Source organism: Dryas octopetala, chromosome 4 (genome assembly GCF_963921425.1).
Source record: "Dryas octopetala chromosome 4, drDryOcto1.1, whole genome shotgun sequence".
In the NCBI taxonomy this organism is placed as follows: domain Eukaryota; kingdom Viridiplantae; phylum Streptophyta; class Magnoliopsida; order Rosales; family Rosaceae; genus Dryas; species Dryas octopetala.
Window position 1 is genome coordinate 475930 of NC_141369.1, and position 141829 is coordinate 617758.

General features: G+C 37.7%; 10 protein-coding genes, 2 long non-coding RNA genes and 1 pseudogene across 19 annotated transcripts; 7 read left to right on the top strand and 6 right to left on the bottom strand.

Annotated features, from left to right (window-relative positions):
* Positions 1 to 3068: 3068 nt before the first annotated feature.
* Positions 3069 to 3764, bottom strand: LOC147285931 (uncharacterized). Its single transcript, XM_086239259.1, has one exon. The coding sequence runs from the start codon at positions 3762 to 3764 to the stop codon at positions 3069 to 3071; it is 696 nt and encodes a 231-aa protein (XP_086095385.1).
* Positions 3765 to 11039: 7275 nt separating this feature from the next.
* On the top strand, positions 11040 to 14235 carry LOC147285932 (uncharacterized; annotated as a pseudogene). Its single transcript, XR_015121664.1, has 5 exons — positions 11040 to 11171; positions 11234 to 11545; positions 11966 to 12058; positions 12504 to 12527; positions 12755 to 14235. The product of XR_015121664.1 is annotated as an uncharacterized LOC147285932 (transcript).
* A 19473-nt stretch (positions 14236 to 33708) lies between these two features.
* On the top strand, positions 33709 to 48404 carry EMB3144 (AAA-type ATPase family protein). Of its 2 annotated transcripts, XM_086241771.1 has the most exons (17): positions 33709 to 34071; positions 35375 to 35630; positions 36020 to 36395; positions 36896 to 37154; positions 37481 to 37612; positions 39476 to 39550; positions 39633 to 39758; positions 39876 to 39985; positions 40066 to 40144; positions 40291 to 40428; positions 40508 to 40619; positions 42203 to 42366; positions 42477 to 42582; positions 43380 to 43456; positions 47023 to 47166; positions 47251 to 47396; positions 47943 to 48404. In XM_086241771.1, the coding sequence occupies exons 1-16, from the start codon at positions 33829 to 33831 to the stop codon at positions 47392 to 47394; spliced, it is 2541 nt and encodes an 846-aa protein (XP_086097897.1). In that variant the 5' UTR covers positions 33709 to 33828; the 3' UTR covers positions 47395 to 47396; positions 47943 to 48404. The 2 variants fall into 2 exon arrangements, with proteins under 2 accessions (XP_086097897.1, XP_086097898.1); XM_086241772.1 differs by lacking the exon at positions 47943 to 48404 and having other exon boundaries at positions 47251 to 47619.
* Positions 48405 to 49303: 899 nt separating this feature from the next.
* Positions 49304 to 50207, top strand: C/VIF2 (cell wall / vacuolar inhibitor of fructosidase 2). The gene has a single exon (XM_086241973.1). The coding sequence runs from the start codon at positions 49478 to 49480 to the stop codon at positions 50003 to 50005; it is 528 nt and encodes a 175-aa protein (XP_086098099.1). The 5' UTR covers positions 49304 to 49477; the 3' UTR covers positions 50006 to 50207.
* Positions 50208 to 54810: 4603 nt separating this feature from the next.
* On the bottom strand, positions 54811 to 55767 carry LOC147285935 (uncharacterized). The gene is made up of 2 exons (XM_086239265.1): positions 55651 to 55767; positions 54811 to 55485 (listed from the first exon to the last, which is right to left on the bottom strand). The coding sequence occupies exons 1-2, from the start codon at positions 55765 to 55767 to the stop codon at positions 54811 to 54813; spliced, it is 792 nt and encodes a 263-aa protein (XP_086095391.1).
* A 10102-nt stretch (positions 55768 to 65869) lies between these two features.
* Positions 65870 to 69235, bottom strand: LOC147285936 (uncharacterized). Of its 3 annotated transcripts, none has more exons than XM_086241643.1 (4): positions 69026 to 69231; positions 67894 to 68594; positions 66523 to 66670; positions 65870 to 66429 (listed from the first exon to the last, which is right to left on the bottom strand). In XM_086241643.1, the coding sequence occupies exons 2-3, from the start codon at positions 68438 to 68440 to the stop codon at positions 66528 to 66530; spliced, it is 690 nt and encodes a 229-aa protein (XP_086097769.1). In that variant the 5' UTR covers positions 68441 to 68594; positions 69026 to 69231; the 3' UTR covers positions 65870 to 66429; positions 66523 to 66527. The 3 variants fall into 3 exon arrangements, with proteins under 3 accessions (XP_086097769.1, XP_086097768.1, XP_086097770.1); XM_086241642.1 differs by having other exon boundaries at positions 66544 to 66670; positions 69026 to 69223; XM_086241644.1 differs by lacking the exon at positions 66523 to 66670 and having other exon boundaries at positions 69026 to 69235.
* A 3102-nt stretch (positions 69236 to 72337) lies between these two features.
* Positions 72338 to 76409, bottom strand: LOC147285937 (Zinc knuckle (CCHC-type) family protein). Of its 2 annotated transcripts, none has more exons than XM_086240704.1 (6): positions 75912 to 76239; positions 75500 to 75812; positions 74162 to 74609; positions 73475 to 73773; positions 72877 to 73244; positions 72338 to 72580 (listed from the first exon to the last, which is right to left on the bottom strand). In XM_086240704.1, the coding sequence occupies exons 2-5, from the start codon at positions 75800 to 75802 to the stop codon at positions 72900 to 72902; spliced, it is 1395 nt and encodes a 464-aa protein (XP_086096830.1). In that variant the 5' UTR covers positions 75803 to 75812; positions 75912 to 76239; the 3' UTR covers positions 72338 to 72580; positions 72877 to 72899. The 2 variants fall into 2 exon arrangements, with proteins under 2 accessions (XP_086096830.1, XP_086096829.1); XM_086240703.1 differs by lacking the exon at positions 75912 to 76239 and adding an exon at positions 76251 to 76409 and having other exon boundaries at positions 72339 to 72580.
* A 4050-nt stretch (positions 76410 to 80459) lies between these two features.
* Positions 80460 to 89821, top strand: LOC147285938 (flowering time control protein-related / FCA gamma-like protein). Of its 2 annotated transcripts, XM_086239023.1 has the most exons (15): positions 80460 to 80927; positions 81338 to 81405; positions 81583 to 81661; positions 83145 to 83227; positions 83327 to 83378; positions 85248 to 85312; positions 85609 to 85675; positions 86042 to 86121; positions 86218 to 86282; positions 86902 to 86961; positions 87053 to 87356; positions 87854 to 87991; positions 88118 to 88315; positions 88785 to 88850; positions 89183 to 89821. In XM_086239023.1, the coding sequence occupies exons 1-14, from the start codon at positions 80654 to 80656 to the stop codon at positions 88845 to 88847; spliced, it is 1596 nt and encodes a 531-aa protein (XP_086095149.1). In that variant the 5' UTR covers positions 80460 to 80653; the 3' UTR covers positions 88848 to 88850; positions 89183 to 89821. The 2 variants fall into 2 exon arrangements, with proteins under 2 accessions (XP_086095149.1, XP_086095148.1); XM_086239022.1 differs by having other exon boundaries at positions 88785 to 89821.
* An 809-nt stretch (positions 89822 to 90630) lies between these two features.
* On the bottom strand, positions 90631 to 92424 carry WRKY23 (WRKY DNA-binding protein 23). The gene is made up of 3 exons (XM_086239024.1): positions 91802 to 92424; positions 91425 to 91568; positions 90631 to 91278 (listed from the first exon to the last, which is right to left on the bottom strand). The coding sequence occupies exons 1-3, from the start codon at positions 92263 to 92265 to the stop codon at positions 90864 to 90866; spliced, it is 1023 nt and encodes a 340-aa protein (XP_086095150.1). The 5' UTR covers positions 92266 to 92424; the 3' UTR covers positions 90631 to 90863.
* A 10779-nt stretch (positions 92425 to 103203) lies between these two features.
* On the bottom strand, positions 103204 to 104819 carry LOC147285940 (uncharacterized). Its single transcript, XR_015122039.1, has 3 exons — positions 104660 to 104819; positions 104030 to 104149; positions 103204 to 103495 (listed from the first exon to the last, which is right to left on the bottom strand). It is a non-coding gene; the product is annotated as an uncharacterized LOC147285940 (long non-coding RNA).
* Positions 104820 to 108861: 4042 nt separating this feature from the next.
* On the top strand, positions 108862 to 111800 carry LOC147285941 (uncharacterized). 2 transcript variants are annotated; one of them, XR_015121867.1, is made up of 3 exons: positions 108862 to 109234; positions 109417 to 109536; positions 109692 to 109794. XR_015121867.1 is itself a non-coding variant. In XM_086241594.1 (2 exons), exon 2 carries the CDS (start codon positions 110624 to 110626, stop codon positions 111311 to 111313), a length of 690 nt encoding a protein of 229 aa, XP_086097720.1. In that variant the 5' UTR covers positions 108862 to 109234; positions 110238 to 110623; the 3' UTR covers positions 111314 to 111800. The 2 variants fall into 2 exon arrangements, 1 of the variants encoding a protein (XP_086097720.1); XM_086241594.1 differs by lacking the exons at positions 109417 to 109536; positions 109692 to 109794 and adding an exon at positions 110238 to 111800.
* A 619-nt stretch (positions 111801 to 112419) lies between these two features.
* On the top strand, positions 112420 to 115819 carry LOC147285942 (uncharacterized). The gene is made up of 3 exons (XR_015121868.1): positions 112420 to 112630; positions 112755 to 112861; positions 115553 to 115819. It is a non-coding gene; the product is annotated as an uncharacterized LOC147285942 (long non-coding RNA).
* A 17549-nt stretch (positions 115820 to 133368) lies between these two features.
* On the top strand, positions 133369 to 134903 carry LOC147285943 (uncharacterized). Its single transcript, XM_086239270.1, has 2 exons — positions 133369 to 133378; positions 134077 to 134903. The coding sequence occupies exons 1-2, from the start codon at positions 133369 to 133371 to the stop codon at positions 134901 to 134903; spliced, it is 837 nt and encodes a 278-aa protein (XP_086095396.1).
* The last annotated feature ends 6926 nt before the right edge of the window (positions 134904 to 141829 follow it).

Sequence of the window (141829 nt, forward strand, 5' to 3'; positions counted from 1 at the left end):
TTTGTTGTTTAGATTAAATGCATGGCTCTGGGAAAAGGTGTCCTTCCCGGTTTTTATTTTGTTTATTTTTTTTTTATTTCTAGGATTTGTATGAGTTTCGGCTCTTTTACTTTATAGAATGAAAAAAGGGGCACTTTATTTAAACATAGTCGAATTCTTATAATAGGTCTTTACATTGAATGATTTTCCCTACTGACATAATTTCTTTAAGTGCACTATACTCCATGGCCTTGGCACCTTGGTTCCATTTAAATCATGTAACTAATTAATAAGTTCTTGATCTTTTCATATTGATTACTCAATAAGGACCTTCCCATGTAGGTCATAATTTTCCTTTTGTCGGATCCTTCTTATTTGGCATGACTTCCCTCAAAACCAAATCTCCGATTTTGAATTTTCTAGGCTTGACTTTTAAAATGATACTTCACCATATTTTGCTTGTATGCCGCTTGCTTAAGTTGAGACTGCTCTCTCAACTCGTCCAACAAATCGAGATTTAGTTGAAGAGCTATGTTGTTTTGTTGAGGGTCAAATTGCTGAAGTCTTAAGCTTTGCGAGCCTATTTCCACTGGAATGACTGCCTAAAGTGAAAGGAGATTCTCCTGTTGGGGTCTTCTCAGTGGTCCTATAAGCCCAAAGAACATGATGAAGTTTATCCGCCCAATTTTCCTTGGTCAAACCTAACCTTCTCTTGATTCCCTTTAGAATGCTCCGATTTGCGACCTCTGCTTGTCCATTTGCTTGTGGATGGGTTGGAGAAGAAAAATGATTTTTGATCCCATACCGAGCACAAAACTCCTTGAACTTGCGACTATCGAATTGGGTTCCATTGTTCGAGACTATGATCCTCGGAATTCCGAACATACACAGAATGTGTTGAAATACAAAGCTTTCAATGTATTCTTCCATGGTTTTTACCATTGCCTCTGCCTCGACCCATTTCGTGAAGTAGTCAATTGCTACTATTAGCATTTTTCTTTGTCCAGAAGCCTGTGGGAAAGGACCCAAGAGGTCCATTCCCCACTAAGCAAATAGACATGGACTCGCCATTGGAGTTAGAGACTTTACTGGTTGATGTATGAGGATGGCTAACCTCTGGCATTTTTCACACTTTCGGACTAAGTCTTCAGCTTCTTGTCTCATGTTTGGCCAACAGAAACATTGCCTCAATAATTTAAAAACCAAAGTCTTACCTCCGAAATGAGCCCTACAGACTCCTTCATAGACCTCTCGAAGTGCATATGTAGCTTCAGAAGGTTTTAAACATTTCAAAATAGGACTGGAAAAACTTCGTTTGTACAAATCCTCACCTACTAACACATATTGTGCTGCCCTTGTTTTCAAATTGCGAGCCTCCTTTTGATCTAGGGGCAGTTCCCCTGTTAGGATATAATCCTTTATCTTTTGAGTTCAGTCTTCTCCTCTTGGCATTTGCACGATTTGTGATACAATCTCTTCTTGATGCTCAATGTTCTGCTTATCTAACTCTTCCACTAATATATTGGTTGGTAGGGTCGCACTGAGTGATGATGTGAGCCTAGCAAGTGCATCTGCAAGGGCATTTTGAGCCCTGGGAATTTGTTCTGTGTGAATCTAATCGAAATCTTTGGTCAATTTCTGAACTTCATGGAGGTACTCAATCATGCTAGGTTCTTTTGCTTCATACTATGAATTTACTTGGTTGACAATCAATTGCGAGTCACTATAAGCCCTGACTTTGCAAACCCTAATTGTCTTTGCTGTTCACAGCCCTGCAATTAAGGCCTCTTGAAACGTTATTAGTTGCAGGGAAATTAAATTTCAAAGCATAAGGATGCTGAATTCCTTATGGCGAAGTTAATAATAACCTCGCTCTGTCTTCTGTTGAAGTGGACGAACCATCCACGTTCAATATCCATGGTTCATCCACGACCTTTTCTGCTTTGTCTGATTGATGCAGTGAATTCTGCTATACAGTCAGCTACAACCTGTCCTTTAATGGACGTTCTTGGAACATATCTGATATCGAATTGACTAAATTTGATAGACCATTTCATCAGTCTGCCCGATGTTATGGGCTTGAAAGTAAGGTCTCAACTTCCTCGAAGTGGTTACAAGTGTCAAAGCCAACTTCTCGATTGGTTCATATTTAGCTTCAGCACCTTGTAGGGCCTTGCTGACAAAGTGTATGGGTTGCTACACCTTTCCTTCATGTCTGAACAACATCGAACTTATTACTGAATTCGAGGTGGCCAAGTATAGGTACAGAACCTCATGTGGTTCAAGTTTTGTCATTACTGGTAGGTTGTGGAAATACTCTTTCAATCTCTAAAAGGCTTATTCACACTCCAATGTCCATTCGAACTGCTTTGATTTTTTTATTGCTTGGAAGAAAGGCTAGCATTTTTCTGTTGATTTTGAAACAAAACGACTTCAATCTGCTACTTTCCCAATTAGGACCTGTACCTCTTTGACTGTTTTGGGGGGACGTAAGTTTAGAATAGCTTCGATTTTATCGGGATTAGCTTCAATTCCCATTTTGGTCACCATGTAACCCAGAAATTTCCCTGAGGTCACCTCGAAAGTGCATTTATCTGGGTTCAATTTCATTTGATATTCCCGAAGGACCTCAAATGTCTTTGATAGGTGTTCCACATGATCCGATGTTTTCAAGGACTTAGTCAACATGTCATCCACATATACCTCCATTGTGTTTCTGATCTAGTCCTTGAAGATCTTATTCACCAACCGTTGATAAGTCGCCCCTGCATTTTTCAGACCAAAAGACATGTTGGTATAACAGTAGAGGCCTTTATCAGTAAAAAAGGCTGTTTTTTCTTCGTCCGGTGGATACATCCGAATCTGATTGTATATTGAAAATGCATCTATGAAGCTCATGACTTCATGTCCTGTTGTCGCGTCTACCAATTGGTCAATGCGAGGCAAGGGAAAACTATCTTTTGGACATGCCTAGTTAAGATCGGTGAAATCGACGCATATTCTCCATTATCCGTTGGATTTTTTTACTATTACCACATTCGCGATCCACTTCGGATACAACGCTTCTCAGATGAAACAAGTTTTTTTTTTCAATTTTTCAACTTTTCAACTTCATCTTTTATTGCCATTCTTCTATCTGGGGCAAAATTTCTCCATTTTTGAGCAACCGGTGTATAGCTAAAATCGACATTTAAATGATGACAAATAACATTTGGGTTGATTCTAGGCATGTCGTCATGTGTCCAAGCGAATACATCTCTATTCTCTTCTAGGAAGTCCTTGAGCTCTTTTTGAAGTTCAGAGGGATTTTCACTTCCAATTTTAACTATCTTCTTTGGATCACCTAAGCACACACAAATTGAATATGTCTGTTCAGTTATTTTTGCCCCTATTCGCTTACCTTTTGAGGTACTTGCTTCGTCCTCATTTTTCACCTTTGTGACTTGCGCTTGAGGTCTATCTTCCAATTTTTGAACCCTTAATGCATTCACATAACATTTATGGGCCCGAAATTGGTCTCCTCGAAGTACTCCAACCCCCGCAAGAGTTGGAAACTTCACTGCCAAACAATAGGTCGAGGTACTTACCCAAAATGCATTGAGACTATGATGTCCCAAAATTACGTTGTATACTGTTGGCATGTCCACTACCATAAAATCTATCATTTTGGTGCTGGTTTGTAGTTCTTTACCAATGGTTACAGGCAGAGTAATAGTTCCTAGAGAATCTGCTTTATCACCAGTGAACCCTCTCAGAGTTGTCATGGAAGGTTGCATTCTTTCCATTGAGATTTTCATTCTTTCCAAAATTTCCCAATAGATGATATCTACGGAGCTTCCTGGGTCGATAAAGATTCTTTTCACAATTTTATTCGCAATAAGAACTGTGATCACAAAGGCGTCGTTATGAGCAAAATGCAAACCTTGGAGGTCCTATTCTCCAAAGCTTACTAGCTCGAACCTATGCTGTTGCACAGAAAAAACTTCATATTCTCGGGGTTCCATCTTAGCCTTCTGCATGTAGTTCTTTCGCCCATTTCCAGATCCTTCACCATTATGAATTCCTCCATGGATAACTGTATGACTTCTTCATCAGGTTTTTGTGTGGGAGGTAATAGCAGAGCGGTATGTCTATTACTTTGTTGACCTCTGGAGTGATCCATGATGTAATTCTTTATGTATCCTCTTTAGATAAGACCTTCTATTTGTTCCTTCAGTTCGAAACAATCATTCGTACTGTGACCGTGATCCTTGTGAAATCTGCAATACTTATCTCAAGGTCTTTTGGAAGGGTCGGTTGACATCCGTTTTGGCCTCTAGATTAACTATAAGTCTGCTATCTCCATCAAGATTTGTTCTCGGGAAATTCTGAGGAGGGTGTATGAGTCATATCGACTAACCAACCCCCGAGGACGATTATTCCCATTCACTAAAGGTCTTCTTTTTTCATTCCCTCGAATTTCCTCGTTTCTCTTCTTTCTTTTTTCATGGTTATTTGAGGTTGTGGAACGATCATTCAAAGTAGCAGCCTTTGCATTGTCTTTCTGAACTTTATGAAGGTCATCAGCGTTCATGTATTTTTCTACTCTCTCCAAAAGTTCTTTCATGCTTTTAGGTTCATCCGTTCCTAAAGAATAACTAAACTGTGTTGGTTGAAGCCCATTCACTAAAGTCTAGATTAGCAAATCTTCATGTATCCCTTCTACTTCCAAAGCTTCGACATTGAACCTTTGGAGATATTTGTGAAGTGGTTCGTCCTCACGCTGTCTAATGGATAAAAGATGACTAGAACCACGCTTTGTTTTCTTGCTTCCTATGAACTGGGCTTAGAATGCTCCAGCAAGTTGGTTGAAGCAAGAAATACTGCTTAGTGGGAGTTTTTCGAACCATACTTTGGCTCTTGCCTTTAGAGTGGTCGCAAATACACGACACATTATAGCATCCGCTACCAAATAGAGCTTCATTTGCGACCGAAAGGTTTCCAAGTGATCATTTGGATCTGAATGTCCATCATAGAGTTCAGTCGCAAGAAGCTTCAATCTGGGCGGCATTGGATATCTCTGGATTTCCCCTACCAAATGACTCTTTAAATCCATTGTTGGTATGGGAAGAAGCGCTTATCCATTGGAGTTAGCTTCAGTTTCCCCTCGCTCTTCCCTGTGAAGACTTTGTGAGGTATTTTCTTCCACGTGGTCCATTAGGTCTAGCCTTTGAACCACATTTTGCAAACTGGTCATCAAAGTTCTCAGTGTTTCTTGCAACACTTCGAGTTGCGGGTTTGCTTGCGCGTCGCTTGGGCGGTGTACATTCCCAGCAGTCGAATTCCGAGTATTCACCATCAGTAAAATTTCTTCGTTCCCACAGACAGCGCCAACTGATGAGCCTCGAATTCTATTATGCACACGTCAGCAGAGCTCATCGAATTCTTTATGACTTTGAACATATATTCTTCTTTTCCTGCGAAATGAAACCAAAGCTCTAATGATCCAGATGAAGATTTCTCTTCAATGGATCTCCGATGCTTAAGTCAGTCATTTATGATATTAAAATTTTCAAGATATTTGTCATTCGATTCGTACCTCAATATTTTGATTTTGTTGCCCTTATATCCTTGCTCTTTAGGAAGTTAATTCATGTATTTGCAAAGTTGGTTCTCCGGATAACTACAGAGGCAGTTTCTCTTGACTGTAGCTTTAAATAACTGTCTTTAGCACTCATAATGATAATTGTCTCTTGACTTTATCTTTAAATATTGTCTTTAATATGCAAAGGTTTTACTCACTGATTATTATTGTAGACATTTTGTTGTGTTGCATTGTTTCACTTTGGTTTTCCTCTCATTGAAATCATATATATATATAATATCTTCATTATCATTTTCAAACCTAAGTTGAGATTTTCCCTAAGGGAAAGCAATGATCGTATGTGATATTTACCCCCTACTGTAATCTTGTGAGTGCATATTTCCAAGTGAATGATGACTTGGACTGAGGCCAGTGGCATCCTTGTCAATTCTAGTTTCAGTTTCAGCTTTCAGTCTATCTGGTTTCGATCCTTTCTTTGGATCAGTGGTGGCGTCTCCCCTTTTGCTATAGGTGTTCTACACATGCAGATTCCAGAATGTTAATCTCTTTAGCACTACTTCATTAGTCGCCAAATCACTCTGGATATGGGTTGGGATATCTCTGCTATTTATTTTATGAAATATCTACTTAATGCTTTAGTAGAGTTATTTGTAGTTTGAAACTCATGACCCTCACGGGTTGGTTTTATATTTATGTTTATTAATAATCTTTTCTATACTATGATCCAACTCGGACGAAATTTTAAAATAGGCTTATCTTATTTTAGGGAGCTTGGGGGTATAATACTTGGTGATATAAGTATTATATTTTCAGGATTTCTAGAACGGGCTGTGACGTGGCCAGTTTCGGGGCGTCACATATTGTAATAATTATTTTATTCGTTTTACTTGTCGTTTTTCAATTCGGTTACTTATTTTGAACTAAGCAAAAGTTATATTTCGGGTTGAGTGTTTTAAATTCAAATTATTTACGAGTTTGCTCAAGGTTTCTTTAAACACATGTGACCTTGAGTGGCCGGAGTTGGTTTATCAAAACAACGTTTAATTTAAACGTATTCAAATTTCTGCTGCTATTAAAAACTTTGATCCAACCCAGTTTTAAAACTAAAGATCTTAACGTATCTTAAGAAATTTGGATTTCAATGCTCTGTCGATTGAGTGTTGTACTCTCGGGAACCTTAAGGTACGTGTCGGGGTTTTGGGGTGTGACACCCTAGGCAGTCACACCTAACCTTAAGGCCAACCCTGTGTCCAGCCAAAAACCTTGGTTGGCCATGCTGTTCGATGCATATCCAGCCTAGGTGTTATGAGTTCCTTTTGTATTGCTACAATCAAGCTTGTCCAAGGTCATTAGTCAAACACATGAAAATTAAGAGCTGTGCAAAGAGGTCAGGGCTCAGTTTTTCCCTGAAAATGTCGAATACATCGCTCGCCGACAAATGAGAAAGCTCAAGCAAACCGGTACGGTTATGGATTATGTGAAGAAGTTTGCGACCCTGGTGTTGGATATTCGAGACATGTCCGAGAAGGATCAGCTTTTTTACTTCCTTGAAAGGTTAAAGTCGTGGGCCAAGACAAAGCTCCAAAGACAAAGAATTCAAGATTTGGCTTCCGCTCAGACTACTGCTGAGTGCTTGACGAACTACGCTTTCAATGACTCCTCTGGTAGGAAGAATTAAAACCTTCACTAGTAGGAACAAAAACAAGTCCTTAATTCAAGCCTAGCCAAAGTAAAAGTGGAGGAGCAAAGACAAGAAGCTCAAATTCCGGAGGGATGGAAAGAAGAAACTCAAATTTTCGAGACATAGCACAATCCCGACCATAGAGTTCGACTGGCTTCAAACCCAGGCCTCTCGCATGCTTTCTATGTAATGGATCGGCCGGATGTCCTCACAAATTTGCATTAAATGCTTTACAAGCTTCTCTTAATTCGAAAGAAATAGGTGAAGAGCAAGAACAGGAGGTGGAGCTTGGCCATGGGTGCTTTAAGATTCTTGGGGGCCATGAAGAAGCAGATGAGTAATTCCCAGAAGGCCCAGACAAAGGCCTCATGTTCGTAGAGGCAACAATAAATGACAAAGTCGCTTGAAGTGTGATGGTTGACAAAGGTGCCACCCACAACTTTATCTTAAAAGAAAAAACCTAGAGGTTGGGTCTAAAGCTTGAGAAGGATATTAGGCGTATGAAAGCTGTGAATTCTGAAGCCTTACCAACAATCGGCATGGCCAAACAAGTGCACATTAAGCTCGAGTCGTGGGAAGGAGAAACGGACCTTGTGGCTGTGCAAATGAATAATTTCGATGTTATATTGGGGATGAAGTTCCTCCTGGAAACGAAGGCTATTCACATCCTAGCCGCACACAACTTGCTAATTATGGGTAAGCAACCGAACGTGATCCCAGCAAAGATAAAGAAGCCTAATGGGCCCCATTTCTTGTCAGCTATACAATTTAAGAAGGGAGTAAAGTACCATGAGCCATCTTTTATGCTAGTCCACATAGTCAACAATGAGATGAAAGAGGAGCAAGTCCTGCTAAAGATTGAGGAAGTCCTGAAAACCTACCAAGATGTGATGCCCAATGAACTTCCTAAGTCCCTACCACCAAGAAAGAGTATAGACCATCAGATTGAGATTGAGCTTCACCCTAGGATAGGCCAAAGCACTATACCGAATGGCCCCTCCCGAATTAGCCAAGTTACAAATGCAGTTGGATGAGCTACTCGACACTAGGTTTGTTAGACCCTCAAAAGCCCATTTGGAGCACATGTCCTATTCCAAAAGAAACATAACGGGAGTCTCAGGTTATGTGTAGACTACCGAGCTCTCAACAAGGTCACGGTGCGCATCAAGTATCTCATTCCTCTAATTGCCGACATATTTGATCAATTAAGCAGTGCCAAGTTCTTCACCAAGATGGACCTTAGGTTGGGTTATTACCAAGTGCGCATTGCCAAAGGGGATGAACCGAAGACTACATGTGTCACCCGTTATGTAGCTTTTGAGTTTATGGTAATGTCATTCGGGTTGACAAACGCACCGGCACTACTAGAAAACGGGGCAACAGTCACTAAATTGCTAGTCACTGAAGGATATGTTGGCTATTGATCTTGTAATGGACACGGATGAGATGATACATGTGTCCACTCGCACATTGGACATATACACCATGGCTAAAGTTCTTCCTTATCATGCCTTATTCTTATTTTGATTGAACTTTAGAATTTATAGCATATATTAGTCATGGTTTCGGTGTTCATAAACCCAATGAACAGTTCTCATCACTTAAATCCCAGTTCTTTTAGTGAAAGCTAGTACAAAAAAAAAAAGTGTATTCTTAATAATACACCAATACAAGTTATACCAATGAATATATATACTTAAAAATTTCATAATAAATACCTGGTATCTCATATTATATGGTACTAATTTATGTGTAAAATAATAGTGCAATAGAATGCTAATATTTTTTGAAAAGTATTTCTTGTTTTTTTAATGCTCATGTATAATGTATTAATTGGCCATGAAAATATTTAAAAATAATAAAAGCTATGGCTATACCATACAGGTATGTCAAATTAAAAAAATAAAATTTAATAATTATGTAACTTTGAATTGTTTTGCCCGTTGAGTTTTTAGGACTCTTTGGCCATAGATACAGTGACCAATGACAATATCAAAATGATGCACCAGTTCTTTTAATACATATAGTCACTGCTTCCTATGGTCATATATTCCTTGGTTTAGATATTTTGATGTGAGCGGTGGGCCTCGTGTAATGCAATGTAAAGAAAAATTTATCTTCTTGTGAATTGATAAAAACCGTTATTTGGGTTAGCTCAAACATTCCGATTATCAAAGGTTGTGGGGTTGGACAATTCTCCATAAAGAGAAAGGAAAATATCTAATAGTTTACCTGTTACTTTCCGAGCTGGAGCATTTGGAATTTTTTCATTGGATGATGAGGAAGGAGATAAGGGAGGTTGATTCTTTGGATTTGGGTGGTCATCAAACAGCTTACGGCTGCAATTGGATCTTGGCTTCATGGTTGTGTGAACCTACTGAGTCTGCTTGAATTAATTAGGTGTATACACTATATATATTTGAAATAATATTGTACCCTGTACGCCACTTGCTATATTATTACTTTGAGAAATGCTTTATATCATGGTAGTGTGAATCGATCATAGCAAGGAAAACTGATACATGTTCTGTCAAAAAATCATAACACTCGGTTCGCTTCAAATAACAAATGATCAGAAGGTTATTGGATATAATAGTACCAGTCACAGTGATGGATGTGTATGGCAATGGCCATAAGATCAAAAGCTTTTGTTCTTTTCATATGATAGGGAAAAAAAGTTGACAGTATATAAGTTAATATAAGTATCATTCATAAATAATTATTTTAATAAATAAAGTAATCATTATTTAGAATTCCAAATACATAAGTAAAATCAAATTTTCCCCCAATCTCAAAATGGAGTGGCGGTATAATTGTAAATGTTGTAGCTATTAAGAACTTGTTTTGATGTAGCTATTAAGTAAAGGTTGTAAAGCACAGTGGTAAAAAAAAAAACTGTACAATAGATAGAAAACGATGTCGTTATTTTCTTAATAGAAAGTCTTATTTAAATGTTATTCTTGAAGTCTGGCCAAATCCTAACTCCTAAAGCGGCTGTTCACATAGAGAATCTCTCTACAATCTTTTATAGGAGGTGCACATCACACAGAGAATCTCTCAACAACAGTCAAGTAAGTCTTCATTAATGCCACTATCTACTGATTGTAATAAAGAATTTAGGTGATAGTAAAGGGTAAAAATGAGTATGAATTGCTAAGTTACGTTATATTCCTACTTGTGGGTGTTATTGTTTGATTCATGGCTTATATAGATTTTCTAATACATAAGGTGAGAAGCAACAATTATTATGCCGAAATGGGTAGGTGTAAATTTTGTTTGTTTGTTATGTCTCTTGGGTTGGATTGAGTGAAGACTCAGAAGGTAGATTCCCAATTAATATATGTGGTCCAAGTTAGTCATATACTTTACTAATAAAGAAAGATCATTTTCAATTGAAAATAAGGTTGATGTCAGGGTTTGCAGTGTCTAACTCATGTACTTTTTCTTCTTTTCAAAAAATGAAAGATTCTTTGTTCTTTTTTTTTTTTTTTTTTTTTTTTTGTAATGAGGAAGATTCTTTGCTTCTTTATTTGTTATTGGTGTGTATTCATCTATGTCTTTTAGAAAACCTTTATAAAAGTCTTATGAGCATCATTTGTTGTCTTCATTGGGATAAATACCCTATAAACTTTATACGTTAATTAGTTGAATTGGTTGTCTTCCTTCTGTATGAGTTATTTACATTTGCAATTTCGATATAATTATTAAAAATGTTTATAAAATGTCATTGAGAATAGTTTTTTTTTTTATAGATGACTTCAAAGGGGGTGCCTAATCTATACCAAAAAAAAAAAAATGAGGGTGCCTAATATTGGAGAATTGTTCACCTCACTAGATGCAGATAGTGAGACCCAGCCACCTTTCATTGCTGGAAGAATGTTCGATGAAAATGATGATGACCTAGTCATGAATTTCATTGGGCATGGAGTAGTCGGTGCAACAGATAACATAGGTGAGAGTATCCAAAATGTGGTGACAAATAATGTTAGTCTACTAATGCATCAGTTCGCTTTCCATCAGTGTGTGTCAATGGGGATACAGATGGAACAATTCACCAAAACACTGCACCCAATGGGACGAAGAGGAAGAAAGGAGTAAATAAAAATAACTTTGCTCTCAATGGAACAGAGGAAATAAACTTCAACAAACTTGGGCAAGCTGAAGGTCCAGATAAAAATGTGGCAAGGTACCATCAATTAATTGGAGTGCTTGCAAGGTGTCCCTCCAAGTTTCCCATCAATGAAAGCAGCTGGAAGAATTTTACTAAGGCCAACAAAGAAGATGCATGGAAAGATATGAAGGTAATGAACATTGATTATTTTAACATGTGGCAGGTTATATTATTTTTGTGTTCATTTCATTATTTTATTGATAATTGGCTTGCAAATGTATTATGTAGAAAGGTATAGACTTGAGTTATTCAGACACGTTGTCCAAGTATGTTCAAATTAGGAAAGTGGTGAGGGCGAAATTGAATGAACGTTGGAAGTCATTCAAATCTAAGCTGCATAGAAAATGGTTTAACCCATTTCGCGGCATAGATTAGAGGTTTACATGTGGGGATGAGCGTGTCAATCAGGAGCAATGGGGCTTATTAATGACATGGTGGGATGGGAAAGGACATGTACTCTCTATTTAAATTTTATGATTAAGTTATGCATTTATTACACTTAACTTTATAACAATGCCTTCATGAAAATTATTGTGTTGGAATGAAATAGAAACACTCAAGTGTAAACAAGATGAACCGAAAACATAAGAAGATGAGCCACAAAACAGGAACAAAGACTTTTGCCCAAGTTCGGCGTGCATGGGTGAGTTATTTTCAACACCACAATACTATTGATGAATATATTCATGATCTTCGTTGCATGAATGACTCCTGTATATTAATTTATCTAAGTGGTATGCATGTCTGGTTTGTGTGATAACATATATGTGTTAATTTAATGGTTATACAAAATGCATACTGTGGACTAATGAGATCAGCCCTATAAAATGTTGGGGGATCACACCTCACCATTTATAATAATTTTTTTTCTTATAGCAGGTGTCGTGAGTCTTTTTCTCTTGTTTTGAATCACTTGTGACACTTTGTTTTTATTTAAATCCCAAATAAGGTTTGAAAGTGTGTGTTTGAGATTCCTTAATATCTTGCTCTTATTGCATGTTTTTTGTATCTATTTTTTATTTTGTTTTAGAATGCATCCCATTTTATTTTTGATTCTTTTGACATATGGATGTTTACACCTAGTGTAGTCAATTACATATGAGGGAGAACAAGTGGACCGCTGGACATTCTTGAAGTTGACATACAGTCAATCAAAGAGTCATAGTTGATGAAGAAAATGAGGGGTTGGTTGATGCTAATGAGGAAGTTCATAAAACAATTGTAAGTGCAGACAATTTTTAATTACGATATTATTATTAAATAATTCCAAACATTTGTATTTTAGAACTTGCAACTATACTTTAGACTTATATGTACATTGTCAAATTAACGTATGTAGGAAGCATTTGATAAGCTCGAGAAAAGAGAGCGCGATGCTGGTCGAGAGGTGACATCTAAGGTCAGAAATAAGTTGTATGGGGAACTATTTGGACCGGAGAGGCGCAACACTGTTTGAGGTTATGGAATTGGTGTTGAGTGGGATGATGTTCCTGGAATACTAACTGAGCAACGTGGTACTTCTAGTCAAGTGGCAGCATTGAAGAATGCAGTTGAAGAACAACATGAAGCTGTTGAAAATGCATGTTCCGAGATAGAAAGGATGAAGAAAAAAGCTGCTAATAAGGAGGAGGCATTGAGGGCATAAAATGAAGCGCGAGAACTTAGGATGCAAAACAAGTTGGATGTTATTGAAGCACAAGTGATTGGGAGTGGTGCAAATCAATTTGGGCAAATACTTGCAGCTGCTGGTGTAGAATCAATACAGGCCATCGACTCTTCTTTATTCATCCATAGAGCAAGCAGCAAGGCCACAAAGTCAAGGGAGCACACCACTTGGGAGTACTATGTAAGCAGTGAATAAAGAGGGTTGCTATGTGCTTGAGATGACTTCAAACATGCACACCAAATGACTTACAACATTGGTAAGCAATTGTCTAATGTAAGTAATATTTTGTTTATATTATTAGGCTTATTCACACCATTACCCCCTGTAAGATACACTTTTTTTCATTTTGTCCCTTGAAACTTAAATCATCTCAATTTGTCACATGAATTTCACACAGTTATTGCAAAAGATCCTATGCCGTCAACTCTGTCAATTTTTCCGTTAAAATAGCTAACGTGACACCTATATAGCATGAGTGAGACTCTTTTTTAGTTATGTAAGATCCATGCATGTGGACAAAAAAATAATAAAAAATAATTTTTAAACTAAAAAATAATAAGATTCATGTCAATTTTTTATAATTTTTTTTGTCCACATGGATCTTACATAACTAGAAAATGGTATCACTCATGCCATAAGGTGCCACATTAGCTTTTTTAATAGAAAAATTGACAGAGTTGACGGCATAGAGTCTTTTGCAATAATTGTGTGAAGTTCAGGTGTCAAATTGAGAGGATTTAAGTTTCAGGGGGCAAAGTGAAAAAAAGTGTATCTTACAGGGGGTAATGGTGTGAATAAGCCATATTATTATATAGATTGATAACTGGATGAGATCAATATGAGAACTGTGCATATTTTTGTTGTATATATATGGCCTTCTTTTGTTGGTTGGAACTAGTCCAGGTTTCTTAGAGAATCTTTTGTTGAAGAACAAGACAAACTTTTGTTGGTAAATCCAAGTGTTTTAAGAGTGCAAATCTTTGATCATCATTTGCAAAGGTCAATATTTATGTGACCGGTGGTGGAAGATATGTATGTTCTAAAATCTGCATAAGCTAGAGAATTATCGATACCATAGGATTATGGGACTTGTAACAATATTTTGTAATCAAATATTATATATATTCTAATATAAGGGCTTTTTTCATATTCTAGTATTTTGTTTATATCATTATTATAGTATTCTAATATTTTGTTTATAACATTACATAGATTGACAATATTCCCTATATGTCAAAATTGGTAATATATACTGTGTAGCATATTATATGACACTTTCAGTCAATTTGGTAAAATTAAAAAATTAATAATAAACAGACGCAAAGGCCACAATGAGTAAGAGATTATCCATAAGTAAATTAATTGTTTACTAACATAATGACCACTGTGAGTTTGAATGGATCTATAGGTAAATTAATTGTTTACTAAGATAATGGCCACTGTGAGTGGATCTATAACAAGTTATACTGTGTACAAAACAGGTATACGGTATGGGTATTAAAATAAGTCATAGTGTGAAATAAGTTGAGATTATTGCGGGATCCATGTTTTCAGTAAGTCACAGATGTATGTGCAGTGACAAATTAGTATTAGCATACGTTGTAATAGCCATTGACAGAAGGTGTGTGACAAAACAGAGGCTAATGAGTTTTGGCCATTAGGGAACAATGGCCATGGACATGGACAGTGGCTCTTGTCCGATTTTCTAGTAGTGCGGCTTCCTTTTGTATGCTCATGAACCAAGTTTTCCATGAGTATCTAAATAGGTTTGTGGTGGTCTACCTCGACGAAACAAAAGGAATCGGAACTATGTACAAAAAAGAATTTGAACTATGTACAAAAAAAATCATAACTATGTACAAAATAATCCAAATCATGTACAAAAGGAATTCGAACCATGCACTATACAAAAGAAATCAGAACCATGTATAAAAAAAACCGGGTTGCCTACAAAAGGTTGATAATTTTTTTCTTTTGACCACTTTCCTCTTTTTGTCTATTTTTCTGTTTGTTTAGACACTTTGGTAGATGGAGGCTTCTTTGACATCAATTTTTCAAATGAGTCATTTGGCGACTCGAAATTGGGATGTGATCCAGTCTCAATGTCCTTCAAAATCACATGGAGCCTAAGGTTTCGTGAATGCTTGACAATTTCAAGAGCAATTTTCATCCACTCACCCATTGAATCAAAAGGCTGCATGAAACTCAATAATATTCACAATACAGAAACCTAAACACTCAAATAATCAATCATAGATAAGATAATAAAAAAACTCACGTCTTTGCCAAATTGTAAGGAATTTTCAAAATCCATGATCCATCTTATTACAAATAACCCACAGTCATAGCCATTAGGCTGTTGTGGGACACCATAGAGATAAATGAGTTTGAAACTACTGAATGCTCACATTTCTTCTAACCGCTCATTACAAAATAACAAATCGAGTAGGCACAACTGAGGTAAATTCAATTCAAATGAATAGATTAATAATCAGTAGAGTATTAAGAAATAAGATACATGCACATATCATACGTTTGACAAGTAAACCCACCAAACCGGAAACCATCCCTTGATGATGTAACTCACGATTAGGCATCCTAAGTGAATCCCATATCTCAGCCTCTTTGTGGGAGGCTTAACAACTAATAAAAAGAGATGAGGTGTTTCGGCATCGCGTAAAGTGAAAAACATCTGCAACAATATGAAGTGGTGTCATGCTTGCACCTATATTAAGTAACTCTGTTTGATTAATTAATTGATTGATTTATTGACTAACACAGTAGAGAATGAGGTATATCTGCTGACAGTTCTTGAAAGGGCAAGTATTTGTTGTTTCGACGAGTATATTCTCCTTCTACCCTTTCAATTGTTTTTTATTTCCTAAAAAATCTTAAAATAGTTTCATTCACCATCAATATTTATCACTATAGTAAGGATATTAGGGTAGAGTACCGAGAAGAAAAAGGGGAAGAACCAATCCATAGAACCGGGATGCCTTTGGTATATTCCTACCACATCTACCAAGTTCATGCTGATGTACTTTTCAGGCCACAATGTTTCAAAATTTTGCCGGTACAATGTAAATTTGTATCCTTTGTCAAGGTGAACAATGACATATCTATATGACATACGGCTTAACCTATGAGTAAGTCTGGAACATCGATTATGTAGTACACATTGACAAACTTCTAGTAAGTAACCATCTTACATGTCAAACATATTCAACTTAAAAATGAAGGCACACATTGACATGTCATCATGGGATAAATGACCGGGTAGAGGACCCTTGAAAGGTTCGCATCCTTGCCTCTCAGAGATCTTATTAAATTTCATTTCCAGTATAGAGGCTTAATTTGTTCACTTTATCAGAGACAAAATGCCTCTTAAGACCCTTATCTATATTGATGGTGCTCGTCATGCTTGTGAACTCATCGTGATTTGACTAATCAACCAATCAACCAGCAAGAACACAACATGAACAAAAACCAATCAACACATCAATACTTGCTATTCAAGATTCCAACTAACAACACAACAATATGAACAAAAGCCAATCAATACATGTACATCAATACTTGCTATTCAAGATTCGAAACAACAACACATCAATATGAACAAAAACAAGTCAACCATTACATTTTAACAGTACATATACTTGTTACGAAAAACATGAAAAATACTTATTATTCAAGATTCCAAATCTGGAAAATAATTTGTGTTAAAAATCAATTGTACTTGAACACTTGAAAAACATGGTCAATACTTGTTATTGAAAGCTTCTTCATACCTCTTTTTGAGGTAGTTTCTCCAAAGACAAAGATCTCTGACGGGTTATTCTAGGTTCAATTCGTGGTTGTGGTTGCACTTCATTAATTGAAGGTAATCGTTTCTAATAACCCAGATATTAACTTCTTTTATATTTATGAACTGGAAGGGAATACAAGTACAAAATACAAACACAAAGTAAAAGCAATTCAAAGATACAAAGATAATAAATCAAAGTACAGAAAAAAGAACAAAGCATAATAACTTACTGATTCATTTGGAACAGGAGACCTCCAAATGATTTCTGAAAGTTACTTTAAGACACTTTTAAAGAAAACACACTTTCAAACTCTGAAGAGAAACACTCTTACAACTAAACACTCTTACAACTTAAACTCAAACTTGCTAAAATTTTCGATGCCTTAGAATTGAGGAGAGGCCTTCCTTATATAGAGAGGAAAAGCAGATTCCTTCTTATCCCTTTAGGCGTAATGAACTGAAGTGGGAAACCAGAAGTGACGTGGTGAAATGAATAGTGACCCGCACTGAAATGAACAGTAGCTTTCTTTTAGAAAAATAATGTGGCCGACACCTTTAAAAAAGAGGGGAGCATATTCCCTCACAGTCGTCTTCATTATTGAGGTGGGTGTCATCTTCATCATGATCGGATGTAGACATCTTGTCTACTTCATCAAGTGCTTCCATGAGCTGTCTCTTGATGTCAGATTGGGAGAGTGAAGGATCAGCTGATTTAGCCTTCTTAATTTGGGAGAGAAGTCCTTTAAGGACAGGAACAGATTCTCTGGGTTCCTTTTGAGATTGGGAAGAAGAGGCTTCTTTTACTCCTGCAAGAATTTCATCTACAGATTTAATTTTAAATCTGGGAAACAGCAGATGCTGGATTTGGTATTTATCCCACCATTTTATGAATAATTGTCTTTTAAGATGAGGGAGATAGATGAAATTATCTTCCTCAGGTGGGGCGATTTCATAAACCCATTTTAAAATCCAAATCATATCATAAAGGTAGAAAAACCACAACAGGGCTTCCCAATATCCTTCCAAATCAAAATTTGATTTTCTAAATTTGAAAAAAGAATCTTTAAGATCTAAAGGCAAAAGATCAATGGAAGGACCCCAAACAAGAAACCATGCTTTAAACCAGTTTGGAAGGGGTTTCTTATCTCGGACCTGGAAATTGAAAAACCAGGAGTGTGAGAAAATATCATTTTGTAAACACAAGGCATTTTCCCAGGCATGCTGGTAATCAAAATAACTGAAATAATTTGGATAAATTTTTGGATTTTTAAAACGTCTTTTAGACATTGGGTTAGAACCCCAATCATTCAAGGTTAACACCTTTAAGATGTATAGTTGAGAGAACCCTATAACTCTTTTAGAGTCATTTCTGTAGTTGTGGGTTATTTTAACCGATCCTGTTTCTACCAGAATTGCTTCAAAGAAAAATTGGTTTTTACCCTCAAATTTAGGGTGCAAATGACCAATCAGATTTAACCTTGCTACTTCAGCTGGGTTCATTTCTGCATAGATATCCTCAATGGTTCCTAGAGGGATTTCCATTGAAGGGATATAAGGAGACCTTTTAGGTTCCTCCTGATCCATTTTTTGCTTATCTTTTCTTTGTATGGGCCCTTTTAGGTCCCTTTCTAGTTTCTGATTCAAGTTTTGGCTCAGCCTGTTGTTCCTGCAAAATCTTTCCCTGCAAGAATTCTCTGGTTAGAAAATCAGGAAGAGAATTGTTTTCTCCTTTAATATATTCAATTTGAAAATCAAAGGCAGAAAGAATAGCTCGCCATCTAGCAAAAATCTGTTTTGAAGCTATGTTTTTAACATCTTTAGTTAAAACGTCTTTAGCCGCCTTACAATCAACTCTAATTAAGAATGGCTGATTTAAAACATCACTTTCAAATTTAGTGACACATAAAACAATTGCAAGAATTTCTTTTTTTATTGTAGAATAATTTTGTTGTGCAGGCTTCCAGCATCCCGAAGTAAACCTGACCAATTGTTCTTTTCCTTGGATTCTTTGTTTTAGAATCCCACCATACCCTTGTTCTGAAGCATCTGTTTCTATTATTTTAAAGGCTTCAGGGATGGGGATAGAAAGACATGGCAATTCTTTTGCCTTGGCTTTAAGCCTTTTCACTGCTTCAGTGTGTTCTCGTGTCCAAGCAGTAGGATTTTTTCTCAGCCTTTGGTATAAAATCTTACTTTCTTTAGCAAGATCTTGATAAAAGTCTGCAATATAATTTAGGCTCCCTAGAAACCTTTGCAGTTGTGTTTTGTCCTTGATTTCGTCAGGGAACTTATCTGCGAATTCGATGGCCCTGTCAATTGGAATAATTGTCCCATTATGGATATTATGTCCAAGGAACCTTACCTTGGTCTGAAATATTTCCATTTTCTTGGCTGAAACAACTAGTCCTGCATGCATAACAACTCTGTGAAACACCTTGATATGTTTAAGGTGTTGTTCAAAAGATTTGGAGTAAACCAGAACATCGTCAATATAGACAATAGTAAAATGAGAGTATGGGTTAAATATCTCATTCATGATGTTTTGGAACTCTGATGGGGCATTTTTTAGTCCAAAAGGCATTACATTCCATTCGTAATGACCAAATGGAACCGTAAAGGCAGTTTTATACCTTTCTTCCTCTTTAATCTGTATCTGCCAGTAACCTGATTTCATATCAAACTTTGAAAAAATAGTGGCACCACAGAGTCTATTTAACAAATCCCTTTTATTAGGTAAAGGATACCTAATCCATCTAAGAGCTTTATTGAGAGGTTTATAATTTATGACTAACCTGGGGACACCTCGTTCGATTTCAGCAGCCTTTTCCACATAAAAGGCCGGGCAGCTCCATGGTGAAGAGCTTTTTCTGATCAGGCCTTTTTTTAAGAGATCGTTAATCTCTTTTTGGCAGAGGTCTAGATGGGCACTATTCATCTGAATGGGCCTTGCCTTTGTTGGGATTTGGGCTTCATTAAAGCCAGGTTCATAGGGTAACCAAACTTCATGCTTTTTCCTATTCCAAAAGGCATTAGGTAAATCTGAACAGATTTCCTTTTTTAGCATTTCTTCTATGCTTTTGATTTGGGCCTGGGCTTGTGAAGTCTTTAAGACTTCTTCTGTCCTTCTGTATTGAACTTCTTCTTTCAAAGAGAATAGGAACCTTTCTTTCTTTTCAATCTGGTCTTTGATGTTATTAATAAACTTAACCTGTGGTTCTTGAATGAAAGAGAAAACAACATTAGTTCCACAGATTGAAGTCTTAATTCCCTGTTTGGAGACCTGCATAGGATATAACATATTTAGGAAGGGAGTTCCTAGAATACAATTCTGTGAAAGGTCTCTTACCATTAAGAAGGGTGTTTCAAAGCAAACTCCTTGGTTACAGACTGCTGCATCAGACAATTTATAATTTATTTTCATTCTTTTTCCATTGGCAGCATTCAAAGTTTGAGTTGTTTTTGAGAAATATTTTACTGGGACCAATCCTTCTCTTAAGCAGTTCAAATCTGCCCCTGAATCCATTAAAGCCATGGTTGTGATTTCAAGATTCTTTCCAATTTTGATGGTTACTTCTATGAACCATCTTTGAGTAATTACTTGGTCAATCTGGTTGATCTGGTTAAGACTAGTTGACTCTTCTATAGTTACTTTTTTCCCTTTTTCCAACTTAGCAGAAAATTCTTCTTCGAATTCCTGTTCTTGAAATCTTTCTGAAAGCTGAGTTAATTCTAGAAGGTTGACTCTCTCTTTTAGAGCTTTGACTTCTCCTTTTATTTCATTAATTTCTTTCTTCAGATCTGGAATTGTTGGTTCTTGTGAACTAAGGTTTTGTGACATCCCTATTCTTTCAATTATATTTTGGAAACTGTAAGGTTCAATTGGTGAGGGAAAAGTGCTTTCTTTTCTCTTACTGGGCTGACCTTTGCTAACAGTTTCTAAATATTGTTCTAAGGTTAACCTCTTTTGGGTAGGATCCTCTATTTTGTCTATGAGATCTAAGAGAAAATTATCCTGGGAGGTTAAGACATTTATCTCAAGGTTTTTTACCTTTTTACAAATACAGGAGATGTCTGAATCTTGATCACTAAAGCTTGAGTAATCTTGATCTGTGGTGTCTTCTAATCCTGCTATCTCTTCGCTTGAAGAATCTTCTGAGTTTAGAAGAATGTTATAAATTTTTTCTTTTAATTCTTCATGAATTTCCAGAGAATTAATTTTTTCTTTCAAACGACACTCATTCTTGTAGTGTCCTGTTTTGCCACACTTAAAACAGACAGGAGGTTTCTTTAAAAAATTCCTTTTCTTTTGAAACCTTTTTCTTTTAAAATTTCTTTCTTCCTTGGGTTCTTTAACCCACTCTTGCCTCTTTTTTGAAAATTTTTTACTTTTGTGAAATTTTCTTTTCTTTGTTTTATATAAATCAGAGGGTTTTGAAAATCCAAATTGTTCACAAAAATCACCCATCTCCTTTCCTCTGGAGGACCTTTCCTTTTCTAAAAGCCTTTTTAATTTCATATCTGTGCATAAGGCTAAGCCCTCAGCACAAATTTCTGAGACAAGGTGCCCAAAAGTTAAAGAAGCGTAAGGGATTATGCCTCCATTTCTGGCTTTTAGCCTATTTCTTACTTTCTCAGCAAACAAAGGTGGTAAACCTGAAATGAATTTTTCTCTCCAGAATTCTTGGTGACAATCTGGTCTAGTGTATACCTTAGCTAAAAAGACATCCTTATACCATCTAAATTGGGACAAGGTTGGACATTTAAGGTTCATGAGAACCTCCCTAGACCTTTCATGCTGGACATTAACAGATCCTAAAAAATGAAGAGTAATTGTATAAGCCAGAGTATTTACCCCATCTTCTAATGTGGTTTCTGTTTTAACCCCAAATTCATCCTTCTCTACTTTCTTGGTAGCAAATAGAATTTCATTTCTTTTAGATTCTGGCATGAAATCCCACCATCCTCTTAATTGTCCTGAGAAGCCAGTCACAATGGCAGAAGCCACTTGACTCTCTGAATTACCTGCAGCTTTACCAACAGTTGCGTACATTAGCATTTGCCTAACCACATCAATAATTTGGTATTCTGTACGGCCGTCTATGTTCCATTCTACAATGGACCCTGCATCAAACCTAGCCGTATCAAAATGGAAATTTTCCTCAAATCCCATATCGACAGGTGTTGGTCTATGGTAATAATTCCTACTTGGAGCCATGGGAATTGGGTTTCTTTTAAAGTTTATTTTATTTATCTGAGCACTGGCTGAATCTTCTGGATGGTTCATGAAGACTTGTTCTAAGTCTTCTTCCTCTTCTGTTTCTTCTTCTTTTTTAGAGAGGACATTTATTATGGGACTCTTTGATCCTTCTACCTTAGAAGTTTTGTCTTTTATATCTAATTTAGACAATCTTTGGAGAATTTCATCCACTACATCTTTTTGTTGGCTGCTAGACACAGGAGGTTTTAATCTATAATTTTCCAAGGTTGGTGGAGGTTTAAACATTACTTCCTGTATAGAGTTATTTTTAACCTGTTTGGTAGATTCTAATTTAGAATCTTCTTCTTTAAAGGTCTTTAAGATATTTTCAATCCTAGAAGTTTGGGCTCCTAACGATTGAAGGAACAAATTGGTATAATTTCCTTGGGACAGAATATCCCCAATATGTTCAGTTGTGATTTTCTCAATCCTAGATAAAGTATCAGTTTTAAAAGGAGCAGCAAATGCCCCATTCATTTCTAGGGTTTCTGCTGGTGGATGGATTGACCTAACTGTCTTTCCCTTTTTAGTTAGGTAATTCTTAAAAGGATTTTCTAAAGTATTAATCACCAGATTATATTCTTCAACATTTTGCCTTTTAGCAAAACCTTCGAACCAGACAAAGAAAGCAATGTGCCTCCTAAACTGGGTTATGTTAGCAATAAAGGCTTTATGAATGACTTCCTTTTGTTTTGGATCAAAAGTATGCTCAAACCATTCTCTTTTCTTTCTGTTTTTATCAAGCATGTACTCTCTTTTTAGGAGTTCTTGATCTATTTCAAAAGGGCTTTCTATTTCTAAAACATTTATAAAAAGATCACCTTCTAAATCTGAAAAGGTAGGTGATTGAGGCCTTCTTACCTGGCTTGGCCTGCTGGCTTCAGTGCCAGGTGTTTCCACCCTGTACCATGGCTGACTAATTCCATTGTCAGTCTGCATCAATCCTCCCATGATTATTTTATCATGTTCCGATTCTGCCACAAATGAGTTCCTTGCACTAGTCAGTCTAGAGCTTTCCCCTCTAGAGTTTACGCTTTCTCTTCCAATCCTGGCTGTCCTACTTGTAGAAAATCTGATCTCTACATCTCCATCCTGATGTTCAATGATTTGATCCAATTCTTGATTCTCCAATGGTCTGGTAGGGACCTGATTCTGTAAAGTCCATCTTTCAGGAAGAGTTATGTCATTCCACATAATTGTTTTAGGGACAACTACATTAGCCTTACCTAAATTGGCCTGGAATAATGTAGTCTTACCTTTGACTTCTAAGTCATGAGCTTCTGGACAAAGGGTGTTCATGGCTTTATAGTAAATTCTATAAACAACAGCCATGTTTTGTGACCCTGAGATCATATCAAACCCCTGGGTTTGTAAGTTTAGGGTTAAAGCCTTTAAGGCCCCTTTATCTGCAAGTGAGATAGAAAAATTCGGAAAACAATTGAAAAATACTGGCCCATCACAAAGTGATGATTCCACTACTCCCAATAGTGAATCCGCAAAGCGGTTATGCCTGCAATCTCGAACACATATTAGTACTGAAGTTTTTAACCCTGTTCTTGTTAAGGGTTTTACTGCAACCTGTACTAAACCAATGTGCAAATATTTGAATTCTCTTTTTTGATGTTCTTTTAACATCTCTTGTGAAAAGAGTTGGAAATTTTCATGAGACTCTGAGATATCAACTGTTCTTTCACAAGTCTTAATAACATAATCACTTTTAAATGAAAAGGATCCTTTTCTATAAACATCATAAATAGGGACTTTAGGAATTTTCCAGTTCTGTAATTGTTTTTCAAAATCTCTAATTACTACTTCTTCGCTGTTCTTAATCCTCATAACTTCATTAGGTCTGGATCCATCAGATCTACGAGACAACGATCTAAACAGATTAGCCATTAAAACAGTTTGTAAAAATTTGAAAATATTTTTCAGTTCTCAACGGTGTCAAGCGTCCTCAACGCCTATCCTCGGCTACAACGGACTTCCACCCCCCTCAAAATATTTTCAGAATTTAAACAGACTAAAGTAAGAGCTAACTGTTGTTGATCAATGTTTGTAATCGGTGGATTCGGACCACTCCGATGTTACAGGGACTATGATTAACAACACTTCCTTGGCTCTGATACCATTTCTTTTCTAATAACCCAGATATTAACCTTTATTAAGCGCATTATTTGGATTTTCACCCAAAAATCACCCAAGCGCTTAACCTTTATGTTTAGGAGTTCTTGATCTATTAACCTTTATTAAGCGCGGTTACGAGTTGTTTCACCTTTATTAAGCGCATTATGGACATGTTGAATTTGCGAAAACGCCACCATACTAGCAATTTGTTCACCCACATTTTTTTTAAAAAAATTTCTTTAAATTGCATAAAATTGTTGGACATTAATTCATTGCCATCGGTAATGGATTTCTGGATAGCAGAAACATTTGTATTCATGACAAATTGAGATTTCTAGAGGGCAGAAACAGCTTTATCTCTTTAATCATGACTTTCCCCATGACAGAAATAAATGAGCAAACATTAGTCATAGACTTCTGGAGGACAAAAACAGTATGAGATAATGTCACTACCTCGCCCTTTAAGAATGTTACATCAGTATGTTGGTGAACTAGTAAACAACGATCACCTAGTTCAATTTCAGTGCTTACAAATCCCCCTCTCTCTTTCACCTATTTCAGCAACCTACTTGTCTTTTGCTCATCCGATGAAACTACGACGGACAAAGAACGGTCTACCATTGTTCTGCCACGTTGAAGAGCATCAATATAGTACAGCTGCAAAAATAGAACGCAACCGGATAGGTAGCTTCCTTCGTTTGACTTGAAGGACTTAATTCCATCCACCAGATGCTTCAGAGAATAATTTGCCCATTTACCAAGTCGTATGATATTTGGTTCTTTGAGTGCTTGTAGAAATTTTCTATTCATTATGAGGGAAGAAGTTGGGCAAAGAATAGTTCCCAAGGCGAACAACATAAAACTAACCCGAAAGTTGTCGTCAATTGTATCTGCCTCAAAAAGCTTTTTTTGTAAGTCAACAATCATAATCTTCTCATCCTTGTTGCAATGGATATTGGCCAAATTTTGGACTTCGCTTTTGTTCACGGAGTTCGTAATGAAAATTTTCATTTCACCCTCGGGAACATCCATTAAGACTCTAAAATCTTGGGGAGTGATGATCAAAGTCTTTCTATGTATCTCAATGGAACACGGGTCTGGTTCAAAGCGATCAACAAGAAAACGACATAGATGGCAACACATGCTACTGCACTTAATCCAAGCAAGCATTCCAACAACTTCCCTAAACCGATCGGGGCGCATCTAGTCTTTATCGTACGTGCAGGTGCTTTCTCCAACAACCTCATTAGACTTTGGCTTAGGACAATACTCTGTCTTTAACTTCGCATTCAATTCCTTCCATTGAGTGGACATATCTTGCTTTCACTGTCAAAATCGAGTGCTAAGTCATAAATTATAATAGAAAATAGACAGTTCATCAAAATTCAATAGGAATTCACCTCAACCCAAAATTAAATATAACAACTTTTTTGTCATTCTTAAACTGCTTACCAGCTTGTTTAAGTGTCTCCGACTGGACTTGCCTAAACCATTGACCAATAAAACAATAAACTTACCATTCATAGTGTATTTCAAATAATTTAAAACAAAAACAAATGAGGACATATAGATATTGAAAAAAGGCACCATGTGCAACAGACGACATATTGGTGTCGTTTTCTCCTTTTATTGCAAGGCTTTGATTTGAGGGAATTTGTCTTTTCTTAGACATCGAATTGTTGATGCATACCTTCAAAGAAGATAAAGAAACTATTGCAACAAAAAATTGGATGATGATAATTTATTAGTAATTGAAGTGCATGTTTAGTTTAGCTATATGTAAATATGATTAGTAAACAAATAATTTCACACATGAACATAGAAACAAAAACATTAATATTTCAGATCATATAAAGTTCTATGTGGCTTTATGTTCACAAAGTGTTACACTGTTGGACAAAAAAAAAAAAATCCAGCAAGACACAGATCTTCTAGGCAAATTAATGAGCATAACAGATGACCAAAATAGCTTTTGCAATATTTAACTTCATGGTTGCAAGTTCATTCATAATTGTCAAACAGTAGGTCGTTTCGACAATTTTAATGTTACAATTCATTTCCATCTCAACAAAATTGTAACCTTCAATCAAGACTTCAGACAACACCATCACAAAGAAGCTAACCCAACAAAAAAGAACTAACAGAGGGTTTCCTGTAAGTGTATGAGTGATCCATTAATCCAATCAACCAATATCACCAGACCACACCAATCAACCAATAGAATTAGACTGCTGCATACCCAAGTTTAATTTTCCAATACAAGACCATATTTAGAATAATTTGCAAATGAGAGGGAGAAATCCAAAAACCCCAATTTAAAATAGAGCCCAAACTTGCAAACCTCTAAGTGTGAAATCCAAAAACACCCAATTCTAAATAAAACTCAAATTTGCAAAACTCAAAATACGAAATCCGAAAACCATTACGTTGAAATGTAGACGAAGTGTATGTTGATTACAGACGATGGGAAAGACAGCGGAGAAGACGACGATCACCGCCAAGTAGACTACGACGAATTTGGGTCTCTGTTAGGCTAGTTTGAAATTCAATGAAAGTGTATGTTGATTACAGACGGCAGAAAAGACGAGGACCACTGCCAAATGGATGACGACAAAGGAGGGCGAACGAAGAAAGAGAGTTCCTTTTGGGAGAAAGAGTTCCTCTGTTAGACTTGTTTGAATTCAATGAAATTCAAACATAAGAGAGATGGATGAAACTTACTCCTAGGTAAGAATGCAACCGATTACTCACGCTCACATGTGAGTTGCACATGAGTTGTTTTAGTATGGGAAGCTGTTTACCTTTTAAAAATGTTAAGGTTTTTAAATTTTAAAAAAATAATAGAGTGCAAGCATTGATTTATAGTAGAAGGTCTCATAATAAACATATATAAACTATAATATGGGGGTTTGGTTCTGCTAAAATAAAAAATTTCATAAGTGAAAACCAAAATTGAGCCAGTCTTTATCCATTTGGTTCAATTTTTTAAGAGTGCGGCTATTTACACACTTTTTTTTCTTTTTGCATACCCGTTTCTCCTACGCACTCCTTACTAATTTTTAAAATATAAAATTTTTTTGACACACCCTTCTCATGACTAAAATACCACAATCTCACTAATATACCTAAATTTCTCCTTACACACCCTCTCAACCCAAACACTACACACTCCCACAAACACATCTACACTACACACCCTCCCTACCCCACCCCACCTCCCAACCAACCAACCAAAACACATCTCATATTGCACATACCCAGCTTCACACCCCACCAGCAACCCAGCCCATCATTGCCGACCCCCACCTCCGACTTCATCACTGCTGTCATCGTCGTCGTCATCGCCGTCGTGAACTCCATCAGTGGTCTTATTACATTGCTGCTACCTATATCCCTACCATAGCCATTGGAAGTGAGTATGCCCTAATCTAAATTTTTTTTATTTAAATGTAAATCTAATGCTTTTTTATTTAATTTCAATTAGTTAATTCATCCCAATACCGTTTTCGTCTGTTTGAGATGATTTGGAATGAGGATTTTCGGTTTTTTTATTTATTTCGTAGCTCGTTTGGCACTGGTTTGCCGAACGAATTCATTTCATTCAGCAGTCAGTTAATGAACGAAATTAATTGGTTCGGCAGTACTCTACTGAACGAATCCAAAAATTTAGTTTTAAATATTTTGGTTCGACAGATGACTGTCGAACAATACATATTGGTTCGACAACCATCTGCTGAACAGTTGATAATTGTTCGGCAGTTGCCTGCCGAACAATGAACAATGGTTCGGTGGTTACCTGCCGAACCACCTGTGTTGGATTTTTTTTTTTTTTTTAAGCTTTTGAAAAATCTTATATTTGCTAAAAAAAATTTCAATTTCTTATTTAAAAATATAGGTATGAATAGAAGAAGAGGAAGACGTAGTGCATCTTCATCTAGAGGGCAAGTCCCCGATATTGTCGATGATGTCGATGTTTGACATGTGCACAGAACACAACCTATAGCTTCTGAGCAAAAAAGGCTAGTAGAAGCACGAGCTAGTCGTGAGGCAGTTCCTGAAGAAGCTGAGGTTCAGGTTGAGGATTATAATGAGGATAATCCCAACGAGCTTGCTGAGCCTTTCCCTGGAGGTCCCATTGACACATCCCTGTTGAGGAGTTATGGAACTCACGTAACTGCTGTCATTTGGAATAACGAGGTATAATCTTTAACAGTTGGTATATATGCTTGTGTAACTTGCAATAATAATGAGTGAATTTTTTTGGTTATGTTTGAATTAGGAACGGGATCCTTTAAGGTGTATGTCCAAAACCACAAAGTTTCATGAGTGGAAGTTGTGGGTCAGAACAGATAATGACCGATTGAAAGGATATGTCATTAATTCTGGGTTGACATCACTGGTTCAGTGTTCTTACCATACAGTTGATAAGGTATTGGTGTCCGCTTTTGTTGAGAGGTGGCATCCGGAGACCAATACATTCCACTTGCCTTTTGGTGAGATGATCATTACACTAGATGACGTAGCCAACATTTTAGGCATTCTGGTTGGTGGTGCACCAGTGGCTACACTTGTTGAGGATAACATTGATTATAAATATCTACTAACTACATTTTTAAGAGTTAGTGGGGATCAAGCATCTGAGCAGTTGATGAATTTTGTTGGTGAGTACGTACGATTAGAGTGGTTAGTTACGTGCTTTAGTGATGTCACTGATAGCGACTCTGAGCATGAAATCCAGTGTGCAGCCCGAGCGTATTTGTTGTATTTATTGGGTTGTACCTTTTTTGTAGATAAGACTGGCACAAGGGTATAAGTCCAATATCTCAGACTGCTTACTAATCTTGATACTGTTAGCCATTATGCATGAGGTGCTGGATGCTTGGCTTGGTTGTTTAGGCAGTTTGGATTTGCCCCTCTCGAGTTGGTGTTAAGCAAATTGGCGGTTATATGACACTTTTAGAGGCTTGGGTGTACGAGAACATGCACACTATTTTTGATCCATCATACGACATGAATTATTCTGAAAATTCACCTTGTGCGCTTCGCTAGACTCCAAGGCGAGATAATGGGAGTGATCTTGAAACGGTTCAGAGAATACGGCAACGACTTGATGTTTTGTCGGCTGAAGAGGTATATTTGTAATTTAGAATTCTTTTTTATAAATTTAGGATTATATTATTATGTTATTGTTTTCAACTATATTATGTTCTTGTTTTTTTTTTTTTTTCAAATTATTTGGGAACCATACAAATCCCAAAGACGCACACCCATTACCAGCTATAGCATTCTTCACAGGGATGATAAGGTGTTTTGATGTTGTTGAGCCTTATTGTTCTGAGAGAGTACTTAGGCAGTATGGGAGGGTACAAATGATCCCTCATGCACCACGTGCGGTTTTTCAGGGGGTTCGAGGTTCGAATGCGCACTCGTACAGACCTATGTATAATTATTTGGTTGGTATGTGGGAGGCATGGGGGAATCACGTGTTGTTTGAGGAGGTGCGCAGTATACCGGTGAGGCGATAATCAGATACTGTGAGAGGGTACATCGATTGGTTCACCACTATATCACATTCAATCGTCTACAACCCTACTTGTAGAGGTGCATTTGACCCACACGCCACATCGGATATTGCATACTATCGGGTACATAAATTTACACTTAAAATTTTCTTGTTGTCCGACTGCATCTGCTAATATTGATATATTTAGGCTTTTAGGAGCGCGAGGCTCGTATGCTACGGATTACCCAGCCAAGTATTGACATGGGCGAAAAAGTTGCTATCCCACGTTCTACACACCTCTATCAGTCGGTTCAAAGTTTGGAACATATTTTAGAGGGACGCACTTGCAGGACACTATGACGTACAAACGCAGTTCGAGACGGCATCCTCGCCAATGATTATGTGTTGATAGTTTTGTAGTTTGTGTAACTAGACTAAGGTTTTATTTATGTGAAATACTATGGTCAATTTATATAATTTTTGCACAAATTGCATGAAAAAAAAAAAATTCATATTTTGTCATACAGTTCGTTCGACAGTATACTACCGAACCATTTCAACTTGTGCGACAATCAGCTACCAAACCATTTCAATTTGTTCGACAGTTAGTTGCCGAACCAAAATATTTAAAACTTAATTTTTTGGATTCGTTCGGTAGCTGACTGCCGAATGAAATGAATTCGTTTGGCAGACCAGTACCGAACGAGCTGCGAAATAAAAAAAATGAATATACCTGCCATGATAAATCCACATACTTATATATTTTTAAATAATACAATATAAATCTTCATAATTAAATATAAATAGTGCATCAAGTTCAAGGCTATGATAAGTAAATACAAAAAATACAAATAATGTATTAAGTCTAGAACATAATTAATCACTATCAAGAGACACATGTTCTTGTGTGGATGAATCACTATGACATACAAGTTCTTTGAATTGCTCAAAGCGATATTGGTATCTAGCATACCACATTTTTAGGCTTTCGGTCATACAAGGTCCACACAATTGGAATAGGTGGCATGTGGTGATTCGGTACCAAGTGTACCTATTAAATAGCATTAGACATGAGTCTTAAAGATAATTAAAATCACATGGTAATGTTCCGGTCGAATTTGAATCGGCCCTACAAAAAGAAAAGAATTATATTAGTAAGTGAGCATCACATTAATGAAGTGTTCAAGATAGTAATGCCAATTAATTAGTGTCTAAATTACCAGCCAATCTTACAAGCAATTATAATCAATGCCGCCATAGATACATAACCAATCAAATCCTTCAATTCCGGCTGTCTCATTTTGACTTGGACAAACGTTCAACTCTTCTCAAATGATGCCTTAATGTGTGTATGCTGCAATACTAATAATGAGTGAATATATGCCCAAGAGGTATCAAAGGGAAGTTGGCTAGAGCCATTCTATTTTTAGCTTTGTGTGTGCACTTTCCGCCCTATTAATAGAGTCAAGTTAGTTTATATGCAACACAATATAATAATTAACAGTAATGCCAATATGAGAAAGTGTTTACCTATTGGAAGTTGTATTACCAAAATGCATACACGTGTCTGTTCATACAGCTACAAACTTCTCCTTGAAAGGTATCAACCAAGTGTCCTTCAAATAGTCAATAACTCCAGGAACCCAGCCAAACTTAGATTCAATCTGCTATAAATCTCTTAAATACACATACACATCTTCTGACGTTGAATTTACCAAGGAATATCACGAACTATAAAACTTATCCCAATCATCCTTGGTTCCAAACTTTTTCTTGCAATTTGCCCTAACATTTTTGCTAATGTGCCACCTACACAATAAATGTCTAGCACTAGGAAAAACATCAGAGATTGCATTCATGAGTGCTAGATCTCGGTTTGTGACAATCACACCAGGAAGACAATCATCGTTGAGTAACGACCTCAATCTAGTCAAAGCCCAAATGTAATTGTCTTCCTTCTTATAACTAATGTAAGCAAATGCAACTGAAAAAGTCATGTTTGTGGATGTGACCCCAACAATCTCAAAGAGTGGCAAACGATATCTATTAGTCTTATACATGCAATTCGATCATGATCAATACATGTGAAATGCACGTAAGAGATCAACACACCCAGGGTGGCTCCAAAACAAATCAGTCACAATAACATCGATCACCACCAGAACATCTATGCCACTCAAAGTATTTGTGTTTAGATAACTTACTTAGCAAATATTGCATTTCAGTTTTTCCAGCCTTCTTTTTCACCCTATGGCGGTGTCTGACATTGTATATTGTTTTGATTGTTGTTGTATTCAAATAATTCCTTTCCTTTAAAATGGTCAAAATCTGCTTCGGTTTCACTAAACTCTTAGACATATCTACCAATAAAGAACTCTCTGTTTCAGATAATCTCCTCACAAATGAATGTCCTTCACCAGTAACTAAAACTCTATGGTTATGCACTCCACATACCACACTTAGCTTTCATTCATCCTCATTACCAGTTTGCACTCCCTTTAATGAGAAGGGGCATCCACATCTTTTTCTAATAGAGTCCCTACCATCTTTAGGACGTTTTACTATACAACTATCGGCATCATACTTGGATGGCCTATGGCGCGACCACTTCGTTCGCAACCAAGGAACACTCTAGCTTTCTTCTTCCTCACCCCTGCTGCATTAGACCTCATAATGACAATGACTATGTTGTTTGTCCTTCCTTGTGCACGTGCCCAGTTAACCAATGCATCATTCGAATGAAATATCTGCACATATAATTTACATTATTCACATTTCAACTACATTTACAACATATATTTCCCAAATAACAAATTGATACCTCGTTTGTTGTGAATTCATTACTATAGTCACGTGAGTATTCGGTCAAAACCTTGGCCTCGACCTCGACCTCGACCTCGGCTCCAATGTAGTCCTCAACCTTGTTGTTTCGAGTAGAAGCACCACCATATTGCTCATATTGTTCATCGTCCTACACATAAAACATTGAAATGATGTTAAAACAGTGTGTTCGGTAGAATGTTACCGAACAAAATGAATCTGTTCGGTAGTAATCTGCTGAACCAATAACCTTCGTTCGACAGTTGACTACTGAACAAGATCGATTTTACATAAATAAAAAACTTCATTCGACAAATGTCTTTCGAACAAATGTAAAACTTTCGGTAGATTACTGTCGAAATTTGTAAGTTTATTTGGCGAACAATCACTGAATGAATTTTTTTAATTTTTTTTTGTAATTTTCATTCGGTAGGTAACCACCGAATATATTAGTTTTGTTCAGTACCCATCTGTTGAACAATTGAGAAAAGTTCGATACTCATTCGCCGAACGAACCACGAACAAAAAATAAAAAACATGAAAAAAAAACAAAAAATTACTATCATACCTCGTCTGAAGGCGAATAAGGAACAAGTAGAGGCTCTATTCATAAAAACTAATATGTATTTCTACAATATTATTCCCTATATGTAACCATGAGAGAAAACTTAGGGTTTAATGGAGGAAAAATGAAGAGATGATGTTATGAGAGGAAGGGGTGTGCAATGAGAGTTTTAGGATTATTGTGGTTGAGGTTTAATATTGTTGGGTTGAGTGTGTAAGAGTGTTGGGTTGGGTGTGTAAGGAGAGTTTTTTTTTTTTCAAATAATATAGGTTGTCCTTTTTGGCCATTTCTTTTTATGTCAATTAGGTAAATTCACAAATTAAGTTGTTAGGGGTGTGGAAAAAGAAAAAAAAAACGTGTGCAAATAGTAACACTCTTTTTTAATTGCAAAAAAAAAAAAAAAAAAAAAAACCTAAACCCACCCAAATCAGTCGGTTTCATTCGGTTCGAAACTCGGTTGTTCGGTACTTTTCCCCACCCCTTTTCATTCTCACGTCCAAATTCCCTACCCGCACTTTTTTTTTTTTTTTTTATTTAATTCCAAAACACAATTTGCAGGCCGGCATGGTTAGATAATGATAGTGCATTAGTGCATACATTTGCTCCCATTTTCCCACACTGAAAAGTGAGAGCAAGAGCAAGAAAATAGATTTCATGTGAGGAGGTTTAGAAGATGAGGAAATCCTTAGTCTTAAGCCCACTTGATTTCACTCAACTCCCAAAACCCTTGTACCCTAAAACCCTTCCTATCCGATTCCCTCTTAAGCATGAGTTCAGAACAAAATTACTGCCCAAGAACGACACCATTACTCTCCTTACACACCGGCAGCTCAGTCTTTGCGCTTGCTCGGCTTCGAACTCGATTGTAGCGTTCACTAACGCAGAGGAAGACGCTGAGTCCGCTCAGCTATTCGAGGTTGGCATTTCTTCATTCCTTTCGTTTTTATTTTTATTTTTTTTGAAAAGTTTATTCGGTTATTAATTACGTACTGTTTGGTTATCAAGAAAATGGAGGAAAGTAATGGTTGACAATCATTTTTCTTAGTGGTATATTGATAAAAGCGCTTAGTTGACTGAAGGGTATTTTTCTTCTTTTTTGCTGAGAAAATGTGGGTTTTCTTGTGGAAACCTGCCTTGGCCACAGTTTATTGATTGGGCCTATACTCATTGGTGCAGGAAGCTCTTGCCTACTGTGGTTAAGAAAATTTGCCACTCTACATCTGTTTATGCCATTTGGACAGATATTAGGAATGAGCAGAAACCTCCCTCTGTGATTCTTAATTCAATAATCAACACAGTTAGATTCTAATTTAAGACCTGCCCTGCTGTTTTATTGATTAAATCAGAGTAGAATCTCCCTGATGATATGCTCTTCTTTGATCTCTGCGGGTTCATTTGTTTAATGTTTTATGGCTTTGGTCTCTCTGCACTAACTTCTTGTGCTGGTGCTCCTGTCCTTCTCTTGGTATTCGGATGATTTGCTCTATTTCGACCTTCTTTGTATCTCATCGGTTTTGATCCTCTCTGGTTTTCCTGGTCGCAGTCTACTGCTCCCCTTAGCTTGGTGGATTTTGAGTTGGTCTCTGCTGGCCTGTGTTTTGGTTTGTGTGATTCTGCAGTTTTGGTGCTTGTGTTTCTTAGTTGGTGCCTTTTTGGTTTTTGTTTATTTTCTTTTTAGTTGCCTGGTCTTTGGTTTAGGTTGGGCTCGGTCCCTTTTAGTGCTTTTGTTGTTCTCTTTGGGGGCCTTGTAGTCTTATTGAACTTTGTTTGTATTTACCTGGGTTTGGGGCCTGCTTTCCCATTTGGTTAATATAATTTTCATTTAAAAAAAGAATGCTTCCCATCATGTTGTTTTATTATTTTAGTTATTCAGTTTTTGCTGTAGGTTGTTATATTCGGATGGTTTATCTCTAAGTAGGATTGTAGGAATGAGGTCTTTGTTTGTTTATTTTTTTTTTTTGTTTTTTTTTCCCACTGATGGTGAAAGTGGGGAATTTTGAAAAGATTCAAATTCTACAAGAAGAGTTAGCCTTCGTAACAACTCATTTTTCAACTGTAACATGGATCTTTTGGGAAATAAAATAACTGAGAGACCATTACAGTCTAAATAGACTGTTGGTCAGTTTAAAAAAGAAAAAAAGAAATGGAAACTAATTTGGTAACAGTTATTTGGATTATTTTATTTTCTGACACTTGTTCCTTTTTTTATTAATTTATAGAAACTCAAGGATGCAGAGAGACAAAGGATAAATGAGTTGGAAGCCCTTGAGAACAAGGCAAATATGCAGTTAGAGAGGCAGCTTGCCATGGCTTCATATTGGAGCAGGGCCTTGTTGACTATGCGTGGAAAGTTAAGAGGAACAGAGTGGGATCCTGAAAACTCTCATAGGATTGACTTTAGTGACTTTTGGAGGCTTCTTAACTCAAATAATGTCCAGTATATGGAGTACTCAAACTATGGTCAAACAATATCAGGTAGGAAATGTTTGTGTTGCTGGCCATTGGTTCTTTTTTATAAAAATATTTTATTTACCAATTTCAGGGTATTGTTCTTATTTCTTATTTCTTTTCTTCTTGTTTTTCTTTTTGAATTTCCGTGCTTTGAAAAGATTTCCTGTCACGCTATAGTCTGTGCAAGTGTTGCTTTCAAAAGTTCTGATGAATATGGTATGGCTCATCAATTAAAATGCTGAGCTCTTTTGTTGTTGGGCATTCATTTGTATTATCATGTTTAAATGGGCATAACCTCCAAGAACATTTATTTCCATAGCTGCATATGCCAACAGCTTTGCTAAAACTTTCTAGATGTGTGTCATCTTTATTTCTTCAAATTATTTTTCTGAAGAATTGCCCAATTTCTGCAGTGATTCTACCATACTACAAAGATGAGAAAATGAAAGGAGTGGAAGGAAATTCAAAAAATGAAATAATTTTTCGGCGACATGTGGTTGACCGAATGCCAATAGATTGTTGGAATGATGTGTGGCAGAAGTTGCATCAGCAGATAGTAAATGTTGATGTTCTGAATGTGGATACAGTACCTGCGGAAATCTATTCTACTGTTGCAACTGCAGTTATATGGTCTATGCGGCTTGCCTTGTCTATTGCATTGTATCTCTGGATTGATAACTTGATGAGACCGATTTATGCAAAATTAATACCTAGTGATTTAGGAAATCCCAGCAAAAAAACCAGGCAGCCAGTCAAGCGCCGTGCACTTGGATCATTAGGCAAGAGCCGGTACGTGTAGAGTAGTTTCTTCATGACTTCTTGTTGGATACCATTTTGGTTCAAGTTTGTTTGTGGGTAGCTGAAATTTATTAGGATGCTTTGTAGTTTATGCCATGATTTGTAGATAACTTAATATTCAAAAACTGGTAGATGCCTTATTATTTTGTGCTTTGTTAAGCATTTTTGGATTTTGTTAATAATCTTTGATTTTTAAACCTTTTCCATAGTTGTTCACATTAGATTTTGGGACAGACATTTTTCATACTAGATTATGCCCTTTTGTCTCTAGAGTTAGTGAGGTAGTGGACAAAATTTGTTCTGTATGAAAGAGAAATATAGAAATATTCAAGAATACTCTTTTTATAGTTCAATTTTGCAGAACTTTATGTTCAGAGAATCCTGCAATTAGAACATGACAACATGCTTAATAATATTGTACTTAATTGGAGAAACAAATTTTGCTAACAAGCACCTTAGTTGGGATTTAATTATAGCTGCTTTTCCGCCAGGGCAAAATTTATATCAGCAGAAGAATCTACTGGTGTTACCTTTGATGATTTTGCTGGCCAGGAATATATAAAGAGGGAACTGCAGGAGATTGTACGAATCTTAAAGAATGATGAAGAGTTTCAAGACAAAGGAATCTATTGCCCGAAAGGTGTGCTTCTCCATGGACCTCCTGGGACTGGTAAAACACTGCTGGCTAAAGCTATTGCTGGCGAAGCAGGACTGCCTTTCTTTGCAGCAAATGGCACTGATTTTGTAGAGGTCTGACCAGATTTTTAAGTAATGGTTTTGTAAATTGAAAGGGTGGGAATGGCGTTGAAAAATATAATTTTAGCATGTCATTGTAAACTATGTAGATATCTTTAGCAATTACCTGGAACAGTTGGTACAGTTCTAGATTTCCTTACTATACAGTTCTTCTAGATTTCTTCTACTATGACATTTTGACTGTTGCTTGTTTATGCTTTCTAACGCCTTTCTATTGTCACAGATTTGCTTATTGTCTGTATTAATTTCCCCTGTACAGCACAATTGATCCTGTGTTACTTCATTGGTTACAGAAAATTTCTAATTTTAATTTTCTCCAGATGTTTGTAGGTGTCGCAGCATCTCGTGTCAAGGATTTGTTTTCTAGTTCCAGATCCTTCGCACCGTCTATTATATTTATTGATGAGATAGATGCCATTGGTAGCAAACGTGGTGGACCTGATATTGGTGGGGTAAGTTAATACACATTGTTTCTCTTCCCTCTTCTCTTCCTCTTTCATAGTCTTCATAAAGAAAAAAAAGGGGAAAGGAAAAATACTGAATAAATGGTTGGCTGTTTTGTTTCTAAATTTGATTCTTCTTTTATGGTCTTTCTGCATTATGCTTGAAAAATAGACAAGGCTTTTCATGAGTGACATGTTCTTTTAAAGTCTGTTTTGCTTTTGTTGCATTGGCCTGCCCATGATATACAAATAACAATGCTAGCACATTGTACCATTGCATACATAATTACGTCAATTTACTGATAGCTCTAGTTGTTGGACATTTAAAAAGTTTTGTACTAATGGCCCATGTAAAATTTTCTTTAGTATTTTTATTCAGATGCTCTAATGTAAGTGCTTTATCACATATGAACACTCACACAATTAGAAAAATAATTGGTGGCACATCTTGATTCATGTGTGAACTATGATGAGGACATGCTACAAGTACAAACAAGTCAGACTTAGGGTTGAGAAATGTATGGTCCTGAAGGTTTTTGCTTCACGTATAGAAGTTGGAATCAATTCCATGCATAGTCCTAACTATTAGATTGTCTCACATTGCTCCTTGAACTTCATTCCGTGTTTCAATGTGTCCCCTGTTGTCCAATGCATTCAATTTTGATGCGGGGGATAAGGAAGCTTATATTTCACAACCATGAGAAGGAGACAAGGGTAGGGGGGCTTATATTTCACTTGGAAAAAGTTTGTATAATCTTTGAATGAATATCCTTCTACACCAAGATCACCCATTTATACTTCTACAAAGAAAGCTGTAGAGTCTCCCTTAATAACTTGTATTTATTAACTAACTAGGAAATACTAAAAGCCAATCTACAATACATGAATTAACTAATTTGTATGAACCTATTAAGGTTCCCAATTATATGAATCACATGTGTAAATGAACCACCTTGAATACTGCCCCTTTGTGCACTGCATTAGACTCCTCGGTTGAGAAAGAACTCATTAACGAATTCAATAGATTCAAATCAAATTCATCCCAAAGCTCATGTCGCCATCCCACCTTCTTGCTTTGCTTCGTTTCCTTTGTCAAGTTGACGAATAGCATCTTAGAATAGTGTACGAATAGTATGCGCATAGTTCGACTTATTTTACACTAAAATATTCATCCAGCCTCAAGGCAAGCAATAATTCTTTTGATTTTAATCCACCACTTTTAATGACGCCAAACTCGAAAAATTCATCCTAAATATGATCATTAATTTGAAACTCAAGAAGTTTTGCCTCCTTATCAAGTGATTCATATTGGTCTTGAAGCAGATGAATCACTGGCTGTGCCAACCCATATTGGTCTTGAAATAATTGTCCACTTTTTGTCCAATGATTTCTTGGCAATTGTTGGATCATGACCAAGAGAATCACATAATTGGACCGATACAACTTGTCCGCCTGTATGATGAACCATTATAACAAAATCTTTTTCTAGGTAAGCACTATATGTTCCTCACCATATTGCAGCATGTGTATTGAACCAGCCTTGAATACTAAAAGTCCCAATGAATCTGCTCCTTTGTGCACTGCATCAAATTTTATGTTAAAAGTGGTCATGTGCTAGGGTATAATGGTAAAGTTAATTCCAAACTATTAATTAATTGTGTTATTCACCATTTGCTTATAGTGTATCACATTTTCTTTAAAATTCCATTTTGTTGGTGCAGAACACACTGCCAAATAGCACTAATTCAATTTCATTCCTTATGAAGCTGACAAGACAGTTCACTGATGACCATTTGACGTTAAGATTCTGTAGTGGTTTTATGACTATGAATAACACTAGAAATATAAGTCTATACAAATTGTTTTATGAAGGGTGGTGCAGAAAGGGAACAAGGCTTGCTTCAGATACTGACAGAGATGGATGGATTTAAAGTTTCTACATCACAGGCATGTGTTTTCATCTCTTCTCGAAATAGACTAGATATCCTTGATCCTGCTAAAATTGGATGCTAAAATTTTCCTTTTTCAGGTGCTAGTTATAGGTGCAACAAATAGACTAGATATCCTTGATCCTGCTCTGTTGAGGAAGGGCCGTTTTGACAAGATTATAAGAGTTGGTTTGCCATCAAAGGATGGTAGACTGGCCATATTGAAGGTATATATATATATATATATTTTATTTTTTTTCTTTGTAATTCTTCTAGCACTAGAAACCAGCTTTCTGAAATCTGTCTAGTCTTTGCATCGAAGTTCTAATTTTTGTGCAAAGTAGGTGCATGCTAGAAATAAATTTTTTCGATCAGAAGAGGAGAAAGAAGCTCTTCTTCAGGAAATTGCAGAGCTTACAGAAGATTTTACGGGTGCAGAGCTGCAGAACATACTGTAATTTATGCTCAATACATAATCAAATTTTCAATTTGACATCAACAGAGAGATGCTTACATTTTCAAATTACATGACAGGAATGAAGCTGGTATTTTGACTGCCAGGAAGGATTTAGATTACATTGGACGAGAAGAGCTGCTAGAGGCTTTGAAAAGGGTCAGTGAAGTTTTCACCACCCAGCTTCTCTCCCTGGCTGGGCGAGATTATGCTTTCCCTCCCCACTTAGTATATCTTGAGTGATGCAATTATTTAGATTGGCGTAGTGCATCATGTACTCATTTATCTGTTTATCAAATTTTCAGCAAAAGGGCACGTTTGAAACAGGACAGGAAGACAGTACTGAAATTCCAGAGGAACTAAAACTGCGATTGGCATATCGAGAAGCAGCTGTTGCAGTCCTTGCATGTTACTTTCCTGATCCATTTCGCCCTTTCACTGAGGTTAATGGCTACTGTATTTCACTCCGTCTTGCAATGTTTCTAGAAGTGTGTTAATTTTATCCTTTTGTATCTTCTTCAGACAGATATAAAATCCATCCGTAGTCAGCCAAATATGTGCTACTCAGAAATATCCGGCAGGGTCTTCTCAAGAAAATCCGATTTTGTAAACTCTATAGTGCGTGCATGTGCTCGTAAGTTAGAAAGAAATTTACCTTCGTAGAAAATCATTTTTGATACCTGTTGCAATTTTTCTTTCTTACTCATGTCCTGAAGTTTTGTTTTCAAGTACATTTCTTGATTCTGTACATCAATAATTTTTTCTTTTCGAATTTATCAACAAAGTTCCTAATGTATTGCTACATTGGAAGTTGGGTTGTATGATTTAGGGGGTCCCACCTTTTCGGTTTTTTATTGTGGTGATTTAGTATTAGTATTATCTTATGGTACTCTCTCTGTCATATTTCATGTGCATGAATGTCTTAGTTACTTTAAAAGGCTGTTCTCAGATTCGTAAAACAGAAAAAAAAAAAAAAAAAAAAAAAAAAAAAAAAAAAAAAAGTTACTTTGAAAGGCATTCTTATATGCTAATTTGGTAGACAATCTAATATAATTGCCTCTCTGTCTCTCTCCTCATATGGAGATAGCAGAATGGGATTCTACAATGGGAAACTGAAGGTGCAATGTGTAGGGAAATATTTGCGTCCATATATCGTATCATTTTTTCTTGAGCAACAATATTATGGGCCCATTTGGCACTGCTTCTTAGGAAGCGCTTCTGCTCAGTAATGCTTTTGCTACAAGCACTTATGCTTAGAAGCACATACAAATTTTTATAAAAATTCTAAGTGCTTCATTCTAAATCAGTTGGAAGTGCTTCATGAGTAAGCACCTGACAGGTGCTTCTCAAAAAACCACTTAAAAACACTTTTATAACCCATAAGCACTTCTATTTTTGTATACCAAAAGCGCTTTTACTAATCTGAAAGTGCTTTTGGTAGTTCTAAAAGTAGTGTCAAATGGGCTTTATGTCTTAATTCTGGCTTACCTAGTGAGGTCCAAAAATTTGAACTTGTATTAGACAAATACTTCTTTTGTTTTTGTTTTATTTTTTGTGTTTTATAACAGTTTGCATGTGGAGGCTTAAAATTTATAAAACTTGTTTATCATCGAATTCTTGCCTGAGGAATTGAGAATGAAAAATGCACTTGTGCTTCTTAGTTGAACACCGGATATGGTGGTTATGTTACGTCTAAGAATAACTGGGGTCAGGGTCTGTGTAAAATAAAAGTAGCAGAATACCCTCAGCCTCATTTGTTAATCACATGCAATGTTTGTTTTACAAATGATTTGTTGTTGAGTCATGAAAAACTTGTAATTTCAAATCTGAGTTTATGCTGATTATCAAAGCCCATGGAGAAGGGTTCTTTAGGTTTATTCAAGGATACAAACTACTTGAGCTTTACTGCTAAGGTTTTAGGACTGATAAGTGACAGCTGATTAATATATAAGTCAAAGTAGCACATATAGTTGAATTTTGGGCCTGAAGGCACCCTATGCCTAGTTCGTGCATGACGCACCTTGCGCATGAGTGCATTTGTTGTTGAACCATGAGATGTAAGCCTTACTCCTACCAGGTACCAATCCTGATTATTAAGCAGTGGTACCTAGATGAATTTGTCTTGCACCTGTTAATTTCTTTATGTTTTCTTGGTAATCTTAATCCTAGCAATGCAAAAAGTATATGTTATGGCTTACTGATTGCTCCAATTTGTAGCTAGAGTTATTGAGGAGGAGATGTTTGGGGTTGACAACTTGTGTTGGATCTCTGCAAAGGCCACATTAGAAGCCTCGAGACTTGCAGAATATCTGATTCTGCAGACAGGAATGACAGCATATGGGAAAGCATACTACAGGAATCAAAGTGATCTCGTGCCAAATGTATGCTTTATGGATTTAAGTTTCAAACTCCAACATTCTGTATCATCTTCATAACAATTATTGTTTTTGGAGGACAAAATTAGCATCAGTAATTTGTGAATTTAAAACAGCTTGCAGCCAAGCTTGAAGCACTTCGGGATGAATATATGCGTTATGCTGTTGACAAGTGTTCATCTGTGCTGAGGGAGTACCATTCAGCTGTAGAGACAATCACAGGTTATTAATCTTCTTAATTCATTTGTTCAAAAAATTCAGCAATCCCGTGGCATGAGGTTGTTGGTTGGAATTTGGTTATGTGATAGGTTGAGTGTAGGCTTGTAAAAACAGCTCAGGCCCAAACCCGGCCCGACCTGTATTAAGAGATGATAATTGAAAAATAATGAATAATTTGTTAAGAGTTTTAACTTTTATTACGTAGGGTTCTATAACTACAAGTCATCTTTTCTGTTGTAACTTAATTAAATATAATGTCATTTTGGGAAAGTAACAATGAAGTGCTGTGTTACCATATTTTGAGTTTGGGGCATGCCTTTTGTTTTATAGTCATATTACTATTCATTCTTTCATACACACATATGGTTCAGGTGGCATTAGAATGGTGTGAGGACCTAATAGATTTGGTTCAAATCCCATCTCAAACAAAATAAATTTTTAATTAAACAAAGGAGGGCCAAAGTGGCCCAATCAACGGTGCATTTGGTAGGGCTAAATAGGCCTAGCCTCGTGGCCCGCTCATAAGCCCAAAGATTCTCGGCCTTTTGGAAAGGTTTGGGTCTAGCCTATTTGCAAGAGGGCTGGTCGGGCCCGTCCAACCCTTAAGGCCAAAATGGTCCAGGGCAGGATAGGCCCTAAGCCAGCTTTCCTTGGGTCAGACCAGCCTAATTTACAGGCCTAGTTAGTGTCATGTATACACAGATGTCACATGGGATTGCTCTTTTATTTTTTGTAAGATTTCACTCAGGTTGTAATTATTTACTACTTTGTGGTTGGCTGCATTGTTTCATGTCATGCAGATATTTTACTTGACAAGGGAGGGATTAAAGCCAAGGAAATTTGGGACATATATAAAAGGGCTCCTCGAATACCTCAGGTAGTTCTTGAACTTAGGAATCAATATTAATTGTTCATTATGCTGTTTCTTATTGACCATCTAAGACATTAATGTATGATCTGTAGCAACAGTGTCTACTTTTGGTTCAAATGGAATACATGTTGAGTTTTTAATATTACTCTGATGATCGACATAATTATTTTGAATTACAATCCCGGACTGCGTTCTGGAAAATTTGGTCTGCTTGAAAGAAAGGGGGGGGGGGGGGGGGGGGAGGGGGCCTGGAACTTTTTCTTCATGAATAGTTCTTTGATCATGTGATTGGATCTCAAGGCAAACTTGTTCGCCTCTTCTGTACAGCTTTCAGATTCTGCTGAGAAACAGAAGAATTCCATACGGGTACAACTCTTATTTGAGATGTGGGTGGGATAATAGGCCTGCCTTTCGTTGAAGAAAAAATACTCCCGACGTCCTTGGGGTAGGCTGAAGTTGATCCGATAGATCTTGAGATATCTGATCATTGTTTCAGATATCTTAATGTCAACAGAATGGAAGGAGGATTTTCTTTCAGTCTGGAAGAATCACTTACAAGAGTTGAGTATCACAGCATTATCATATCATGCTTGACACAAATTCCTTGAAATGGGGTTTGGGCCTTCAGATTTGAGAGTGTGGATGGAAAATCATATGCTCAAGTAGTTCTGAAACAATGGTGGGGATAAGCATACCCGTTATGGTGGAAGGTTACAAATTTATGAAGAGATTCGAGTTAGTTAAGAGTCAGTTAAAGGTGTGGAATAAGGATAGTTTTGGGAAATTAAAAGGAAAATGGAGGCTGGACAAGAGTAAAGGAGCTGGATAGATTGGATGTGGATGAAATTTGATAAATGAAAGATCACAACTCAAGATGAAATTTGAAGAAAAGATCTTTTGATAATCCTATGTAGACAAAAAGCTAACGTGTCTTGGGCAAAGGATCGACTATGGAGAGAGTAATTATAGATTGTTTCATAAATGAGTGAATGGGAGGAAAAAGAGGAATGTGATAAACAATTGGAATTTGGGAATGGAAGAGTTATAGAATCTATTGATTTTGGAGCTGATAAATTATCGTCAATAATCTTTAGAGAGATAAGGGAGGAATGAGGCCTAAAATTCAAGGTTAAGATTGGAGTCCAATAAGTGGAGAGGCAAACTGGTTAGAGAGATCATTTGAAGAGGTTAGAAAATTCATTTTTCAGTGCATTAAGGACAAATCACTAGGACTACATGGTCTTTCATGGGTTTTTCTTCAATATTGTTGGAATTTTAGAAATGATTTGATGAAGGTATTTGAGGAGTTCTTTTTATTTTTTAATTTTTTATAATAACAGAGTGGTTAATGCAATAACCATGTACATTTTATTTTCTTAATCCCGAAGAAATTGGATTTGTTGAAGATTAGCTTTGTTGCTGGTGTTGCTAGGAAGGGTCAGATTGATAGAGGACAGGTCTGACATGAGAAAATGGAAGTTGGAATCATTGGGAGTTTTTTCTATCAAGTCTTTTCTCAAATGTCTGAGTGAAGATACCTATTATCCAGAATTTTGGCCAGCCAGGACAATTTGGAAAGTCAAGGCCCCTACAAAGGTTAAGGTTGTAGGATGGGTTGCTGTGCATGAGAAGGTGAATACTTGTGGTATCTTACATTTGTCTCATTGGTGCATCATGTGCAAGGTGCAGGGGAAAGTGCAGATCACATTTTTGTGCATTTCCAGTTAGCTCTAAGCTTATGGTAGAAACTGTAGGATGCTATTTTTTGTTTAAGCAAAAAAAATCTGGTGCTTGGAGGAAGGAAGATGGCTAAAGTTCTCTGGGGTTGTAGGTTTTTGGCTGTGTTGTGGGTTATTTGGATGGGGAGGAATAGGATGATCTTCGATGATCAGAAATGGGCACAGGTGGAGGAACTTTGGGATAGAGTAAGGTTTTGGGTTTTGTTTTGGGCATCTGTTACGGAAGAATTTAAAGACTCATCATTCTCCTCTATTCTATTAGATTAGAATGCAGCAGCTGGATAGTTACATGTTTATTTTAGTCTTGGTTTGGGTGGTGTTTTAACTTTGACTGTAGAGTGCTTTGTAGACCTGATGTGGACTCCTTGTCCACAGCTATACATTTTGATTCAATAAAATTTGTTTCTTTTCAAGAAAAAAAAAAGGAGGTGATCATAGGCAGATCAGTTTGGTATCAAGTTTGTATGAAGTTTTGGGTAAGGTGTTATCTTACAACTTGAGAGATTTTTGGGGGTCACAATTTTAGTAGCCCAGGGGGCTATTCCAAGAAGGCAACATATTTTGGGTGCAATTCTTTTTGCAAATTGATGGCAGAAAGTGAGGCAAAGAAGGATTAATTTTAAGATTGATTTTGACAAAGCTTTTGACCATGTGGCCATGGGGTGGATAAAGTGGATACAAAGCTATTTGAAAATTGTTAAGAGTAATATACCATATCGGGGCAGTTAATTCTTGCCTTACAATTCATATGGCTTTCGGTTTCTCCACCCATTGCCAATTGGTTTTGGATTGGATGTTACAAATTTCTACATGATATCAGAGCCACTAAGTGTGTGTTACCCTTACCCGTGTAGAAATTGGAGCATCCAACTCAAAACCATTTGGCAATGGGTAGAGAGGCTCAAGAGTCGAGACCTTATATGCAAGGTTTTATTTCCCCAATGTGGGATATTACTTTCAACAAGATCCAAAAGAATTGAGAAGTTATTTAGGGGTTTTCTATGGGAGGGTCAAGAAGAAGGGTAAATGGATCACTTGCTGAAGTGGAATTGGTATCTTGACCCACAATAAAAGGAGGATTAATTGTGGGAAATTTGATTAAGAGGAATTTTGCTTTCTTTGGAACATGGTTGTGGAGATTTTCTTTGGAGAGGGAATCCATATGGTATGTTGTCATTTGAAGTAGAATTCAGTGGAGGCCTAATGTTTGTTTATCATGCTTTTGGGGTGTATTATGGTGTAACATTGGAGCCGAGAATATTGATAATTATTTCTTCATTTCCCGATTGCACTTTTATTGTGGCATAAACTCTGCTCTGAGGAAAGGTTCTGTTGGGTGATTCTCGGGTCTTGTGTACTATTATTTATTCAAAAGCATTGTGCCTTTGGTGCAGGAGAAAAGGGAAAGTATTGTGGAAGTGCTGTGTATTGGTTGTTTTCCTTAGTCAGGAAGTCTTGCATATTTGAAGGAAAATTGGTGGGGATGTGGGTTCCTTGGGGGATAGGTTGTGCTTTTTGGAAGCTGCGGATTGGGAAGCTGAAATTGAATTTGCTGTGCCGCCATGTTATTTTTATTGTGTATTTGTGTGTAAAAGAATAACTTATTCTTCTATTTTGTTGGTGGATAACTTATTAACCACTGTTGGACCATGGCGTAGTATTTCAAAGATATTAAATCTAATAAAGTCTTTGTTTTGTATCTAGAAAAAAAGAAAAATCTCAAATTGATTAGTCATGTCTGAGTAGTTGGTCTTTATTTTCTAATGCAGCCGACAAATTTTCTGGTCCAAATGATGTGAGCATTCTAAGTATTTTCTCTTTCTCATTGTTCAGCCTGCGGTGAATCCAGTTGATGAATATGGAGCCCTAATTTATGCGGGGCGATGGGGAATCCATGGGATTACACTTCCTGGGAGAGTTACCTTTTCACCGGGGAATGTTGGATTTTCAACCTTCGGTGCGCCCCGCCCTGTGGAGGTATCTGAAGCATTATGGTTACTGGGTTTTTCCATTGCAGCATATTTTGTCATCATTGTTAATGGTTTTTCTAACTCTTTGCAGACCCAAATAGTCAATGATGAAACTTGGAAGTTAATAGATAGCATCTGGGATAAAAGGGTTGAAGAGATTAAAGCTGAAGCTTCAGCAGAGGTTGAAGAAGACAAAGAGAAGCCACAGCTTTTGTTGGCCAGCCATTTCTTTTGAAAGTACTAATCTTTCCTCTAGTTTGTATGCTGTTTCATTTAATAAATTTACCTTTTCCGATTATTTCCCTTCTACTGTTTATCTTTCCTCTTGTTTGTATGTTGTTTCTTGTATTGTATATATGTGTTTTTCGGTGATTATACCGTGCTAGTAAATCTTTTCCTACAAAGAACATTTGGCAAGCCCAACTTTTATGTACTTCCAATCATTTCATTCTTTTGGCAACTTTCAAATGTACAGTTATACCGAGGCCCTGAGCAACGTAGTTTACACGAAGTGTTCTAACATTGATTTCAACCATAATTTAACATAAACACTTGTCAAGGACCTGCTGGATGGTCAAGAAGGACATTTAACTTAGGGATGCGTTTGTCTCACATGTAGGCATTTTCTTGCATTCAAATTTGCTATGGCAAAGGACTTAATCCTTTCAGTTTGTTTCATTTTTCTTTTTTGTTTCTGTTTTTATTTTTTCTTTTGGTAAATTATTTGATTTCGTTTCAATTAGATATAGGGCTAACATATGTTTGGTATTGCTTCCTGAGCAGGCATTTCTCTTGTAAAACCCGAAACACAGATTTTGTATGATCAGTGGATGCTACAAATCAAGATTCGTCCTCAAAGATATAGGCTAGAGTTTGTGGCATTGCGAGGTGAATATTGACGTATGTGACTGTTGTGTGCTATGATTAAAAGCCTTGATAATCATGATCATAGGTTATTGAACTATAGTGTCTAGAACAGGTGATCAAGATATTCACGCTTGATGCTTGTAATAGGTGTTCTAACTAAATCAATTTGTTGATATGAGGTCAAAATCTTTATAATTCAGCAAATTGTGAAATAGTTAATTGGTTTACTGGATACACTCTCATTTTCATTACGTTTAGTATATATAGGTGTAACTAATTGAGAAGAAAATTGGTGTAATTATTATTTATGTTAGTGTGAACTTATAATAGTGTTCATATTTTCTCTCAAAGACAGTGGGAATTGTTGTAGTCTTCCCTTCCCAAATTCTCTGCATGAACATCTTTTATCTGTTTGGATTTAGTTTTTTATTTTTTATATTTGTTTATAAGAAGAGTAAGCAATATATCAAGGCTAATATGTTTAAACCCTTATTGTTTTTATTTTATTACTTTTGAGTATATGTTGCATTATTTTAGCCATGTGGCCAATTCATCATCAAATATGGTCCACTAGTCCACATAAGCAAATAACGGTAAATTTAACAGAATTTTTTGTTACAATTTTAACGAAAATTTTGATAGGTTTATGTAATTGACAAAGGGAACAAACCGTTGTGTACTTAATTGTAGGGTTTTAAGTTTCATTTACCAACTTGCAAAAGCCACATAGTTAATGTATGTATTTTGTAATTGATCCTAAGTACTTTAATGACAATGGCCGACTTTGATTCATCCTCACTATGATTTTCAGTGTCATTGACTCATTGTGATTCATATACTCATTCCAATTCTAATTTAGGAAACAAGAATCAAAATAAGTTATTGGAAGTAGCATCAATCTGATTTCATCCTACATTTTCAGCAAATAGAAATTCAAGTTAACCAACAAATAAATTGCTTGAAGCCTAGCAGAACGAGTGTAACTGTTTGCTGCCCCATTCGTTGGACCACAAAGACAAAGATCTGGGGACCAACCGAGAGGACTTTCTCCATACTGTCCAGATAAAACCAAAACATTTCAGAACTCAAGGAGGTTGGATTGAGGGTGTAAACTGTTGTTATATATATATGTGACCCGTGACTCATGTCTTGGCATTTAGCTACCTGCCAATCCAGGCCTTATGAATAGTCCGGTTCATGACTTCCTTCCGAATAATGCCTTGGATACAATAAAGCAGGTGCAACAAGAAAACAGCTCATTTGTACAAAAAAAAGCAATGAGTGTGTGTGACCACACAAGTCAAAACGCCCAATACATCTCCATCTGATTTCTTTCTCCAGATCCATATGTATACAGTGTCCCATATAGAAAGAAAACAAGAAAGTAAAGCAGAATAATTAATATATTATTCAATAATCAATCTCTCTCTGGATCTCTCTCTGAAAGGGCCATGGGTTGTACTATTTTGTTGTTCCTTGTTGTTTCCTTTGCATTTCCTCACCACCTCTTTGCCGACTCAAGCTTGATCCAGAAAACTTGCAAAAGCAGCAAATACTATGGGCTGTGTGTGTCAACCCTGAAATCTGATCCCAGAAGCCAAAATGCAGACACCAAGGGGTTGGCAGTGATTATGGTTGGGATTGGAATGGCGAATGCGACAGCCACTTGGTCATACTTGTCTTCTCAACTGCTGGGCACTATGAATGATGCGATCATGAAGAAGGTGCTGGGAGAGTGTGCTGACAAGTATAGCCATGCTGCTGATGCCCTCCAAGCTTCCCTTCAGGACTTGGCTTCAGAGTCTTATGACTATGCTTCCATGCACATTACTGCAGCTTCTGACTATCCAAATGCTTGCCACAATGCTTTTAAACGCTATCCACCCTTGGCTTATCCTTCAGATCTTGCTCGCAGAGAAGATGCTTTAAGGCATATTTGTGACGTCCTTTTGGGAATTATTGCTAATTTTGATTGGTAATTCAATCATCAATGCAATTACTTTATTATTATTATTATTATTATTATTATTATTATTATTATTATTATTATTATTATTATTATTATTTTTTCCAACATTCTAGTCTTATTCTATATATAGATCGATTTGGGTTTCTACAGTTGGCATCAATTTACTGCCTATGAATGACACCCACTTTGGCCAAATCTATGAATGATCGATACCCACTTTAGCCAAATCTATCTACTGCAAGTCTGCAACCAAAAAGCCAGTCGGGATTATGATTTTTAAAATGCCGCACTAATAAAAGTGTTTCTTTCATTTTATTTTATTATTATTTGATAGTGTTTCCTTTTAATTTAACAGACACAACCCTTATAAATAGTTCAACTCTTATACACGTGGACGGGGTATATATATCTGACAGACTGTCACGTACATCTCAACTCAGGATTTAACCTTAATATGGCTTTAAGATATGAATGATGTGTTAATTTCTTGATATATTGCAGCACACACAACACAGACATGATGACATAACCAAGTATCACTATGATCTCACTAATATATATATACATATATATATATATATCATAGAAATAGGACTAACCTGATGATCGAGGCCACAGCAATAGCAGCAATGAACTTACCAACACAGCAAGCAGCCTCTCACTAATGGGATAGAGAATTAATAGATTTCAGTAGCTGTTTGGCCAAGGACCTGTGCTTTTATAGTTTTATAGGATATCATTAGAGTCCTAATCCCTCCCATAAAGGTGTCTTAGGATTCTAATCCTTACATGACTCTATAAAAGACATGACTGGATTAATGCCTTGTTTGTAGCATAGAGTACCTTTATATCTAAGTAATCATAGTTCAAATAGATTAACTACCTGACTAGAGTGAACTAATTCGATTAACAAACCCATTCGATTCTTACATTCTCTCAGTTGGACTTGCATTATTCTTAACCAGAAAATGCACTCAACATTACAAGTAATCTGTAGTTGCGCTGGGTGTGTTATTCAAAACAATACTTAGATCAACTTGGTCAAGATACAACATTATACATCAGACTATGAGAAGTGGTAAAGCTATTAAGTGCTCAAACAACTCATAACCATGATTTCTAAGCTGTATCCCACATAAGTCATTTCAAGACATAAAACTGCAGATCAGTTTACAGTCTTGTAATTAAGGTGTAAACTTGGTCCTCGTGAATGATTTTACCAAACCTTATGCAAAACCTCTGAAACTTATTAGCAAGATTACTGTAGGCATGCACAGACAATATGCTTTGAAAAAAAAAAAAAAACATAATGTATGCATAATCTAAAATGTTATAACTTATATGTATAGGTAAGCATGCTTATACCGTAATTCATAATGTTTGAATATTTTTCTCAAAAACAAAATTCTTAATATCTCAATGGATATATCAAACTCATCTGAGATCATCAGGGACTTATAATTTCTGCTTATTTTCATTATGCTTATCAAGCTGGTCTGAAAATAAGTTGTAAATTATCATTATATTTTATTTCATTGTGGCCCCTGTCTCTTTCCTCTGACCCCGAAGTGAGCCTTATCGGAGTACTCGAGCTCGGCTCGGCGTCAATGTTTTCCTCTTCATCGTTCTCCTCATCTGCATGTTCGGACTCGTGAGCTGTTCCTTCTTACCCCCGATCCGAACTCATGCCTACTTGGGGACTTCTTTCACCCCCTCGAGGTCGGCGTTCCTCGCCTGGGTTACACTCTAAGTCCGAGCCGACCTCGACTAGCTCCTCGGACAACTCGTCCCAGTCTGCCTCACCCCCTGGTGGGCTTCGGCTCAGCTCGGCATCACTATCGCCCTCGAATGCTTCCCCTGAGCCGAGCCGACCACTTGAGTCGGTCGTTGACATTCTCAAACACCTTTTTCTCACTCTCTCTCTTGCTTTTTGGATTAAAAAGTGTTTTTTTCAAGAACACTCAAGAACAAAACCCAGAAAACTTGAAAAACACAAAAACTCAGAAATAGGAGGAATCACTTACTGGTTTTTCTCCGGCCACACTCGGAATTGCCTCGCCTACGGCCGTGCTTGGTAGGAGTCGCGACTGGGCTGCTGTTGAACCCACGGAGAGAGAGAGAGAGAGAGAGAGAGAGAGAGAGAAGGTAGGAAGTTGGATTTCTAAAAAATGGGAAGTGAAAGGGAAGAAGAAGAGGGGTGATCTTTTATACCCCATGCAAATTCGATCCCAGCCATTCACTTTTGGCGCTTCAGATACCAGATCTTGCCACGTGTCTACATTTAAAATACCCATAAATGAGGTGACCCTTATGTTCCCCATACAGACACAATCATGAACAGTTACCCTTTCTCATCTTTCCAAGATATTTTGGCCAGTTACATATCATCATCTGCTCGGATTATTGGAAAGTCGGACCTGTCTAGATCGACACATCTGCATCAGTTCGGCACGTGGCATCTCATATGTTATTGTTCATAGACTGTCTTTTTGCAACTTCCAATTCATCACGGTCTGTTCGGATCGGAAGTTGGAGGACTTCTGTTTGTGGATAAACCCACATGAATTTGACAACCAATCATGGATCGACACGTGGCAGATCAGATCCAACCTTAGGCTTTGACTTTTCAACGGTCAAACCTGGGACTCCACGTCACCATGCCAGCTCGGCACATTTTCATTGCCAGTTCGGATCGGCTCATCTCGGCGAATCTTCATATCTGATCCGACCCGATCTGAGGATCTCCTAAGAATTCTTTATATCTCTTTTAATCTCAATTCCCATAACATAGGAAGCTTCTCCAAGATCCTTCATATAAAAATTATGGGATAAGAATTCCTTAGTCTCATTCAACATGCAACTCCTTGTTACTACTTGCCAGCAAAATATCATCTACATAAAGAACTAGGAAAATGAAATTACTCCCACTCACCTTGAGATATATGCACTCATCTGATGGATATTCAACAAAACTGTAAGAAATGATCACTGAATCGAATTTAATGTATCACTGTTTGAAAGCTTGTTTTAATCCATAAATGGATTTCCTTAATCTGCAAGCTAAGTGTTCATTGCCTTCTTGTATGAAACCCTCAGGTTGAGAGATATAAATCTCCTCTTCCAATTCCTCATTCAAGAAAGCATTTTTGACATCTGTTAGTTTTAGGAATTTATAAATTAACTTTTTCTTGCCAAAACCATTGTAATTATTTTACATTTTCCACATTCAACAAACTCTAGGATATAATTTACAATTAGATTATTAGAGTCTGTTTTGGGATGAAGAGATCAAGATTGAAAGAATCAAAGCAAGTGAACTAAGGTAAAATGCATCTCATGCATAGTTTTTTATGTGGAGTGAGTGAGTCCTTTATTTTTAAAGAATGCTCTCATTAATAAAACGAAACATGTGATATGCACATGAGCCCTCAGCTTGCATTTCACACACGCACACACATACACACACACATGTGCACTATTCATTATCTTCATTAGCTCACTCACACACACACCATGTGGATATTCCCTAGCTGAAATATCCCTTGTTCCTCTCTATCCAAATGTCCACATCGTCATTCTAATCCAAATCAACCAGCTTTGGACATTCTTTTTGTAGCTATCATTTGTCCTTTAGCTCTAAACAAGTGAGGATCCTCCAAGTGTCCTGATTAGATGAGAATTGGTTTTGGACAAAACTAAGTGTGTCATCTCTCTCATCCTCCAACTCTTTCATTTTGAATTTTTCATGGTTTTTGGATTGAGAGAGAGATTTCTAGTTATATTAGTGAGAAAAATGCTTTTCAATGAAAAATGATTTTTAATCTTGGTTTATGATTCCTCAAATCTGAGTTGGATTTTGTGTTCGTCATCATCATCAAAGACTCATATAGATTAGACTCATATAGATTTTAGGATAGGATTCTCCATCGACTTCTTCAAGTCTTGATAACTTGAAGGAGATGATTTTTATAGAATCCACAATTTCATTTCATTGCTTTTGTTCTTGTTCTGCTGCACCTGTGTTGCTATTGGTGTCGTGCATTGAAGAGCTCAAGGTGTGAGCTGCCAATGTCATGAGGAATTGACTGCTTGGCTCAAGAAGTTTGCACAAAGGTAAGAAGCTGCCACTTAGATTTAGAATTTAAGTGAATGAGCTTGTTTGTGTAATTCTCTTGTATTGAAACTCTTGAATAATGGATTGCCTGGTCAGCCCAAAAAGACCTCCGGTCTTTTAACCCTTTAGTGGTTTTTTTGGGTACCAAAATTGTGTCTCTATCTTTTTTGTGTTGTTATTCTTTAATCTGAAATATAAACACAAATTTAAGAACACTCACTTCACATTTGAGCATGATAACTTAAACTCTTGAAAGGTGAATGAACTTTGCAAAACAATCACACACCACTTTAGTTGTTGCTAGCATTGGGATGCCTACAATGATGGATCCTTTGAGTACTTAGGCTATCACTTGGCTTTTGTATGTGTTTGATTTGAGTTGAATACAAGATCTGTGAGTTTGTTTCGAGAGTCAATCTGAGGTTCAGATTTATGTTTGTTTTATTAGTCTCTGAGTCAACACCTAAGCAAACATTGGGATCTTATAACTCAGTGTGGTTTTAACTGAGTTTATTAGGCAGCTGCGCCACATAATACCAAATTATAGCATCCATATGGTGTAATTCCATGTCAAAATGGGCAACCAATGCCATAATGATTTTGAATGCATCTTTGCTTGAGACTAGTTCCTTTTGTGTGAAACCTTTTGCTACCAACCTAGCTTTGTATCTTTCTACACTTCCATATGGGTTTTTCTTTGTTTAAAATATCCACTTGCAGCCTATTGGTTTCATTCCTTGAGGTATCTCAGTAAGCTCCCACATTCGATTTTGATACATTGATTTAATTTCAGCTTCCATTGCATTTTTCCATTTCTCAGACTTATCATCATTCATAGCTTGGGAATAATTCCTTTGATCAATCTCTTCTCTAACATCAAACTCAATTTCCTGCAAATAAAGTATATAGTCACTCGAAAAAGCAGGTTTTCTTTGTCTAGTAGATTGCCTTCTAGTTACTCCCTCAACTAGTTGTTCAATATGATTATCATTTGACTGTTGATGATTTTGATTCTGAACTTCAATATGAATTTCCTCAACATCTGCTTCATGCTGAGTCTCTAAATTCTGTTGATTTTCTAGTGCAACAGTAATGTGATCTGTCATTGGCAATTTTAGTTTTATATGCTCATTCTGAGATTGTGTTACACTGATAAGTTCTTCTAAATCCAAATCACTCATTGTGACTTCATTTAACAAGGTAGCGTCATCAATAAACTTTGCAATATTGGTCTCTACAATCCTAGTGCTGTGAGATGGGCAAAAAAATCTATATCCTTTTGACCTTTTAGGATAGCCAATGAAATAGCCACTTGTGGTCTTTGAATCTAGTTTCTTTTGCTCTGGATTGTACAGCTTTGCTTCTGCCTTATAGCCCTATAGATGAAGATGTAGAAGCCTTGGTCTTCTTCCTGTCCATAGCTTGCAAGGAGTTTTGTCCACAACCTTACTTGGAGCTTTGTTGATCAAATAATTTACAGTCTTTAAAGCCTCTCCCTATAAGAACTTAGGTAGTCCAGCAGTGCTCATCATACATCTCACCATCTTTATGAGTGTTATGTTCCTCTTTTCAGCAACACCATTTTGTTGAGGTGTGCTAGGTGTCGTGTATTGTGCCTGTATGCCATGTTGCTGCAAATATTGTGCGAAAGGCCCCATGTATTATCCAGCTTCACTATACTTGTGATAAAACTCTCCTCCCCTATCTGACCTGAAAATCTTTATCTATTTTCCCAATTACTTTTCAGCTTCAGTCTTAAAAATTTTAAATGCTTCAATGGACTATGATTTCATAGAAATAAGATACAAGGTGTAATACCTAGAGAAGTCATCTATGAACAATATGAAATACAAATACTTGGTCTTACATAAAAAAGGTCCACAAATGCCAGTATGTATTATTTCTAATAAATCATGGTTTCTGTTTGCTCTTTTCTTCCTAGAGCTCGTGATTTTCCCTTTAATGCAGTCAATGCAGTCACCAAAATCAGTGAAATCAAGGTTTGGAATAATTTTTTCCTTAACTAAAATCTGCATTCTTTCTTTTGATATATGTCCAAGCCTTTTGTGCCATAAAATAGATGAATCATCATTGATTAAAGATCTCTTATTTGCAGATGAATTTCCAATGATCATTAACTAAAACAGCAATGCCAACAACAGAAGATTTAAGAAGCAACTGCAAACTACTTTTATTGATTGTAAACAAAAAATTCTTCCTAATCAACTGAAAAACCGAAACTAAGTTCCTTCTTAATGAAGGTGTTACATAAACTTCATCTAATTCTAATGCATAACTAGTTCCTAAACTAATGCTAACAGCTCTTATGGCCTTGACTGCTACTTGCATCTCATTGCCTACCCTTCTTTGGTGTCCTCTTTCTTGTGATACCCTGCAAAGAATTTTCAATATGAATAGGGGAGCCTGTATCTACCCACCAAGAATTTATAGGGGAATCAATTAAATTGAATTTCTAGTAGTAACAATATGAGGATTACCTTTCTTAATCATCTAGGTCTTCCATTTTAAACAGTCTTTCTTGAAATGGTCATCGTTATGACAGTGAAAACACTTAGACTTAGTTGTTTTCACTACCTTAAGGCCATCTGAAGTGGTTTTGGAGCTGCTTGCATTATCTAGTGTTGCTTTCGATTTCTGAAAATATTTCTTGTTGGTTTTAAAAACCTTCTTTCCATTGTCAGCCTTGTTGTTTTCCTTACAAAATTCACATTCGAAACTGCCTTACCCTTCTTATCTCTCTCCTCTTCTTAAATACACATGGCTTTCAGGTCATTCAAAGTCCATTTTTCCTTTTGAGCACTATAGATGGTAATCAAATGTTCATACTATTGTGGTAAAGACATCAGTAATTGATGAACAAGGAACTCATCAGCTATAGGTATTTTCAAAGCCTTCAACTTTGCTGCAATGTCAATCAGAGACATAATATATTTCCTCACATTTTCATTCCCATCAAATTTCCAATCAGTGCATCCATCAAATTACTAGTCTCAGCCTTTTCGAATTCCTTATATTTTTCACTAATTGAGTCTAGGTATGCCTTAGCATTATCATTCTCTTCTATACCTCCCTTAACTATATCTACCATAGCCCTTTTCATAATGAGAAGTGCCATCCTGTTAGCCTTCTCCCATTTATCAAATTTAGCCTTTTCATCTGCTGTGCTAGTTGCTGTCAGTGCAGCATGCTTGTCCTCTCTTAGTGCCAAGTCCAAATAATTGAGCCCCAAAACAATTTCAATGTCTTGCTTCCACTATTTGAAATTGTTTCCATTCAGAGGTTCAATGTTGGAGAAACTTATGGATGCTGCATGTAGAACTGAATTTTAGTAAATCAAATAATACTGAAACTGATTGTGTTAGGTGTATATCAATATATATATATATATATACCCGAGTATGAAGGTGCTCTTCACTACATGAACATCACTACATAAAACATGCTTGTGCTGTTCATGTAGTGAAGGCTACATATTTTGTATCATGTTCCCAAAATATTATAAGATCACTTGTTTTGGATATGCTTTCTACGTTTTGTTTAGCAGAAAAATAACCAAATGAAGAATTTGATCTCATAAGTAGACTGTAATATGTCAGTTTTGCATCTTAAGTGTTCAAATGACTTTGATATTAATTTGCTATGCTAACATTTCGATTGCTATGCACTCTGTTAGGGTTTTCAATTTATATTTTGATTGTTATGCTCTCAGTGTTCAGCTAACATTTTGATTGCTATGCTTTCTGTTAGGGTTTTCAACTTATATTTTGATTGAGTGATTTTGATCTTAGTTTGCTCCAATTTTGTGTCTCAGATTTTGGGGGGTTGTTATTCAAACCAACTTTGCCTCCCTCTCTCACCGGCACTGCCTTCCTCAGATTATCTGGTTATCTAAATCGTTCATGTATTCTCCATTTCGACAAGTTCGGTTTGGTTAGAAGTTTGGGCTTTGCGGTTCGGTTATCCAAACCATGCCCACCCCTAGTAATACTAATCAACTTGCCGACATCTTCATTAAAGGTCATAATTCTTAATGTATTTGTATTTAATTGTAGAGAATGACTGATATGAGGGACTAATTATGAGAGATTGTGAGTGATTGTTTTATAAGAGTCCTTAAATTAATCTAATGACACACTTATCCTTACCCACTCATTTTATTATCCAATAACTCGTTTTAAATGATTAACCCTTAGAAAAAAAAAATTAAAAAAACCTTGCCCAAACCCATTTTATTCCTCATCTTGTTTTTTACCCTATCTGCAGATGTCACCTCATACCCTCCTAGAGTGTAAAATGGGACTTATGGAGGTTGGGTGTTATCCAAAATCTTAGAGTAAAAATCTAATATAAAGCAGACAAATTAACCAGGTGTCATTTGATTAATCTAAGGGCTCCTATAAAATTGTCTCTCACAGTCCCTCATATTAGCATATGAACCGGACTCTCTCTAATTGTATTTAACTTTGTAATTATATTTAGGAGAGAAGCCTTGATGTATTCCTATTGGAACTCTTGTAAGTTTTCAATTAAAAATATAGATATTCAACACTTTTTACCCAATCATATCATATAGTTTGGGCCATTTTTGGTTTGGGAAAACTCCAAATCCACTAGATTTGATTTAATTTTCCCAATTTGTAATTTTAGGCAAAAAGTGAACCAATTCAAAGTTTCAAACCATGCCCATACTATTTTCACAAGTTCTGAAGCTACCATTTTGCCTTCTTGGTTGCCACTTGCCACTAGTGAAACATTTATCCGGTGGGGGAGGAGGTGGGAATTGGGATGAAGAGAGACAAAGTCAAGAGACGCAAAGGGAAAGTGAAAAAGCTTTGTAAACTTTATGGGTGAAAGTGCTTTAATTAACTAAAAAACTAATAGAGTTTTTAGAGGAAATTACAAATTTGGTCTACTTATTTTATACTTAGTCCAATTTTGGTCCACGATTTTTTTTTTAAGTTCAATTTTAGTCCACAATCTTTTTTAAGTTATGATTTTAAATCTTTTCGGTTGTGTTTTCTTCAATTATAATTGAATTATAAGTTATAATTCATCATTTCTTAGTCATAGGAACCAATTTGAAGTATTAGAATCAAAGAAAATTGAAGTTTGGTGAAGTTTGAAAAATCTGAAAATTTTCTATGAAAAATTAGTAATTTCGGGTACCCTACTTTGGAGCCAATTATCTTGAGTTTTAGAATTTCGATTTGAATGATCTTTATATGGTTGTAAAAAGAAGATACATAGCTTTAAAACAAGTATATGTTTTATTAATTTGGCTGAGATTTGTGAAAACAAATCTAAATCTTTATTGAACAAGTGAAACAATTAGTCGACCAAAACAGAACTTAAAAATGATCATTAACTAAAATTGAACTAGGTATAAAATAAGTGAACCAAATCTGTAGTTTCCTCAAGTTTTAAATATTGTTGATCACGTTAATCAATGCTATGTCTTATGTATACTTTAACTTTAGTTGCCACATCATGCCTTTTAGTTAAATGTGGTAAAAGATGATCTAGCATTACACTTTTAATATTTTATCACGAGGTGTCTTGGCAGAGGCCATGTCTCAAATATTTAGGAAAATTGAACTCAATAACCCACTTTTTAGAATAAATCGTTTCTATAACTTTTTTTAAAAACTTAACTTCTATAACTTTTTGGCCAATGTTACAAACTCAATTACAGTGAGATGGTTGCTGAAGCCACCTTATTTTGTTCTTCATGTTCATTATGTTCAATATACAAATAAGACTGAGGACGACGTCGACCAACTTGTCGACCATAACATCGACCCATAATATCAAGTCGACGTCGACCCATAAAGCTAAAAATAAAAAAAGGAAATCTAGTGGTTTGTAGGAGTTCTTCCCCGTGCTCAATGGGCTGCTAATTGCAATCCTTTGCAAACCCAATATTCAAAAGAAACCTTGCGAATCCAAATTTCAACATAAAACCCAATTCATCACAAACAATGTCGACCTTTCCAAGCAATATGAATGACTTGATGCACATTACCAATTCCCGACAGTAATGAAAAATGTTGGGTAGAGGCTGAGAGTAAGGGTGGGAAATTGCAGCATGAGGTTGGAAAGTAAGTGTGGGATCCAAAATAATCACATGGACCAAACATGACAAGATAGGCCAATGTAAATTGGGGTAATCCACTTTTGGGTCAGAAAAGGCTATGCTAAACCAGTTGGGCTTGACAAGGGATGAGGTCAGTCAAGCCCAAGACCAAAGACCACTTAAATTGGCACATAACCATTTGCTGATGAAGATAGAACGTGAAAATCCCACTACTACAGCTAAATCCCACCAGAATCTCCACTAAAGCCATGATTAAAGGGCAAGAGAAGTGGAGAGGGAAGGTGGAGGATGGGTGGAAAACAAGGCACAATGATCCTGTAAATATGTATATTATGAACAAATCATGGGGGGGCTATCAGATGGAATTTTACTAGAAAACAGGTTGAACACACACTAACTTAAGCATCAAAGTGTCTTTGTAGGTACACCCCCCACCTCCTTGACGAAGCTGCGACGAGCTGGTCAAACCCGAGAATGGACCGGAGCTTCGAACCCGTGCAACAGTTCATTGTGGTCGCAGAATTGCACGATGAAAGGCTTGGGATGGGCTTAGCGAGAACTCGAGATAACCCTACGACCTCGACCTCGACTTACAAGCTTTAAGCTGCGAGCTCCGAGCTGCAACCTCTGACCTGCGAGTTCTACTCGAACTCCGACGTGACTAACTCTGACGGTAGTCCAACCTGCGAGCTCAATCCGAAGGGAGATCCAGCCTGCGAGCTCGAACCACGACCTGCATGCTCCTGAGAGCTCGACCATCACTAGTGAACTTGAGTGATTGGCTGCGAACTCGAACTGCAGTGGACCTTGATCAGTGAACTCGACTCGCGATGACCTCAACCTGCGACGAACCTTGACTTGTGATGAGTTCGGCTTGCTCCTAGAGTGCTCTCTTTCTCTCTCTCTTCGAGAATATGAAGCTTTGCAAGCTACCAGGCTCACGACGACCTCTGGGCCTCGGCCGCTGCCACCTCCGAAGACTTAATGGAACGGTGCGTTCAGTGATGGAGCATTGCGCACAAGGCAAAGGATGACGAATCCTAGCGCGAAGCATCACAGAGGTGGAGCTTGGGAATCAAGAATGAAAGAAAGTTGAAACGAAAGCCGAAAAAGAGCTAAGAGTTCTCTTACTTAAAATCCTTCGTTGAAATTTTAGAATACGATTTTTTGCTACTCCTAAACAAAGAAAACAAAAAAGAAAGAGAGAGAAGGACACTTTGATATTTTCGAAGCAGAAAAATCTGTGCAGATCAGTCAAACTCTCGGATTATACTATACTTCCTTAGAGGAAATTGAATGATGAGCTTATACCTCTGGAAATATATGGATGTTAGCTTTCTGAGGAATTTTATGGTTCGTGATTTACATCTTTCTAGAGAAAGTTATGGCTATTTGAGTGCAGACAGTTCAGGAAGGTGGTTTTGCTCGTGAATTGGCAAAGTTATGTTTCCGGATCGCAAACTCGGAGTCCAAATAGTGGCAAGCATGCACAGAAACCGATGAAGATGACGTCTCCATAAAACACTAGGCAGCCCACCATACAAGGACATTAGGAAGGTGAAAATGTCCAGCAAGAATTTTTCAGATGAGATTGAATCAGGAAAGTGTTTAATTTCCTTACTTCTCTTAATAATGTGAGCATGACTACACATGATCAATGAATATATATTTGGTAGTAGAGAACCTATGCATGATTTATTTGTGCAGCTACTTGTTGGTTCAATTTAATTCTTTTCAGAAAATTGAAAAGGTGAAATTGCATGCATTTGTGATTGAAAGGCATTTGATATAAGGTGGAATATAGCATGAAACACGAAATATATATTTGCTGGCTGTCAGGCTCGGAATTAGTGTTTTACCACCCAAATATGCACAAGATAAGGAGTGAATAAAAAGCTAATTGAAACTTGAGCTCTGTTTTTTTTTTTTTTAATTTAATATTTGATAAAGTCTACCCTGTATGCTTTTGAAATTAAACATGGTGATGGAAGACATAACTTATGGGGAAGGGAACACACTTATGTAACTGGTGCTCAAAAGAAAGGAACATGCTCAAGCTCGTACTATGGAGAAAATGAAAATATCTAACAGTTAAGAATTTTCTATGATCTGTTCATCAATGGTGCTGTATGAATGTGTCAAACATAAGTTATCACATCTATAACCAGAGTATTTCAATTTATCTGGCATCTGAAGGAAGAATTGATGCATTCCTTGTTACATTTTGAATAAATCAAGTTTCTATACTGTATGAAGATAGAAAAATGTCTAAGGGCTTTATGGGAATCCTAAAGCACATTCCAAGAATGACTAAACACTCGGAATAAGGAATAGTGTTAGGCTGGAGCAACGATTTCTGAATTTTGCATGCTAAACACTCATATATATGAGTCTCATATGATTATGATAATATCTTGCTTGGTCTTAATGGCAAAAAATTGCAAGAAGTAAATTACATGGCTTATAGCTAGGGAGATACCAACTGTTTATATATGAGTACCTTACTTATGGCTGAGGAAGAATCAAAGCAAATGGCCGAAGCGCATCCTAGATAGCTTATATGGCAGGATCGGCCAAAATCTCAACGAAGATAGAAAATAAGAGCTAAGAATTTCTTACTCTATTTTCTCAACAAATTGAAAGATATTTGACTATTGGATTAATTATCGGATTGATGTTGCATGCTCTGGATTGATTAATAGTATAATACAAGATTGATTGATTTTTGGATTAATTATTGGATTGATATAACATGCCTCGATTGATTAAATTGCATGAACGACTGAGACCGAGTCTGATTGTATTGTGAAAACACATATCACCCTACAACATTTTGACCTACACTTCAGGTTAAGTGGCATGGAAAATGTTTGATAAGGAGGTTGATAAAATGACTATATTATCCTAAAACATTTTGACCTACACTTTAGACTAAGTGGCATGGAAAATGTTTGTTAGGAAATATCATCGAGTGGTGAGAGGCTCACCCTCGAAGGAAAAGCATACAAGTTGATAAATAAACAAATCAAGGAATATATAAAAATATTCTTTCAAACAACATTTGGACCTACACTTCAGTTAAAGTGGCATGAAAAATGTTTGTTAGAAAGTCAATATCGAACAAGGCGAGCAACTTCGAGAGGTGGGAGGCTCACCTTCAAAGAGAATGCATGGCAACTTCGAGAGGTGAGAAGCTCACCTTCGAAGAGAAAGCGAAGCATGGAATAAATGATCATATTGTCCTACATCTTAAGAGGTGGCATGGAAACAAATTTTAGATCGAGATCGATAGTTCGAAAGAACACCCCTCAAGGAACGAAAATTGTTCTACAGCTTAAGGGGTGGCGTAGAGGAAGGTTAAAGATCGATTTCAAGGGCTCGAGAGAACGCCCTCGAAGAGATGGAAATTAGGGACATAAGAAGCTTCGAACAGCTCACGGACTGGGTTAGTCACGAAGGAAGCATCGAGAGGAGTAAGATAAAGAGGGTATCGATTGGATAAATTGGCCGAGTCTGAGTCCAAACAAATGACGTGCATGACCAAATGCTGAGGCAAGAGTGAGAAGTTAATCATTTATCACCTTTTTATTTGCGGATTATTTTTCACTCATTTGTGATTTTCTTTCTCTGTACAATAGTGTATACAAAGGAAGTAAATAAGGTAATGTGGGATCCAAAATAATCACATGGACCAAATACACAAGATAGGCCAATGTAAATTGGGGTAAACCACTTTTAGGCCAGAAAAGACTATGTTGAACCAGTTGGGCTTGACAGGGGATGAGGTCGGTCAAGCCCAAGACCAAAGATCACTCAAATTGGCACATGACCATTTGTTGATTAAGATAGAACATGGAAATCCCACTACTACAACTAAATCCCACCAAAATCTACACTAAGGCCATGATTAAAGGGTAAGGGAAGTGGAGAGGAAAAGTGGGGAATGGGTGGAGAACAAGGCACAATGAGCCTGTAAATACCTATAGAGAAAAATGCATTGTTGGTCCACTTACTTTCACGTTCTTCCCAAGTTGGTCCATAATCATTTTTTTGTATCATTTGTATCCACTTTCTTTTCGACGTTTACCTACTTGGTCCATTACGTCAATTCGATTATAAATTCTGTTAAAATGAAGGACAAAATAGTCTTTTCATACTAAATAAATTTTTAATTCTATTTCTAATTTAAAAAATATTAAAACTTAAAAAGAAAAAATTAATTTAAAATTTTAAAATTACCCCCTCCCCCCACCCAACCCAGGCTTTCTCCGACCACCCCTTCCAACCCAGCCCCTCTCTTCTCTCTCTCTTCCCTCTCTTTGGCCACCCCATTGATCCTCAACCGCCTCTCTCTCTCTCTTCCCTCTCCCCAGCCCCTCTCTTATCTCTCTTCCCTTTCTTCGGCCATTCCACCCCTTCCCAACCTCCTCTCTCTCTTCCCCCTCCCCAGCCTCTCCTATCTCTCTTCCCTCGTTTCGCAGCACAAGAACAATGAGAAGCAGCAAGGCAACGACATTGCGAGCGAGAAACCCAATGCAGCTGTTGCGTCACCATCACCGTCGCTTCGCTGCTGCTGCACTATTACCGTCACGCAACACTGCTGCACATTGTCACGTCGCACACAGTGGGGGTGGGCTGGGTATTGGTTGGGGAATGGAAGGTGGTTGGGGGTGTGTTGCAGAAGAAGAAAAACGAAGGAAGAGGACGAAGAAGAAAAAAAGAAAAAATGAATGAAAAGTCTATTATGCCCTCCAATTTGACGGAAAATTTTTAAAAATTGACGGAATGGACCAAGTAGGTAAACGTTGAAAAGAAAGTGGATACAAATGATACAAAAAAAAGTGGAATGGACTCAATCTGACATTACAGCATCATCTTGGTTTCTAATTCTCATTTATCTACAAACCTTGTGGTTTGTAGGACTTCTTCCCGATTATAGCATCATCTTGTGGTAATCAAATTCAATCTAAATCTATAAACTCAAATTCATCTCGGTTTCTAATCCCTCCCAGAGTCTATATGGGGCACATTTGGTTTTGCTGGGTAGAGGCTGAGAACGAGGGTGGGAGACTGAGAATGTGGGATGGGAGAGAGAGTTTGAGAGTGAAAAATGAGGATAGTTTAGACCTTTCACATTCAAAAAGGATTATAAAAATAAATTAAAAAAAATACAAAAATGATTCACGAATTTTACTGTGATTTTTAATTTGGGCCATTAACTATGTGTCAATTTAGTTCACAAATTTCTCAAGTTATACCAAAGTCATACAAACATTAACTTCCATAAAAAAATTTAAGACAAAATGTAATGAATTGACTAAAATACCCCTGAAAATGCAGTCACATGTTGTGCACATGACTAGTTCCATTAATTTCCATTAATTTTTTGGATAGAAATTAATGTTTGTACTGCTTTAGTACAGTTTGAAAAATTTGTGGACAAAATTAATACTTTTTATAATTAATGAACCAAATTGAGAATCATAGTAAAGTTCGCGAAAATTTTTTGTATTTAATCCTAAAAACAATTTGCTCTAAAAAGTGGAATACTAAGTTTAATTTCCCAAATGTTTAGCACTTGGCGCATCATTATTCTCCCCGTCATTGTCATCGTCGTCGTCGTCGTCGTCATCATCATCGTCGTCGTCATCGTCATTGTCATTGTCGTCGCCGTCACAACATTACGTATAAAAAGAGGAGGGCAAAATTAGAAGAGCTCCTGCAGATGGATTGCTAACAGAGGTCTCACCTGCCTCAAAATGTATGCCTTACGAGTCGGAAGAATCCAGCAGCAGTTTCTATCTTAGAAGGCTTTCGCCACCGTTCCCCACTTGCTAACTTCTGCAATAAATATCCTCAATACTTGACTTTTCAGGTTTGATTGTGAGTTGTGACACACTAATTCAGCAACAATGAGCAACACATTTCTCATTAGTAAAATCATTCATGAACAAATGAATTCAGTCACTGTACAAGAAAACTGTCTCAAAAATCTCATGGAGTTTCGGCCCTGTACATATATACAAAAGAAAAAGATAGCCACACACTACTGCAACAATAGTAAAGAATGGGGAAGAAAACAAATCAATGATTTTTCTTGGTACAAAACTGTGAGCACCTACACCTTCAACCATTTTTCACATTATCCATCAACTTCCCGACCTCTTTGCCCGTACCTGAACCAGAAACCTGGTCTTCTGCAAAACTGCATTAACATGAAACGCCCAGGGATGAGAAAGAGAGTATTAATTAGTTACAGAGCATGGAAAGACAAGATAAAAGCCTTAAAACTTGAAACCTAGGTTAAACGAATACACACTTGTGATAGCTAGAACTGGGTATGTTGCTTTTGTAGTATTGAACTGAGATTAAACCTTCAGTTGTTGCAACTGCTGGCTTAGGAGACCCTTCAATACTCACATTTGGAACACTTCTGGAGGTTATCCCTATAGCAAAAGTTCAACAAACATTCAAATGTATTTACAGAAATGATAGCGTTGGGCAAAATTGGGCTATGAAGTGTTGTAATCTCACAAAATAAAAACAAACAGATTTAACAATCAACTCATTGAATCACAGAAATTATATCAATTAACAAAAAATGGAAAATTCTACTCTTCTCACCCCGCTTTTCTACTTGATGAAGGACTGAGGACAGTTTTAAGACCATGATGGTTATTTCACCATCATTTCTGATGTGGATCCAAAGTCATTATTTAAAAAAACCTAGTGTATTGGAGGAGAAGGATGATGAAGTAATGAGATTAAAGAAACTGGATCTTTCAGTAAGAAATCAACATAGCAACAACCAAGAATCCCAATATCATTTGAGTAGGCTTGATATGTAACATTAATACTGAGAGGGAAAGCTGTTGTTATGAAGCTGTAAATGACAAAAACCTAGCAATGGATCACATTCTCAAAGCCAAAAGAGAGTTATAAAGTCTGCTGTGGGAGGACATATTAAGTGCAATTTTAATAAGGCGCCTACACATGAGAATTCAGATGAATTCAGATACTTACTAGTGAAGATAAGTATGACTTTTGAAATATTAGATCAATTACTTTTTTCTTTTTAATTTTTTATCCTATCTTCAATGAACTGCTGTTTTGTACACTGTAAATTTCCCCCGAGTTCAACAAGAAAAAATTATAGATTAGAAAAAATATGGTCCAATAGGCACCTAGTAAATGGGTTAGTGCTTATGATGTTTTACAGAGTCTAAAATGTTGGTGAGTAAAAGAAATTTACTAAAAAGGAATTCCAAGAAAAAAAAAATGAAGATCATCAATGAAATCCAGAAAAGAGCCGCAACACACAAAAGAATAAGTAGTTGAATTGAAAGCCACAAAAGGAGCTGCTTCAAGATTCCATGCTTAAAGTGCAAATGGGAAACACCACACCTTCGATAATAAGCCAGTATGCCACGCATACAAAAGTATCAATATAATGTTTCTGAATCGGGATAAAGTTAAACCAATTATTACGGTTCTTTTTTCTTCAATCAGAATTCAAATTGTAGGAAGTTCTGTTAAATCATCATATTTAGCTTATAGGCAACAGAACCAAATGGAATAAAAATGTAATATTCATTGATTATAGTATCACATAGAAAAGCAGAAAATGAAAGGAAAAGGACCCAGTTAAATGCTGAAAAAGCCAATCTACCTTGAATGATTAAAACAAGGAAGAACAGTAGTGTGATGATCATTGCTGATATGCCACTGTATGAAGATGATGACTTGGATGCCTTCATCTTCTTTGCAGCTTTCATTTGTTCAATTCTTGCACGCTTTCTCCTGGCGAGCTCAGCGATTTCCCTAACCAACTTCTGGTCAGCAACATCCAGTGATGGACCTTTAGGAGGTCGTGGTGGCTTCAAAGCATTCCTAGAGTTGGTCTTCCTATGCTTCTCATTCTCACACGCCTTTTCTGCAAGGGCCATATGTCCTTGACTCTGATCTTCCCCTTCGGAATTCCTTTCTATCAATAACTCCACACTCTCATTCATACCCTCACCAGATATCTCCGAACTGCTCAATGATTCACATTTGCACATAATTGATTCATTGTCACTCAGAAACCCACCCAAAACACTACTTAAGAATTTCTTTTTTGGTCTTTTGCTCGAAACAAGCTCCAAGCTCGCATCTTCTTCCCTAGTACTCCCTCCACTTTCAAGGTCTAATTCAAATTCTTTTTCTCTTGAAGCCATATGTATCCTTTCAAGCAAACTAGAATGACCCTTTGAGCTCAAATGAAGTTTCAAGAACACCCTTTTAGGCTATGGCTTAATATGTAATTGTATGTTGATTATAATCCCAGAACACTCAAAGACCCACATTATACCCTCAAGAACTATTAGAATTCTGCAAAGGAAATCAGACTTGCCTCAATTATTTGCATAACCACCAAATTTCAATGTTTACAGAAAAAAAGTATATAGATGCATGGTGTTCTGTTTAAACACGTGTAAACAAAATTATCAAATGTTAGCAAACTATGAACCACAAAATTGAAACCCCTAATTTGATAAAACCCAGCTGAAGCTCACAAGTCAAAATGCAACTCAAAAAACATTGTTTGTTAAATTGTTACCATACCCACAAACCCATAAATAAAAAGAAACAATCAGAATAATGAATAACAGAAACAGTACTTAAAACGGTCATTTCATGGAAGAACTGTAGAAGTAGAAGTACCAGAAAAAACAAAAACTGATTGAGCAGAAACTTGTTTCCAGGAAACAAAAATGAATAAAAAAGCCAAAAAAAAATATCAAATGAAAAATAGGTGGTACCTTCGGTGAAGGAGAAGAACCCCGAAACGGCGAACCCGATGGTTTGGTTTGGTCTGCGCGCACAAAGACTCACACGACAGGAATCATTTTTTCTCCAAAATAAAAAGTTCAAAGCAAAAAGGAAAAAAGAAAAAAAGAAATAGAGAAATAGAAAAGAGAAAATATATTTTTATTATTTTGTGTTTTTGTTTGGTAATGACTGCGGAAAATTAAAAGATTTAGAGGAACAACGTGTTAGCCGTTTGGTGTATGTAGTCAAGGGGCGGCAACGGCTGATTCCTGATTTGTGGTTTTTGACGTGTTCAAGATTCATAAGCTTGGGTTGGGCCCACCCACGAAGTGAGCTCCACGGCTCCACCCCATCACCTCAGCTCCGATGCTTTCTTCTTCTTATTTTATTTTATTCTTTTTCTTTTTCTTCGGACAGATCCAATTTCTAGAGTAATTTTATTCAATATATCATTTTAATATCCCTTAAACTATTTTGACCCCCCAGCTCAAAAAATAACTTTTATGACCCTTTTTCTTTTTTCTAGACCAAAATACCCTTATGCAAATACATTGGAGCAGTTTTTTCCTCCATTTTTTAGTTACTATTGTAGTAGCCGTTTTCTCTATCTTCTTCCTGCAGGCTGCAACAACCATGGAGAGCGACCTCCATCACCGACCAACGCTCATCATCTCTTCTCTCTATCTCTCTCCCCTTCTCTCTAAAACCAAATTTGAAAAAACAAAACAAAATTCGAAGACTCAGATTTGGGTTTTTCTTTAAATGGGTTGAGAAGGAAGGAGAGAGAGAGAGAAAGAGAGAGAGATGAAATGAGATGTCGGTGGAGGATGGTGGTGGGCACCGGCCAACGACCCATCCTCTTCTCTCCCAACTCAAATTTGAAAAAAAAAAAACACAAAAAAAAATTTGAAAATTCAGATCTGGTGAAATGTGCTATAACCAAATTTGATGGAATGTGCTATAGTCAAATATGGTTAAATTTTTGGTCGCCACATAGTCGAATTTATGGTCGCCAAATGGTGGAATGTGCTATAGTCAGATATGGTTGAATTTTTGGTCGCTATATGGTCGAATTTGTGGTCGTCACATGATGAAATGTGCTATAGCCATGTGGCAACCACAAATTCGACCATGTGGCGACCAAAAATTCAACCAGATCTGAGATTTTTTTTAGAGAAAAACTCATTTAGAAGGTATTGTTGGGTTTTGCTGGGCAACGTTAGTTTTTTTTTTCATTGAATTTTGCTGGGTTTGCTGCTGCATCTGCTGGGTTTACTGCAGTGACAGAGGATGGGGGCATCGACCGGCTAGGACGACGAGTGGCGTGGTGACGATGGGGCAATGGTTGGCTGGGAGGGAGGGAGGGGGGGCAGTGGTTGGCTGGGGAAGAGAAAGAAAAAAAAAAAAACTACAGTAAAAAAAAGATTTTATATGAAGGGTATTTTTGACATTTCAGTTGCAAAAGGGTCATAAAAATAATTTTTTGAGCTAAGGGTCAAAATAGTTTAAAGGGTATTAGAATGGTATATTGAATAAAATTACTCTATTTCTACTACTAGTTCCAAAAAGCAAAAGGGTTCTTGGAATTCTTCTCGGAAAATTGTACATATGGTTATTAACTTATTGCTACCTGTTGGTGAACATTGGAAGACGGTTTGATCATGAATTCAAATCATGAATTCCAATTTGACTCTCGTTTTCTTTCTGGGGATTTACCCACTGTCAAGTTTAAATCATTTATGGGAGGAAATTATGCTTTAATTTATCACGTTTAATATCAGTCTTGGGGATAAAAATGCAATGAATATACTAGTGCTCAGAGTCCGATGAACTAACAATCCAAAACAAGGAACATGAATAATGTGCAAAATTTATGGTCCATGCCACCATGTACATGTGTTCATGTCTCACACTACACTTTTTTTTTTTTTTTAATCTTTCGGTACAAAGGGAATATAACATAGACCATTCATGCTTTCTCACTCACTCCTACCACTTGAGTAAAGATTAATTCTTTGATTGCTATTGAAGGCAATCAAATCCTAACTAGTAATTTGTGACTCTTGGTTTTGGGATTTATTGAATCAATCAAATAAACTTATATTGATTCTATTTAAGAGTTTTTGTTTTTTGATCGATAGTGAAATTAAGGAGACATAACGCATTGGAACAATAAAGCATTTTGTATATTCTGACTCTGAGTAATAGGAGGGTGAAAGGAAAGAACTAAATTTAAAAAAAACATGATAACCTTCTTTTCATTCTTACCATTACACAACAAATTCCTAGATGCAACTATCTACCTCTATGTTGCTCTTTGCGACGGTCATAAGGACTCGAATGGCCCAATCGACAACTATTTCAGAAGACCATTGATAAGAAGGAGGGACAACTGTTTCTTAACTCTTATTTTGTAATCCAGTAGTAGTAGGTGAAGCTGATCAATTCAACCACTACTAGTTCCAAAATACATATTTGTATTGCTATTAGCTGTTGATGAAGTGTAAATTTTTGACTCTGAGGAATATTACTCTCGTTTACTTTTCCCAGACCAAGCAAGAGCCTTGTGGACATTAAGCCTCAATCACCAAAGCCCAATAAAGAATTGGGTCAATCGGAGTCCAATTTGATTACGTAAAATCCTAGACATGTTAAGGGTTTATGTAATGGTCCATTAATCCATTAGAACCTAGCTAAGCTCGTTGATGAATTTGTGTAAAAAAAAAAATTTAACCCAACGCACCAAAAAGATCTGCACCTCAAGCCTGTTGAGGTTGAGGTGCCCATCAATGTCAAAATTGATAATTTGTCATGGCTTATAACTTGTTAAAAGGCCAATTCTGTGGATTTGATTCGGTGACCTAGCATTCTATACCTGGAGGGATGAACTACCCTACCGATGGGTCCGGAGGAAAGACTAGTGAATCAGGAACCCCTCTGGGGCACATCTCATGTTTGCCGAATCTAAAAGACATCGCCTTTGCATCCCAACACTTCATTGCAGCTATGATCAGATGCCCCCTGTCCTAAGGTTAAAGTTCGAACCTAATCCTTCAACCTTTACCGAAAATAAAAATTACTACTAAAACCTTATGCGTGGGAATATCTGAGGGAACACAATTCAATAATTGATTTTTTCATTGATTTAAAACAGAACGAGAAGAAAATATGAGCAACTAGAACAAATGCAAAACCTTATTAGTACCCACCTGGGTGCCTCCGATGCTCAACAGTAGGCACTTTGTATGCTGCGCAGCAAAAGTATAGAAAACGTAAACAAAGACACCACAGTTGATAATCTTAAGATGAAAAGTCCATAACTACTTAATCATAACTTGATGCACATTCTCAAAAATCCGACGGAAATCATGTCTCATTTCTTTACAAAAAGCTCCGAACAGAATAACTTAGTCACCAAATTGCAAAACAACAGACCGGTGTCACTGGATTAATGTGCACCGTTCATCTCTCCTCGATGTAAAATCATAAACATACTTACCTAGATTTGGTGCTCCCCCTGTGCATACTGCTACACGACCGGGACCCTGAAAAATTTTTGGGAGTGAACTTTAAGCTAGTGCTAAATAAGTAAATGCAACACCACATTAACAGTTCCGACATCTGTGTTTGCTACCCAACCCAAACCGAAAGATTTACAAAACTGCATTCTCTGTGGTTGCTAAAAGCATTCTAATAAAATTTCACCTCCACATCACAAAGAACCACGTTATATGGTTTGTACCTTACATGAACCCGATGACTATAGGATACTCAAATCTGGGGCTAAACTATACAGGTTATTCAAATCCTTTTAACTTGCCTGTAGGGTAAGACTACTCACCAAGTGTAATTGCTGTTTACCATTCAGTATCGATTGTAACCTCTCCCATAATCTTCATGCCTCTGATGCTGGAACTCACCAAAATTTTCATGAGGCCTTGAAGGGTAATTTTCCATAGGGTTTGGATACCTGCTCCTTGAATCCATGGCTAAATTGGCCCCAGCATAATGAGGATTAGCTGAGGAACCATCATATTCAGAATAATTGTGAGATTTATAACCACCAAAACCTGAAGTGGCTATTTGCTGATGAGCCTGTTGTTGGCGCCTCTGGGCATCAAGTTGAAGAAACTCCTCCCACTGTTTCGTATGCATGCCCCTCAGGGTAGCCAGTTTCTTCATGTAGTTTTCTCTCATTTCCCTAAGGGTCTTTTATCCGTATAATAAAAAGTCAGATATAAACTGTACAAGTCGTTCAATAAGTTTTTTGAAACAATTACGTTTGGTAAGAAAACAGGCATAGTAGCCGGAGATATATTAGACAAAAGTTTACCTTATGTGAAAAAAGGTAAAGGATGGTGAAATACACCGATAATCACTTCAAGCAAGAAGACAGAATTAAAAGTTTTTTTTTTCCAGAGTGGTAAGGTAGTCCATACCTCACGGTGTTTGTAATTTTCCTCATCTTCTTCTTTGTCACGAATTCTTCCAAGCTCCACTGCCTCATTTTTGTACTCCAATTCTAATTCCTCTAATGTCTGGGGGATGGCAGGGTAATCAAACTGACGACCAGATTGCATGTCAGATCCTTTTTTATCAGAATCCCATGCATCATTTCTATAAGTAGGCATACTCTGATTATGACCATCATATGAATTATATGAGTTACCCATGTAAGGGGCACGTGCTGGAGAATTTGAATGACTTGGACGACCTCTAGCTCCGTCATTACCATAAGCTTCATGAAATGAAGAGTATGTTAAGCACTTGATTCAAGATGCTAACACAGATGGCAGCTTTAATTCAACATACTATCTTATTATTCATAGAGAAACCATCGGCAAAATTTCTGCATATGCTTTCAGTATATGATTTCATTTTGGAGACAGCCCGATCAATTCAGACCCAACCATGAAAGTTACTTCAGAACTGTACACACAACACAATGCTTGAAGATAAGAACTTACCTCTTGCTGCAAACAAGTGATAAGCAACAGGCAGATTCTTTCATAAATGTAGGAAAATTTTACATACAGGCATACAGCAGGTAGGAAATTGTATGGGAACCTAACAAGCTACGAACATCTTCCTATATAGACCATAAACATATCCTATGCTGTCCCTACCTTGAGGAGAAACCCTGGAAAATTTCTGCATATCCTGACGTATACGGTCTTCAATAAACTTGTCCTGCCTGTGAAATCTTTGTTGAAAATGTGATCCATTTCGTGGATTCGAATGAGACCTTTGGGACTCAGAGCGTTGTAACCGTGCACCGACAGGGCTTCGCTCAGGTGACCTCGATCTGGTCACTTGAGAACTAGAACCACCCCTTTGCTCACCTTCCTCTCTAATCACTTTGTGCACAGCATCCACGCCTTTTCTTAATATTAACCTATCCTTGCCGCTGACAATGATAAATTTCTCCTCCATCTTAATATTACAGCAAATATCCTTTTCAATCCTGTTTATCACTTTCTCCGTGAAAAGTGCTTTTACATGCTTATCTCTAGCTGGTACCCTTTCAAAGAAATCTTGAGACTTGCGATTTGCTCCAAGAGTAGATGGGCACCCCTAGAGATTTGCCATAAATTCATTAACATTTTATCATAAAGAAAAATAAAATCCTGCTCTTACCATCAAGAACATAATCACCAAATATTTGCAAATAAGATAGAAACACTAACAAATCTAAAAGTGCTATGACGTTCTACTAGTTTTTACAGCCTTGCATAAATTTCTACCTAGACTACATCTTTGCAGTGTGATTCATAAGCTATCCCAACTTCTTTCAAAGAAAAAGGAGGCAGTCATTTTGGTTTAAAAATATTTAATACACACCAAGATTGGATGGAGCACTATAGATAAAAGTCAATATGACTAAATAACCACAATCTAAAAGAGCAACAATTTGACTAGTCATCAGTAACAAATAATTCCCATTAATAGCAGCCTTGAAACATAGCCAATAAAGGTACAAAGTTTCTGTTCGGGACAAATAAATAGCATGCTCTGTCGTGTGGGGGTGTTTATACGTGTGTGAGTGCAGATGCAGACATTGGCAACCCTATCCCAATAATAAAACTTAAAAGTAGGCCATCAACAGATCTAGTATCTGTGTATACAAAATCTGGAAAGGTAAAAGCAATATCAAATTATCAATCTGTATGAACTAGAAATCTAGCAGACCACACAACTCCCAGACCAGACACTGCTTCCAATCATCAAGTCAATTACAAGATGGTTTAAGGCATGCCAACATTAACACAGGGATGAGACGTAAAGAACGTAATGGTTTCCTCAACACTGTCTAGTAAACGTTCTCAACCCCTTAACAAAAAAACAGTGTTTTATACTATCAGCAATTGAAAAATGTTTGTCCATGTGTGTATTAGAGAGAGGTATTGTATAAAGATGACCAGAGATTAGAAAAACTAGGAGTGAACAAAACAATCTAAATGTACCTGTGTAAAGTGACCTGATTCTCCGCAGATTTTGCAAATCATTTCCTCTTCCTTTCTCTTCTTCCAGTTCCTCTCAGTAGCTTTTGACTTAGCCTCCCAAACCTTAGCTTCTCGGCTGGTGAAATCAGTTGGGACAGCATTGGGGTCGCGAGGCTCCTCTTCCTCATCGGACCCGGTAAGAGACCTTTTGTTTGGTTTTGCCCTATCGTGTGTGTTTGTGGCATTTGACCCAGGAGGGCCAGTGTACTCCTTGTATAGTTCGCTAAAATCATCATCAATATCGGGGTCTGGTCTCGTTTCCATCGAATGAATTCTGACATTGCCCAACACAAACCAACCAAACGTCATCAATATCCTCCCACCATCAAATTACAAACAAGAGAATGAAAAATATATAGACTTTAACACATACCCAAACACCGTCTAACTGATATAGAAGTGACCCAATTCCCAATTCGATCAAGTTCACATACTAAGCAAAAAACTTGCATAAATTTCTAAGCAAACATCAACAATCAACGATAACAATGATAACAGGGTCTGTTTGTCTATGCAGAAAATTCTTCATGAAAAAGAAATTAAATCCATTACGTATTTATACAATAGCATAATAGGGCAAATTAGTCGCCGAGTGAAAATGTTTGAATAAATTACAAAAGATTGGATTAACTCTGGTGTATGGAAGGGTGTTGCTGTGGAAGAAGCAGAAGACGAAGGGGAAGAAGAAGAAGCGAAGAACAGAAAATGTAACCTGAAGAAGTGAAGAGTGAAGAGAGTGGAGGCGCAAGCAGAGATTTGTTCTTTTTGGACGCCGACGACGAGAAGCCAAGTAAGGCCAGGGGCTAGGGCTGGGTTTCTGCCTGCCTGCTGGACTTTCTTTTTTATTTTCTATATTTTTTTCAAATTTTATACGCCCACAATTTCTATTAATGGTCATGCTGCTTGTTGCTCCGAGTTCGAATATAGCAAAATTAGCTATAAGGAAAGAGCACGGATCTCAAATTATATTATAAAATTTAGATATCAAATATTCAAATGATAGTATTCTATTTCAGTTTTTCATTTTAGTTTATTGACAAAATTTATGAAATACCCATTGTTGAAGCAAAAAATCACCGTATGTGGCAATTTCTAATTTGCTATTGAAGAATAGACATGTTGATGCATCATCATTTTCATAAGATGTTTTATTAACATATTGATAACCTTCCTTGATTATGATTCAATTTCAGTATTAAGTATCAATTAATATTAATTTATTGTCAAAGGGATAAATAGGAGTGAAATATGAGAAGGACTTAGAGAGAGTATTCATCAAGTGTTCTACAAGTCCCAGCCGAGATTTTCAGTTTCCTACTCTATTTTGGATTCATTATTGTTGATTATTGACATTTAATTCTTAATCTTTAATTCTTGGGAATTAAGGGGATAATGAAAAATCAAAAAAGGGGTAAGGACCAGTTTGGTATTGCTGTAAGAAAAAACAGCAGCGAAGTAAAGTCAGCTGTAAAGTAAAGCAATTGAGTGTTTGGTAAACTACGTTTTCAAAAGTGTTGTGAATGTAAAAAACAGTATCAAAGTATTTGGTAAATGTTAATGTAAAAGTGTTGTGGCTGTGTATAATTACTAAAAATTATTGCTGTAATTCACTGCAGTTTTCAAAAGCATGTAGAAACCTACTTTTTGTTTTTACTGTGGCGAGTTGAGAATTGTGGGGAAAAGCAATTTTTAATTTTTTTACCAAACACCAAAATTACTGTAGGTGATCGAGAATTGTTATCTACAGCAGTTTTTGAGTCCTTCACCGCAATCCCAAATGAGGTCTTAGGAGTAAATAAGGTAACAAAACGTGGGAAAATATTTCCTCACGTGTATACCAAGCCACTACCAAAAAATTAATGGGAGAGAATCCCATGATTTTCTCCAACAAAACCCACAATCTCATAGGTCTAAAATGATGAATGAAAATCCTAGGAACAGTTAAGAAAGACCCTATAAAACATAGAGGAATAACTTAATGGTGTGTTTGGATGGAGGAAAAAAATTCGGAATTTAAACAAAACTCAGCATTTAAGAAATTACATGCTCTAATTTCCTTGTTTGGATCAATAATTACAGAATTTTGTAAATTCTAGGTGGAAAAAAACTTGGGATTTGAAGGCTGTAAATTCAAACTTTAAATTCCACCTAAATTGGTGTCATTTTCAAAATTCCAATTTTTACAAAAGAAAAATAAGTCGTGTCGACCATGTTGACACTACTACCACTGCCGCCAACGTCACCACGACTAACACCACCACCCCCGCCACCTCCGCCACCACCCCCGCTGCTGCCACCACCACCAACACCAACACCAAGAACGCCACCACCGCCATCACCGTCACCACCACCACCGTCATCACCGTCACCGTCACCGTCACCGCCGCCACCACCATCACCGCCATTTCCAACACCACCACCACCACCACCACCACCATCGCCACCGCCACCGCCACCGCTAACACCCCAATTTTAGCCACCACCATTTCTCCCACCGCTTGTGGGCCATTACCCCTACCAATATGGTCAACTCACTATAAACATCATTTTTATTAATTGTTGCCACCATCACCATCACTTTTTTGAATTGATGCATCAAAAATTAAAACTACCATAAATTCATTATTTAAACTCCATTATGTTTATATGTTATCCAAACAAGAGAATTTACATATTCTAAAATTTTAAATCACATCGTTTTAAATTCCGTCATTTGTGAATTTCTTAATAATTTCAAATTACTTCATCCAAACGTACCATAAGAGTTTCATTTCTCTGACTTTGGCATAAGAGAGTTTTTTGTAGGAAACTCATCCCCATCTTCAAAGAGGAGAAGCTTTGACAAGATAAAAAAAAAAAGATTCAGCCATTCAATTCGCTCCACGTCTCAGACGTTCAAGCTCCAAATTATTTTATTGTTGACTAATTTTCTTTTGGAGAAAATTCAGATTCAATAGTTGGCGCCGTATGTGAGAAATATTTCCACCATCGAACAAAGTTACAAGAACGATGACTGAAGCTGATTATCTTGAAGACATCTGACGCTTCTGATCATAATCAAAAGAATGAATGAGGAGACTAAAGGGCTCGAGAAATTGCTCAACAAGCGATGAAAAAAAAGTAAGACAGCGCGAGGAGCCTTACTTCATGCATCACTCCCTTTTCATCATCGGTGCACTAGCATACTTCATGCTTTTCATAACTATAAAAAGCAAAAAATGAATAAAATAAAGATAAAAACAAAACATAGAAGCTAACTGAAACTGCACAGAAACAAAAACATAAAATCAAAATGATACACAAAATCTCAGTCAATTTTAAAATCGTAACAAACAAAATTATATAGACATATCAAGCAAAACACAAATTCAACTATATGCATTGACCTGCAAATGATAGTAACAATGAGCAGAGTTTAACAGCTAAGCCTTGAGTTTGAGCTATATGAAAACTCCTGTTGTCCATAGGAATCCTATGGTTTCGGCCAAACTAGCAACTTATGTATCTTTGGGAACCACACCCCTTTTATTCATACATGCTCAAGAGACCAACAAAAAGTACTCAACAAACCTCTAGAGTCTAGATCATGTGGGTAGCCTATGACACATTGTCACTGTATGCACTCATTGTACCTGTAATCTTTTCTCTTAAAGTTTTTTTTTTTTTCTTCTGAAAGGAGCTTTCATAGAAACTCAAAGGCAAAAAGAATACAAAGAGAGGATGAGGGGGGGATGGTACCCAACCCTCTATCCATAAAATATAGAACAAAGTAAAGAAAACATAAAACAACAAAAAATCGTAGAAAGCTTCAAAGGCCTAGACAAATAGGCGCCTATCAGAAGTGAAACTTGCTATCCAAAAGAGAGATGACATTCCAAACTGCTTGACATTAGGCCTAACCCTGTAAAAAAAAAACAAAACAATAACAAAACATATAAAGTAACTGAAACTGCCCAACACAAAAAATCAGCAAAATCGTTCATATATATATGGAACAAAAATCGTTCATATATATATGGAACAAAAAAATTAGTAAATCAAGTAGAGAAATCTATTTCTACTACATGCAACTACAAATCAAGATCAATGCCAAAATCGAGTTTAGAACTGTAACAACAAATGACGATATAAATCAAAAATTGATTCCAAAAAACCAAAATCAAGCAACTAGGTTCGAAATCAAGCATAGAAAACAACAAAAAACTACCTGAAGTAGAGATCAATATAAATAAACAGTATAAAATTCAATATGAAATGCGCGCGATCAACCACATCTTCAAAATTCAAAAATCCAAATAAAAAAAAAATCAACATCAAAATAAAAACCCTAAATCTGTTACAAAATCAAAAGGCGAAGCAAACCTAGATATTCATCTCAAAAATTGAAGAGCAAAAATTGAAATCAAAGCAAAAAAACATGACCTAACAACAATTCAAAGCCAAACAAACCTCCAAAATAGCACTTGATCATGAACAAGAAGATCGAATCAAATCAAAACCCAAAATCTTCGAAGTCGAATCGAGAGAAGAGAGAGAAGAGAGAAAATTATGGAAGATCAAAATCAAGCAAACAAAACTGTGAAAATGAAAAAAACAAAACAAAAAAAATCAAATCCAAATTAAATTCCCAAAATAAAGAAATAAAGAAACTGCCACATTGACAAAAATGTAAAACTAACATTCTAACCAACCTAGCTGGCAAGCGCGTCACATGCTGCCTGAAGTGGAGTCACATGCACAATTACTTGATTCTTAATAAACTAACCTAATTCTTACATTACATAAATAATGGTATTAGAGGTTACAAACAATAACTAATATGTAGTCTATAGTCTATAGTAATTAATTCTAAAAAAAAATGTCATTTTTTCAAATTTCTCTAAAAACTACTGTGCATGCTGACTGCTGAGGGTAACGCCATTGACTGAACCCAACAAATTATTGGAAATCGGCTGTGCGGGAACTCCAGACCTTCCGTTCTATGGTCTTCTCGGGCTTTTATCGTTAGTGTCCTTCTTCTTCTTCGCACCCAAGTCTACAATTTTAGGGTTAGGGTTTCGTATAATATAATCCCAGGCAGAGAGAGAGAGGCATTGAGAGTCTGTGAAGCTGGAGATGCACGGAGACCACCAAGAGTCCCAGCGCAACTCGCACCCTGGGACTTGCTCTTCTTCCTCTTCTTCTTGGCCCCCCGCCGCCGTCGATGCCCACCATAGCAACCATCATATGCACCCCCACCAGCTCCATCACCACCACGATTCCAACCATTACGACCACTTCAATCGCCACGACCATCACCATGGAATCTACGCTAATGGGTCGTCCCATCCGGTGCCTTTTTCCGTGCGCAAAAGGGCTTGGCACCATTCCAATCAAGGACCTCCTCCAGGTCTTGTATATCGATTTTTATATACATTTATATTTGCCTTAATGCTTTGTTTGGTAGGTAAGAATATGTAGGAAAAAGAATGCAACTGAAACAATAATTGCTGATGACATTTGAACTTTATCGAGTAGTGGGGACTTGTAACTCTAGTAGTGAGCATTTGCCCCCACCCAACTAGAGTTTGAATCCCCCTCCTCCCCCTTTGGCCTTTTTGTGACCAAAAAAGAATATTTGCAACAAATTACTCTTTTTCTGTTTACATTCCGAGGATGTTTCTTATCAAATGTTTAGCAGAATTTGCTTACATGCTAAACCACAATGGCATTTTAATGTCAAGTTTATTGATCTAATTCCCAAGCTAGTGTTCTTACACCTCTGAGTTTCTCTTTCTTTTTGTGGTTTTTGTTTTTCAGATCACTTCGACCCCAGTCATGTGAAACTTTATGTTGCACAGGTTCCCAGAACGGCCACCGAGGAAATTGTGAGTAGTTGTCTCCATTGAGCTGTCAAAATGTCTCTAGTGTTCATTTCTTGTGAAATTTCTCCTTAAGCAACGATATTTTATGGTTGGTTTCTTTCTATTTCAAATGATTTGGTGTCATGCGTGGTTTTTGTAACTGTTAACTATTTAAGAAGGTGTTCTTTCTTTTCATGTCAGATTCGCCCCTTGTTTGAACAATTCGGAAATATTGTCGAGGTTGTTACTTTGAGGGATAAAAGGACTGGCCAACAACAAGGTAACTCAATTGGCATGGGGTGGGGTGGGTGAAGGATAGATTCTAGGTCCAATTCCCCTTGTAAGTATAAGAACAAAATGCAAATTTCTATATGTTGATTTGATTCATATGAGTTTCTATATCGTGGTCTTTGGAGGGGTGATCAGAGCACCCATCTGATCATGTTTCCTCTTTACCTTACCTCAAATATGTTATGTCCCAACTTCCTCAGGCCCGTTTGGTAACGTTTTGCACAACAATTTTCGAAAAATGATTTTGTAAAACAAAAATGAGAAATTATATTTTGTATTTTCAGGATTCAAAAATGCGCCTGGTTGCATAGTGTAAAAACAACCTCTAAAAACAAAAACAGTTAAAATGTGTCTGGTAGAAAATTTAAATTTTAGTTTTGAACTTAGTTCATTTTTTTCCCTGAAGAAAAATGGTTATTTTCAATTTAAAGAAATTTTTTATTAAAATTTGTATTTTAATTGTCAATAAATTGTGTGCAGACTAAATGAAATTATGAAAATGTCATCAACTGGAATATAACTATAAAAGCCAAAAAGATTTTAACTAGACCCAAATTTTTGCCCCAAACCCATAAGAGAATCAAGTTGTTTGGTGTTGCAGCTCTTCCATCACTAGTTCATTCGAAGAAAGATGTTCTTGACTTGCAGCTCTTCATTTCCTATATCGAGTGATATGGGCTTAGATATAGTAAGATAGAAGCTAAAAACACAAAGGTTCACCTGAAAGATCCAAACTCTTCTCCTACAAAACCAAACCTAGCCAACCAATCCAGTGCTAAGAGCACCAACTACAAACAAATTAAGTCGCTTCCCTCCCTCATCACCCCAATCACACACTGTAAGCATCCTCAAAATTCTCTCATTCATTCACTCGTGTACCCAATTAAACCGCAAAACCATATTAGGGCAGATCTGTGTGAATCATCTCAGAGGATGACATTGACGGCAAGAATGGGCAATGCCTCGAGGACATTGATCTTGAAGCTTTCTATTTGTATATGTTGATTTTCTGAATGGGTTTTTGGTATGATGCTAATTTCTTGGGACTGTTAATAAAAAGAGGGATGAAGTTTTGTGCAAGGAGAGAACGTAGATGCCAAATTTTCTAAGTCCCGTGTTTTTTATCTGTATCCCACATTCTCTAAATATGGTGGAAACATCTGTAGAGTGTTTTCAAAATTTAAGCGCAATTCTGATTCTGTATTCAGAAAACAATATCCCGTGTTTTTCCAATCTGCTCCACCAAACATGTATTATATGCTTGTTTTCTGAAAGCATCTTGAATTAGAAAAGATTAGTGGTTGTTTTAGGTTTCTGTTCTTCTGTCTGTGGTGCTCTCCTCTTTCATTGTATTCCAACTTGTAAATGTTAATATGTCTGCCACTTGCTTGGTACTACCATTACTGTTTTGTTAGTATTTCATATAACTATGAAAGAATAATAAGCAAACATATTTAGTGTTGCTCCTGCAGGAAGTTGTTTTGTGAAATATGCAACACTAGATGCAGCAGAGAGGGCTATCAGAACTTTAAATAATCAACATTTCTTTCCTGGGGTGAGTTAATATGCTGCTAGATGGATGAATAGATATCTAATGTCCTTGATCAATTTAATGTAATTAAGGTTTTCTGTTTGTTGAATTTTCTTTTTCCAGGAAGGCATGCCCATCACAGTTAAATATGCTGACGGGGAAAGGGAACGTCTTGGTAATTTTCTATGCCTAAGGAATTGCTTGTGGAACCTTTCTTGATTGTAAACCAGCCACATAGTATCCTACATATTATGGATTGTTAGATTTGGGTACTTAACCCGTAGATTTATTAGAATAAGTCCAATAAATTTGGTGTTTTTGATTAGGTCCAGCATTTAATGATTTGTATGCATGAATCTATGAAATGACTTAATATATTTTAAGAAAATGTCGTTACTTCTCTTATAATTGTGAAGGTATTAAATATAATAACTCCTACATTTGCTCAAAACTTAAAATACTACAACTTTCATTCTACATGTCTGTTTTGCATAAAATTTGTATTTTTGAAAAACATTGGTTGATATGTATCAACCAAGATCCATAATGATCATAAATCTAGGTCGAGAATAAATTGAATTCAATATGTATGAAACAAGATCCGTAGTGAATTCAAAATTTTGTAGAAAAAAATTGATTTAATATACTTGTGAGACAGATAATTAAAATGCAACACAGGTTACTTTTTTTCATTATGATAATTTTCTTTCTTATAGATTCATCATCTTGATGCAATATAATCATGTTGATTATGTGTACAGGTATTAATTCATATTTTAACATAATTTTATATTCATCATGGATCTTATTTGATGGAGGTCGAGAAATGTTTCCAAGAGTACAAATTTATGTCGAATGTACATGTAGAATGCAAGTTATTTATGGTATTTTGAACTTTGATATAGTAGTTATTAAATCTAATACTTTGATATTAGTAGGGTGTTAAAAACATTTTAAAAAAATATTAATTGAACCCATAAATGTGGGAAAACAAATTATTAAATGATGGACGTAATCCACAAAGAAAAAGCTATTGGATTTTTTTCAATAGAAAATGTTAATGAGGGGCTTATATAATTTTCTATACATATTTTTAATACTTATGTTTCATGCATGATAAATTATGTTCATATGCTGTTCAATTGGCTACAATTTTTTTTTTTTCTGTAAAACTGAAGGGGTTTATTCTAGAAAATAGGTAATTATTAAATGATATAAAATTATTATCTCCATAGTGGTGAGTACATTTGGTATAAATGGATATGGATGACAAGGTATTCTAAAAAATACAGTTATTCTCACAACTTATTTGAACTAGATTGAATGCCTGTATTTTTCTTGAAATGTAAAGGTTTTGATAGTGATCATGATTGCTGAATTTATGAAAAATTAGTTGTTTTTCCTTCAGCTTGAAGGTATAATCTTGTTAACTTAAAAGCCGACACCTTTTTCTTAGAAGAAAAAAATCAGGATCAATTTATTATTGATTGGATTTTCAATTATAGAAAGGATGTATTCGTTTCCAATGTGCCGATGAGAGGAAGGTATGAATCTTATATTTAAGTTTAGTGTCTCCAAAGATATTTTTTTATTTTTCAATGTAGTATGCGTATGACTTTTTTTACATATTTTGGGTAAGAAATATTCTTTTTATCCTTGTTTTTTTTCGGCTAAAGAAATAGAAGAGTATCTTCTCACATACCTTTGGATTTGAATAATGATGGTACTATTTGCATTGAGTGTATTGCATTTGCATAATTAAAAGATTTTAGGGTGTGTTTAGGAGTTTTTTTGTCTGTGAAACACTTTGTATAATGTTTGGTTGAATAGAAAAAAGTGTTTTTTAGGGTTAAAGAGAGACTTTTGTGCTTCCTAGAGAAGCGCCTTCAAGTGAATATGCAAGATGTACTCGAGTTTAATGAACTTTTCGTCTGCTTATAACAAAAGCTGTTGTGTAAAAGTGCTTTGTATAGAAGCACTCCTAAACAGGCCCTGAATAATGTTCAATATCTGATTACTTTTGTTTTTCATGTCCTTTTGGTAGGGGTACTTGACAAATTATATGTTTGTGGCCTTAACAGGGAAGCTTCAAAGAAAGATATTGAAGAAGTACGCTCTACACTTGTTGAATTTTTAGATTTGTTATTCCCAACCTCAGCTAAATAATTCATCCATATATTCATCACTACACCTATAGATTCCATATAGATGTATCATATATGTAGGCATCCATTCTTTTGTCATGTATGTCTTTTCTTTTATATGCATACTAAGTTATTATGACGCTTTACGCATACTAGTTCCTTGGAAAAAATAATGTTGTTCTTAACCCTTTTTTGGTTATATACTCAACTCTTTTCAAGGTTTTCTGATTTATATGGTGCTGTGACTGTTGTCTATGTCAGATATTTTCGCCTTATGGTGTTGTTGAAGATATCTACATTTTGCGTGATGACCAGAAGAACAATCGTGGTGTGTCCATTGCTCTCATTGTTTCCTTTATAGTTTGAGTTGCATGTTATAGAATGGACTTGTTGAAGACATCTAAATTTAAGGGGCTGATTATGCTTGCCTCAATATGGTACTTTAAACCTAAAGATGTCCTGGTGGATCATATATGCAGTAGTTTAATCTCTGTCAGCTCATCAGTTGGTGTATCAAAATTTTGACACCTCTTTCCCAATTACATTAATTAATGGTGCAATATGTTGCTGTTTTACTGTCACAGTATCTTTTGTGAAAATCTAATGAAATATTTTATGAAATCCCATATTACTATAAACCTGTTCTGTTTTCTTAATGTGGTTTTTGCCTTCTTCTTCTTCTTTTTTTTTGAAGGAAGCGGATTTGTTAAATTTTCTCATAGAGATATGGCTCTGGCAGCAATCAAAGCATTAAATGGAACCTTCATTATGAGAGTAATGCTTTCTCTTACTTACTAAAATGTACAAATTATCTTATTACACTTTGAAGGTATCCACTAGTTCAACTCTTTTTTTTCTATGTTACTTCAGGGTTGTGCTCAGCCATTAATTGTTCGTTTTGCGGATCCTAAGAAACCAAGGATAATAGAAGCAAGGTTGTACTCTTTCTAAACTTTCTTAGATGTGTGTGTAAATATGTAGGGTGCTTCTAAAGAGAGATCACTCTTTTCAAGAAAAGAAAGGGACACATGTGGGGCCCATTTCCCAATGGCATCCAATAATCCAAACTGTCCATCTTATAGGCTCCAATTCAAGGATGTTGCGTACAGAAAATCCAACCAAATCAGAAACCATTAGTCATCGTGGTTAAATAAATAAATAAATGAAAACACAATGTTTTCCATAAATATTGAAATCGTGAAGATAATCAAATGGAAATTTCCGATTTGGTTGATTTTTGTAAGGATGAACCACCATGGGGTTCATTTTCTTGAAAAGATGGATGCTTTTCTAGAATTGGACTCTCTTTCTCTCTCTCTCTCTCTCTCTCTCCCCCCCGCCTCCTCCTTCCTCTCTTATCAACAGCTACCAAATTCAACACTTTATTTGATACTTTAGTTCAGTGGTTGGGCTTTTTGTGATGACCATATACCTGATACCAGTCACCCAAAAGTAACTTTTTACATCTAATCTAAAGTAAACAGATATTTTGTCTGAAGAAAAGGCATACAGAGATGTATACAGTATTGATTAACTCTCTCTCTCTCTCTTCAGAGGCAATTATGCCTTTGGCGGTCCAAACATTGGTCCGTACTCTCAAGAACCAGTTGTTAGGTACATTTCTGTCTTTGTACATCTTATCTTTCATTTCTCATTTTGTTTGTTATTGTACTTGAGTGTTCGTCTTCTGCTTTACATGTTGCAGGTCAGTATCTGATCATGGTGATTCCATTGTGGGGTATAATTTTCCTAATGCATCATATCCTGTTCAACAAGTTTCACAACCACCTATTTCCCAATTGGCAAACCAAGAGCCACATGCTTCTACTGTCATGCAACCACCATTTTCTTCATTAAAGTCCCCTTCACAGTTGGGTAGGATGCCTTTACAACAGACACAGAGTACACAGAGAAGTTCTCAGTCTTCTCATGTAGCAGTCACTGACATCCAGAAACAGCATCTGACACAACCGTCAGGGCAAATTATTGGGCGGCAGCAGATTTCTCAGGTTAGTAGGAAACAATGATAAATGATTTATTGGGCTGCCAAAATGATTTCAGTGATTGAAGATGTCAGCCTTTGCTGGAATAATATTGTGAGCATGTTCTCATAATACCCTGTAAACGCTGAATTGTTTGTGTATAGACTCTGTACAACTATAGGAATCATGTCTATCTTATGAAACAATTAACTATCAAGCATGTGTGAGGGAGTAACAACAGTGGTGGCTTGAGTACCCCGTAAAAGTATTAAAATAGGAGGCTTTTAGTTTTTGCTGGAACTTTTGCATTGGCGGATACAAAATTGCTATGACTGCATGTTGAATTGTTCTCTGGTGGTTGTTATGTAATACATGAATGGTAGTGCATACAATTTAACGAACAATGATGTTTGCACTTTGTGACTTGTGCAATTTCTTTTCTGCCGTGCTGTGATATTGGCAACTGCGCAACTACGTTGTGATTTTGATGTTTCTATGGTCCACGAACGGGAAGCGATCCTCAGACATTTGCTAGCAATTCTAGTTCAGCTGCAGTGCCTTCAAGTCATGAGATAGCAGCTCCTCTAGAGTGTGACTGGAGTGAACACACCTGCCCTGATGGACACAAGTATTATTATAATTGTGAAACTCGTGAAAGCATAGTATGTTTCAGCCTTTGATCATCTTCCTCATATGCTGTTTTTGATTTTTGGTACGAGAAGACGCGATTAATGTCTTATTAAAAAAAAGGGAACATATGTGTAATGGCTATGATATCTGGTCTGCAGTGGGACAAGCCTGAGGAGTTTGCTTTATTTGAGCAACAATTCCAGACGCAGACACAGCTGCAAAATCCTTCTCACCATCTTCAATCTATGTCGTCGGTTCTTTCTATGCAACAAGTTGCTCAAACACAGCTGGTACAGATTCAGACACCTGCCGTCCATCAGACACTCCAACTTCAGAATCCTTCCTTATACGCATCGGTTTGTATTCATTTTCACTTAATAATTTATTTTTAAGATTTTGGTTTTTCCATTGTAGTATCAATCAGGTGTCTCGCTTTGTTGCTTTTGGAATAGTTTGGTACATTGTCTATGTTATGTGACTGTTTACTATTTGTAATTTATGATGTTGTATTAGGTAATATCTAGCTTAAGCACCTTGCCTATACAAATTTGCAGCTAGTCTAAGAATTACCCAAAAAGAAATGTGTGACCACTATATCAGCATTTTTTATATGGTCAAAACTACTTTACCAGCTTTTTTTATTTGGTCAAAACCATATACTAGCTTTGAGTGCAAAATTCAATTTGGGTATGTTTCACGTGAGCAGTTTTATTTATATCATTTGCTAATTATGTAGGAATATAGGTCCTGTTTAGAAATTCTGGAAGCACTCCATTAGAATATAGACTAACATGGAATTGTCAGTAACATGCTGTGATTTTGTAGGAACTGGATCATGTGCAAATGCAGTCAGAGACACGTCCTTTTGTTGGCCCAACCTGTGTCTGATAGGTATTGATTATGTAATGTACAATTTACTGAGGCAATTGTCGGAATGTGTCTGCTTAGGAGTGTCTTTTAAAGTAATTAACGAAGTTCTAGTCATTTATTTTTCTTGTTCCATATGCACAATGGTCAATTTCCTGTTTTAAACAAAAAATTTCATGCAACCCATCCCCAGTCCTTGGGAGGTTTTGAACCATCAGTTGGCTGTTGGTTCAGTCCCTATGCTCTTTTTTCTCTCAATTTAGTTTATTTTGTAAGTCCCAGTGATAGACTTAGATTGAAGAATGGCTACTGCTAACTGAAGGTGACTACTGTGCAATGAATGCAATTCTGCGCAGGGGTCCCAATGTGAAACCATATTGTGTGGACACACCTTTTCCCCTCTCTCAAGTCAACGTGCAAAACTTCTGTGAAGAGATGGTACTTTTTTCTCATTTCATTTTATGTGTATCTTTTGTTGCTTGTGGAGGAAAGCACATTCAAGAAGCATAGAAAAGGGTATTCGAGAAGCATGAGCATAGAATAGTCAGTGAAGCTTAGCAAAGCATGTAATATATTCGACACAAGTAATGAAAGGTGGCCTGATATGCTTTGTGATGTAGTGTTTAGTGTTATGCAATCAGCTTGTTTACTGCCCGAAGTTGTACCCTGGACCAGTTATTTACATATTATGTAAAGATGTATTTGTTTCAAAACAGAATGTTGTATCTTTGGCGCACTGACTGCAGTTGGTGGAAACTACATGACAGTAGTTGACACAAAATCTTTCATACCATATTTTGTGGAACTGTTGTGCTCTACAGGTTTGATGTATAATGATTCAGATGGAGTTCTAATGCTGGATTTAAATCAATAATCAGGAAGTTACACGCAGCCATTTAACACTTGTGATGTTATATCATCTGTTTGGTCAACCTTTGAGGTTTACACTTTATACCCAAACCCAATATCACAATTTGGCTTGCAATTTTTGTGGCCACTCCATTTACTTTGTAACTTTTTTTTTTTTTTTTTTTTTTTTTTTTTTTTTTTTTTCCGGTCTCACATTTACTTTGTAGTTTACCAGTTTTTAATTGGCTCTATAACTCAGCCATGGGCCGATAAAGCTTGTAGAGAACATGAGTCTCTGAATGTTATTCCATCATTAAGAACAAAGAATCTCAAACCATATGTGGTGCATGTGACATATCGCAGAACATATCCCACCCATCATTCCAGTTCAATGAATCAAATATGGAGGGTGAATTTAATGGCGTACAGGAGAAAAAAAGGCATTTATGGTCAACAGGCTTAAGGTTGGTCGGCAGTGATTTTGATTTTGGAGTTGTTTTATCTTGTACTATACGCATGCATAAATATTTGAGACATGGCATTAGATTTTGCCACCAAATCTGCAAAATTGCAGCCCCTTTTTCTAGAAATGGCTTTTTTATATATGTGTGGGATTCCCAGGAAAAGGAAAAGCAAAAGCCAACAAGAGGCTCCCACATTAAATGTGGTCTGGATTTTGGGGAAACCCTAACCCTCAAAATCGTGACTAGTAGGCAGTAGTACTCTCTTGCTTCAAAATAGTGAAATCAATGCACATTCCTTCAACAACAAAAACAAAGATGTAGGACAAAAACCGGGGTCAGTCAGAAAAATTAAGGATCCCATTTTTCTGTACACCATCCAATCTTTATTTACATACCCAACCCCACCTTCTCTCCTCTTCCAAACCCCACACCCACAAAAGAAAAAATAAAAACAGAATAATAAAAATAATAATAATATATAGATGATGAAGTAAAAAAGTAGATAGACCTAGTACCTGCATTAATTGAATTAAAAAAAGAAGTCCATGTTACATGAGCAGTAATGATCATCATCATCAGGACCATGTCTTAGACTCTTAGCATCTGCACCTCTTTAAACAAAAAGTAGTCAGTAAGCTAAATCAGTACATTATAATTAAGTAGCAATGGAATCAGGGATCTGATCTCATCTGATGATCATCTACATATATATATTACATTATATCTACTCTTGCTTGAGCATATGGGAAGGGACTATGTCTTGAAGAAGGCCATGGTCCACTGTCAACAAAGCAGAAGCTGCTGCTGGGCTGCAAAACCGCCTCTCATGATGAAGAAAGCTGCTGCTGATAACTGGTGTTGATGAAGAAGAAGCAAAATTGAAGTAAGGTCCTGCTGGTGAAAATGAGTTATCCAGAAATGGTTGTTGATGGTGTTGATAGTGAGGTAGGGTTGATGATCTGATGGGCATTGGCATGGCAAAGGTGGTGTTTGTGGAGATGGGTACTGGACGAGGCATGAGGGGGCTTGGGTGTGTGTGTTGCCCTTCGTATGTAGTCACAACAATGCTCGGATCATTGAAAGATCGCTCCACTCGCTTCTTCACATTACATGATGCACTGGTGCATCGATAGTAACTCCTACAACAACAACAACAACAACAACAGCAAATCATCTTTCCATTATGGAATAATATAAGATCAGTAATTTAATTAATTAATTAAACCCACTATTAATTAACAAGAGCTAGCTAGCTAGCAATGCCATATGTCATTTAATTAAGTACCTGGGAAAGGGGCTGTTTTTGACAGCTTTTTGGCCGTACTTTCTCCATCTGTATCCATCTTCCAGATGATCAACCTCGCTCTTTGTCATGAACGCAAATCTTGGCTCTCTCTGTCTCTTCTGATTTGTCTTCTTAGTTTTCACCCTAATTAATCCATCACCATACACACACAAGAAACTAATTCATTTTACAAAAATCCCAATTTTTCATCAATTTCTGAATCAGTTATCATCATATTGGGTCATATTGGGTTTCATGGTCTCTGACCTATAAAACCCAAAATGACAAAAAGACCCATATTTTTCTTGATCTGGTATGGAATGGGTCTCTCTCAGAACACAAAAATACTAAAAAAGCAAGAAATGAGAAGTACTCACCCTTTCTTGGTCTTTTGTTGCTCTTCCTCCTCCTCCTCCTCCTGTTGTTGTTGTTGTTGTTGTTCTTCTTCTTCTTCATGGTCTGCTGCAGCTTTATCAGTGTGTTCCTCGTTCACTGCCTCACTAGATGCCGATGAAATCGACGAAGAGTTTGGTGTTGCAGGCTGCAGTTGATGCTGATGTTGACTCAAAGAATAGTCAGAGCCGTGTGTTGCCATTATGGAACAAGTTGAAATATTATTGTTTGGAAGCACAGGCTGTATAGAATTAGATGGTGTCTGAGGCAAATAGTCAAACAGGGAATTGTTGCTAATGTTAGGACCAACAAAGTAGTCATGGCCGCCGACACCCAAAAGCTCCATAAACCCTAGGGAGCTCTTTTGATCTTCACCTCCATAGAAGTCAAATATGCCAATATTGCTGTTATCCTCCATCATTAACATATGTTGATCTTTCTTCTCCATTGCTCACTCTTCATCAAAGCCTAGCTATATACTCTAGAGATAGAGAGTGGGCAATTTTTGTCTTAAAGAGAGAGTAGGGTAGGGTTGATCTGATGGGCTTATAAAGTTTGAGAGACAAAAAAGAGGGAGAGAGAGAGAGAGAGAGAGAGAGAGAGAGAGAGTGAGTTTTGGGTTGGAAGAATTGAAAAGAAAGTGAGTGTTGGGTTGCTGTTTTGGGGGTTAGGGATGGGTGAGGATTAAGAGGTTGGGGCCTCAAAAATTGACCGGCAATTGCAGGTCAAGGTTTTGTACGGAGTTGACAGACAAAGAGAGGCAGATAAAGAGAGAGGGAGTGGCAAATTGAATGCATGGTTCCGACTTCCGACAAACTGGTCGATGCTTTCATACTTGCATATTTGACCGCTGAACCCGTTTATACTGTGAACAGGATTTGGGTTTACCATTACCACCTAACGTCCTTCTTACGCCTTTAATTTAAGAATAAAACTTGCCTGCACCCCCTGTTTCACCAGCTGGCATCCCTCTCTCTCTATCTCTCTCCTCTCTCTCTCTCTTTCCCTCTCTCTCTTTCTCCCTTTTTTCTCTCTTGTGACACCACCTGTCCCCCTAAAACGGGGGCAGGTAAGTTTCACTCTTAATTTAAATACTACATGTATATCAACCTCCCTATTAATTCTTAATACGTAAATAATGTATATAGGGAATTAGGGAGCCCTTACCCTTACATATCTTTAAGGAATTTTTTTCAAAATCGTTCACTTTTTAAGCCTTTATTTAAAGGTTAATTTTACAAAATAATTTATGAGTTCATTTTTTAGACAAATAAGAAACCATTAAAATATTTAATTGTGACAAAATAATACACAAGAATTATTACTATTAGATTAATGGTTAAAGAGTCTTTAATTTGTTTAATATTTGCCAAGAATAATCTTTAAATTGAGACTTAAAAAAATAAGGACATTTCAATCATCAAACTAAACTACAGAGAGTAAGCAACCCAATAAATTTCTTAAATAAGCTTATTTTGTGAATCCCTTAATAAAAGCTATATGTTTACAAGCCGGTTAGCATTGTGAAGCATTCAAACACCCAATGTTTATATACAGAATGACCTAAATGCAAATGTTAGTATTGGGCCTTCTTGAATGTAGACATCTTCATAAATACAATTTATTAGATAAAAATAAAATGATAATCAAATAACTACACAATGATTCTTAATTTAATCAACTTTTTACGGGCTGGAATGAACCTTGAAAGATGACCTAAAAAATTAATGAATTACGTCGGTCATCAAACTGCATGTTGAGGATATAACATCCACATATATCTTAAATGTGAATGTTCACACTTGAATATATGAACCTCTCTTGTGTGCATGTGAACTGAACTCGGAACAAGTAAGTGAATCCTCCAAAGATATTCCTCTTCTTTGGTTTTCATATTTATTTTGTGCATTTTTTCCTGGCCTCTCTTTTTCCTTATTGTAATAACTTTATATTCTAGCACTGTGTGGGGGTGTGGCCTAATTAATTTGTTCAACTCATTACGTACTGAAAGTCAATGCCAAACAATATTAAATTAAATTTTTAATAATCAATATGGGAATGCAGTGGCATCTTATAATTGGTGCTGCAGGTGAAGTACACATGATCAGGATATGTTATATTCTTCTTCGAAATAATTAACTAGAATATTATCAATGGAATCGACTTAATTATATAATATTACTACTTTACTTGAAGATAAGAGATACGGAGAGATAGTTTCACACTTCACAGCAAAAGGGTATATATTTGTTTTCTTGAGAAATTGTTTCCCACTTGTTGAACACTACTAGCTAGCTAGCTCTATATAACTCTAAAATACTATGCAGAGACCACCCTTTTGACTGATTCAAGAATGTTAAAATAAGAAAATATACACCACCAGAATAAGAGAGTTACTGGCCTAATTCAAACAATGATCGATCAATATATTCCCTCTCACATAAAAAAATGAGTGGACAGGACAAAGTTTAGGGTAGGAGATATATGATGAGGGTTCTTCAATTCATTGAATTGGAATGTTTGTACCAAATACATGAAAAGAGTATCAAACACTTTTTAGGGTGTGAAACCATGTGTTTTAAAAATGCATGGTTCCATATATGTATGCATGTCTTCCTCTTAGTCGGTGGTAATGGAAGCTTTGCTTTGCTTTTTTTATCTTGCACCGAATGAAAATCAATAAAAAGAGAAAAGCAAAAGGGATCGATCGATCGATCGTGATCAAAACTCAAAAGCTCAAGACACAATCGCCTTCCTACTTCTCTTTTCTCTTTTGTGTATGCAAAAGTTCACGCACGTGTGGCGTACACACGAGACACAAAGATAACATGCTGACACAATTTCCGTGTAACCCCAACTCACTTTTGCATGCCTCTAATTATGTTGTTCCCAACTTTTCTTGGTAAAACAATTAATCACTTCTTCTTGAGGACCACATTTTGGGTAAAGTAGTTGATAGCATTTGATATACTTGCCTCTACAATTTCATTGAACCCCAATATTCATCTTCATATATCCAAATCAAAGAAAAAAAACAAATCGATCATTGAATGCCTTGGTAATCTTTTTGATATGTATCATTGGGCTGCTCTCTCTCTCTCTCTCTCTCTCTCTCTCTCTCTACAAAGGTTGTGGCTGTTCATCATCCCAATAATATCATTTCATACTGATGCACTCAACCATGCTGAGGTCACTGCTTTATGTGAGCAATGTTATTGCAAGAAACCATCATTGCAATGCAACAAGCGCTAGCTAGCTATATGCTTCTGTTCATATAGTTTTTTATTTTATTTTTTCCGGCCTCTCATTTAGAAAAATTTATTTTATATAACTATGATACCCGTTACATGGTATAACCAATGACCTAATTAAGCTACTATTTGAAGTACTATGGTCCTACAGGACATCTACCAGAGAAAGGCCCTATGCATAGTGCCTTCGGGGTTGAGGCGGTTGTACCGGTTGAAATGGAGACTTATTCATTTTGAACCGAAATGTACAACCTAGACTTGAATTAATAATGCTAGGCTCAAACTCAGCCGAGACCTAATCGAAGAAAGAAGGGAAACCACCTGATCGAGTGTTTACTTCAAAACACTGACAGACCCCAAAGGTCTATAAATACCCTTAGTCGAGTTGGATAAACACTCTATGGTCCTGCGACAGGATAACAGACCCCAAAGGTCTATAAATACCCTTAGTCGAGCTGGAGAGACCTCTACAGTCCCGTTGCTTGATAAGAGAACGAACTCCAAATGTTTATAAATATACATGGCCGAGTTGGAGAGACCTTCAGTGGTCCTGGTGCTCGACAGGATGACAGACCCCAAAGGTCTTTAAATACACCTATCCGAGCCGGAGAGACCCCCAGCGATCCTGGCGCTTGACAAGATAACGGACCCCAAAGGCCTATGTACCCAGTCATCACGCTCGTCGAGCTGAGAGTACTTAGTTATTTGTTAATTAATGTCATGTACTCATCATGTTCCTCGAGCTGAGAGTACTTGGTTCATTGACAATTAATTATTTGCTGTACTGATTATGCTTGCTGAGCTGAGAGTACTTGCTTCATTATTAGTTAATTTGATGCTCATCATGCTTGCCGAGTCGAGAATACTTGTTTCATTTTATTAATTAATCATATTTGACTCACCACTCTGGCCGAGCTGAGGGTACTTGTCAAGCAAAATAGGCATCCACTCACAGTTCAAAAACAAATGAATAATTTAAACATGATTAATTAGCAATTAAAATAATTGTTTCAAAATAAAAAAGCATATTAAATTTGTCCAATAAAACATTAAACCCCGAACCACACCTCAGTTCGGGGTAACAAAAAAAAAACTACATAATAATAATAATAATAATAATAATAATAATAATAATAGTGCTAAGCACGAGGGACATCAATTACTTGCTCTGCGAATGGCTCGACATTTGGCTCACTTCCTAAAGTTATATTCGGGTTCGGGTCAGCAAGTGATGGGCCTTGCTGGTTCTCATAGATGACCTGTGGCAGATCTTGATTTTACACTTGAACCTCCTAGATATCTTCATCTTCAGAATCATATATCACCCAGGAAGGTCAGGTCCCAATCTAGATGCTTGGCCTGAATTTTGTTGGTACAATCAAGGTACCCGTCAGCCCTCGCCGTTTTTATGGCCTTAGCATCACAAGACTTCCTCACCTCCACCAGCCTCCGCTCAGCTTCGATGACTTTATTCTACAAGTCCAAGTTTAGATTCATCAGACCAGCCACTCTTTTTTCTACCTCCCCCAAATTCTTGGCAAGCAGAACTTTCTCGCTCATTAGAGTGGTAACTTAGGCTTGCAAGTCGATCGCCCTCTTATGCTTGTCCTCAACCTTTTTTTTCTCGATGGAAAGGTCTTTTTTTACTTCCTGCAGCCTCTCCTTGTATGCCTTCAGCTTCTTGACCACATCAACCGCCTCTTGAGCTGCTTCATACTGCAGCAAGGTGAGCTGAAACAGAACAAACGAGTCAGGCTCGACTACAAATAAACTGTAAAGCAGACTAAAGCTCTCTTACCATAATGGCCTGCTGAGATGCTTGCAGGGCCATGTCGTCGAAGTTCAGCTCACCACTCCAAATCTTCGACATGAAGTTTGGATTGAGGATGTTGTTGCAACCCTTAAAAAACCATTCCAAGTAAGATGCCACTGAGTGTTTGGCAGCATTATGAGGCTCGTTTCTTGGCCTCTTACTCCTTCCGGTCTCTACCTCGGAAGCTTTTATCTTCTTCGAAGTAGGAGGATGAGCCAATTGAGCATGCAGTGTTCCGGGTGGAGGCAAACCATGAGAAACCCTAGTTTGAGGCTGCTTCGTTCGGTTCTGGGGCCTTTTCTTCAGGCCTTTGGCCGCCCTCCTCTCCATTCTTGCAATCCATTCGGGGTCATTTCGATCAATCATCTTTCTAGTTAATGTTGGATCTCTCCTTGGGGCTGAAAATGAAACTCCGCTTAGATCAATGTAATCCAAGCCGAGGAGCTTGACAGATGACCGAGCTTCTAGAGATAGCACCTTGACTCTATCAAGCTGGGTTTGAAGTTCACCCCTCAGTCTATACTTCTTCCAGGTCGCTGCAAACATGCAAGATAAAAAGCAATTAGCAAAAACCAGAATCGCATCGATCAATTGGCTCAGCAAATCTCACAAGTATCTCATTTGTTCTCCTAAATGCTCTAGCGACCCGAGCCTGATGAGAATTCTCCAGATCAAAATATTCCCAATTTCCCAAAGCGAAGAAGTATTTCTTCTTCCAAGTTTTTTGGGATGTTGGGTTATCAGTAATCAGCTTGTTCCCGAAGGCTTGGAAGTTGTAAAACCTAAGCTCAGTTTTTTCTTTGCTCTTAAACCCCAAGCAGTGGAAAAGATGTTCTTTATGGGGTGCACACTTGTTCACATGGTGCCATAGAATATGCATGGATACCATGTCCCTATAAATGGTAAGGTTCATCTGATGTGGAGCAGCCCCTACAAGACTCATCCAATCTTGGATGAAGGAAGGAAGAAGGAGCCTTATTCCATTCTCCAGCATTTTTGGGTAAAGTGTTACCTATCTGTTGGGCGGTCTGCTCGGTTTCTCTTTGTTTGTCAGCAACGTCATCAACACTGAAAGCGGTATCTTAAACTTAACCCTCAAATCTACCAATTCCCACTCCCTCATCTGGTTGGGGATGAAGTCTACCTTCCGTGGCAGATCCTTGTAGAACTCGGGGTTGATTGAGGTAACTTGAGCCGAGTTCGAAGCTTCCGACCCCCGATCTCGTTCGTTGGCCCCCGCTACGGCGACAAGTGGGTAACTCGAGCTCAACTCGTCCTCCTCTCCCTGATATTCCTCGTTGGGTTCATCCTCTGCATGTCCTCTTCTTCACCTTCACCCCTCACCATCTGCCAGTTGAGCAGCGACCTCCCTCATGTTCCTTAGAGTTTTGTTGAACCCTGGACGATCCTTCTTCCTGTTCTGTGCTTAAGCCTAAATCTACGATTGGAACACTTTGGTCTTCAAGTGTTTCAGGCTCAGGATCTGAAAAAACCACCAATCTGCCAGGGTGCCTACCTACAGGACCTAGTGCATCTACTTCTAGAGGTAGCTTGTCCTAGTCTATCTCATTCACAGAAGGAGTCCGAGATGACCCCATCTCGTTATCTCCATCAAAAGCTTCCTTCAATCCGAACTCGTTCCTAGAATCAGACGACATAGTTCACAATGCCTTTTTTCTAAAAAGATCCTAAATTTTTGGATTGGAAAGTACCCCCAAACCTAGGAAAGCCAAGAACACACTGACTCTTAAAACCGAAAACCCAGAAAACACAACCAAAAAAACTCAAAGAGGTTGAGATCAATTACTGATTTTCGACAACCACGAAGTCTTCCCTTCTCAACTTTAGAACTGTTGTAAGATGTCGAAACCCTAGCTGGTTTGACCACTAGAGTTCTCTGGAATTCATAGAGAGGGTTGAGAGAGTTTGAAGGTTGAAGGAAAATGGGAATTCGAAAGTGCAGAAGGAAGGGAAGAGAAGGAAAATGGGAGGTTTAAATACCCCTGAGCTCGAGAGATCCAGGTCGTTTGTTTTTGGCGCTCTCCTCACGAGATGATGCCATGTGGACGTGTTTTAAAGGCTTACATCTGAAAAGACGTTCACTAGAACCCATGGAGGCGCCATCATTGGCGTGACGTCATCACGCATTCCCGAGAGACTCTAACCTCTCATATCTCGCCATGTGCCTGATTAGGTGAGAATGTCAGCCTATTTGAAATTCAAAAGAGCTCAGGCTCGATCCAAAGCCTACTATCTCGAGAAAACTATCAACTCCAAATCCAAGTCCCTTGTGCTCAGATCAGAAGTTAGGGGACTTCTGTTTGGGGATAAATCCACCTGGATTTTTCGAATGAATCATATTCTTACACATGGCTTGACAAAGTCTTGTGTGGCATGTTGACCTTTCAATGGTTGACTTGGTCAAACTCCTTGCCCATATCATCACTTCAGCTCAGCAACGTCTTGAGTTGACCGGTCGTTGTTGCTCAACATGTATTGTACTATACCGAGCCAAGCATACCTCGACTCACTAGACATCCAGTCGAACGAGTAATCAAACTCGAAGCTACTTGGCTCAGCTCGATGATGTGCATCATCTCCTTGATTTGACCAGCTATAGTAGTTTCACCTTACACTTGGATGGTCTATATTAATGTATGTGGTTTGGTTCAGATGTCTTAGCTCCACCGCCCATATAGAAGATCTGGATATTATCTCTGATTGCACTCAAGTGTCTATGACCTGGGACTCTATGAACCCTAACACACTAGTTTTATATGAGACTTCTAGGGTTGCCAACTATCACAAAGCCATGCTAGCTTGCATTTAATGCTACTTTGCTGGGTAATTGTGCATGCTACTGTTCTGAACTTGTGACGTGACCTCATCTCCATTACCCATCAACATGCAACCTTTCTAACACTGAAGAAGGGTTCACTACTCAAAACACTTACACACACCCCTTGAGAAAATAACCCAGAAGTTCTTACCTTGTTCTTCATGATTCTCCCAAGTTCTTACCTTGTTCTTGATTGTTCTTGCTAGTTCCACCATACTTGTTCATCATTGAATTAATCATCAAAGTGTAGTTAGCTGGTACTACACTGGTGCTACTTATGTTGATCTTCGTTCATGCATGTAATCTCAATCAAGACACATCAACGAGCCAGTTCATCCAAAACACTTCAGATCATCCTCAAAGAAGACCAAACAGAAACCTTGGTCAACTGTTTGAAGTTGTGCATTGACTGACCGATTTTTGCATCAACAGTAATGCTAGGAAAGTAGACTAAGAATTATCTTTTTATTTCCATTCCTATGTAGGAATAGGAAATAAAAATGTCTAATTTTTCAATTATACCCTCATCTATTATATATATATAATGAATTAATGTATGTAATAAATTAAAGTATTATAATTGGTAATTTCAAATATTATAAGTGGTAAATTTGTCTAAAAGAAGTGTAATAAATGCTTTCCCAAGAGGAGTGAAACAAAACCCAAGCTGGAAGGAGAGATTCATTTTTCCCCTTTTTGGGTGCATCAGATTCCCATGGGAAATGAAACCATTTTCATCCCCGCACCACCAAATATGGGAATAAAATTAATTTATCATTCTCAAGCCTCCAAAATTTGAACCAAACGGGCTTTAAGAAAAAAGTTCACAATTTCAAGGGGAGTATTGAAAAAGAAGGATTTTTTTTTTATTCTAAATACTTTAAAAAAATTAATGACATTTAAAAAATATTGTAGAAAGAGAAGAAAGTTTTTGTTTTGTGGGAATGAGTATGAGATTCACTTCCCATGTTAGGTAAGCAGATTTAGATAGTGGGTTACTTTTTACATGAAAATGAGATACCCAGGAAATGTAAAACCCATGATCCCTCCCTCTCGAGTTTTCATTATTTTTCACTGGAGTGCATCCGAACCAAAAAACAACCAAACCATATACTAAATTGAACTAATCAAATTCATTCATCGTCGATTTGGTTTGGCCAATTTGAACAATTTTGGGAGAGAGGTAAAAAAAAAAAAACAAAGAAAAAAATAATGGAGAGATGATGAAATGAAGAAAAGTATTATTGAATTAAAGAAGAAGACGGAGAGAAATTGAGATGAGAGGAAATAAATATACAATGAATATGATATATAAAATCACAAAAAATTCGATCTATTCGGTTTAATTCAGTTTAGACAATTTATAAAAAATTCAAATTGCTTACAGTATCGTAAATAATGGTTTGGCTCGATTTTAAAAACTGGTAACCTTTTATGGTATGCAAAAGATGAACCATGCAAACTGCTGCGGATGGTTTGTACGTATCAGTTTAATCGGTTAAGATTGACCTATATTTTCAAGAAACAAATGATATTTTCAAATAACTTATTCTGCTACGGACAGAGAAAAACACTCATCCTACGAAAGTAAAAAGGTAAGTGGCATTCATCTACATGAAATCTTTACGCGGTTTTGGAATATTTTGGATTTCTTATAATATACGCTTTCGAGATACTGCGTTCTATCATCATATAGATTTTGTGTCTTCATTAGTGGGAGATGCATGTCTTTTATTTTTTTATTATTGTAGTTATATAAAATTGTTTATATGATATCATTATTATAAATGACAGTGACTGTGTTGACTAGTGTTGCTTCTTGGATACGTCTGGGAGCTGCTCAAAAACAGACAAAACAAACAAACAAACAAATATAATACAAATTAAATAAATACTCTTTGTTTTGTTGCGAAATGTCTCCTTCGTCCGTTACAAGCCCAAGTTCCGGACAAGAGCCCAAGATATGACCGTGGTCTTCTTATCCCTCGAATCATTTATTTTTCTTTTCACTTGATTTTGTTACCAAAAAATTTGCATGAGATAAAAATAGACCTTGAATTCTATTTATGATCGGGTAATCATATTGGGAATATATTTAGATTGTTAGATTTAATTAATCACAAATTAGTTATTTCTCAAGTAATATTTCTCTTTCAATGAAAAAAATTCTAAATTCGAGCTAAAAATGATTAAATTTAATTAGTATTAGATACAACAAACAATATTATGTTTGTGTATTCTTCTACTTTTCATTTTGCATCTCAAACATATCAATAAGCACAATAATTTAAGCATTAAATGATAAATTAATTCACTTTGGAGACCCCATAATAAAATAACCCACCTAAAGTGTTAGATGTTAAACAGGTCCACCTATTATTTTTAGAATGTAAAAAATACCCACATTATAAACATCTAACTACATTACTAATCTCATAATTGAACTATTCATTTTTAAAGCTCTACTTCAAAGATCATTATTGCAAAACATCAAATAAATTGGAAATCATTCACTCATCTAATTGTGATCAAATAAATAGACGAACATTTTTTTCAATTAAAATATATAAATGGTTGTTATTAAAATGGCTAAATAGTTTTCGATTTTGAAAATATTTTACAAAGATGATATTTGAAGTAATGCCTACAAAATAAACGGTTTAATTTATGAGATTACATTGTATGATGGGGCCAAAAAGGTGGTTAATTAGCTTCGTATTGATTTGGTAACCAATTAGTTTTGGAGTATTTTTCTATTATAGATATATAAAATTACTCTTACACATGTATATATTATTTGTAAAAAATGTAAATGAATAAGTTAAATATTATATTAAGTCATATTAGATTAGCTATAATCTATATTTAATTTGTTAAATGAATGGATTGTCAAACTCCAGATTATAATTAGATTATGGAAGGAAATTGCAATCCACCGATGTTTAATTACATTGAATTGGAATTAAAGTTCAGAGCATCTACAAGTCTAAATGATAATAAGAAAACATTGTTTTGGGTATACACGCACAAGAAAGATAAAGGAGATAAGAAAAATGTACACACAAGATATCAGTAATTCTCTTAGACGGACGCCCGCATTCTAATTTTTTACGGACGCCAGGTGCCGAGTGCTCAGTAGTACATTTTTTCTTCTTCCTCAAGCACTCGGCACTGTTTGAGTTAAAAACCTAACATGCAGCCTTCACAAGCCTCATTCTACACCTAAGTAAGGTATAGGGTGAACCCGTACTCTATACCCTAAAAAACAGGGCGGAGGAAGCAGTGTCCAATTAATGTCACACCCGAACCTCGGGTATTAAACAGATGCACCCATCTTGAATATCCTAAGAGATTAATGCCACTACTCAAGCATTAATCCCCCAAGACACCCAAGGCGGGTTAAGCATTTTGAATTAAATGGACTGGGTTGAATCAGAGATAATAAATAGCAGAAAACATGTGAAGTAAAAATAAGACTTCTTTATAAAACCAACCCCCAAGGTTATGGTATTTCATTGCAACTTTGAAAAATTACATAAATTTGAAATACATGAAAAATAAAGGTTTCAAAACTACGCAAACGTATAATCAAAGTAAATGACTTAAAACCATCTCCAAACAATGAAGGTAAAATTATTCAAGACATACTCGAAACAAGAAAATAATCAAATGACATCACCAAATAAATCTTGATAGTTGACAAGTCTCAAGATGCTGCTCTGCTCGACCCTCGTCCAAGTTTGTCTCTTTACCATGCTCATACCTATAAAAACATCTAATAAACAAGGAACAACAAAAATAATGTAGGGGGTAAGAATCTCATACGATCATAGCTTCCCCTCAGGGGACCCTGACTAGTTTGAAAACCACAAAGTCTTTTCAGTGTAAATCATAGTGGAAATCATTTTCTTGTCCTTGAATCAACAAAATAAGTTCTTCAAACCTTTCCTTTGAAATCCTTTCAAAACATTTATGACTTGACTGTATAGTAATTATGATTATAAACATGCAAATTCACAATAATCATTCATAGTGAGAATAAAACCACAGAGGTAGGAATTTGAGAACCGTACCATCTGCCAATAATCGGTTATGAGCCCTGGCTTCACACAAGCACACGTTACACGTATTAGCTTGGCTAGACACCCCATAACTTTGACTGATAACTTCTAGAAAGTTTAGGGACTTGCACCCAAGGTCATGTGTAAACAACGCTACCCATACTCACAGATCATAGCATGTTATAATAATTTAAAAACACAAACACACACAAAGTCCATAGTTAGGAATGTAGGATAAATCCCCCTACCTGGAATCCAATGCTCTTCATGTATTCTCTTACATAGCCTATGCATTCTCATCCGTCTCAAATGCATCGCTTTCTTGTCACATCAAAAAGAAATCCTTCGGTAACTGGTGTTCATAGTGTCTGAAAATACGACAACATAGTCAAAAGTTAAGTTTAACACAAGGTCGTTATGACCCATCCTTTTAGGTCACACGTCCCTAAAAACTCTAGTTTTAAGTAGACTAAACTCTACTCTTTAGGGTTTCTAAGTTTCAAGTTAATTTTAAAGTCAAACCACTTGACTAATTGCCTTGGTTTAAAGCAATTCTACAAATTAATTTAGGTTAGAATAAATCAAACCTAAGTATTATCCAAGTATTTAATTAATTAGTATTTCTCCAAAATATTCCACTAATTAATCAAACTTGAATAATAGCTTAAATCCAATTTAATAACCTTTAATTAAATCTCCAAAATAAGGTTACAACTAATCATGCTTAATTAACCAAATAAATTAAGCAATTAAATCTTCAAAATAACCTAGGCATGCTTAATTAATAAATAAATTCTACTTAATTAATCTAAGCATACAACCTAATATTAAAGCCTAAGAAAAATAAACAAATAAAAATTAATAAATAAAAGACTTACCCGGTTGTAGACCTTCAAAGTTAGACTCCACTCCTAAGGGCTTCTTTTCCTTGGCAATCTCTCAAAAAGAAAACTTTTAAACTATTAGAATTTTCTTTCCTTTTGGTATGTCTCTTCTTAGAGAGACTTCCAAAGAACCAATGAGTGAGCATCTCAAACTTCACTTGGTGGCGGTGCAAGTGAAAATGAGGTATAAGGGTCTCTATTTATAGGCACTTGAGAGTGAGAAGTTTTTCTAATTTTCCAATGTGGGATAAGATGCACAAAAGTGTGAAAAACACACAAAATACATGAATTGGGTCAAAAAACATGGCCAAACTACCCGTTTATAGAGATAAAACGGGCCGGGTCGATCCGGCTACAGTACATGCATGCGGGTCAAAGAGGGCTGGGCTGGGTTGACTGGTTCTTAAGTGAGATCAACGACTCAGATTGAAGGAGCTTTAATGAAGTTGAGCGGATGTGATTAAAACACAAGACTTCCTTGCGTGTAATGCAGGGTACAGAGGCTCTTGGTGCACGCGGATCTTAACTCCAGCATGACGCCTCGTCAGCGCTCAGTCACCGTTGTGTCAACGCCTCCAGCCAATGCGCACATGCCACGCGTCACTTCGTCAGTCCAGTCAGCAACTTTTCAATTCTTTTATTTTCATTTTTTTTATTTCTCAAAACTTCGTAAATTCACCAAAAATAGCTCAGGACTCCAAAAATCCTACGGACTCGTAACAATGAGTACTAATTTCCTATAGCCTCAAAATAGTTAAATCACTTCTAGAAAAATTATGAAAAATCTTCCTCTCATAATTTAATTCTGAAAAATGAATATAAATAAAATAATCACCACACTCTTGAATTTTCTTTCTCCAAACTTCACTTTCATACAACTAAACTCTAGAACCACAATCAAAGATCTTGGTTAGTCAAAACAAAATTAAGGAAAATTTCAATTCCTTTAAACAACCTTAAGAACAAAGTTAAAAAGCTTAAGTAACAAAATTAACATAAGCCAAAAATTCAGGGTGGTACACCGAGCTCTTGTTGCAACTCGTGGTTGTTATAAAAAAAACCTGCCGTTGAGCGCTCGGTAATGGATATTCAAAAAAAAAAAAAAATACGCGTTCGTCTTAGAGAAAAATCGCACAAAATATATACACCAATATAAAATTTTATTCTTATATTAAGGTTGAACCCTGTCCATATATGTATAGTCAAGACCCATCAAGGATAATATATGTGGGGATATCATTTGGTCCATGTTTTTTTATTTTTATGTTGGACCACCGTTTAAGATTAATGGTAGTTGCAATTGTTGAAGTAGCCAATTAAAAATGCCATAAAATTATTTCCCTTGCATCATTCTCCCTTCTTTAATGAAAAAAAAAAAAAAAAAACAATCAGTAAAAAGGAATTATAATTAAGGGTGGCTTAGTGTCTCCCGTCTCTATCACATACACAAAAACTAGTGAGAGGATTTCTTCTCTCTCTCTCTCTCTCTCTCTCTATGATTTGATGGTTCTAGTAATATATTCGCTCCTTTTCTTTTTCCTTTATTTCTACTATCAATCTTGAAAGAAAGAGGTAGCAAGAGAAGGAAAGAGTGAGTAATTAACAGCCTCCATTATTGGCGGATCAAAAGCTAATTTGCCCTGTAACTGTTGATTGGTCATGCTTAATATATAATTGGCTACACATTTCTTACTCCACCAAAACCGTTACTTTATTTGAATACAAAAGAGTCACAGTCACCCACTTGAAGCGTCACACTTATCCTGTTCATGTGAACAACAATTATTTAAAAAATGAAACTCCATAATTAATTTAATATATATTCTGTGGTTGTTCTAGAAGTTTGACATAATTGGGGTCTTTGATATGTGTCTGACTCGTGAATGGAAGTTACTTTTGGTTGGTAGTCTTTTTGTGAGTCATCAGTCATAACCTCATCTGCATTCTGCCAATTCTCAATTAAAAAGTTGAGGTCTGATCTAGATCGATGAAGTGCACATGGGGATCAAGTCAAAGCAAAACTATTCGGCTGGGGTTGAATATTTTGTACATTTGTAAATGGGACTCAAGGCTCGGAGACAGAATCAGATAGTTATTATATCAATTTGTATGGACTAGAAGTACATGTAGTATGAATCAAACCACCAACAGTAAATGTCATATGGGCACCGATCAAAGTGGGTTTGAAAGAAAGATTAAATAACCCATTTTAATATACAATAAACTTTTTTGACGATTTCTTTTCAATATTTACTTTTTTAACCCTTTAATCTGTAAAATGTCAAATTTACCCTCGCAATAAAAATTTTGACCTTATGTAGACCGCACATCCCACAACGCACTAGACAAGAAATTCGACTAGACCATCTTCTGCTCTTCTTTCGGCGACTGTGCATTTCACAACTGGACCAGAAAATTGATCAGTTGCTTCTCCTCTTTCGGCGACGATCGTACGGTGATGACGGCCACAGCTGATCACAAAATGAAGATAGAGGTTGAATAAGACGACAAAGAGCAAGAAAAGGTTGTTCAAGTTCAAGGGGGTTTTAGGTTTTCGAATCTAGACGACAATTTTTTTTCATGGCAAAAATACCTACCACCACCATCCGAGCAGATTCAACCCACCACTATCCTCCACCTCCCCCACTGACCTCTCATATTTGTCTCTCTTTATCTCTCTCTCTCTCTCTCTCTCTCTCTCTCTCTCTCTCTCCCCTTCCCTCCCAACCTACTTAGAGAAAACACCCAGATTTGGGAAAAAAAAGCTTCTTTTTATTTTTATTTTTTTATTTTTTATATTTGGGTTGAGAGAGAAGGGGAGATATTGAGAAATCTCAGAGATATGATTTGATAATTATGTCTATTGTAAATATTTCCTTTCTTGTATGGAAATCCCTTAGACTTCGGATCATAATCCTTAGATTTAGGATCGTATTCTTGCTAGCCAAGTTTACTCTTGTTGTATATTAGTGCTGTACACTCATGTAAATTTCACTTCAATACAATTTATCATATCAAAATTTCTCGTGGTATCAGAGCTTACCTGATCCTCTTCAATTGCTCTTTAATTTGCACCCTTCTTTTTTCCTCTCACCTTTCCAATCACCATGGGTGATAGCAAAGATGTCAAAGCCAAAAACGTCAAAACCGATCTCACCGACTATGAAGTTTCGTCACCATTTTATTTGCACCATTAAGACAATCCTGGTACTGTTCATGTTTCCCGCCACTACATGGAGACAATTATCCTACCTGGAGTAGAGCCATGCGTGTGGCCCTTAAAGCCAAGAACAAACTTGGTTTTATCAAATGGGACCGTCAATAAACCAGAAGCTACCTCACCTGATCTCTCTCAATGGACATGCTGCAATAGTATGGTCATTTCTTGGATCGTGAACAGTCTTTCCTCTGAGATTTCAAATAGTGTGATTTATACAGACATTGCTCGAGAAGTATGGAACGATCTTCGTGATCGTTTTTCCTAGAAAATCGCTCCTCGTATTTTTAAGATTCATCGCTCTATTACCAACCATAGACAAGGGTGTTAGAGTTTGTATAAGGAAAATAACCCCACTGAAGCAAAACGTGATTTGCCTCTGTTTAGCAAAACTTAAATTTTATTTTATTGTCAAATTTTAAGAGTTTGAATTTGAAGTTTAATTGAACAGACATATTTGATCAATATACCTGTCCAACCTTGAATTTTAAATTGAAGTAACTGCTTGGACAGTCACAACTGCCCAAACAAAACTCTTTATATTGCCAGACTCTTGTTTTAAAACATACATCAGTTTCAGAAGCATGTTTTACATCTTCCTTATTCTTTGGAGAGAAACACTCAGTACGTTTGTTAGAATTCAAGGTCCTGGTGCTAGGACCTTGAGTTTGATAGTTGTATCCTGGTGGTCAGACGCCTTACGAACTACAAGCACTGAGTATGGGCGAAATTCTGTCTAAAGGAAATTGCAATTTGCAAGCTTCTATCAAGATCCAAGTGTGAGACCCATATTTTCCAAAGATTTATTTTAATTATTTTGAGAATTTATTTTGATCATTTTGGGAATTTATTTGGAAAATAAAAAGGTTTTGGTTTAATTTTTAATTTTGGTTTTAAATTGGGCTCTCTCTTTCTTTCTCCCCGGTTCTCTCTATCTCCCGCGATACTCTCTCTTCCCGTGATCTCTCTCTCTCTCTCTCTCTCTCTCTCTCTTTGATTCTCGGCTGTCCAACGTCAGATTTCAACAATCCGACCGGCGTTGGACTCGTCTTCGCCCCGTCGAACTCCTAGTTGGTTCTGATCAGCCAACCAAGCCGCTACGGCGGCGCATCGACTCGATTTCTGAATGAAACTCTCCGATGACGATTCGACTTTTTCGGCGGGTTCGAGGGCGTCAACCACTTGGGTGTTCTTCCCCAGTCCACGGCGAGTTCAGCCGTGCCATTCCCGTGCTCCGGCGACTGCTCACAAGGGCAAATTGATGATTTAAAGGCCGGCGGCTTCTACCACCGATTTCGGCCATTTTTGGCAAGATTTGGTCGTCGACCTAGTTATGAAAAATGATCCTTGAGGTATGGGTAATCTTTTCCGTAAGGTATGGTTGTCCAATTTTGAAGTTTTAGGAATTCGATTTTAGGGTTTATGCCTATTTCGAATTTCCTGAAATTGGACTTGAATTCGAGTTATTTTTGTGCAATTGTGTGTTCCTTTGTGGAATTAGGACTATTTGGGATTGAATTGGGTAATTTTCCAGGTCGTGCCATCACTGCCACCGCCCGTTCCGCCACTCGTGGTGGTGGGTTGGATGGTTTCCATTGTCAATTAGTCTTCCTGGGATTCCCTGAGACAAATTCCAGAATCCCTTGACATTTTGGTGAGTGTTGGTGAGTTTCTGTGAATTTCTTGGAATTTTTATGTGAAAATTAGGGCCGGGCAGCCACCGTGTGTGGTGGTTGGCCGCCCGACTCGGTCGTGAACGGTCAAAATTTGTGAAATCTGAAATTGGATTGCATTGTCTGGTCTTAACAGGTACCTGGCTCGAGAATTCTATTCCTGATGCTATTATGCTGCCGGATTTGATAGCCGAGAAAAGGCGCCGTGAAAGGCATTTCAGTATTTTCACATGGTTGCACTGTGAGTGAAATTAGATAGTTTGATTGTTTGTTTGGTTGCTTGTATGCATTGTTTGCTAGGATTTGGTAAAGTTTAGGCTTAAATCATGAAGGTGGAAATGATGGTGATTATGCTTTGAGGTTATTAATTAAGACGTGAATGATTTGAGATTGAGGTCAATAGTTGACGATTAGGCAATTGACTTGCCAGAATAATAATAATAATAATTATTAGTGGGATTTGATGTGAATATGAGGAATTATGATTATCTTGATGCTTGGATCATTGGTGATGAAATATTATGTGATTGAGTAATTATGGATATTATTGTGGATTATTCTTGAGTATGGAAATTGAAGAATTATTGAGGATAATTGTTTAAGTCATTTCACTCATACGAGTTCTAGTGAGCTTACCGGGTTGTTTGTTTGAATGACCCGGTGTACTATGCATATGGTGCAGTGTGGTTGATGTTTGCAGGTTAAGCATGTTGAGGAGGCAGTGGGGAGAAGACGACGCAGTGAGACTCATTTTGATTTATGTAATTGTTTTTATACAGTGATTTTACATAAATGTTTTTTGGCATACACTCTGATTTATTATATGTATTTATTTATTATGTTAAGTGCATGACTCATTGTTTGAAAAAGGGGTTTAAATGGCAAGGTTTCAGTGTGTTTATGGGCTCGAGGTTCGGGGCATTACACCAAGTTAGTAATTTTTACAGAATTTTGTGTTTCTTTATTCTATCTGTAAGTCTGTTTTTATTTGTTAATACATCAGTATCTTTGTGGTTTATATGAGAATTTACTGATTGACATACAACAATCTTTAGACAGAATTTTTCAATGGATCAATCAGTGAATGGCATCAAAACACCTCATGTGGAGAAACCAGAAAAGTTTAAGGGAGTGGACTTTAAACACTGGCAACAAAAAATGTTGTTTTATTTGACAACATTGAACCTGGCCCATGTTATCAAGGAAGAAGTTCCTCTGGCAGAAGGAGATGAAATTCCTGTAGATAAGTTAAATGCTATTGAGGCATGGAAACAATGTGAGTTTTTATGTAGAAATTACATTCTCAATGGTTTGGATGACAATCTATATGATGTGTATAGATCATATAATACTGCTAAGGAACTCTGGGAATCCCTGGAGAAAAAATATAAAATTGAGGGTGCAGGTTCAAAGAAATTCATCATTGGGAAGTTTCTGAACTACAAAATGGTGGACACCAAAACTGTTGTCAATCAAGTTGAAGAAGTCCAGATTCTAATTCATGAACTTCATGCTGAAGGAATGGTGATCAATGAAAATTTTCAAGTAGGGTCTATCATGGAAAAATTACCACCCTTTTGGAAAGATTTTAAGATATATCTGAAGCATAAGAAGACTGAAATGACAATGGAAGATCTGGTTTGGAAGCTTCGAGTTCAAGAAGACCACATGAAAAATGAGAAGATGAATGCTTGTACCTTTGAAGCCAAGGCTAATATTGTTGAGGAAGGAACGCCCAAGCCAAAGTTTAATTTCTAGAAAAACAAGGCCAACAAGAATGCTGCCAAACTTGCACCAATGGCCAAAAACTTTAAGAAAACTAAAGGAGCATGTTGGGTGTGTGGGAAGAATGGACACAAGAAGGACCGATTTGCTGTCAATTCAAACAACAACAACAATCAAGCAAACATGGTTGAAAATTTTGTTGCAGTTGTTTCTGTAGTGAATTTGGTGATTGATACCAAAGATTGGTGGATTGATACTGGTGCAACGTGTGAGACATCGTATTTTTCAAAGTTTTATTTTAAATATTTTGAAAATTTATTTTGAGAATTTATTTGAGAAATAAAAAGGTTTTGGTTTAATTTTTGTTTTAAATTGGGCTTGACCCAAAAGTTGACTTTTAAATTTAGTGGGCTTTCGTCTTTGACTTTAGGCACGTTGGATAGGTCTCGAGTCCATGAGTTCGTAGACACGAAGCACACGTAAATTGGAGTTACAGTTTGAAAATTACGGACGTTCAAAGTGAGGGGCATTTTTATAAAATTGCATGAAAGGGTTTTAATAACCCAAAAGTCAGTTTTATCTCTCATTCTCTCTCTCTCTCTCTCTCTCTCTCTCCGCGTCTCTCTCTTTCGCCCCTTCACCTTCACCGATCTGCCATCGGCGCGTGGCGTTGCGTCCGGCAGCGGATGAGCTGGGTTTCTGGCCCACGAGCCTCACCTCTTCCTCCTCTATCTACCTCTGGTCACCGATCTTTCATTCGAGCCACCACCGCGACGAATCGACGCGATGACGGAGATAAGCTCTCTCCGGCGATCTTGCTTTTCCGGCCATGACGCAACTCCGGACCACCTGGGTTATCTTCCCCTCGTTGCGGCGAGCCTTCCAGTGTACTTCCCTTACGCCGATGACCACCGTGCGTGGCAGAGCGAAGCCACAAAGGCTGGCGGCTTCCAACCAGTTCTCCTGCGAATCCGACACCCGTTTCCATCGAGTGAGGTACTCAAATTGATCTTCTCTCTCTCCTCTACATGTTTCTGTACTTTGTTTGACTCAATTACCACTAGAATAGAAAAACCGTGTTTGAAGCTCACAGCCACCGCGGGTTCCTCCGCGTGTGGTGGCCGGGTTGAGCTGTTCTCACTCAATTTCTGTCATATTTCCATTTATTTGTTGCTTGTGAGTTGTTGGACTGAATTTGGGCTTGTTTTGGATTGCATTTCTCTGCCCAGGTCATGTTTCACCGCTGCCACAGCCAGCTCTACCACTGGTGGCGGTGGGTTGATGGTTACTTGTCCCTGTTCTACCCAATTGAAATCCTAGAGGCCAATTCCAGGTTCCCGTAAAGTTTTGGTGAGTGTTTGGGTGTTGATTATGGCCGGGCAGCCACCGGGTGTGGTATTGCCGCCCAATCCGACCGTTGAACAGCCAATTTGTGAATTTAGATTGTAATTGATTGGTTGTCTGGTCTTAACAGGTGCACGAGCTCCGGAAATCTTATTCCCGATGCTGTTATGCTGTCGGATTTGTTATCCGAGCGTGTTACTGTTCAAGGGCATTTCAGTCTTTTGACGTGATTACACAGTGAGTGAAATTTTTCAGATTGTAATGTAGAGTACTGTTAGTAAATTGTCTGTTTTGTGTGTTTGTTGTTATATGTTAGGAAGGCTAAGTGTAGGATTTGGATCATGAGAATGAATTGACGAGGATTTGAGGCTAAGGAATTAATTGGGAATTTTAGAGTTGCCCTGAGAATAATTGCTGAATTAGAGAAGAAATGCTTATTATCGAGGATTAATGATTGATGATTAGACAATTATTTTACAGAATAATCAAGTTACTTATTGAGGAAGTATTAATATCATTTAAGTGGTAAACAAGTGAGGGGTCGTGAGTAGGAATCAATTTCGGAGAGGATTCGGTATAGTTCGGAGTAAACAGTGAGTGAACCTTGTTTTATAAATGTTTTAACATTAAATTTTCTCACAGCAAGTGTTGATGATGAAGCATATATAGAGATGAATCTGAAAAGAAATACAAGAGGCATTAATATATTGTTAAACAATGATAGTTATGAGTTAGTTTAGAGAATGTTGTGATTGAGGTTGTGCGAGAATTCCTGCCTGCTCGTGTATAGATTTGCTCTGCATGAGAAGTGGCGAGCATTCTTGCCTGCTCGTGTATAGATTCGCTCTGCACGAGAAGTGGCGAGCATTTCTGCCTGCATGTGCATCGAGATCACTCTGCACGGGAAGTGGCGAGCCTAGTTACATGCCTGCTCGTTTATAGATTCGCTCTGCACGAGAAGTGGTGAGCGTTCCTGCCTGCTCGTGTATAGATTCGCTCTGCACGAGAAGTGGCGAGTATTCCTGCCTGCTCGTGCATTGATTCGCTCTGCACGGGAAGTGGCGAGCATTTCTGTCTACTTGTGCATCGAGATCACTCTGCACGGGAGTGGCGATTCTAGTTATCTGTAAGCTTAATTACCTCAGTGTATGACCAACAGTTCCCTGAGTACTAGTATGGCGTGAGGTTTCAGTTGTGGAGTATTTTGAGAAATGATTTTTCATTTAGTAAACATTTTAAATGACAGTTTCAGTAAGGTTTTGCGTTTTCATTTCAGACATTTCAGTAAGGTTTTGCGTTTCCAAGTAAAGGATCAGCCACTTGTCATAGCCAAAGGATCCCTGGACACGTGTCATCGTCTCACGTTGACACATTTTTCTTCAATTATTCACTACACCCACTTGTTTGCTCTTTGTACCCACCATCTTTTGCTAAGTGTACACACCTTGAAGCCTATAAATAAGAAGCCATTTCTCATTTCCAAATCACATCATCACCTTGAGAGCTTCTCTCTCTAAAGATTTTCTCTCTTTCTCTCTCTAAAATTCTCCAACTTGTTTCCATCATAATTTCTTCATCCGATGTCCGATTTGAGATCCATTTTCGACCACGCGATCGTGACGCTGAGCCCGACCCTTCTAGATGGTTTCTTGGCCGATACTTTACAAAAATTAGGCTTTCATTTTCAAAGGCTAAGGTAAGGCTCTAAACCTAGTTGAAGTTCTGTTGTAATGTTGTTAGAATTTTCTCCTGTTAATTAGATTCTTGTTATGTTTAAATTAGAAAACCAAAGTAGTATCGAGGTTTTGCCCGTGAGAAGTCTTCAATCAGGTAACCCAACAACCTAGCTTATTTAAATTACTAATTATTTAAGTTTTAGTTATAGTCGAAACGCTGCCCGACTTTTGTTAATTAATCAACCTAAGAATGGATTGAGGAAGATATATTAATGCTAAACGATGTGCTATCTAGGCAAGTCCATGAGCAAACAGGCGTTGGACACTGGGCTTGATATCCCCCAGTCTCCCATGTACTTATCTAGGCACATCGTAAGACATTAACTTATCAACTTCTAAGACTTTATTAAAATGAACTTGAGTAGAAACAAAATAAGGGTTCAGGAATTGAGCCGTTACTCGGTTCCTGAACAAAAGATTCTGACATGACTGTCTGCCTAGGGATGTGGGGTCATGTTAGATAAAAAAAACCAGCAAATACAAAAATTGGTCTTACTAGACTGGTTTATGAAATTTTATAGGAACATGACTGAAAGGAAAGGTCATGCTGAAATTCTGTCAAAAATTACTTTTGATTGAATTATTGTCGGACTTGGACTTTCCAGTTACCCAAAGAAGAAGTCAGGACATTGGTGCTGTTGGACCATATTATCAGGTTAAGCTTGGACTCCAAGTAGGGGGAATCCTCACACCCTGTCTATGAGACTTTTATTGTGTGTATGTATGATAATAAATACTGTTGCTTGCAAAAATGCATTGTTTTTGCTTGTCATATCGTATGGATTTTCGTGTGTTAATTGATTGATGATCTGAGAGTAAAGGGTTTTATTTTTATAACCTTAGGTTCGATTCCTTAAACTTCCGGAAGGGATTTGTACAGACGAGCTAGTTGAATGTTCGATAGGGAGGCTAGCTTATGAGATACTAATCAGAGATGGCTACTATCGCTACGGTACCAAACTTTTGCTTGGTAAGCGTAGTTGTTCATTAATGTGTTCGATCCTCAGGAAAGTTTCAATTATTGAGTACTCACAAAACGTTTGTGAAAGACTGCATGTTCATACTCAAAGATTATGAAAATTCAACTATCATTATTGTTGCTGGTTTTTGTGGTGAATATTTTCCAATTGTTTTTCTATCTGGCCATATATCTATATGTTTATTTTAACTTACTATTTTCAAATCTTGCCAGGGTCCCCGAGGGGAAGCTATGAACGTATGTGATGCTTACCCCTACCTGCTTTCGTTCAGCTGTTCCTGGGTTTAACGATCTCGATTGATCAGTTTGGGCGTGGCACTTCTACATCTTGGTTGGCTTCTGTAAGGTCTCTAAGTCCTTTACCATGTTCTTTTGCTACTACCACTGGAACCTTGTTTTCTCTTTTGTTGTTGTCATTTTCTTTCTGTTAAAGTTGTAATATATTTCAAACATCTATAGTGTGTTGGTTGAGATCTTTTGTAAAATATCATTTAAGGTCTTTTGTGAACTCGTCACCCTAACGGGTTGGCTTTTTAATATAAACTGGTTTGAAGTATGTTTAATTATATCAAATCCTATGTGCAATTTAACTTTGATCCAACCCGTATTCTATCAAACAAAGGGCTTAACTCGTTTTAAGAAATCTTGGGATTATAGCGCACGAGATACAAGTATTATATTCTCGAAAATTCTTAAGATTGGTGCCGCTGTGGCAATCCCAGATTGGGACGTTACAATCCTTGCCCTCACTGTTGAACTCTCTGCTTCTCGGGCTGTTTGGGAGTGTTTCTGCCAACACTTCGCTCAACAGTCAATTGCCAATTTTGCAAATATTCACTTTTAGCTGCTTGCCATCACCAAGAACACAAAATCCATCTATGACTATCTCCAGGAGGCCAAACATTTGGCTTACTCTATTGCCTCGATTAATGAACCTGTTTGGGATGTTGATTTGGTTACTGCAGTTCTTTGGGGTTTGGTCTCGGATTATTCGATGCTTGTTACTGCTTTTTAAACTCTTCTATGTTGCCTTCATTTTCAGATCTTCGGTCGCGCCTTCTCTCCTTTGAGGCTCAGCTCCTTTGTCAATCTGTCAACTCCGACCACACTCAGACTGCTCTCTACACTGTTCTGGCCTCCAACAACAGTCAGCCCCGTGGTAGTTCACCTGCTCCTTCCGCCAATTACTCTGGCTATTAGCAATCTCTTTCGCAAGGCAGGAGTCGCGACGGTTGCGGTAGAGGCTGTGGTGGTCGTGGCCACGGCTACGATCGTGGCGGTGGTTGTGGTGGTCAATACCAGCCGTACAACTCTCCGTCTTTCTCCCCAGCGCCCTATTATCCTCCCCAGCCGGCGTTCTATCCCTCTTATCCTGGCATGCCTTCTTTTTGTCCCATTGATCAGGGTCTTCTTGACCCTCCACTTGCTCCTTGGTGCCCTACTTGCAGCACCACTGCTTATAGTGCGGCTCACTTAGTTGCCGCTAAGAGGATCATACGCTATTTAAAGGGCTCTCTCGGGTTTGGTATTGGTTTTATTTGCGCACCTGGTCCTGTTGCTCTCATGGCCATGTCTAATGCGGATTGGGCTGGGTGCCCATACTCTCAGCGCTCCACCACAGGTTATCTCATTTACCTTGGCTCTAATATCATCTCGTGGTGTTCCAAGAAACAGCCTACCGTTTCTCGTTCTTGTGCCGAGTCAGAATATCGGTCTCTTTCCTATGCTTGCGCTGAAACAGTTTGGCTTTCCTACCTTCTTCATGAACTTGCATTTCTGGTCAAGTTTCCCATCATGCTCTATTGTGACAACCTTAGTGCAACTTACATGGTTGCCAACCCGGTCTTTCACGCGCGTACTCGTCACATAGAGCTTGATTATCACTTTGTTCGTGAAAGTGTGGCAGTAGGCAGCCACAAAGTGCTTTTTATTCCTTTAGCTGATCAAACTACCGACCTTTTCACCAAGGCCCTTTATAAGCAACGACACTTGTTGCTTTGCTCCAAACTTGTACGTTTAGGACCGCCAAGTTTGCACCGGGGGGGGGGGGGGCGTGTTAGTTAGTTATTGTATTCACATGTAAACCTTTTGTTAATAGGTTTCTTTTCATGTACTTGTATAAATAGTTTGTTATGATTAATGAGAACGTTAAGCAATTATACAGAACTCACATTGATTCTGATTTCCTCACCACAGCTTTCCTTGATACTTCTAAATGGCTTGGGGGCATTAAGGGTAAGAATATTGATGGACTTCCTTTGAGTAAATAGATTCCTTAATTCCAAGAAAATAAAGAAGAAAGGTAAGAACAAACGTAAGGCTGTTGGTATGGGTAGCTCTATCCAGGTCCCATCGTCTTCCAATCCCAATGATTAACTTGGTTTGTTGGAACATTAGGGGTCTAAATGCTACTCCTAAACGTTTGGAAGTCTGTAGCTTTTTTAAGCTCCATAAGCTTCGTATGTTGGGCCTTGTTCAGACCAAAGTCAGGTTACCCAACTCTAGTGCCATTGCCAGATCAGTTTTCAAGGATTGGTCTGTTATGTACAATTATTCTAGCCATGATTTTGGTCGTATTTGGGTCGGATGGAACCCTCTTATTCTGCATGTTTCTCTTATTGGTGAAGCTGACCAAGAGTTACATTGCAAGGTTCAAATTATTGATACTCGGCAGGAATTTTTTGTTTCCTTTGTTTATGCTTTCAATGATGAGGTTCCTCATCGTTCCCTGTGGTCCAATTTGGGTTCTTTTGCAAACTCCTATGGGAATAATTCATGGATGGTCCTTGGTGATTTTAATGTGGCTCATTTCACAAATGAAATTCTACGTGGCTCTACTCGCTCCTCTGCTATGGTTGAATTTGGGCCGTGCTTACATGATGCTGAGCTTGATGATCTTAGATTTTTAGGTCAGTTACTCACTTGGTGTAACAAGCAGTTTGCTGGCATGGGGTTTATAATGCTAGGAAACTTGATAGGGTCTTGGTGAATGGTGCTTGAATTTCTAATTTCCCCAATAGCATGGGTAATTTCTTACTGCCTGGGGGCTTCTGATCATTCTCTTGCTTTGGTCCATCTACGCGTTCCTCTTGGTGGCAGAAAGACTCCCTTCAAATTCTTCAATTTCTTTGCTGATCGAGAGAAGTTTATTCCTATTATTTCTCGTGCTTGGAACACTATTGTCCATGGTTATTTTCAATTTCATGTTTCCAGGAAATTGAAATTAATCAAAGTTGAGTTGAAGAAGTTAAACTATCGAAAAATTCCTGATGTTTCTAATGTTGTCAAGCACGCTAAGATTGCTCTCGATTCCTGCCAAAACAACTTGAATTTATCGCCTACGGATCCTGAGCTCCGAGATTTGGAAAAAAATTTTCTTAAAAATCATTCTGATTGCCTTGATAGGGAGGAGAGTTTCCTTAAGCAAAAATCTAGATTCCAGTGGATGGCATCTGGGGATCGAAAGCCATCCTTTTTCTTAAATCGAGATGATATCATCAGGATAATGTAAATGAGCTCATAAAAGGTGTGGTCGGACTCATCAACTGCTTCCACAAAAAAATTGGTATCACAACTTAAGCAATGGTTAGGAGTTGGGTGCCACAGAAAATTCCTCCTTACCCTTTTTTCACAAAGTTTTTTTATGAAGATAGTAGAAGTTTGAAGAAAATGGAAACATGGGGCGTAAGTTCTACTATGAAAAAGTTTGTTTTAGGATCAATTACAAAATGCCTATATTAACAATAGTGTCACTTTCAATTTGGTATATAAGTTTCAAAATCTTACAATTATGTACACAATTTTTCTTCTGTTTGACAATTAAATACCTTCCGTCACTCCTCCCGTTATATCTGTCATTTTATGCTTATGATTCCACGTTAAATGGCACGTGGTACTAGTGCGACCCATCCTTTTAACGCTTTGGATTCCAACTCACTCTTTCCCACCCATTAGATGGGTAATCTAGACATTTTCGCTTATTTTTCATGCTCGTCACTTGGCATTTAACGTGGACATGTAAGCAGAAAACGACAGATCTAACGGAAGGGTGACATAATGTATGCAATTGTCAGATTGAGAAAAAGTTATGTACCTAATTGTCAGGTTTTGAAACTCATGTACGAAATTGAAAGTCACACTATAGTTAATGTAGGTATTTTGTAATTGATTAACATAAAATGACAAAGAGTTGCTAAAATGTTGATGATGAGATGATTAAGAGGTTATTGGCATGTTTAATTATGTTCTACTATGAAGGAAAAATGCAGGCCTTTGAAGTACTACCATAGTAACAAAGTAATTGCTTGGTATGAGAATTATGGTTTACATTGTGGGTCTCTCATCTAGATCTTCCTGAACACATAGTAACCCAATATGTATCCATCTAATTACTTCATTTCTTGAATAACAACCTCTTTAACTTGGAACCAACAATGTCTCATCTAACCAATGTCTCCCAAGCATAGTGTACAGACCTATAAATATATTCATATTTATTTTTTTGATAGAAAATTTAAATTACTTTAAATTGTTTTATTATGGTTTTTAAGTTTTGAGTTGAATATATTTATATGTTAGCCCATCTCCTTAAAAGCCCATAAGTCATAGCCTTTCCATCACAGCCCAAAAGCAAAAACCCAGCCAAAAAATTATTGAACGTTACTGCCTGCAAAACCTGCAAATTATCTTCTTCCTCCTGTCTGCTTCTCTCTCTTCTTATTAACTTCTCATCCTTATAATCTCTTTCTAACATAATCATGACCATACTCACTCAGCAACCTAGGGAAACCTGACTAAGGTAAGCTACAATCAGCTGATGGCATTAGGACAAGCTAGGATGATGATTTAGCACTCTACAATGGTGATTAAGGCAAGTGTTTGTGGATAAACCCACACCGATCCAACAGCCAACCATGGCTGGACACGTGGCCGGTCAGACCCAACTTCAGTGTTTGACTTCTCAGTGGTCAAACTTTGACCTCCACATCATCACACATCTCAGCACTTCCTCTGTGAACTCAGATCGGATCGCCACGCCGAGTCCTTTGTGCCCAGTCTGACCCGAACCGATGATCTTCCAAAGGATTGAGTGTTCATCTTTCCATGGTCATCCCGGCTCGGCTCGGCTCAGGGCCGAAGGAACATCCTTTCGAGTTCTAGCGACGACCGGTTATGACTCGGAGGGGGCACTACCTACTGGATCGGCTCGGTTGGGAACTCCATGTCCGATCCGATCACACATGGACTTCATGTATACACATAAGGACATGCGTTCGGGTCGGCTCTGCTTCCCGCCGCCATTCCAAGGAAGATCACGTTGGGACGAACCGCCACACTTAAATGCACCTGACAAGATCTTCTGACAAATGGGACTTCCCAGCTCACATTCATGACTATTGAGGCAGTTCACCTGAATCTTCCATACTTGCATTCAATGCAGCATTGAATGCAAATGAGGTGGGTAACTGTGCATGCCACTGTTCACGACCGAACGCGTGGATCTTTCTCAACCAGCCAACCACATGCAGGTAACTTACTCATCACAATCTCCTTTGCCTATATATACCAACTTATATGTGCAAAATCAAGGATCTAGCTATTAATCTCTCACCAGACAAACACTTACACAAAACTTGCACTCACCTAAGAGCATACCCAACTTGCTGAGAATAAACCCAGAACATTTCCATTCTCCCAAGTTCATCCTTTGTTCTTCCTCACCTATTTTCAAACACCATCAAAGACACATCACTGACTTCATCATCGGAGCGTGTTTGGCTGGTACCACACCGGTCCATCTTCTTTGATCTTGTTTCTCTTACAAGAAGATCCCACGTCATCATCCAGCAAGACTTCGGATCAGCCAAGTCACCATTTCTAAGTTGTTGCATCTCTCTTACGGAAATTTGCATCAACAGATTGGCGCCGTCTGTGGGAAGATCGTCTTCAGCCGTCGTGTTCATCACCACAAGTGCTAAGTTCTTCCTCCAAACAAGTCATCATGACTACCATCTTTCGTGACAGCAGTTCTTCTTCAGGAGCGTCCCAGAATGATGAACAACATTAGCCTGAGACACCTGAGAAGACGAGGGGAACACAACTTCTCAGAACACCAAAATCCAAAGGCCCTTCAAAGATCAGGGCTGCTCACAAACTCCTTAGGGAGAACCAACGACATCTGGCCGCTGAGAATGCACTTATCAAGCAGAATAATGAGCTGCTTGCAAAACAAGCCGAACTGGCCGAGGAACTTGCACGTCATCGCGCTCAGCTCGAGAACAGGGGCAGATCGGGTTTCCGATCGCGTCGAACCCGAACCGAGCAGGAGGCCCTTTCGCCGTCTCCTTCTCGGCAGAGTACTCCGGCCGAGCCGGACGACCAGCCCGCTCTGCAGGATGCAGATTGTACCTTCCCGGGCTTCGAGGACATGCCCCCGGCTGAACAGGCCGAGTTCCTGAGCGCCCACCGTCTCCTTCAGCAAAAGTAGGCGGCCTTCAGGAAACACTCTCCTGAGGGTTTGAGGGGAAACCGCGCCGACCTGAACACAAATCAACGACCTCCAGCCCGATCCAGATTGGGGGCTATCAGTCCAACTGGTTCAACCGAACCCAGGGTCTTAATCAGAAACAGGCTCGGCCCTACCGTCAGCCAGGACCCTTCCACGTTGGGAACTCATTCGGGGAGACGATCCACAGGTGATCGGCTGGGATCAACCATGATCATGTCCGACCGACGTCCGGTAAGCGAGAGGATCACTTGTCAACCGGTAAACGAGAGGCTCGGTGACCGAATCGAGCGCTCGGGGGAGACTGCAGCCAAGCCGACCACTCCCAATGTGGAAAATCTGGTCCGGACTTTGGTCCAAAACCAAATTCGGAGTGTCCACGATCGGCTCGGCCATGTCGAGGTCTCCAGGGGGTACCTCGGCAGAACCGACCACGGGGAAGAGCTCCCCCTCCCATACACCAGCAGGATCATGGATGTTGAGGTCTCCAGGGATACCAAACCACCCAAGATGGATCAGTACGACGGGATTAAGGATCCCTACGATCATCTTGACAGCTTTAGATACGCCATGGAGGCCCGCCAAGCATCTGAGGCCACGAAGTGCAGAATCTTCCCTTCAACCTTGAAGGGATCGGCTTAGGGATGGTTTCGAACTCTCCAGCCGAACTCCATCGACTCTTTCTCCGACCTCCGAAGGGCCTTCCTAACGAGATATCGAGTTGTATCCGAACGACTCTACAACTTGAACGATATTTCGCTCATCAAACAGCAGGAAGGGGAGAGTCTTAAGACCTATCTGATCCGCTTCAACATCGAGTATACAAAGTGTGACGATTGCGACGATAGATCAGCTAAGAATGCTCTATGCAAGGTCTGCTCACCGGGGGACTTCGCTCTCATCTGATGAGGAACCCTCCTTCCACCTATGATGAGCTTTCTGCTGAAGCCACCAAATGGGTGCGAGCGGAAGAATGGGATGCTCAGGTGGAGGCCCTGAATTCCAAGCCAACCCCGGCCAAACGGAAGGAAGGAGAAGTCGCAAGCCCCAAGCCTCGGGTCCAAACCAAGAAGTCCCGGATTGAGGAACCGCGCCAACTTCTGGGCAAGGGGCCCAAGTTCGTCCAGTACACAGAGTACACTCCTCTCAACACCGGTCTGGAGACAATCTTCTCCAAGATCAAGGATCAACTCCCAGCTGCAAGGGAGATCAAGGGACCACCCCAGATCAGATCAAAGAGGGCGTCTTCTGCAAGTACCATTCCAACCACGGCCATGTCACGGGTGATTGCTACGCCCTCCGCGACGGAATTGAGACTCTTGTCAGGGCGGGTGAGATCAACCAATTCCTGGCGGGCGGGCCTAGGGTACCCAAGGCCGCGCTGAAGAAGCCCACCAACACCATTGACGTCCGGGACGCCACCATCGGATCAATCGGCGGGGGCCCAACCTTCGTGGGAAGCTCGAACCGATCCTAAAAGGAGTACGTCAAACAGGCGGCTCATGCTCACGAGTCCTTGTCGATCCAAGCGGGTCATCCCAGCACTTCCAAAAGGCAACGGAAGGACTGGGCACCGGTCACCTTTGAGCCAAACGAGGCGAACGGGATCATCTTCCCACACTATGATCTAGTGGTCATAGTGGCTGAGGTAGCCGGAACCACCATCGCGCGTTCCTTCGTCGACGGGGGAAGTTCAGTCAACATCCTCTACCATTCTACGTTCGAGCAGATGGGCATCGGCGATGACAAGTTAGAAGCTGATACACCAGCCTTGATCGGGTTCGGGGGAGAAGTGGTTCAACTCCTCGGACACATCTACCTTCCCCTTTCGCTCGGGAAGGGGCCAGTCAAGAAAACTTGCATGACGTACTTCATCGTTATCAAGCGACCATCAGCTTACAACATCATCCTGGGCAGACCGGCCCTGGTCGACCTCGATTGCATCGTCCACTACGCCAACCTCCTCATCAAGTGTCCGGTGGGCGATGACTGCATTGTCATCCAGGGAGATCAGTGTTCGGCTCGATCTTGCTACGCCACCTCTATCAGGCATAAGGGTCAACTGCCGAACTCCTAGGAGCTCGACTCTATCGCTGATTCGGGCAGGTGGCCGAGGGCGGAGACGTTCGACTTCAATGCCGAGCCGAACTCGGACTCTCGGCCCCTCCCGGCCGAGGCTGGAGCTCGTTGACAAACTGGCCAAGGCTGGCCACTTTCTGCTCAGACTCCAGGAGCTCCTTCCCGAGCCGAGCCACCTCCACCTCCCGCTCGGCTAACTTGGTCCGCAGACCGGCGGACCGTTCGCGCTCCGCCCTGACCAGCTTCTTCCTCAGCTCGTCGTTCCTCTCCCGAAGCCTCTTCATCTTCGCCTCGGCATCGACGGCGGCCTGGGCTGCTTCAAATTGCCTGAGGGCGAGCTGCAAAACAAAGAGAAATTGTTAGTCCGAGCCGTACGGAAAAAGCGTAAAAACCGAGGTCAAAGATACTTACCACCATGGCTTGGCGGGAGGCGTTCAGTGCCTTGCTACTCAAGCTCGGCGTCTCCTAACCGGCCCAGAGTCCCTCCACTATCTTCGGCGTGACCACGCGTTTGAAGCCGGTCACGAACGGCTCGATGGAGGGGTCCACCTCCACCGTCTTCATGGAGACCGAGCCAGACACTTCGGCATCAGCACCACTGGGCTCGGCCCGGGTCCTCTTCTCCGGCCGGGCCTCGGTCACGGGGCCCTTCCTCTTCTCTCCGTGCCGAGCTAACCTCGACACAGAGGGCCCAGGTTGGACTGCTGCAGCGGCGGGCACTGGGATCGGCTTGGCAGGATTCATCCCCTTCTCGGTCCTCGGATTCCACTTGGGTACAAACCAGGAAATCCCACTCGACCTGATCTGGGTCTCCCCGAGCAGGAACTTCGTGGACAGATACTCTGGTGGTGAGTCCCTTATGGCGGCGATCTGATCCCTAAGCTCGCCCCGAAGCTTGTACTTGCCCCAGCTAACTGCAAAAATGAAACAGAAAGGGTTAGTTTAAAAAAAAATGATAAATAAACATATATATATCTACACAAGTCTCTTTCGGATCAGCTATTCCAGACATTCAATGCCCACCTGGAATCCTAAAGGCCCTGGGGACCCGAGCCGGAGGAGGGCTGTTCGGATCGGCGAACTCCCAATCCCTAGAAACGAAGAAGTATCTTCTCTTCCAAGTCTTCTGGGAAGAAGGATTCCCTGAGAACAGTGGCCCCAAGTAGGCTTGAAGGTTGTAGAAGCCGAGCTCAGTCTTCTGCTTCGACCTTAGCGCATAGGAGCAGAACAGAATGTCCTTGTCTGGCACACACTTGTGCACCTTGTGCCACAAAATGTGCATAGATAGGATGATCCTGTATACGTTGGGGTTAAGCTGATGTGGCGCCACGCCGATCATGGCCAACCCGTCCTGCAGGAAAGGGTGCAGAGGGAGCCGAACCCCATTCTCAAACATCTCAGGGTACATGGTCACCCATCTTTTTGGGGGTCGGCTCGGCTTCTCTCCCTCGGTCGGTAACCTGGTCAACATGGACTCAGGGATTGCATACCGTACCCTCAGATCCTTGAGATGAAACTCGGTCATCTCATTGGGAATCTGGTCGGCCTTCCACGCCAACTCCTCGTAGAAGTCCGGATCAATCGGACTCCCCATTACTGATTCGAGCCGACCCGATGTCGACGCCTCGTGGCCCCTGTCCCTTTCTTCCGAGCCTGAGGTGAGCCTCCTCGGAACACTGGCGCTCGACTCGGCGTCCACATCCTCCTCATCACCCCGAGGTTGCCGTACTTCGCCTGGGTTGCGCTCCAAGGTCGAGATGACCTCATCTAGCTCTTTGGACAGACTATCCCAGTCTGCCTCACCCCCTGGTGGGTCCGGCTCAGCTCAGCCTCGCTGTCTCCTTCAAAAGCATCCCCCGATCCGAGCGGACCACTCGAATCGGTGCTAGACATCACAAACACCTTTCTCTTTTCTCTCTCTTACCTTTTTGGATTGAAAAGTGTCTTTTTCAAGAACACTCAAGAACACACACCCAGAAACCCGAAAAATACAAAACTCAGAAAATGGACAGAATCACTTACTGGTTTTTGTCCGGCCAAACTCTCTGCCCCCTATCCACTCGGAACCACCTCACCAACAACCGTGCCTAGTCAAAATCACGACCGGACCACCACCTCAGTCGCGGGAAGAGGAGGAGATTTGCGAGGAGAGAGAGAGACTTGCGGGGAGAGAGAGAATTTCAGAAACTAAGAAGTTGAAAATGAGAGGGAAGACTCCCATGCAAACAGATCATGACCCTCCAAAAATGGCGCTTCAGATCCCAGATCATGCCACCTGTCAACATTCAAAATACCCATAAATGAGGTGACCCTTACGTCCCCCATGCAGACACCAAACGTCCCTTCACCTGTCCCCGAGATATTTTTACCAAGCACAAGTCATCACTTGTTCGGATCCTCGGGAACATAGACCTGTCCAGTTCGGCTCGGATCAGGCAACATATCATCTTTGGGAAGGCCACCACACTTCAACTTCCAATCCACCACTGTCCGCTCGGATCGGAAGCTGGGGGACTCCTGTTTGTGGATAAACCCACACCGATCCAACAGCCAACCATGGCTGGACACGTGGCCGGTCAGACCCAACTTCAGTGTTTGACTTCTCAGTGGTCAAACTTTGACCTCCACATCATCACACAGCTTAGATCGGATCGCCACGCTGAGTCCTTTGTGCCCGGTCCGACCCGAACCGATGATCTTCCAAAGGATTGAGTGTTCATCTTTCCATGGTCATCCCGGCTCGGCTCGACTCGACGCCGAAGGAACATCCTTTCGAGTTCTAGCGACGACCGGTTACGACTCGGAGGGGGCACTACCTACTGGATCGGCTCGGTTGGGAACTCCATGTCCGATCCGATCATACATGGACTTCATGTATACACATAAGGACATGCGTTCGGGTCGGCTCGGCTTCCCGCCACCATTCCAAGGAAGATCACGTTGGGACGAACCGCCACTCTTAAATGCATCTGACAAGATCTTCTGACAAATGGGACTTCCCAGCTCACATTCATGACTATTGAGGCAATTCACCTGAATCTTCCATACTTGCATTGAATGCAGCATTGAATGCAAAGGAGGTGGGTAACTGTGCATGCCACTGTTCACGACCGAACGCGTGGATCTTTCTCAACCAGCCAACCACATGCAGGTAACTTACTCATCACAATCTCCTTTGCCTATATATACCAACTTATATGTGCAAAATCAAGGATCTAGCTATCAATCTCTCATCAGACAAACACTTACACAAAACTTTCACTCACCCAAGAGCATACTCAACTTGCTGAGAATAAACCTAGAACATTTACCTTGTTCTTCCCATTCTCCCAAGTTCATCCTTTGTTCTTCCTCACCTATTTTCAAACACCATCAAAGACACATCACTGACTTCATCATCGGAGCGTGTTTGGCTGGTACCACACCGGTCCATCTCCTTTGATCTTGTTTCTCTTACAGGAAGATCCCACGTCATCATCCAGCAAGACTTCAGATCAGCCAAGTCACCATTTCTAAGTTGTTGCATCTCTCTTACGGAAATTTGCATCAACAGCAAGCTATAGAGCTGAAGGTGTAGCTCTCTAAAATGGTGGTAGACAAGCTATGGATCTACATAGCAGGAGGTGGAGGATTCTCAGAGAATTAGAAATCAAATTCCCTACTTCTTACGGAAACCTGCCTAAGGTAAGCTACAAGCAGTTGATGGCATTAGGACAAGCTAGGATGATGATTGAGCACTCTACAATGGTGATTAAGGCAAGTTATAGAGCTGGAGGTCTAGCTCTCTAAAATGGTGGTGGACAAGCTATGGATCTACATAGCAGGAGGTGGAGGATTCTCAGAGAATTAGATATGAAATTCCCTATTTCTTACGAAAACTTGACTAAGTCAAGCTACAAGCAGCTGATGGCATTTGGACACAAGCTAGGATGATGATTGAGCACTCTACAATGGTGATTAAGGTAAGCTATAAAGCTGGAGGTGTAGCTCTCTAAAATGGTAGAGGACAAGCTATGGATCTACATAGCAGGAGGTAGAGGATTCTCAGAGAATTAGAAATCAAATTCCTTACTTCTTACAGCATTAGCTTAGAACTCAATTTGGTTTTTGATTTCTTTCCCTATAAATAGATGGTATGCTCTGTTTTCTTTTCATTCACAAGTTCAGAGCTTCTTTACACTAAAAGTGAGGTAAACATAGGAAGGCTAGAGTTCTAGAGCAAGAAAGCTAAGAGTTATGGAAGAGAAAAGGCAGTAAGGTTTGAATTTCATAGCTCTATTTTTAAGGGGGGTTTTTTTTTTTTTTTTTTTTTTTTTTTTCTGAAAATGGTTTTAGAGTATCCAAATCAAATTTCAAAATCTTATTTGAGGTCCCAATTTTCATGTTTTTGTAGTCTAAATTCAAAGTTAGGTTGTTAATATGTTATTTGAATCTCTTAGGTTCATTTTATGGCTTTAAATTTGAAAAGAATTGGAGGGAAAAGATTTTCAAAAATCTGGAAATTTATTTTCTGATCAGACCTTCATGTTTGGCCAATAATTTCTTTCATACCAGAGCTCTGTTTTTAAAACCCAATATATGGTTGGAAAGCTGGTTGTGTAAGCTTTCCAACGAGTATTTATTTGTCAAATTTCATTGAGTTTTGATAAGTCAAAATTAGGGGTGGATTTTTTTTCCTGAATTACCAAAAAAAAGCAATCCCGTGCCAATTCCGATGCTGACAGTGTGGTTGGATTTCTTGAAATTTAGGCATAAGTAGGATTACCGACCGGTATTGGCAAATTCAGCGTCGGAAACAGTCTGTGATGTCCCAGACCGTTGGTGTTCCGATATCGACTGACACTTCTCCTCCTTCTCTTCTTCTTTTTTTCTTCTCCGGTTTATGGTTGCAATTCAACCACTTCTTCTTCTTCTTCTTTTTTTCGATCTGGTCTTTGTCTTTTTTTTTTTTTGGGCCTTTGTCTTGTGTTTGTTTTAGTCAACTCAAGCCCAAGTCTGGCACCCCTAATAGTATACCCACCATCTCAGGTCTCTCTCTCTGTCACACCCCAAAATGGGGTCTAACACTTTGGGCATGGGGCAGCGCCACATTGTTCTTTAACCTTGACATTCTTTCACTAATCCTAAGTAAGAACATGCCATGATCGAAGATCAATGTAAGACTTTAAATGAAAACAAACTAACTCCAAACAGTGGGGAAGTTTTTTCATTTTTCACAATCAATAATCAGAGTATACCAAAATGGAAGCTTTGTAAAATAGTGAGTTTTTGATTATTCACTTTATAAGATAAATCAATTTTCAAGTATAAAGACAGACCCTTTGTTTTAAAATCTTTTAGTAAAACATCAAATAAGAAATTGAAATCAAAATGAAACAATATTTCAAGATATCACATAATAAGTGAGTAATTGAGCCATTCTAATCCTTAAATAATTAATTCCACAGATTCTCAACCAAAATAAAAAAAGATAGTAAAAAAAAGGGATAGTAAGAAACTCATCCATAATTGGATCATCTTCCTCATCACTTGAGTATTCAGATGTGGGTGGTGTTGGTAAGCTATTCCTTGGTGAATTCTCTCTACTTCCAAATCTCTATCCTTCACTATCTGAAATCTCTATGAAGCTGACCATTCTTTTGTCCTAAAGGTTTCCTACAACTTAACAAACTGTGTAGGGCAAACAGCTGATCACACATTCAACTAGTCCAACAAAACTCAATAAAATCAATACAATTAATTCATTAACTAGTAGTTATGTTGTTGGCTTAAGCCCTTGCCGAAATGGCATAAGTACAAACAAGGAGTTTAATAAATAAATGGCAATCTATTTAAAACTTTTAAAAGGAAACCAAAACATTCTTTCTTTGAAAAGTAAGCATAATCAATTTCAAAGATCAAAACTACAATTACACAAACATAAGTATAATCAATTTCAATGCTCAAAATCACAATTACACATACATAAAGACATGGCTATAATTTCATAAATAATTCCATGCTTTCTCGAGTTGGGTATGGATAAACCATCATGCATCTTAATATATCCAAGCATGATTAATTTCATGAAATACAAATGCATGTTTAATTAAATAACAATGCAAGCGTACCTTTCTCTTCATGACATTGCAAACCCGTCAAAATTTATAAACAGTGGACTTATCCCTAATTTGTAAATTTAATTACCTCTGTCCTCATACCCTACGAATGATTAGGTCTAGATAGTGAGATGTCCTTTCATTTAAGTAGATAAGCCTATCTACTTCCCATCTAGCATATTCTTAACTCTCATAACCAACTCTAAATAAAACTTGTATGCACACCATTAGGGAATTGAACCCAAGGATAGAGTAAAAATTGTACCCCTTTATCTCTAATTAGGAAGTCCAAACACTTAAACCACATTAGTGTAAACATTCTTGATTCAATATCTATAAATGCAAATGTATGCTTTGGCAGCTCCCATGAAAGGTATGGCTGCCCTCAATGCTCCACATGTATATATGATGCTATATAATCATGAAATGACAATTCAATTATATGCTCAGTTCATTCCTTTACTAGTCACATAACATACTTTATAACACAAAAAAATATAAGACAATAAGAGCAATTAAATAAACAACCAAGTTTAAGTTTAAATCTCGGATCCGAAACCAATAAACAAGGCCAAATGAACATACAATCCTCATTGGTTCTAGCCCTCTTTTACTCCTTTAAACTAGTTCTTAATCCTTAACTTTCAAGTTCTACTACATGATAGAAAATCAATCCTCAATAGCTCTCGGGTACCTCCAATTATGTAGGCCCTATTAGTTTAGGTCTAGGTGATCTAGAACCCTTTTTAATGCAAAATTAAACTAACATAAGTTACTTTGTCAAAATAGATAAATCTAAGTTTACTAGAACCTTAATCCCTCAGCTAGTTTCTTAAAAACTAAACATGCAACCCTAGTATTTAAATTCCTAATTAATTTCACATAAGTCCACTCATTTTATCCTTGGAACAAATAGGTTAATTTTTCTCATCCTAATTAGGCAAATTGATTGAAGTCATCAACATGCATCCCATATTCATTTTATCATTGGTCTCAAAAGCAACTCAATTACCTTTTTCTATAACTAATTTACAACTAACTAAATAAATCACATTTTCCTTTCATGGTTAATTTCCTAATTCTAATCAAGCATGACAGCCAGAAAACATACTAAAACATCTAAGACAAACAACCAATTCGAGCCAAGCATTTAAGGAAAGTAAATACTTTTAATCATATAACTATGAATTGAAACATATTGAAAATTAGAGTTTGAAAAGGACTAGCTCCCCCTACCTCAATTGAAGCTTCTTGCCCTTGCTATGATCTACCAAACTGAAAATCAATCCCAAAATACAAAGGGAATCAGATTTCACATTCTCAAACTCAATTGGGGCTTTATAGGGTTTTGATGTCGTATTGGCTAAGTTAAGTGGCATCTGAGACCTCTAACCTATAAACATCCATCCTATGACCTCAAACAAGTTCTAAATAATGCATGTAAACATATTTGGAAGCTTAAAAATCAACACAAAGTCTATAACATAAAAGAGGTATGCTGTAGCCTTGGTTTTATTAAAAAACATGGGGTTTTGACAACCCAAATTCTATTCCAGAGGTAAATGAACTTTCTCATGCTCATTGAAAAATCCCAGGGGTGATTTGTGACTAGTGTGAACCAACAATTTAGGCCACAAAACCTTAATATCAAAAATGGCAGTTTTGAGGCATATTGGTTTCTTTAAAAATGCAAATGAGCAGCACCTGCTCAATGAATTTTATAAAATCACACAAAAATAATTTGAACAAGATTTTTCACAGGAAATTAGAAGACATACTAAAACTCTTGTAAAAAAAGTTTAAAAGCAATTGAAGTAGTGTAAGTATATTTTCGAAAGAACAAAGTTCACACCAGAAAACTGGTTTTGCTGCATAACCACTGTTCATGTGGTAAAAATGTTCTTTTCGGGTATAATGAACCAAATCAAGTAAAACCAATTGGTACAAGTCCAAAATCAGTCCTAAAATCTAATGTAAAAATTTCAAATCAAGTCTCTAAGTAAAACAAAATTCGAGCATGCAAACCTGAAGAATTTTCTTTGAAAAAGTTGCAGAAAATAGGCAAATTTTTAGGGCAACTTTGAAAATGCATAACTTACTCAATATAAATGGGATTTGCATGATTGCTGGCTTAAATGAAAGGTGTATATGTCTAATTTCATGCACAAAAACAGTTTTGCAAGTTTCTATCCTGATTGGTACATAATTCAATTTTTATCATGCAAGGTCAGAAAATGCAAAAATAGCCAAGCAGGACTAGTTTGTGAGACTCTTGGATTTTTCTTTAGATGTACTTAACCCTAGCCATTCAACAAGGTTAAAAAGTATTGAAAATTAGACTTAGAGGGTAGGGTGAGGGTTCTTACCAATTTTTGCTGAGTTTTTCAAAAGAGAATACAGGCTGAAAACTCCCTTCCTTCTTCTCGGGTTGGCCTCCTTCTTTGGCTTCCCTCTTCTTCTCTTCTTGTTCTTTCTCTTTCTCTAAATCTCTCTCTCTTTCTAAAACTTAGAATTCCGTGGGGGAATTGGTCTGAACAAGAGTTGGTTTTATAAAAGGATGCTTGTGTCTGTTGGAGGGAAAACTGAAAAGACACTTCCTTTCTTGCGTGGGACAGGTTTCTGACAAGGCTCTTGGGCTGTGTGTCAGGGCTTTTGGTTTCCCAAGAGGCTTCTAATAGGTTGGCCAATATCTTAGGGCCTTTTTAATTGAGTGTTTAGTCTAAGACTCTAGGCTAAACAGCCCAATAACCAACCAAAGGCTTTTATTTATGCCAAATCAATTAATTAAAACCATCATTGCCTTTTATTTGCTTTTCTTTCCTCTTAACCCGAAAATTCACTCTAACTCCAGCCCAAGTCATGATCACCATGCCATGCAATAGCCATCATTTTTATCTCTTGTTAGTTTCACGTTGGTGACCCATTTACCCACTACATGTTTTCATGTATGTTGGACTCCACAAATTAAGGAAGCCAGTAAACACATAACTGCTTTTAGATAAAAGTCTATGATGGGTGGTTTTCTAAATAGCACGTTCTTATCAGTTTCTGTGGCCCTCTACTCTCCTCTATAATAGACACAAACCCTTGAACATATTGTGTAACTTAACTATTGCATCAGTAAAAGAAATAACCTGTGTAAAGAGAGACGTAGAGTAGAAAAAGTCTCAGGATTAAGATTTGTCTAAGAAGTTTCAATCATTAGTCTCCATCAATTCTCAATGGCCAACAACGATATGTAACTCTGATCTTAACTTCATTATCCTTAAGATATATTGTATTCAAGTGTTGAAGTTCCGCATAATTTTATTCATTGATTTTTTAATAATTGGTATCAGAGCATGGTTATGAATCAATGTATCTTAGAATTATTTGATATTGGGTACAACTTTAATTAACTAGAATTATTGTTGATCATTTTATTTGTTTCCAATACAAATTACAAGAATGATATCGAAACTGTGAGTGGTTTCTTGTCTAGTATTTCATCTAAATCTCATTTTGATTAATGGTTTCATACTTTTATTTAAACTATTAGTGTTCTACATTAGAGAATTGATATTGTATAAAATTTATCAGAGAATATTGTTGGTTAATTTTGTATTCATATGGTTTATTGTTTGATAGTCGCCAAAGTGACCCAAATTAATAAGCTTGATTCATGAATATTAAATTACATGAAAGATTAATCAATACAAAATGATATAAAAGACAATAATATTCTCGATGGCAGTCATAATTAGGAGATTGAGACTAACCCAAAGGAAGTCATCTTCAATTAATTATGAACTGGATGGGGTAATGTAATTTATGTAATTAAGTAAGGTAGATTTGGATACCCAAAGGTAACATGTCTAACTATGTAAGTGACATAAAATACATTATACCTTTATAGGTGATAATATTTGTACCTATAAGAATAGTAGACACTAGATATACTAAGGTTTCGCCCAAAGAAGTTACCATAGTGATATCAATTGTCTATATTTGATTAATATTAAAATTCTATATTAAAGACTTTTGGTCTAAACGTGAGCATTGATATTTTATTAAAGTGAATGTTCCCACTTCCTTGCACTCCCATGCATCTAGCATTCCGACCCTCAATGGGTCAAACTTTTCTGAATGGTATGAGCAGGTTCAATTCACGCTGGGTGTGTTAGATCTTGACATGGCTCTTTTGGTTGAAAGACCTGAAGAAGTTAATGATGATGCAGAACAGGTTTTGAAAGCCTGGGAGAGATCAAACAGACTCAGTCTTATGTTTATGAGGATGACTATTGCAAATAACATCAAGACATCCCTTCTTCAGACTGATAGTGCAATGGAATACTTAACTGCTGTGAAAGAATGCTTTAAATCAGCTGATAAGTCACTTGCAGGCACACTCATGGCAGAATTAACTACTATGAGATATGATGGTAACAAGGGAGTTCAGGATCATATCCTTAATATGACTGACAGAGCTGCAAAAATTAGAGCCCTTGAAATGCAGGTGGATGAATCTTTTTTGGTGCAGTTCATTCTCAACTCACTTCCTGCTCAGTTCGGCCCATTTAAGATCCACTATAACACTCACAAAGATAAGTGGAATTTGAATGAGCTGACTGGTATGTGTATTCAAGAGAAAGTGAGATTAAGGCAAGAAGGGCATCAAACTGTGCTGGCTGTAACTCAAGGAGGTTTTAAGAAAAGAGGAAATAAATTTCCACCAATGAAAAGAAATGGACTTGGGGAAAGTAGCCAGGGCAATGGAAGTAACTTCATTATCAAATGCTACTTCTATGGCAAGAAAGGACATGTAAAGAAAGATTGCAACAAGCGTAAAGCTTGGTTCAAAAAGAAAGGGATACCTTATAAGCCGGAAACCGAAGGAAAGTGAAAGATTTGTCTATATAGGGAACCGTCTTAAAGCGGAAGTGTTAGCTGTTGGAACCTATCGCTTACTCCTTGAGACGGGTCATCAGATGGATCTTATGAACACTTTTTATGTACCTTCGATTTCTAGGAATTTAGTTTCTTTATCTACTTTGGATATTGCTGGATATTCAGTTTTATTTGGTTGTAGAAAACTCAGTTTGATGTTTAATTCAGTTATGGTTGGTTCTGGTATTTTATATGATGGTTTATATAAAATTTCTTTGAATCATGAGTTTGCACAATCTTTAGTAACCCTGCATTCAAATGTTGGTTTAAAACGTGGCCTAATTGATGAAAAATCTTCAATCTTGTGGCATAGAAGACTGGGGCATATCTCCAGGGATAGAATTGAGAGATTGGTGAAGAACGGAATTTTGAATAATCTAGACTTCACTGACTTTGAAGTGTGTGTACGTGGATTGCATTAAGGGAAAGCAAACCAAACACACTAAAGAAAGGTGCCACAAGAAGCACTGAGCTTCTTGAGATAATACATACGGATATTTACGGACCATTCTCCATTCCATGTTTTACTGGAGAGAGGTACTTTATCACCTTCATAGATGATCTATCTCGTTATGGTTATGTATATCTAATACATGAAAAGTCTCAAGCCATTGACATCCTTAAGGTGTACATTACTGAGGTCGAGAGACAATTAGATAGAATGGTTAATATTGTGAGATCAGATAGAGGTGGAGAGTTTTATGGTAGATATGATGAGTCAGGACAAAATCCTGGCCCATTTGCCAAATTCCTTGAAAAGCATGGCATTTGTACTCAATACACAATGTCAGGTACGCCACAGCAGAATGGAGTTGCTGAAAGGCGTAACCGTATGCTTTTAGACATGGTTAGGAGTATGATGAGTTTTACTACTATACCTAAATCATTGTGGACTAAAGCTTTAAAGACATCAATGTATATCTTAAACAGAGTTCCTAGTAAGGCAGTCTTAACAACTTCTTTTGAGTTATGGACTGGTAGGAAACCTAGTCTAAGACATTTACATGTTTGGGGTTGTCCAACGGAAGCAAGAATCTTTAACCCACATGAGAAAAAGTTAGACTCAAGAACAATATCTGGATATTTCATTGGTTATCCAGAAAAGTCTAAAGGGTACAGATTTTACTGTCCTAACCATAGTATGAGGATAGTTGAAACTAGCAATGCTAGATTCCTAGAGAATGGCAAAATTAGTGGGAGTGAAGAATCACGAAAGGTGAATCTTGAAGAAATAAGAGTGGATATCCTACCACCTTTTCCCTCTTCAAGATAATGTTGTTATTCCTCAGAATGCTCTGCAACCTGAGGTGAATGAACAACGTAATGAAAATGCATCTCCACTCCATGAAGATATCGTCATTGAAAATGTTGTAGAACCACCACAACCTGTAGTTTTGAGAAGATCTTAGAGAGAAAGAAGGCCTGCCATTACAGATGACTATGTGGTGTATTTACATGAATCTGATTATGATATTGGGATTAAGAAAGATCCGGTTTCATTTTCACAAGCCATTGAAAGTGATGAATCTAGTAAATGGATAGATGCCATGAATGAAGAATTGAAATCAATGGACCAGAATTGTGTTTGGGATCTCATCGAATTGCCTAATAATTGTAAGAAAGTCAGCTGTAAATGGGTCTTTTAGACCAAGCGCGATGCTAAAGGCAATATCGAGCGATATAAGGCCAGACTTGTGGCCAAAGGTTTCACTCAGAAGGAAGGCATTGACTATAAAGAGGCATTCTCTCCAGTGTCTAAGAAGGACTCACTTAGAATCATCATGGCACTTGTAGCTCATTATGACTTAGAGTTACATCAAATGGATGTGTAAACCGCTTTTTGATATGTTCATAAATTTATATCCTTTTATATTCCTCTTATTTAGATTTTGTGAGTTCATTTGATTAAAAGCTTTACATTTCATTTAGTTTTGTGTTTTTAGATTCCAAACAATAAAATGAGAAATTTCACCATTTATTCTCCTTAATAGATTTTAACATGAATCCAATTGGAGATAGAAGCTAACACCTTGAAATTATTCCAGGTTAAATTTTGTGACATTTGGAGACTTCTAGGGTGTTCATTTTGAATTTCAAAGTCAGCCCAAAACTGCACCGGAGGAGAACTGAGTCAGCTGCATTGTGTGGGGAATAACTTTTTGGTTTGAGCTTGGATTGAAGCATATAATATATGGTTGGAAAGAAGACATCCAGGGCTTTCTATTGATATACAAAACGTAAATTTCGGAGTTTGTTAAGGCCTCCAAATTGCTCTCCAAACACAGCTCAAAAATCCTGTCAGCAAAAGGATAAAGTGGTCCCAAGGCATTTTTCTATTTTGGGTAATTGCCTATCACATGCTCTCTTTCCTTCTCCTTTGTTTGCCCATTCTAAGCAAAATTCAGAAACCACAATGTGAAGGCTCTAAATGAGGCAAAGAGAACATTTACCTATCTCAACATCCTTTAAGGATCATCCATTGAGGGATAAGATGAAAGATTCTCATTTTTGAATTAACCAAACCTTATCCCTTCATTTTCTTTTAATCCTAGCCACATATTCTAGACATAACAACTCACCCAAACCATAAAACACTCTCTCATTTTCGAGCTCCCCCCTCCATCCTCTCTAATTTCACTCATTTCATCATTCATTTCATCATTCATTTCATCATCTCATCTCAAAAACACACATCTCATCTTCCATCTTCCAAAACCCTAGCCTTTTCTCATCTCTCTACATCATTTCTTTTCTCCATCTTCCCTCCATCAACTCTTCCTCTCCAAAAAGCCAAACACCATCACAACACCCATCTACCATATTCACCACCATTATTGCAAGAGGAGCTTGGAGGCACTTGGGACAAGAAGTTATTTTGGGCATCCTTGGAGGAGTGACACCCCTTGGGAGCTTGGCTTCAACATCTAGAGTTTTCTCTTTTCCTTCTTGTTTCCATTTATGTTTCAATTTGCGATGTTGTTTGTAACTTTTATGGCTAGTGAGTAGTTTCTTGATTTGGGGCTAGGGATCTAGCCCTAGCCCAACCATGTAATGACTTTGTGATTTTTGATATAAATGTCATTTTGGATATATATGCTCTTATGCTAGTTTAAAGATCATGACTTATATGTGTGAATTTACCACTTGTGCATATGAGAAATGTTGTCATGTAGAAATTGAAGATTGGTAACCTTTAGTTTCTAAAGCTTGTTGCATAAGAGCATGGTAATTTAAAAACACCTTGGTTGGATTGTTTTAATTGCTTGGATTCCTCATCCTTAGAACTTTATGCACTTAGGGTTTGCTATGGCATTAATCTTAGGTAGTTACCTATCACCTTGGTTGGGATAGTTGATAACATGAAAGAGGATGTGCCCTAATTTACCTTGATCGGGGGTTAGGAGGGAATTTAATCTATCTAATTTGGCATAATCATTAATTGCATTGTTTGTTACATAGGAGGGTTAGTGTGAACCCCTAATAACCCCTAATAACCCTAAATCCTTCATCATCATTGAATTTAATTTGTACTTCAATTTGCTTGTATTTTCATTTGTTAGTTTCAAATAATTTAGTATTACGTACCATCTATCAACCAAACAACAACTCAACACTACACATTTTCACATACCATTATGTTTAGTCTTGACTTTACATAGTACATAGTAGGTTGTTTGTTAGTTTTATAACCCTAAAATCAATCTAGCTTGTGATTGAAATCCTAATCCAATCTCTTGGGTACGACAACCCCCTACTTTCATTTCCATACTAAAACTTGACAACCTTGCACTTGAGGTAGGATAACAACAAGTTTTTGGCGCCGTTGCCGGGGATTGGAGTCCTTGGACTTTGATCCTAAGCTTGGGTTGCATTTAGGGTTAATTTTATTTAGTATAAAAGATAAAAAAAAAATTCAAATTTTTAGTTTTAAATTTGTTTTTACTTTGTTAGAAAACGTAGTGTTTCTTTATGGATTAAACTGCTTTGTTTGGTTGCTTCTTTGCAAATTTGGTTCGCGTAAGATTCTTTATTTTTTCATCCTGAATCCAACCATATAAAGAACGTCAAAATCGGATCAGCGGTTTAAAAGTTATAAGCTAAAAACTGAGCAGAGGTCATAAAGTAGTTTTCTGTTGCGTTTTAGTTTAATTGTTTCACTTTTTGTGTATTACTTTGTGTACATTTGTTAGTTACTCTTTTCTTTTATTGACATTGGATGCTATCTTGAGTTTCTTTCTTTTATCCTTGTGACTTATAGTGTTCTTGCTCTCTTGATAGGTGTATGAGTGAAAACCCAACCACTTCAAGTTCACACATTATTTTGAGAAGTGGGAAGGAATTGATAGAGTTTACAAGGGGTAGATCAAGAGAAAGAGGTACAAGGAAGCCAAGGGAAAAATCACCTCCAAAGGAAGCAAGGATGGGGAATAGGAATCCACCACCACCACCACTAGAGGAAGAAAGACCCTTGAGAGATTTTACACTACCTCTTTTGGCCACTCATCCTAGTTGCATTGTGCTTCCACCTTGTGCAAATGCATTTAAGATCATGCCGGGTACATTGCAATTGTTACCTAGCTTTCATGAAATGACAAGTAGTGATCCCTATTTGCACATCACCGAATTTTGTGAAGCTTGCTCAACCGTAGAACTAAATGGAATTAATGAGGACAATTTAAGGTTAAGGCTTTTCCCATTCTCATTGAAGGACAAAGCTAAGCAATGGTTATACAAATTGCCGGCCGCAAGCATCCACACATGGGAGGAAATGCAAAATAGCTTTCTCCAAAAGTTCTTTCCACCATCAAAGACCAATGCTCTTAGGCAACTCTTAATGCAATTTAGGGAGCAACCTAATGAGCTATTTCATGAAGCATGGGAGAGATTCAAAGATATGGAAAATGGTTGCCCTAATCATGGTCTCACCAAGTGGATGATTCTTAACTTCTTCTACAATGGGTTGACTCAAGAGACAAGGAGAAGAGTGGACTATGCATGTGGAGGAAGCTTTATGGACAAAACCGAAAGGGAGGCCATAGAGGTTCTTGACAATTTGAGTGAGACTTCACAACTTTGGGACAATGTCAGTGATAGGTTGCCAATGAAGGATGTGAACTTATCTATGAAAGAGCAACAAAGAAGAGAAGTATTTGACATGGACACTCCTCACATCAATGTGCAACAAGAGTTGAAGAAGATAGAGGCCACAATGAACAAGAAGCTTCATTTGCTTCTCAATGCTCAACAAGGGAATTCTAGCTATACATCATCTTCATCTATGGCAAGCAAGGAAGTGGAGCATAGTTGTATGATATGTGAGAGCTTGCAACATGAGACAATGCAATGCCCTCAAGGAGGTTCATTTTCGAAATTTATGGAGCAATGCAACCAACTTTGTTATCAACAAAGACCAATGAATGATCCCTATAGCAACACTTACAATCCGGGGTGGAGAAACAATCCAAATTTTAGATGGAGTGACCAACCACAAGCACCTCAAACACCATCCTATCCTAGTCGTGAGCAAGGCCAAGGGTTTCAAAGGCCTAATGGTGGCTATCAAGGTGCTAGTAGCTCTTCATTCAACAACCAAGGAGCCATCAATTCATATCAAGCTCCTAGGGCACCCTACCAAGCTCCTTCACAACAACAACAAATGCATCAAGAGGTAATCAAAAAACCCTCTATTGAAGATTTGCTAACTAGTTTCATCATGGAGAGCAAAGGAAATCAAGCCAAGCAAAATGAAAAGATCAACATTCTAAGCAATGGTTTGAACAAACTTGAGATGCAAATAGGGCAATTGGCCAATGAGGTTAGAGAAAGGAAGCAAGGTGTGTTTCCAAGCATGGTTGAGAACAATCCAAAGCATGAGCAAGCTAAACTTATCACTACCTTGAGAAGTGGCAAGGAGTACAATAATCAAGTAACCTTGCCAAGCTTTGAGGAAGAGGTACAAGAGCAACCTAGGGAGCACACCAAGGCACAACAAGGAAAGCCACTTGCACCACCTGAATTTGAGAAGCAAGAGAAGAACAAAGGGAAAGTCATGGAATTAGGTGATAGTGAGGTGAATTTGGGGTACAATGGTGGTTATCCTAAGGCTTTGAAGGACAACTTTAATACCAAGGCCGAGAGTAGCATCAAGGAGAAGCAAGAGAAAGAGCAATCCGAGAGACCATTCAAGAGAGGTATGACATTCAACCCTCCTTTGAATATAGTGCAAGATTTTGAGCCACCACTTTCATATCCTCAAGTTCAAAGGAAGCAAGAAACCAAGGCAAAGAAAGAAAAAGAGAAGAATGAGCTTCTTGAGTTGTTCAAGAAAGTGGACATCAACATTCCACTCCTCAATGCCATCAAAACCATTCCTTCCTATTCCAAGTTCTTGAAGGATCTATGCACAAACAAGAGGTACAAGACACAATTTGAGAAGAATGATAAGGTGGTAATAAGTGAGCAAGTGAGTGCCGTTTTGCAAAGGAAGCTTCCACCAAAGTTGAAGGATCCGGGCTCCTTTACCGTCCCTTGCACCATTGGAAACCAATCTTTTGAGAGAGCCTTGATAGATTTAGTGGCAAGCATCAATCTTATGCCTTATCATGTGTATGAGACATTAGGTCTTGGAGAAATCTCTCTCATCACTATTTCTCTTCAATTGGCGGATAGGAGCATTGTGTATCCAAGAGGAGTGGTGGAGGATGTTCTTGTGAAGGTTGATGAGCTCATTATACCGGCGGATTTCATTATTCTTGACATGGAGGAGGTACAAACAAGTGGAAATGACTTACCTATCATCTTTGGCCGTGCATTCATGGCAACGGCGGGTGCCAAAATTGATGTTAAGGAAGGGCTTATGACCATGACCGTTCATGACACTAC

Coding starts and splice junctions, on each gene's coding strand:
- LOC147285931 (XM_086239259.1), bottom strand. CDS start 3,764: ATGGAAAGAATGCAACCTTCCATGACAACTCTGAGAGGGTTCACTGGT.
- EMB3144 (XM_086241771.1), top strand. CDS start 33,829: ATGAGGAAATCCTTAGTCTTAAGCCCACTTGATTTCACTCAACTCCCA. Junction 37,155..37,480: donor ATGGCACTGATTTTGTAGAG/GTCTGACCAGAT, acceptor AATTTTCTCCAG/ATGTTTGTAGGTGTCGCAGC. Junction 43,457..47,022: donor GGGCTCCTCGAATACCTCAG/GTAGTTCTTGAA, acceptor CTCATTGTTCAG/CCTGCGGTGAATCCAGTTGA.
- C/VIF2 (XM_086241973.1), top strand. CDS start 49,478: ATGGGTTGTACTATTTTGTTGTTCCTTGTTGTTTCCTTTGCATTTCCT.
- LOC147285935 (XM_086239265.1), bottom strand. CDS start 55,767: ATGGGGCCTTTCGCACAATATTTGCAGCAACATGGCATACAGGCACAA. Junction 55,486..55,650: donor ACATAACACTCATAAAGATG/GTGAGATGTATG, acceptor CTTCATCTATAG/GGCTATAAGGCAGAAGCAAA.
- LOC147285936 (XM_086241642.1), bottom strand. CDS start 68,440: ATGGCTTCAAGAGAAAAAGAATTTGAATTAGACCTTGAAAGTGGAGGG. Junction 66,671..67,893: donor CCTTGTTTTAATCATTCAAG/GTAGATTGGCTT, acceptor CTTTTGCTATAG/GGATAACCTCCAGAAGTGTT. Junction 66,430..66,543: donor CCCAGTTCTAGCTATCACAA/GTGTGTATTCGT, acceptor ATGTTAATGCAG/TTTTGCAGAAGACCAGGTTT.
- LOC147285937 (XM_086240704.1), bottom strand. CDS start 75,802: ATGGAAACGAGACCAGACCCCGATATTGATGATGATTTTAGCGAACTA. Junction 74,610..75,499: donor AATCAGGTCACTTTACACAG/GTACATTTAGAT, acceptor GCAAATCTCTAG/GGGTGCCCATCTACTCTTGG. Junction 73,245..73,474: donor AAAATTACAAACACCGTGAG/GTATGGACTACC, acceptor TACGGATAAAAG/ACCCTTAGGGAAATGAGAGA.
- LOC147285938 (XM_086239022.1), top strand. CDS start 80,654: ATGCACGGAGACCACCAAGAGTCCCAGCGCAACTCGCACCCTGGGACT. Junction 83,228..83,326: donor ATCAACATTTCTTTCCTGGG/GTGAGTTAATAT, acceptor TTCTTTTTCCAG/GAAGGCATGCCCATCACAGT. Junction 88,316..88,784: donor ATCCTTCCTTATACGCATCG/GTTTGTATTCAT, acceptor GTGATTTTGTAG/GAACTGGATCATGTGCAAAT.
- WRKY23 (XM_086239024.1), bottom strand. CDS start 92,265: ATGGAGAAGAAAGATCAACATATGTTAATGATGGAGGATAACAGCAAT. Junction 91,569..91,801: donor CAACAAAAGACCAAGAAAGG/GTGAGTACTTCT, acceptor TGGATTAATTAG/GGTGAAAACTAAGAAGACAA. Junction 91,279..91,424: donor AAAAACAGCCCCTTTCCCAG/GTACTTAATTAA, acceptor TTGTTGTTGTAG/GAGTTACTATCGATGCACCA.
- LOC147285941 (XM_086241594.1), top strand. CDS start 110,624: ATGGATCAATCAGTGAATGGCATCAAAACACCTCATGTGGAGAAACCA.